The 143,106-nt window shown below is 32.6% G+C and overlaps 16 protein-coding genes, 2 non-coding genes and 2 pseudogenes across 26 annotated transcripts; 12 read left to right on the top strand and 8 right to left on the bottom strand.

Moving 5' to 3' along the window:
• The first annotated feature begins 2,846 nt into the window (after window positions 1–2,846).
• LOC11433119 (transcription factor RF2b) lies at window positions 2,847–6,600 on the top strand. The gene is made up of 4 exons (XM_003615984.4): window positions 2,847–3,446; window positions 5,085–5,217; window positions 5,624–5,708; window positions 5,834–6,600. Exons 1-4 carry the CDS (start codon window positions 2,953–2,955, stop codon window positions 6,196–6,198), a joined length of 1,077 nt encoding a protein of 358 aa, XP_003616032.1. The 5' UTR covers window positions 2,847–2,952; the 3' UTR covers window positions 6,199–6,600.
• Window positions 6,601–8,345: 1,745 nt separating this feature from the next.
• LOC11427239 (agamous-like MADS-box protein AGL80) lies at window positions 8,346–9,095 on the top strand. The gene has a single exon (XM_003615983.2). The coding sequence runs from the start codon at window positions 8,406–8,408 to the stop codon at window positions 8,892–8,894; it is 489 nt and encodes a 162-aa protein (XP_003616031.1). The 5' UTR covers window positions 8,346–8,405; the 3' UTR covers window positions 8,895–9,095.
• A 5,428-nt stretch (window positions 9,096–14,523) lies between these two features.
• Window positions 14,524–15,741, bottom strand: LOC112422160 (ATP-dependent zinc metalloprotease FTSH 4, mitochondrial-like; annotated as a pseudogene).
• Window positions 15,448–18,775, bottom strand: LOC11423431 (F-box only protein 8). The gene is made up of 4 exons (XM_039834136.1): window positions 17,706–18,775; window positions 16,687–16,895; window positions 16,471–16,577; window positions 15,448–15,526 (listed from the first exon to the last, which is right to left on the bottom strand). The coding sequence occupies exons 1-3, from the start codon at window positions 18,703–18,705 to the stop codon at window positions 16,533–16,535; spliced, it is 1,254 nt and encodes a 417-aa protein (XP_039690070.1). The 5' UTR covers window positions 18,706–18,775; the 3' UTR covers window positions 15,448–15,526; window positions 16,471–16,532.
• A 5,704-nt stretch (window positions 18,776–24,479) lies between these two features.
• On the bottom strand, window positions 24,480–29,922 carry LOC11433617 (ATP-dependent zinc metalloprotease FTSH 4, mitochondrial). Of its 5 annotated transcripts, none has more exons than XM_039834295.1 (7): window positions 29,739–29,922; window positions 28,246–28,333; window positions 27,881–28,132; window positions 26,933–27,324; window positions 25,713–26,189; window positions 24,680–25,539; window positions 24,480–24,647 (listed from the first exon to the last, which is right to left on the bottom strand). In XM_039834295.1, exons 1-6 carry the CDS (start codon window positions 29,808–29,810, stop codon window positions 24,712–24,714), a joined length of 2,109 nt encoding a protein of 702 aa, XP_039690229.1. In that variant the 5' UTR covers window positions 29,811–29,922; the 3' UTR covers window positions 24,480–24,647; window positions 24,680–24,711. The 5 variants fall into 5 exon arrangements, with proteins under 5 accessions (XP_039690229.1, XP_003616029.2, XP_013454173.1 ...); XM_003615981.4 differs by having other exon boundaries at window positions 24,482–25,539; window positions 26,933–27,039; window positions 27,190–27,324; window positions 29,739–29,921; XM_013598719.3 differs by having other exon boundaries at window positions 24,482–25,539.
• Window positions 29,923–30,790: 868 nt separating this feature from the next.
• On the top strand, window positions 30,791–32,676 carry LOC112422159 (uncharacterized). The gene is made up of 3 exons (XM_024784956.1): window positions 30,791–31,442; window positions 31,757–32,043; window positions 32,131–32,676. Exons 1-3 carry the CDS (start codon window positions 30,791–30,793, stop codon window positions 32,674–32,676), a joined length of 1,485 nt encoding a protein of 494 aa, XP_024640724.1.
• Window positions 32,677–35,223: 2,547 nt separating this feature from the next.
• LOC11433616 (ATP-dependent zinc metalloprotease FTSH 4, mitochondrial) lies at window positions 35,224–41,449 on the bottom strand. Its single transcript, XM_003615980.4, has 7 exons — window positions 41,191–41,449; window positions 40,193–40,289; window positions 39,711–39,962; window positions 38,718–38,960; window positions 38,481–38,587; window positions 37,121–37,597; window positions 35,224–36,782 (listed from the first exon to the last, which is right to left on the bottom strand). The coding sequence occupies exons 1-7, from the start codon at window positions 41,254–41,256 to the stop codon at window positions 35,433–35,435; spliced, it is 2,592 nt and encodes an 863-aa protein (XP_003616028.1). The 5' UTR covers window positions 41,257–41,449; the 3' UTR covers window positions 35,224–35,432.
• Window positions 41,450–43,063: 1,614 nt separating this feature from the next.
• LOC11433615 (trafficking protein particle complex subunit 4) lies at window positions 43,064–46,297 on the top strand. Of its 4 annotated transcripts, none has more exons than XM_003615979.4 (4): window positions 43,064–43,205; window positions 43,704–43,785; window positions 44,531–44,699; window positions 45,928–46,297. In XM_003615979.4, the coding sequence occupies exons 2-4, from the start codon at window positions 43,726–43,728 to the stop codon at window positions 46,122–46,124; spliced, it is 426 nt and encodes a 141-aa protein (XP_003616027.1). In that variant the 5' UTR covers window positions 43,064–43,205; window positions 43,704–43,725; the 3' UTR covers window positions 46,125–46,297. The 4 variants fall into 4 exon arrangements, with proteins under 4 accessions (XP_003616027.1, XP_039690786.1, XP_024639172.1 ...); XM_039834852.1 differs by having other exon boundaries at window positions 43,164–43,205; window positions 43,696–43,785; XM_024783404.2 differs by lacking the exon at window positions 43,064–43,205 and adding an exon at window positions 43,444–43,590 and having other exon boundaries at window positions 43,695–43,785.
• Window positions 46,298–49,478: 3,181 nt separating this feature from the next.
• On the top strand, window positions 49,479–51,947 carry LOC11426649 (expansin-A8). The gene is made up of 3 exons (XM_024783674.2): window positions 49,479–49,617; window positions 50,296–50,608; window positions 50,968–51,947. The coding sequence occupies exons 1-3, from the start codon at window positions 49,479–49,481 to the stop codon at window positions 51,269–51,271; spliced, it is 756 nt and encodes a 251-aa protein (XP_024639442.1). The 3' UTR covers window positions 51,272–51,947.
• A 2,027-nt stretch (window positions 51,948–53,974) lies between these two features.
• LOC11433118 (pre-mRNA-splicing factor ATP-dependent RNA helicase DEAH1-like) lies at window positions 53,975–56,545 on the bottom strand (annotated as a pseudogene).
• Window positions 56,546–60,104: 3,559 nt separating this feature from the next.
• On the top strand, window positions 60,105–62,748 carry LOC11427238 (probable polyol transporter 6). 2 transcript variants are annotated; one of them, XM_003615976.4, is made up of 3 exons: window positions 60,105–60,343; window positions 60,426–60,700; window positions 61,251–62,748. In XM_003615976.4, the coding sequence occupies exons 2-3, from the start codon at window positions 60,595–60,597 to the stop codon at window positions 62,645–62,647; spliced, it is 1,503 nt and encodes a 500-aa protein (XP_003616024.1). In that variant the 5' UTR covers window positions 60,105–60,343; window positions 60,426–60,594; the 3' UTR covers window positions 62,648–62,748. The 2 variants fall into 2 exon arrangements, with proteins under 2 accessions (XP_003616024.1, XP_024639635.1); XM_024783867.2 differs by having other exon boundaries at window positions 60,105–60,700.
• A 7,000-nt stretch (window positions 62,749–69,748) lies between these two features.
• Window positions 69,749–81,264, top strand: LOC11434409 (uncharacterized). Its single transcript, XM_003615974.4, has 9 exons — window positions 69,749–70,305; window positions 73,248–73,433; window positions 74,260–74,352; window positions 74,615–74,797; window positions 74,926–75,028; window positions 75,104–75,286; window positions 78,975–79,918; window positions 80,056–80,492; window positions 80,652–81,264. The coding sequence occupies exons 1-9, from the start codon at window positions 70,057–70,059 to the stop codon at window positions 80,710–80,712; spliced, it is 2,439 nt and encodes an 812-aa protein (XP_003616022.2). The 5' UTR covers window positions 69,749–70,056; the 3' UTR covers window positions 80,713–81,264.
• A 3,903-nt stretch (window positions 81,265–85,167) lies between these two features.
• On the top strand, window positions 85,168–85,238 carry TRNAG-GCC (transfer RNA glycine (anticodon GCC)). Its single transcript has one exon. It is a non-coding gene; the product is annotated as a tRNA-Gly (tRNA).
• A 5-nt stretch (window positions 85,239–85,243) lies between these two features.
• LOC112422297 (small nucleolar RNA snoR114) lies at window positions 85,244–85,332 on the top strand. Its single transcript, XR_003012665.1, has one exon. It is a non-coding gene; the product is annotated as a small nucleolar RNA snoR114 (small nucleolar RNA).
• Window positions 85,333–86,164: 832 nt separating this feature from the next.
• LOC11442071 (40S ribosomal protein S16) lies at window positions 86,165–86,868 on the bottom strand. The gene has a single exon (XM_003615972.4). The coding sequence runs from the start codon at window positions 86,810–86,812 to the stop codon at window positions 86,390–86,392; it is 423 nt and encodes a 140-aa protein (XP_003616020.1). The 5' UTR covers window positions 86,813–86,868; the 3' UTR covers window positions 86,165–86,389.
• Window positions 86,869–97,001: 10,133 nt separating this feature from the next.
• LOC11435320 (probable serine/threonine-protein kinase WNK4) lies at window positions 97,002–100,613 on the top strand. Its single transcript, XM_003615971.4, has 7 exons — window positions 97,002–97,447; window positions 97,960–98,225; window positions 98,401–98,624; window positions 98,821–98,978; window positions 99,055–99,358; window positions 99,485–99,814; window positions 100,009–100,613. The coding sequence occupies exons 1-7, from the start codon at window positions 97,364–97,366 to the stop codon at window positions 100,368–100,370; spliced, it is 1,728 nt and encodes a 575-aa protein (XP_003616019.1). The 5' UTR covers window positions 97,002–97,363; the 3' UTR covers window positions 100,371–100,613.
• Window positions 100,614–104,933: 4,320 nt separating this feature from the next.
• Window positions 104,934–106,554, bottom strand: LOC11431593 (transcription repressor OFP3). The gene has a single exon (XM_003615970.4). The coding sequence runs from the start codon at window positions 106,096–106,098 to the stop codon at window positions 105,049–105,051; it is 1,050 nt and encodes a 349-aa protein (XP_003616018.1). The 5' UTR covers window positions 106,099–106,554; the 3' UTR covers window positions 104,934–105,048.
• A 5,869-nt stretch (window positions 106,555–112,423) lies between these two features.
• LOC11433117 (transcription repressor OFP17) lies at window positions 112,424–113,459 on the top strand. Its single transcript, XM_003615968.4, has one exon. The coding sequence runs from the start codon at window positions 112,780–112,782 to the stop codon at window positions 113,326–113,328; it is 549 nt and encodes a 182-aa protein (XP_003616016.1). The 5' UTR covers window positions 112,424–112,779; the 3' UTR covers window positions 113,329–113,459.
• Window positions 113,460–113,684: 225 nt separating this feature from the next.
• On the bottom strand, window positions 113,685–115,067 carry LOC11425927 (protein GRAVITROPIC IN THE LIGHT 1). Its single transcript, XM_003615967.3, has one exon. It carries the CDS (start codon window positions 115,065–115,067, stop codon window positions 113,685–113,687), a length of 1,383 nt encoding a protein of 460 aa, XP_003616015.1.
• Window positions 115,068–125,187: 10,120 nt separating this feature from the next.
• LOC11425926 (EPIDERMAL PATTERNING FACTOR-like protein 6) lies at window positions 125,188–127,253 on the top strand. The gene is made up of 3 exons (XM_003615965.3): window positions 125,188–125,975; window positions 126,100–126,143; window positions 126,741–127,253. Exons 1-3 carry the CDS (start codon window positions 125,852–125,854, stop codon window positions 126,981–126,983), a joined length of 411 nt encoding a protein of 136 aa, XP_003616013.2. The 5' UTR covers window positions 125,188–125,851; the 3' UTR covers window positions 126,984–127,253.
• Window positions 127,254–143,106: the final 15,853 nt, after the last annotated feature.

The raw sequence follows: 143,106 nt of genomic DNA, 5'->3' as shown, positions 1-143,106 counted from the left end.
AGTGTAATTCAAGCATCTTTGAGAAAACGGGAGTGTAATTTACTTTTTTTTTAATGTTTCAACCTGATTTTATCTAATTCTATAGGATTTTAAACTGTCACCAACTAACCAACGACTAAACTAAGCACCGCTTCTCTATTCTATTGAAGATGAATGCTAGCAACACTCTCTTTTGAGCATTCTCTCTAGCACTCACTTTTTTATTGGGTGAAATCAATGTATGTTCCACACTTTGAAAATGGAACCCACATAAAGTGATGAGACATATATTAATTTCACCCAATAAAAGAATGAATGCTAGAGAGAGTGTTGTTAGCATTTCTCTTCTATTAAATCCGATTTGATTTTCACAACATTTTATCTAAAAAGAGATAATAAAGGTGTATTTAATCCACTAATAAATGAAGGGTATGATAACTCTATTCCTATAAATATCAATTATGAAACTTTAAAAATTTAAAGAACCAAAGATAAATATTTTGCAAGGAAATGTTTTCCATAAAGAACCAAAGATAAATATTTACCATAAACTTATTCGCATGGAAATGTTTATAGGAAATTTTAATAGTAAGTTTCTAAAATCTTAATTGTACATTGTTTTTAATACAATATAAAATGAGTCTCACTAATAAGTGTCTTATTCTTAATAACACATGTTAAAGAATAAAAATAGAAACTTTATTACTATAAATTTAAACTCTTTGTCAAAAGCAAAAAGAACAAAGATATAAAGAAAATAACAACAACAATCAACAACCAAATAATTCAAGCAACACTGTTTAACCAAGAACAAGTCTATCAATTTGTGTGTATAGTAAAACCCCAATCATAACCAAAGAACAAAGATGAAAGAATAGAGGAGGAAACACACTAAGATTGTCTACCTACTTAGATTGAAATTGACTTATGTCTACGGAAGAGAACAACTCACAATCCATTATGAATGAGTCTTTACAAAAGATACAAAGAAGTTATAAGAAAATTAACTTCAAGAGCTCTTCAACAGCAAACCCTAATTTCTATCTTTTTTTAAGTCTTTCTCAACCAACGTGAAGATCGCAAGATAAGTTAAGAGAAAATTTAAATTCTTCTACTAATGAGATCTCACTACTCAAATTGTTTATAATGTGTTTCTCTATCCAAAAATCTCATTCAAGGACCCTTAACCCTTTGCCCTTTAAGTTTCCTAAAAGTTATCATGTTTGCTATCTTAAGATTCTCTAAATCTCACACAATCCTCTCACATTCTCTCTTCAACATTGTGCAGAACAATGACTCGCGCTCCTTCCAACCAGGCGCCTCACGCTATGCTCCAGACGCCTCATGCCCTACTCTAGACACATCATGTCCTGCTCTACTTTTATACAGGTGCCTCTCAAATTGGATGGTGCCTCGCGCTTTGGGGAGAACCACATCAGTTTTCAAGCTTCTCAACATTAAATTTTAAGACACACAATACAACATTTATCTTAAATGGTGTATTTAAATTTTTAAAGTTTAATAATTTATATTTTAACCACGAGTTTCAAGCAAAATATTTACCTTTGGTTCTTTATATTTGAGCATCTATTAGCATTTACCATATATAAAATTATTTAGATAGTGAATATTCATAGTTGTTTTTCTTTCGCCTATATTGATTTGTTCTTGCTTTAACTTCTGGATCTAGACACTTAAAATAAGACAGAAAAACCTTTTCCTGTGGTCAAAAGTCCAATACGTGCAATGGATCATGACATATCGCTAGACTTTTTCAACCAAATCACATGATTGTGCATGTGGTGCTACATGGCGATTGAAAATGATGTGCATAAATATATACTCCTATATACTAAACGAATCAAATTTCACTTTATAGTAACTTTAGAGCAAAAAGGACTCACGTTATTATATGTATGTACCACCGTGGAATCGATTATATGTAATAATTAGCATGTATTTGGAAATTAACAATATCACGGCCAACAATCACGTTTGATAAGAAGCTGCAACTAGTAGCTTTTCATTATCACGGTGAAAATGGATGAAAGCGTGTGGCAGCGGTGGGTCACCGCTCAAACAAACAGGCACACTTAGTCAATTTAGGTATATTAGATTGATTCACTTGACTTCTTTTTTTATCAAGAGTGCGTTAACTCAAGAGTATGAAATTTGAGATCCTTAAAAAGTGATTAAAAGTTTGATTTGTGATTCATGCATATGAAAAAAAATTAGTCGCGAATTTTTTTTTATCTTGCATGTCATACAAGTTTCTCGATCAATATCTTGACAATCATTTTTTTCTTACAAAATATATTAAAAGGATAGTTGATCCCATTTAGTCTACACAACTCAGATTAAAAATTAAGTTTATTTTCTAGATTATATTATATGACAAATTGGGTTACTAGAAATATCAAAAGTCAATATTTAAAAATGAAAAAGATAAAGTAAATGAACGATTGATTAGATTAGAGATGCTATCTATAAATATGAGAAAAATTATGAACTTTTCTTTGTATTTCATTTTTTTGTGAATAATATTGTTTTACGATGAGGATAAAAAAAATGAAAATGCAAAAAGAGCACTAATATACTTTTAAAAGAATTTATTACCCTCCAAAAAAGTTATTGTAAAGATAAAAATTACACATCTCCAATTATATTTGTGTTTAATTATCCTCATAAATTTATCTCAGTTGACATCGATAATACATGATATAAATAAGGTCCAGATTCAATGTGTGATCACACCAAAAAAAATTATTTGTGTTTAGTTTTGTTATCTTTCACAAATTTAATATTATTTTTATTTTTATGTTTATTATTTAATATTTAGAATTGTATAATTTTTTACACTAACATTCATAATTGTAAGAACGAACTTTGAAGCAGAGAAAGAAAGGATCGAAATAGAAATGCATTCGTATTGCATTGTGTGAACAAAAACAACACAAAATTCATTCATAACAAATGCAACATCAATCTTCAAACCCTAATCCCAATTCAAATCCAAATCGACACAATGCATCTCAATTACCACCACCCCCACCACCTTCCACGGCGGCAGCAACCACCGCCAAACCCTCACTCTTCCCACGCACCACCAACGTCCCTTCCCACCACCGTCGAGCACACTCCGATCTCACATTCCGCTTACCTGACGACATGATGGACCTCTCCCCGTCCGATCCATTCACCGGCGGATCATCAACGGCGAGCCTCGATGAGATCGGATCCGAAGATGACTTGTTCTCGACGTACATTGACATGGATAAGCTTGGAGATGGTGGAGCAGATCCGGGTGGAAACGATGAGGGGGAGAAGAATCCGGTGAGGTCGAGGCATCGGCATAGTAATTCGGTTGATGGGTCGAGTTCGTTTGGGGAGATTATGGATGGGAAGAAAGCTATGCCTCCTGATAAATTGGCTGAGCTTTGGTCTGTTGATCCTAAGCGTGCCAAAAGGTTCGTAATTTTGATCACGAAATGAATGATTTTTTCTACTTCAATTGTGTGTAGATTAGTTAATTTTTCAATGATGAGTGTTTTTTTAATTGGTTTTGAAGTTCTAAATTGAATCTTTTTTATTAGTTTAGGGAATTGAAAACAAGGCTCTGTTTGGTAAAAAAAAAAAAACAAATAGATAAGCTAGTTTATAGCTGATAGTGCATAAGTTAGCTGATTGAGATTGAATTTGGAGTGTTTGGTAATATTAGCGGTTGAACTAGCTTTTAAATATGAAATGGTATTAATGAGATATACTTAATAGTTAATAGCGAATAAGTTATAAGCAGGTAAGCAAGTCACGGTTACCAAAGAGTATTTTTTAGTCTAATGAGCTTTTAACACATAAGCTATAAGCTCAGAATTATGTCTTACCAAAAACACGCTAAATAAAATGAAGCGAATTGAGGTTTGTTGTGTGTTCAAACTGTCGAACCTTCTCTCTGAGTTGTGCTTAATCAATTAGATGTTGATTGACTAGTTTCTTTCTGATGTGTAATCCAACTCCACTAGCAGCCATTTTGGCCACTCCTGTTTCTGCTGTGTGAGTAAAACAATTAACCCTCATCTGTTTAAATCTAGCAAGATAGTCAACAGTTTCATTGAATGTTAGAGTGACCCTCATATCACCCCTGTAAAATTGGTCTTGGAAATTTATTTCCAATTGATTCCAATTCTAAACAGAATCCGGTTCTGACATTGTGAACTAGTTCCACTAATTCTGTCATGTATCTGGCTACGTGTTCAATGGTTGATGCTTTTCCCAATTGCTGAATCTTTTAACGATGAGTGTGTTTTTCTGTTGAGTTTTTGTTGATTGATTTTGAGGTTCTAAGTTGAATTTTTTTATTAGTTTGGGAAATTTATAATAAATAAAATGAAATTCAAGTTTGTTGTGTGTGCTTGTGGTTTTAAATTTTCAGTTTAGTTGTTTTGATAATTTTTGTGTGGATTATGTTTGTTTGAATACTCGTCGCAATTATTTGACTGGGATGAGTTGGTTGTTGTGTGAAAGTCAACCCTATTATGTCATTCTAAATTGTAAGTTCAACCAACTTTGTAAGTTCTATGAGTAACTGAGGCATTGTGGGAATTGTATTTTTTTTATATAGTGATGAGGGGATGTGATATTGTAATGATGTATCAATTGATAACTTGTAATTTATGATTAGAGATTAGAGGCCTTTAAGAATCTTTTTGTATAAGCACAAATCATTTGAATTTTTAGCTATCAACATATAATTATGAAGCTCAAATACGTCAAATATGGAACAATATTGTTGTTTGACATGGATACAATATTGATACACTTCTGATACTTGCTAATAAATACACAACACATATATTTGTTAGTCTATCTTGATCGTGTCGTATTTGATTTTTAAAAAGATTGTAGTATCTGTGTCATATCATATACATACTGTTCTATGTATCTGGGCTTCTTAGATATAAACTTTTTGGGGTGGAGGATAAAGTGAGAGAGGGGTTTATGCAAGAGATACTAGCATACTGCTCTCAAGTTTAATCTAATTTTCAATTTTACTAATTGATGTGGATTTGTTTTATTCATTATTCTCATTTTTCTGTTGTTATGAATAGAATACTTGCTAATCGACAATCTGCTGCTCGTTCAAAAGAGAGAAAGGCCCGCTATATACATGAACTAGAGCGCAAAGTTCAAACCCTACAGACTGAAGCTACAACTCTTTCTGCTCAACTGACACTATATCAGGTTTTTATTGACATTTATCTACAACTACATCACTTTAAAAGTTCCATACTGCAGAGTAACTATGTTTTGTTTATTAGATTTACTGGTGTAGCTTATTGCAATAAATTCAACTGCCTTGTTCATCACTTTACTTGAGCCATATATCCTTGTCCCAGTTATAGTTAAATACAAAATATGACTTTTGGAAGCATTCTATTTGTATTTCTCTCAGAAATTCCTATTATATAAAATGTACTAGATATTTACTATACATATAATCACTTTGGGGATTTGGCTTTCAGTGTTATAACATAATGTTGCTTTGTTTGTGAATGCTTCACCATGGTTGTTTTCAGTTTTTACTCAAACTTAAATTTGTGGCTAAATTGACTCAATCATTTCTTGATTATTTGTTTCTTTATTGTAGCGAGACACGACAGGTCTGAGTACTGAAAATACAGAGCTTAAGCTCCGTCTGCAAGCCATGGAGCAACAAGCACATCTCCGTGATGGTAACAATTATCACCTTCTTACAATACGTTAAAAATGCTCACTTCATAACATTTTTCTGCTGAAACTTTTGAAGTGTTATTGAAGTTAATTAACTCAACTGGGTTTTATTTGTCTTTTGCTGTAGCTCTTAATGATGCATTGAAGAAAGAAGTTGAGAGATTGAAGGTTGCTACTGGAGATATAATGAGCCACACTGAATCTTTTAATCTCGGTATGCACCAAATGCAATTTACAGAATCAGATTACGCTCCAATTCCACCACAAGGGCCTTCTGGTCACCGGAACATCCGGTTGCCATTATTTGGTCACTCCCCATCTAGCATGCCATCTCATCAACTGCACCAAACCAATTCTCATTCATATTCAGAATTATTACAAAATGACCAGATTGGTCGTTTTCAGGGGCTTGACATTAGTAGCAAAGGAACAGCTGTTGTAAAGTCCGAAGATCCTTCTCTTTCTGCAAGTGAGAGTAGCACTACATTTTGAGTTTGACAGAACCCGCTTGACCTGCTAACTTATCCTTGCCATTCATTGTTTGTAGCGTTGACCTCCAGTCAACACATGTACTTCAGGAAGTATTCGATTCATATTGAGAATTAATTCTTAATTATTTGTTCTTTGGGTGCTCGCCAAAAAGGGGAAGCACCTGTAGGGTTTTGATGTGAAGTTCATTCTCGTTGTATCATTGTATTTTGGGGTGTATGTATTCCCCTCTGTTCATTTGTATCATTATGTACTTGTAGCATGTAAACTATTATGATTTATTGTTGTATTTCACTTCATTGACACTCCAATTGATGGACTGGAGTTCTTCTATAATGTATAAGTACTAAGTTTTAGATTTATTCATAGTTGTACAATCAATTGTTTGGGTTACCTCCTATATTAAACTGTTGAGCCTTGAACTTTATGAATAGCTAGCATATCATATGAGGCAATGTCTTTCAAGAGTTTCGACGATCGTATATGCAATCTAATTTCATGATTCAGTTCTCCAATTTTATTGGTTGCTAAAACATAATCAACAGTGGTTAGACGGATGAATACATAAACATCATCAACAAAACGTAAAGGCACGAATGCACGAACTAAGGAACACATTTAACATATGATCAACAAAAATGATCCTAATATAAGCCCCTTAAAATTGGTAAAAAACTATTCTCGGTGCTTGAATTTTTGGTATTTTGGTAAACTCAAAAATTGAGTTATTGGAACAATTTTATTCTAGAAAAACTCAAACTTCGAATTTTTGATAAATTTTAGAAAATTCTAAAAAAAAAAAAAAAAAAAAAAATCAAAATTGAAAATGGTAAAATGGTTTTTTTTTTTAGCATTTAACACTTGTGAAGTATCTCCACAAGCTTCATTCGTCACAATTTAAAGTTATTTCAAGAATGTGTTATACTGTTACATGGAAATAGAACTAAGGTCTCCCCCACAAGCTCACCACTACTTAACCGACTGAGCTAAGGTACATGCTATATATAACATTGTCCGTTATATGTAAAAATAAATAATTTATGCTTCCAATATTTTCTTTTTATAGTTTTGCTTCTTTTTTTTTCTCAAGAATTGATAATTTTACTTAACTTTTTATATATAATAAAAATAAAAATTATGCAAAATTATAGCTCGTGCTTGATATGGATCCACATGCTAATATGATATTATTTTTTTTGGTACAAGCTAGTATGATATTTTTATTAACTTTATATATAGGAAAATGAAATGAGAAGAACACGCTTATTTCAAAACAAAAACATGAACACGCTTACAATTTCCAATTAGGAAAAATTTCCAATTAGTTCAAAACAAAGTTATTTTCACCATAAATAAATTAATAAAGAGATCTCTTATTATAACCAAAAAAAATAAAAATAAAATCTCAATATGGAAAACCATTGAATTGTTTGCTCATATCTAGCAAAAACTCATAATTGGAATAGAAAATCCGATTTCATATACATATTTTTCTTTTTATAATTGTTAGGTTGGCAACTTCATACGCGTAAGGAATCGCTCAAGCAGACTAGCCTGATGACAGCTAATTAAAAAGCCATTTCGCCAAGTTCTCGTCCACAATTACCAGTCTGGAAGTTGTATGTGAGCTTTAAGTGTTGTTTACTATTTTAGTATAAACTTTGAAATTTTACCAAACGCCCTCGTCTCATTTTTTACCCGCCCATTTGTCACCATCGTTCTCTTTTGTCGATTCAAATATCAATCAATGAATCCGAGTTGAATTTTGATTTAACGATTGAAATTTGATTGCTATGAAAGAACGGTCGATATAAGGATTTAAGTTCTACATTTTACACACATATATCTGTGTGTGTATCAAGACAAATTTTTATTTGGAAAATCATTTGGTACCCTGAACCTGAGCTTTGTTTGATACAAATAGATAAAATTAATTCAAAATTTAAATTTATTTCAATATTTACTTATATGAAAAGGTGATATAACATTAAATAATTGTATGATTAACATATATCAAACATAATTCTAGAATACATGAGTGTTTGCCAGAGGTGGTATAATTATAATATTAACAAAAATTAAATTATGTCTCCCAATGGCTCTATAAATTAAGAACATATCTCAAGAAGCAAATTAAATCACAACAAATACCTTCCTACAATTTCCTTCTTGCTCTCCCAATTTACTATATTTTTTTTCTCAATACCACCATGGCAGGAAAGAAAGTGAAGCTTGCATTCATAACCAATCACACAGCAAGAAGGGCAACGTACAAAAAAAGGGTACAAAGTTTGATGAAGAAGCTCAATGAAATCACAACCCTATGTGGAGTTAAGGCATGTGGTATAGTTTTCAAGCCTGATGATCTTGAACCACAAATTTGGCCATCCATTGAAGGAGTCCATAGCGTGCTGGTTCGATTCATGCAGACTCCGAACTTCGATCGAGACCGAAAGATGTTCGACCATGAGAGTTACTTGAAGGAAAGGATCCAAAAGTTGAATGAGAAGTTGAAGAAAAAAATGAAGGAGAATAGGATGATGTGGATGAGTGTTCAATTGCATCACTATCTTGAGGCAGGGAATGTTCCTGAGGATTTAAGCACTTCAGATATGAATGATCTCACATATGTGGTTGATGAGAAAATGAAGGAAATTAATATGAAGATGGTGCAATTGGAGAAGGATGAGAGGTCTTAGGGCATGTGAGTGGTAGTAGCTACAAAATAAGTCTTTTTTGTTTTGTTTTTGGTTTAATGTTGGGTGTGGGATTTGGTGATGTCAATCTCCAAAAGTGTCTTTCAAGATGTTGGGTGTAGTTTTTCTTTTGGGGGAATATTTTGTTCTTGATTAAAGGTTTTAGGGTTCTCAGTATTTCAATATCTTGATGTTTGAATTTCATTTCATTGTTCTTGAATTTCATTTCATTTCAAATTGTATTAATTAACCTTTTATGGATTTCAAATGATTTGGGGTTGTAAAATCTCAAAATTAATTTAGAGAATGGAGAAGTTTGGGGTTAATTCTAATTCTAAGTTTACTTTGATATAGTTTTTATTTTTTATAGGTTTAGATCTCCTCTTGTGATCGAGATTTTTTTATAGGAGAGAAAGACTCGTTAAATATAATAATATTGAATAAATCTTTCTCTCTTCTAGAACAAATTTCATGTCACCAAAGTGTATCTAAAATCGATTTTAAAGGATTTATCAAAGATGAATTTTCTAGGTCAAGTCTCTATATAGATGAGTTCAGGTCACAAACAAATTTGTACTAGTACACAATCAACATTCTCCTTTGAGTTTGAGGCTCCTCGATTAATATAAAAAGAACAATTGTGTTGGCCGTTAGAATTACATGATATTCCTCCAAAATTATTAAGATAATGCACACTCGCGACTCCACAATTGTTAGTGGGAGTTTAGGAATATGACTTGAAAAGATAAATGAATGCTAGAACGCTCTCTTTTTAACTTTCTCTCTTTACTATAACCTCTCCAAAAAAAAATATCGACTAAAAAATGTTTAAATAGAAAATATGTGATTTAGCGTAGTATAATAAATCAATCCGTTCAAAATTGTAATAGTGACTTCCTTTTATTTTATTTTTATTGTATCTTTTTTGCACCCTTTGATTTATGTTTATATCTTATTCACTTTTAGGGATAAAATTCTAACAGTAGACTGCTTGATAAATATTTTCAACATATAAATACAAGTATTTTGATTTCTTAAAAAAAAAAACATAACAATACAAGTGAGGATTAGATCAAGCACAAGGGTTCAGATTTTCACAATGTGATGAAGTGATATTTGAATCTTGACCAAACGATATATACTCACATTTATTGGGTCAACATATGAACTGAATATGATCATTTTAGGTGAAGGAAACTTATGAAAAAAAAAAATATTACATGTAAATTATGAAAATAGTAAATACAATTGAAACTTCTCATTCAATTCATTTATCATTTTCTAATTATCAATTTTTATTTCTAAATTTTTATTTTTGGTAATTTGTCGTCAAGTCAATCTAATATTTTTTAAAAAGTTAACTAATAACCATCAAAAACCTTATTCTTCTCGTTAAAAAAACTTATTCTAACAAACTCTATTTATGTTACATGACAAATTCTAATATGGATTGTAACACCTTAATTTTTAATATTATTTTATTAATATACTTCTTAAATAATATTATTGTTGATTATTTGACATTATTATTATTTTTTTATTATTTTTATTTGAATTGAATCCGTTTTAACATGTTTGGGTGAGGTTGTTTAGTTAATTGGGATAGAGACATTGGATTAATAAGGGTAGCATATATAAACTAGAGCTTTAATTAATGGTAGTAGTTTAATTAAAAAAAAGAGAAAATAATATTTAGAAAGAAAATAGTTTTTTTTAGAGAGAATAAGAAATTAGAGTGCGAACGGGGGGATTAGTAAAATTGGGTAGAAAAGATGTGTAGTTAGCAAGATGAGTAGTGCTTTAATGATTTAAGTAGAGGGGAGTGTGAATAGCAAGACGGTGTAGTTATAGAAATAATAGTAACAAATTCGTGAGGTGCAGATAATAATTCGAGAGTGTGAATGCATATAGAGTCGAGTTAGGGACATTGCATTCATTGTCAAATATATTTGAAGATGTGGTGAATTTGATTATATATTTAAAGAAGTGTTAATTTGTGAATTATTTGATGATGTGTCATTTGACGATGTGTAATTGATGTGCTATTTGAATATGTGGAATTAATAGACGTGTTATTTGAAAAAGTGTAACTATTTTAAGATGTGATATTTAATGATGTGCTTCTATATGATTATGTGTGAATGATTTGTATTTTGCTAAGTGGTTACTTGATATTCTTAAATGTTCTCGATGCTTATATGTTATTATAAGATGTTGGTTGATTCCTATTTGATTTTTATTAAATGAAACTTTATATTTAAATATGAATATTGTCTTACTATGATGCATACATGTCTAAATGTAATTGTTGTGTTCTTTTATCTCGATCTATACATGTGATTATGCATCTCTTTTGTTGGATAAATTCTCACCCTCTAGTGGCGGGTTGAGGGCCTGCACCCTTGTGATGTAGATTTGCAGGAATAATATCTTAGTATCAGTGAGTCTCGGAGGATGGCGTTGGAGCCTTTTTCTTTTTGTCTATCGCTTTTTGAGAGTTTTATTGTGTCGAAGCTCTGATCAGTAACACTAGGAACCAAATGTTCTTTTTATTTTATACTCTATTTTATAATTCTTTTGAATTTAGTTTTGGTGTTGAAATTGTGATGCGACATGTACTTTAAAGTTTTTGAAAACTATTTCATTATGATGTTTTTAATTTGAATTTTTTTAAAAAATATGTGACACCCTTCTATATTTCTTTATTTTAAATACGTTTTTATTATAAAAATAAAATGTGAGAATTAGGGTGTTATATGGATCACATTCATAAGTGATCCACCATGGATATGTACATACAAAATATTTCAAACTCCAACGATACCCTGTCTCTAAGAAGTAAATTGGTATCAATCAACTCATCGTCTTAGCTGTCTAACTTGAAGAGTAGCCAGGTTGTATGTATCATTCATCACAGGGTGCCACCCAGGGTTATCTGTGACAATAATACTAGGTTGAGAATTAGAAGTAGAATGTACCTGATAAAAAATGTTAGCGGTAAATTTTTTATTGTCCCATCAGGCTTATAAAATTTATTGTCGAACTAAAAATTTAGCTGATGAATCGAGTAATAATAGTCCACAATTGTGATTCCCTTTCTTTAATGATGAGGACAGAACTATGTTCCTAAGCGATGCACATGAAAATATTATGTATTCCCTTTTTTTAATTGTGTTTCTTTTTTTCTTCGGAGGATTTTGGCGTAGTCCTCTCTCTTCTTGTACAAATTTTCCCTTTTTTAATAAATTATTAGAGTTTGGCGGCATAGGATGGAGGTTTCCCAAGGTACCAACTTAGTTGAAATGTCGGTATTTTCTCTTGATGTTTGCCTCTCTCCTTGCTTAGCAAAAAAAAGAGTAAAAGTATAAAAAGATCGAACCCATGTGGATTGTTGTTACTTTCTACAACTTTTCAACGAGAAAAGTTGTTTAAGCAAAAGTAAAATAAATCATTCAATGTTTCAACAATCAAAATAAAGTCTAGGGTTAATTGTTCAAATTGATCGTGTAATATATGCGAAGTTTGAAAAATGACGATGTAAAAATAAAAAAACATATCATTACCTTGTTAAAAAAATAATATTATTTTTCAACAAGGTAATGATTACTTATGAATTTTTTCCCGTAATTATAAATTTCATAATTAATTCATTATTCGTTTAAAAATTCCAAAATTTTAAGGGGAAAGTTCTTATCATTTTCTAACCATGCCTATAAAAAATTGGTCTGAGTATATGTTTACTCGAAACAAAATTATAATTTTTCATATTTTGGTTGAAAAATTAAAATAAATCGAGGCGTTATAGTGGCAAACATTTGAGACTCCCTAAACTTCATACACAATCACTTGGTCCGTGCTGAAGGTCCTACAAAGCTGCAACTTTCGCCTCCAACATTGCTACTTTGAACTCCTTCATATCAAAACTAACTTGTCCAACAAAGCAACACTAACGAGTATAAATTGTTCTAAACAATAAAATATCAACAAAAGCTAAATAATTTCATAAAATCCTAAATAGACAAAAAAAATAAAAAAAATAGGAGATTTAGTAATAACCAATATTTTTGTGGTTTTCACTAAGATATGACTTCTTTAACTACCACAACAGAGCATTAAGTAAGTTTTTTGGTGGATTTTAGTTTATGAACTAAGAAATGCATGTAAAATTAAATAAATACGGAAATATAAAGAGATAAAATTGTGTAAATAGTTTAAGCTTGATTGATTGTGTATGCATCGTGAAAGATAATTATGTATATGAAAAACTATTCCTATCAGACAAACCATGTGGTCTAAAAGGTTCAGTCTTGCATGACTATTTACGTTGGTAGTGTGTAAGTTTTTCCTCTTTGAAGAGGTGTGTTGCTCTCCCCGTTTGACTGGCAGTTTTTCACTTCGCGACATGATACGTTGACAAAATACATTGTGTGCAGCCTCCCTTGAAACATTTGTCCTTGCCAATTGCTTCTCACTGTTAGTGGCGTTATAAACATTGAGCATGGGCTGAACGTTTCATTGTCTAGTTCTACGGAAACCATATTTTAACACATGTCATATCACCGTAATCTAAACTAAATATTTGAAGAAAATATCAAAACTATCAAATTTTAAAATAGAGGGGCCACAGCTACAGGTAAACATTTTTTTTCATATAGAATAGTCAATTCATTATTGTATATCTAATAGAAACAAAAGGAAATAGAAGTGACAATTTAATTACTCTATGTACCCAAATAGAGGGACTTATCATCACTACTCTTCCAAGAAGTTTGAAACCAGTTAAATATAGTTTTTGGACAGATATTATGTACGGAAAAAGGACAATTATAAATTGAAAAAGGGCAACGCTAAAAAATTATGATCTATAAGATACTCTATTTACACTCGTGGTGGATTTTATTCACAGATATCCGCGGACACACTTTGGAGGAACTTACTCTTTAGCTCTCCAATATGAAAAAATATCAAAAAATTATTTTTCTTGTGAGTTATCTTTCATGTAAAGCAAAGTTATCTTTCATCTAAAGCAAAATATGGAAGAAAGGATGGCTAGTTCAAAGTTACAAACAAAGTTAAAAAAGAAAAAAGAGGACTCGTGACAACATGAGAGTATGTGGATCTCTCTTCCACTGAATACAAACCTTTTGGAACAAATTTGTTTTCAGCAAGAATTTGAGGAAGTACTTAATTTAAACTTCAAACTCTGAAGAAAATAAGAAGTTAAAGATCAAAGATAAACAAAATCCAAGAACCAAAAAGTATCTGCAAACCATAAATGTTTGCAGAGAGTAAATATAAGTGTTTATTAAAATTGTTGGTCATTTTTATAATTGCTTTTACTCAGTAAAAAAATTGAAGATTTTCTCTTCTCAAGAAGAGAGGCAAGAGTAAATAAGAATGAATAAGGAGAGGCAAGATTTTCTATATTAAAGTAACAAGGGAATTTACATGAAACCATCCCAAGGGAATTTACCTAAAATTTCATATTCAGTCCAGATTTATTAGTGTCAATTTGTTTTTATTTCCAATTCTGTTTTTCTAAAAGATGATTGGTAATGGTTTTTATACAAACAAATGAGATGGTTTTTGCAACAATAAACGATTCTACGTATTGTTATTTTACTGTTGAAGAACATTGCCGCTCCTTTCATACCTAAGAAGGCTGGATGGGAGGGAGCCCCTGCTGGTCGTTGTGTACCTCCGGCCCTTCTACTGCGTCAACTCCTTGAGCCTTTGCAGCAGTAGAAGGTCCAGCTTCAGCTGCATTGGTTGTGGCACCCGAAACTGCAGCTACATGGTCTGTGGCATCCGAAGCCTCGGCCTCATCAGCTGCTGGATTGGACTGTGAACTTCCCTGAGCTTTGACTACACGTGACTGCCACTTCTTCCGGGATTTGACATTTGCAAGTAAATTTTTAATCTGACGTCCTGTAAGTGTCTGATTCTTCAGAAGAGCCTTTGCAAGCACATGAAGCTCCTTTTGATGGGTGGTTAGAATAATTTATGCATTGTTGTAAGCTCTCTCAAGCAAATTCTTCACTTCTTTCTCAATAAGCAGCCTAGTTTCTGAGCTCATACTTCTCCTCTTATCCAAGTAACTGTGACTGACAGGTCCAACTTCAGTACTCATACCATATTTGGTAACCATTTTCCTGGCCAGAGTAGTTGCCTTCAAAAGATCTGAGGATGCACCAGCAGTAACTCCACTTTGTCTGAAAATTAGCTCTTCAGCAACCCGGCCTCCCATGTAACAATCCAGTCTGGCAAGCATCTGTTTACGGGAAGGACTGGTCCGATTGTTTGTCAGGAGGCAAATAAGAAACCATTCCAAGACTCACCCCACGTGGATCGATAGTTGCCTCGCGAACAGGATACGCACCATCAGTATAAATTGTAACTAAGGCATGACCAGATTCATGGTAAGCAATCTTCTTTCTTAACTCCTCCGATGTAACAACTGACTTACCCTCAATCTTCTCCTGTGCAAACTCTAAATCATGTGTGCTCGCGGCTTTGGCACCATCCTTTGCAGCCCTCAGGGCAGCAATATTAACCAAGTTTGCAAGGTCAGCACCAGAGAACCCAGGGGTAAACCGAGCAATGGTCATCAGATCAACATTATCTCCCTTCAGAACCTGTATCGTATTGGAGTAAGAAACACACACACGTTCAAAGTTTACTTCCAAGTTCTAACAATTCTATATTCCATGTCCTTACTACATCACAATTTTGCACATTCACAGTTACAAAACTTGAAAATATACATATATCAAAAAAGTATCCCCGGTGTTAGGCAGTTAGCTCATGTGAAGTATCCAGCAGACACCTGAACAAAGCTTAAGGAAATCATACTACACAATGCTTTGCACCAATATAGTACATGCACTGCACACGTGAAAAATACAGAACAATACAGGCCAAAATGTGGCCGTGAAAAAAGTATATAATATAACTTGAGAAGTAAGAAAGAAAGTAAATACAACATTGATTTCAAAGGGGATTAACATACAGCATTGGCAAAAGAGAAAAAATAGCAGCATAACAAATAAAAAGGAGAAATAAATATATATAAAAAAAACATAATTAATTAACAGCAGCAGCATTTCAAAATTTGAAGAAACAGAACTGATTTCAATTTGGTCAGAAAGCATCATGCAACCCCTTTCTTCTTTTTCTTACCGCTTTTCTGTCAACGGCCGCCGCCACACTCTCCTTACATTTATTCTTCTTACTTACTCAGTCCAACTAAGGTAAAACGACAGGGAAGCATATAGAAACCTAAGGATAAGTGTGTGTGCTATATATATTCAAGTTGTTTAGAATTATTATCCAAAGCAATAGAACTGAATTCTCAACAACTTTTACTTTTTTCTGTTTGCATTAAAACGGCATTTTTCTCGTCAACAAAAGAATGATCACTATTTAATAACTTTGTATCAACATATCAACGCCCAAAGAATAAGAAAACTTCTTGTGGTATCAAATAATTAATCAACGAGATTGGAATAGCTTAGGAAACATGTAAATCAAATAACTATTTCATGCTAGAGAGGCATAGATTAATGCTGGAAAATTCAACCTTAGGATCTTTTAGGTAATCAACAATTTCTTCAAGTTCAGCTTTTGCCTCGTCTACACCTTTCACATCGCTAAGTTTAGTATTTGTCTCAACACTTGGCTGCATTTCTTCGTACATAAATGTGATATAAAAAAAAAAACAGAGAATGAGCGAATCAAAATCCGATTGACTATTGAATTAAGCTCAGTGGTTTGAGTTACAATGACACAGTAATACCTTTTCTGATTCCTTTATACACGATGTGCCTACACAAGAAATCAAGAGGAAGGCCGCTGCAATAAACCAAATTGTATGCCATTGCTGCTCTTTGAAATTTCCACCTTCTAATGCAGCAACCATATCAGTAGGAGCACTTGCAGTTCCAAGAATCCCACTTGTAGGTTCTCCGACGTTTGTAAGAGCAGCAACTCCACCTATGCCACTTTCTACTTTTTTTGTTGAATTGGAAATAGTTGAAAATTCATATACCTCAGGTTATAACTTTTGTGGTCGGTAAAATAAGCAAAAGAAAGGAATATTCAAAGAGCTGATTGAAAAAGAAGTAGAATAACAAATTTCGACAAGTGCACAATTACAATGCCAAGTTTTGATTTCTGCAGACTCCAACATGGATCTATTTAAGATTATTGATTTCCCACGTCCATGAAATGCCTATTAGTGAAGAGAACACAACAAAAATCTAATAGCAACAAAAGTTTCAATCTGGTCACGAGTTCTAATCAAGAGCAAGGTACTGAAACCAAATTGCATAGGTGTGACTTAATTTAACCAAATTGCATGGATCAAGGTCACGAATTTAAAGAATTTAACAGGCACAAACAATATATTTTTGTATTAATATTGAACTTACAAAGAAGAATATGCAGGCATAAAAAAGGAAAGCAAATGGCCTAGGCAACTAGAATGTGTCTTTCAAATACTTGATAATAAATAATTTTGATATTAGCAATTGACATGCCACTTCTACGAAAGGTAAAACGTCAATAACCACAATCATGAGTAAAACGGGACAAATAATAATTAATTATTTATTCTTTTTGATTGGAAGAAGGCTTTTCTTATATAAAAGTTAACCTGATGAAAACCCATTTTGAATTCGCTATTAAGACCAAGCTCTACAATCTTCTTGGTATTTAAATCAAATAAAAGTAGTTTGTTGTCTTCATTTGCGAAGACTAATTCACCATTCATACCGAGTCCAATAGGATACTCAACAAGAGTGCAAGGATTCTCACCAGTGAAGAGTTTGATCCATGATTCCTTCACACCAACTTCACCCCAAATTGATATATGGTAAGTTTGTGTGTTGTGATAAGGTAAAGAGACCAAGGCAATAGAGTGATTCACCACCATCAATTGTTGCCATGCACGACGTCTAACCCTAAGAATGTAGGAGGGTATGGGTGTGACAAAGAACGTCTCATTGTTCAAGTCAAATGATACCATACATGCTCCTGAAGTCGGGAGAGACAACCAATGACACACTCCATCCATATAGAGTCGGTGATTTCCATGGTAATATTCCAACTGAAAAGTTGGTGAAGAACGAGGCATATTGACATAGAGTTTCTTCCACGAATTACTTGTTAAGCTATAAATCATCCAAAAGGGTTGAAGAGATTTATGTTGCAACAACAATGACTGTTTCATGCGTTGCTTATCATTATAAAAGTAATATGGTTCAAATGATTGAAGACAAATGAGCTTATAGTCATCAGCAACAGAGTCATAACCAAATCCATGAATCGTAGTCTGAATGTAAAAGGGATCAACCAGTTTAGATTTAAATTTATGAACAATATGTGGAAGACGTGTCCCAGCAGGAGGAATAACCTTGAATTCGTTGGTAGTTGGATTCCACAGTGAGATTCTTGTTTCTCCATATTGGAGACAAAGTATGCCATTAACACTCCCAAAGCCAATGATTTGAAGTGCTTCACAATCGGATTGAATTGGATTAATTAAACTGACCCTATTCGCAAACCTTTCACCAGACAGAGAATGGAACCTTTCTAATCGAGGGCACATATTAATCAGGAGAGATGTATCACCGTCATAAGGTTGAGATAAAAGAAGATTGTTGCTATACATAGTCATGAAAGGAGAGTCTTCGTCTTCGGTAAGGTGAGACCATAATTTGCGTACGCATTCAAATCGTTTCAAAGATTTAATGGGGAGTTTTAATAGAATAGAGAAGGCAATATCTTCGTGAATGTAAGCAGAATTGGAAGGCATTGAAGCTGATATTAGATTACCGCAGTGGATCCAAGAATAGTAATACTGTTTTTTTAGGGTTCCGGTGAGAGAGAGAGATAGGGGAATGATTGATTATAATATAGAAGAACCGTGTTTTTAAGAGATAGTATCCATTGACTTAAGGGTTAAGTAATAGTTTAATTGGTTATGATATTACACATACCAACGAAGACTATTTTTTTTTTTAACCATATTTTTAAAAGTTCTAGCCAAAACAAGTAGCTTACTATCATAACTATATAAAAATTGCATGTAAAAGGATTTCTTACTAAGTTGTTGAGAGTTATTATTTCACTTTGTCGGGAAAAAAAAGTATTATTTCTCAATCACTTTTCAGAGTTTCATTTCAATTCTAAGTTTACTTTTTGTTCAATTTCACACTCTTAATTTGAAGAAAAATATTTTTTCAATATATTTTGAAACAATATATTAATACTTTTCCCCTAAAATAAAATAAAATTTACACTTTTAATTTGAAGTAAAAAGTTTTGTTTAATATATTTTGGAAACCAATCCAAATATATGTAAAAAATAATCAATAAAAATATTTGTTCAATTTTACAATTTTAATTTTAAGAAAAGTTTTTCTTCAATATATTTTGAGACAATATATTTACACTTTTGATTTGAAATGAAATTTTTGTTCGATATATATTTGGAATGAATCTGGATATTTTTTTTTTTTGCTAAGCCAGGAGATTCTCAATATATTTGTTCAATATATATTTGGAATGAATCTAGATATATTTGTGTTTTGTTCAATATTATTTCTCAATCACTTTTCAGAGTTTCATTTTAATTCTAAGTTTACTTTGATATAGTTTTTTTTTTTTTTTTTTTTTTGTTTAGATCTCCATCGAAAATTTCTCAGAGTAGATTAGACTCGTTAAATATAATTATATTATATTGAATAAATTTTTCTCTCTTCTAGAAAATTCATGTCACCAAAGTGTGTATCTAAAATAGGTTTTAAAGAATTTGTCAAAGATGGATTTTCTACGTCACATCTTTACCTAAAACAAGTTGAGGTCACAAACAACTTAGTGTGTGTTTGGTATAGTGGTGGAGAGAATTGATTTTGATAGAATTGAGTTTGAGAGAATTGATTTTGGTTAAAAGTAAGTTAGATGTGAATTGATTTTTGTTTTGATATACTTATTCAAAAGTGATTCTTATGTTGATGTTGTTTGAATAGTTTGAATCAAAATTGATTTTGAAGGTGTAATGACTAAACTATCCTTTTAGTTGTATTTAAAAGTAAATGTCTCATTCTCATTAGATGATTATTTCCAACTTGTCATAAATGGATTTTATTGTTTAAAAAATTCATTTAAAAATACTATCAATTTATAAGAGTAGTTTTTTTTGTTCAATTGGGTGATTTTTTTTAATACAATATAAGCTTCAAAAGATGTAAAAAAAAAAAAAAAAATAACCCATTATAAACAAACAGTGTACCATAATAAATAAATTATGGCTTAAAAAATACACAAGACCTTATCCTTTAACCCATCGTCCTTATCTGTATCCACGTATAGTCTCTAAGCAAGAGAAACACCACTCCCACGAGAAGATTACTCCATTGAAGCACCGATTATAAGAACAGATATGCGCAGTGTTTTGATTCTCAGTCTTTCAATTCATTTTCTTTGTTTTAATTTATATTATGTTTTATCCTCTTTTCTTTGTTTCATCTGCAAATCTGTACAAAATTAGGAGATATGAAGAAAATTGGAGAAGAATGTATGGGTAAATTGGTCACTTGAAAAATTAAAGGTTGAAACCACGTTTTCCCAGCCGCAGAAGCTACAAATCTCAGCTTCAGGAAAACAAGCTTTTTGAACCAAAATCACGTTTTACAAACCGACTTTTTCATTCATCCAAACAACATGGAAAATGCAGAAACGCAGTTTGGCAAAAAAAAAAAAAATCACGTTTTGAAGCTGAAAACGGGTTACCAAACACATAGTTAGTACTAATCAACATTTTCCTTTGAGTTTGAGGATCCTAGATCGATATAAAAAAAACAATGTGAGTGTCCATTATCTTGATAAATTTGGGGGAATATCATGTAATTCTAACAACTTGTTAGAATTACATGATATTCCCGCAAATTTGTCAAGATAATGCACACTCGCATTCGCGACTTCATAATTGTTAGAGGCAGCTTAGGAATTTAACTAGGAAAGATAAATGAATGTTAGAATACTCTCTTTTCAACGAACTCTCTAAAAGAGTATAAAACGTATCTGATTATAACCTCTCAAAAAAATATTGACTAAAAAAATGTTTAAATAAAAAAATATAAAATATATATGTATTTGTGATTTAGGAGAGTATAATAAACCAATCCGTTCAAAATAGAAAATTGTAATAGTTACTTCCTTTTTATTTTATTTTTATAGATTTTTCTACACCCTTGGATTTCTGTTTATATACACTCCCATCCCTTGAAAAGTAAAATTTATAATTTTTCTCTCTTATGAGATGCTTGAATTACAAACCTCTCCCTTAATAATTAAATATACACTAGACCTATTTTAACATAAAAAATATTTTTATGATATATACAAATTTTTAAGAGGTCTGAGAAGGTCCAGCTTCAGCTGCATTGGTCGAGGCATCTGAAGTGTAACGCCCTCTTTAATTATTTGATTATTTTAATGAGTTTAGAATATACTTATATGATTTGTGTGATTTATATGATTTATTTTGATGAGTGATATTTTGTTATGTTATATGTTGGTATTTATTAGAATAATATATATGCTATTTGGTTTAGAAATATATATGTTATAGAAATATATTTATTATAGAAATATTTTATATTATATATATATATTAGAATATTAGAATATAATATTGAGTTTAGGGGTTGTTATGAGATTTTAGAGAGTTTTAGGGGAGAAAGAGAAATAAGATAAAATAGAAAAGAAAAGTTATAAATAGGAGAGACTAGAAAAACATAATGTACGATCAATTTTGGAGAAAAGGGAGAAAAAGCCAAGAGAAGGGTGAGAGACCTAGGAAGCTGCGATTTTTATATTCCAAGGTAAGGATGAGACTAACATTCAATAATCTTGAGTTTATGATTCTGAAAATTGTATTTAACATGTTGTAGTTTTAGTTTTTGAGAATTTGAGAATTAGGGTTAAGAGTGGTGATTGTGATGATTTTGAATGAAAGTGAAGTTGAATAATATAGGTTGCTTTTTCTGATTTTTCTTTTCATCTCTGCCCTGAATTTGAAATGAAATCTGGTATTGATAGGTCAAAAATTGGTCTTAGGTGTAAACACGAAAGTTGTAGGTATGGATGTTAGCTTTCTAATATCGTTGGTCTGACATCAAAACGATTTATAGAGCTTGAGTTATGGTCAAATTACTGCACGTAGGTCATAGTGAATTTTTATGAATTTCAGCACAACTTTGTCCGAATTTGAAATGAAAACTGGTATTGATTGGTACAGAATTGGTTTTAGGTGAAAACACGAAAGTTGTAGGTATATATGTTAGCTTTCTAGTGCTGTTGGTCTGACGTCAAAACAATTTATAGAGCTTGAGTTATGGTCAAATTACTGCACGTAGGTCACAATGAATTTTTATGAATTTCAGCACAACTTTGTCCGAATTTGAAATGAAATCTGGTATTGATAGGTCAAGAATTGGTCTTAGGTGTAAACACGAAAGTTGTAGGTATGGATGTTAGCTTTCTAATGCCGTTGGTTTTGACGTCAAAACGATTTATAGAGCTTGAGTTATGGTCAAATTACTGCACGTAGGTCATAGTGAATTTTTATGAATTTCAGCACAACTTTGTCCGAATTTGAAATGAAAATTGTTATTGATTGGTACAGAATTGGTCTTAGGTGTAAACACAAAAATTGTATTTATGGATGTTAGCTTTCTAATGCCATTGGTCGGACGTCAAAACGATTTATAGAGCTTGAGTTATGGTCAAATTACTGCACGTAAGTCACAATGAATTTTTATGAATTTCAGCACAACTTTGTCCGAATTTGAAATGAAAACTGGTATTGATTGGTACAGAATTGGTCTTAGGTGTAAACAAGAAAGTTGTAGGTATGAATGTTAGATTTCTAATGCCGTTGGTTTGACTTCAAAAGGATTTATAGAACTTGAGTTATAGTCAAATTACTGCACGTAGGTCACTGTGAATAATTGAATATGATTGATGAATTAGTATATGAATGTATATGTTTATGAGTATGATGTTGTTTATGATTGATGAATTAGTATATGTATGTATATGTTGTGAATACGATATTGTCCATGATTGATGAAGTGTTATATGTATATATGATGTTTTAAGATGTTGATTATTATTTGATGTTGTTATATTGTGATATAATTGTATATGCATTACTTGAATTATATGTGAATAATTGAGACGTTGTTGACTTGGATTTGATATTATTATGTCATGCTGTTTTTGTATACTGTTGTGTTGTTGTTGTTATTTAACTAAGTTGTATGAGTCGGTCTAAGTTGATTAAGATGATGAAGTTCCAAATTATTGGATTATATAAGAGGTTGTCGATTTAAGATGTTAAGAGGTCGAGTCCATGCATTAGCATTTCATTGTTGGGGGCTTGATGCCCTGGAGCCTTTGCTCAATTAAGTTGAGGGTTTGATGCACTGAGAGCCTTTTTACGCTCAAATAAGTTGAGGGCTTAATGCCCTGAGAGCCTATTTACGCTCAAATACGTTGGGGGCTTGATGCCCTAGATTGGTACCACATGCATATAAGAGGTCTAGGTTGCATAGTCAAGTTGGAGTCGCATTTGTCGAGTCAAAGATGTTTAAGTTGCCAAGTTATTATTTGTCGTGTGAGCTTTCTCTCTCGTGTGTCTTAGGTGCTCTGATACGTAACGGGATGAGAACTTTATTATTGCTTTTCTATTCCTTACGTATTGTTTTTGAAGATTTATGACTATGTTTTTAGATTGGATTTTTATGAGACATTTATGAAGAGGCCTTTGTGCCAAAGACTGTTTAGTTATTGAATAAATTCCGCTGCGAAGTATTAAAGATTTTGTTATTGAATTTTAAAGGATAAATAATTATTTATTCAGTTTATGATTTTAAGAAAAGAATGTGACATTCCGTTTATGTGAATACTCTGATTATTTTTATGAAATTTTTATATTGGGAAAACGGAGTGTTACATGAAGCCTCGGCCTCGTCAGCTGCATTGTTTGGATTGATAGAACGGAATGTAATAGAGCGGAGCATAAAGGAACATTATGGAATGAAATGGAATAGATAGCTCATTTCATTGTTTGGATATTTTATGATGGAGCGGAACAAATTTATGTTTCATTATTTGGATTATTGACGGAATGAAATGGGTCATAAATTTTTTATTCCAAATTTACCCTTCTTTAATTTAAAATACTAATATATAAAAGTAAAGCATTTATATTCTATTAAAATGATTAGAAAACACATAACTATTGTACCAAAAAAACATATAATTATAATAGCAAGTGGTTGAAGTTACATTTTCTGAAACTATACTCGAATATAATAGGATGAAATGGAAAAAGCTAATGATCAATGACAATTAATTATTAATAACAGGTATTAAAAAGTGCAGCAAGCTTGACCAAAAAAAGTGCAGCAAGCTATTTTCTTTAAATAAAAAATAACGCAAGCAAGTAATTAATCACTACGAGAACTGTTATGCTTTTACGATTGATAAATTTTATAATGATGACCAACACACTGCATATGTCGAAGAAAAACAACTTGTTGAAGTGAAGAATAGAGGGAACAGAATTATGTAGAGAAGGTAAGGGATATATTTGTAATTTAGTAGTTTGCAAAATTAATTAACTGAGTATTCCATCTTATTCCGCCCAAATCGGATGGTAAGCAAAATGAGTGTAAGTGATGGAATACATACCATTGAGTTCCATTCCAGTACACTCTTTTAATGACTATCCAAACAATGGAATTTTAATTTATTCAATTTCATTCCATTCCATTCCATCACATATCATCAATCCAAACTTAGCCTTAGCTTTGACTACACGTGACTGCCCATTTGCAAGTAAATCTTTAATCTGTTTTCCTGTAAGTGTCTGATGCTTCAGAAGAGCCTTTGTAAGCACATGAAGCTCCTTTTGATGGGTGGTTAGAATAGTTTTTGCATTGTTGCAAGCTCTCTCAAGCAAATTCTTCACTTCTTTCTCAATAAGCAGCCTAGTTTCTGAGCTCATACTTCTCCCGTTATCGAAGTAATCGTGACTGACGGGTCCAACTTCAGTACTCATACCATATCTGGTAACCATTCTCCTGGCCAGAGAAGTTGCCTTAAAAATATCTGAGCATGCACCGGCATTAACTCCACTTTGTCCGAAAATTAGCACTTCAGCAACCCGACCTCCCATGCTAACATCAAGTTTGGCAAGCATCCGTTTACGAGAGAGCCTGTTCTCATCTTTGTCACGAGGCAAATAATAAACCCTACCACGATATCCCCCATGAGGAACAATAGTTGCCTTGTCAATTGGATTCGCACCATCGGTATAAATTGCAACTAAGGCATGGCCACACTCATGGAAAGCAGTCTTTTCTCTTGATTCCTCAGATATAACAACTGACTTGCGCTGACTTCCCATTATAATCATGTCCAGTGCAAACTCTAAATCAAGTGTGCTCACGGCTTCGGCACCGTCCTTTGCAGCCCTCAGGGCAGCAATATTAACCAAGTTTGCAAGGCCAGCACCAGAGAACCCAGGTGTAAACTGAGCAATCTTCATCAGATCAACATTATCTGCCTTCAGAACCTGTATTGTATTGGAGTAAGAAACGCACACACATTCAAAGTTTCCTTCTAAGTTCTAACAATTCTATATTCCAGAACCTTAATATATCTCAAAATTGTGCACATTCACACGTGCCTCAAAAAGTTCTTAAGCCATCCAACCCAAGATAATATTTTTCAAGAGTAAAAGCATACCTTTGACATGTGATATTCCAAAATCTCTCGCCGTCCTTCTTCATCAGGTTTGCGAACAACAACAAGGCGATCAAATCGCCCATGTCTCAACAAAGCCTCATCTATTAACTTGTGAGACTTAGTAGCACCAATCACAATTATGCCTTCATTTTGTTTGAGTCCATCTAACTCAACAAGCATTTGATTTAAAGTCAACTTCATGTACATTTGGTCGTTTGAATTTAGTTTTCCACCAAACGCATCAATCTCATCAATAAAGATTATACAAGGCAACCGTTTTTTTGCAGCAGCAAAAAGATCTCTCACCCTTTGTGCACCAACACCAACAACCATCTCTTCAAATTCACGTCCACTGGTTGAGAAGAAAGGAACCTCGGCTTCTCCAGCAATAGCTCTCGCCAACATTGTTTTACCAGTGCCAGGCGGGCCAACAATCAAAATACCTTTTGGGAGTTTGCCACCAAGACGAGTAAAGTGCTGTGACAAGGGAAAAGAGTTATCTAAAGATAGTGCAGAACAATACAGGCTAGAATGTGGTCGTGAAAAAAAGTATATATAATATACCTTGAAAAGTATGAAAGAAAGTAAATGCAGCATTGATTTCAAAGATAATACAGCATTAGAAAAAGATAAAAAAATAACAGCATAAAATATAAAAAGGAGAAAGAATATGTACAAAAATTTGAAGTAGCAGAATTTGAAAATTTGAAGAAACAAAAAACAGAAACAGAAATGAGAATCTGGCAGAATTTGTTTTGGGGTTTCTTGGTCAGAAAGCATCATCCAACCCCTTTCTTCTTTTTCTTACTGCTTTTCTGTCAACGGCCGCTGCCACACTCTCCTTACATTTATTTCTGCTTACTAACTCAGTCCAACTAAGGTAAAATGTCAAGCAAGCATAAGGATAAGTGTGTGTGCTATATATATTCAATTTGTTTAGAAATTATTATCCAGAGCAATAGAACTGATTTATCAACAACTTTTACTTTTTTCTGTTTGCATTAAAACAGCTTTTTTCTCATCAACAAAATAATGATCACTGTTTAATAACTTTGTATCAACATATACACGCCCAAAGAATAATAAAACTTCTCGTGGTATCAAATAAGTAATCAACGAGATTGGAATAGCTTAGGACACATGTAAATCAAATAACTATTTCATGCTAGAGTGCGAGAAATGCTTGCAAGAGAGCATGGATTAATGCTGGAAAAGTCTACCTTAGGATCTTTTAGGTAATCAACAATTTCTTCAAGTTCAGCCTTTGCCTCGCCTACACCTTTCATATCGCTAAGTTTAGTACTTGTCTCTAGACTGGGCTGCACTTCTTTGTACATAAAAGTAATATAAAAAAAAAGGGTGAATAACAAAACAGAGAATGTGCAAATCAAATTCAGATTTATGATTGAATTAAACTCAGTGGAAGGCCACTGCAATAAACCAAATTGTATGCCATACTGCTCTTTGAAATTTCCACCTTCTAATGCAGCGACCATATCAGTAGGAGCACTTGTAGTTTCAAGAATCCCATCTCTTGTAGGTTCTCCGACATTTGTAAGAGCCGCAATGCCGCCTATACTACTTTCTTCTTTTTTCGCTGAATTAGAAATAGCTGAAAATTCATATACCTCGGGTTATAACTTTTATGGTCGGTAAAATAAGCAAAAGAAAGGAATATTCCAAGAGCTGATTGAAAAAGAAGCAGAATAACAAACTTCGACAAGTGCATAATTGCAATGCCGAGTTTTGAATTCTGCAGACTCCAACATGGATCTATTTAAGATTAATGATTTCACACATCCATGAAATTCAAGTTTTATGAAATTATACTTGTTCCTATCACTAAATAAAAGGTCAAAAGAGGTATCATAATTGTGACTGAAGGCCTGCAGCATTGCAACAAATATAAAAGTGTAAGTCACTTCTTCGGAATGATTAGAAGTGTAAGATTTTAATGAAACTTCATAATCTCCAAAAAAATATTCCGATCAATGCTACCACATAAATGGATTGTTGACACTTGGCAATAAACAAATGAAATGATTTACCATATACACAGAGGAATTTAGCAGGGTTAGAGGGTCCACAAAATATGGTCAAACAGAGCAAAGCACAATCACATGCAAACACAGACAAGAGAAATTGAGCAATTCTAACCAAATAGTTACCTCTTAGCAAAGTTTTCAGAAATTCACTTTCAGACAACCTACCAACTTTTACTAATGCTTTAACATATTCAGAAAATGCCAAATAATTTGTATGAAGAGACGGGTTGCTTTCAAATGCCCTAATCACGGCTTCAGGATCATTTTCATCGTAAAGTTCTTTAGGAGAAGTGGATTTCTCTGCTTCAGATGAACCGCATAGCGGTCGGACCAGATTTCCTAGATACCTGGACTGGGAAATGAAAAGCCTATTCTCTACATAAATTTGAAAGTAAGTGCATCAAAGCAATATCTAAAGCCAATAATAGTTTTCTAGGTACATCAAATAGGCATGAACTAAATATGAAAAGGGAACAAAAGTTTCATACTTGGACAGCCCTCAAACTTGTTGTGAGATACATAGTTTCTACTCAATAATTCTTTGACCTTTCCGAATTCAGATTGACGCCTTTCAACCTGCAAAAATAACTTATAAGATCATATGACAAATAAAAGTAATACAAGATATAGAGCAGAGATGGAAATTGCAGTCCAATTATGATAATTGCCTGATTAGTATACCAAGAATAATCAAAATTGAAGCAAAAGATTAAAGCTTGGAAGAACTTACGAAAACATCTTAAGACAATTTTCACAAGCTTTTTTCAGCCTATTTTCTCAAGTTATTTAATATAGTTTACTAAAATAATTTATAGCATATACAAAAGTAAATTAACTTTAATTTATCTTTTGCTATAAAACTAGCTTATGCATAAGCGCTTGTGCTATAATCTGCAAATAATCTATTTATCCAAACATGATCTATAGATAGTTTTGATGAACTTGTATTGATCGCACATATGCATTGAAATTTGCTCGTTTTACGTTTAAGAACAGTATTGCATTGCATCGAATTCAAGAAAAAAAGAAAAAATAGCCAATGTGTTTTCTCTCTAAAACTTAACATGATTTCAGCGGCGGCAAAACAACCCAGATCATCGTGATCTGCCTTCCCCGACCATATGGGTCACCACTCCTAGGTGTTCCTAGTTCTTCCCCTTTCCTTTCAAGGCCATGTTTCTCCATAACCACCTCACTGCCATCATGCCTCGGTCATACGCCATCCCACACCACTGTAACCCTTCCACCAACATTATCCACGACCTCCATCATTCCTGCTTGCGACAACCATAACAAAAGTCCAGATCTGATGGTGGTGTGGACCCCAAGAGGAGATCTTCTCTGGCCACCGCAAGCCAAACATGAACTTCCTCTTTCGACTAAAAGACCTCCACCCGAGCCACCGCCACCGAACTATGAGAAGCTTGACAAAAATGTTGCATCCATTACTGCTGCTACACCTGCACTCTTGGCACTCATTCGACCACCTCCAAAGCCACCATGGAGTTTCTTTTTCTGGTTTAAGGCTGCACTCTAGTTGTTTGACAAAAAGCACCATGAGGGTTATGTCTTTTGGAACAAAGTATCCAGTTTACGAGGCTGGTCCCCATTGCAACAATCTCTCTACTCATCCACCAGCTTTCAATTGGACAATTTTGAGACCAATGATAGTTGAATTGTGCGAACACAAGTCAAAGAAATTATCCGTAACTGGATTGGAAAAAAGACTGTGGATTCTCATTCTTATATCGCCAGGTTGAATGAACTGAACTGATGCTAGTTTGGTTATGTCTTTTTGGCTTTTGAACAATCTATGTTTGTGTTTGATTTTCGAAAATCCAATTCAAGTGTCTCAATTTGTTTGTAATGTTTGTTGCTTAATCTATTGAATGAAGAAGCTGTTTTCCTAAAATTAAAAAAAAAAATTAAAAAAATAATAATAATGTATTGAATAGGTAGCACTAGCATGAAAAGAAGTGACCTGCTGCATTCGAGTTTGATGGATTGAACAAGTAAGCAGCTGCTGCGTTATTAAACGCGTCGATGCCGCCATGTGAGAGGAACAAGAATGTGATCAATGGCGTTCTTGATAATAACGATGATGATGAAAATGGAAATGTAAAAAGAAATAACCAACCTCTAACTGATTTCAACTCACTCCCATACATTTAGTTGACTTATTATCTATTTACTATTCCCTCCCAATTTTATTATAAAAAGAGTAAATTACACTTTCTTTTCACAAAATGCTTGAATTACACTCCTCTCCTCTCTATTGTTAAAATATACTAACATAAGAGGGGAGGGGCGTAAAAAAATTCTAAAATGTTTTGAATAAGAGGGGAGGGGAGTGTATATATTTTAACATAAGAGGGGAGGGGAATGTAATTCAAGCATCTTTGAGGGGAGGGGAGTGTAATTTACTTTTATAAAAAACAATTCATTTTTTAGGTTCATTAAATAATTAATACGTCCTCGTGAACTTAGCTCAGTTGGTATGGACAATGTATGATATATACAAGGTCTGGGGTTTGAGCCCCGCCCACCACCAACCAAAAAATAATTAATGCATCACATTAGTACTATATTAGATATTCCTTCCGTTCCAAAATGCATGTCGCAGTCAACCACTGCACACATGTCAATACGCAACTTTGACCATTATACTCCCCCCGTCCCAAATTATAAGCAAAAATAAAAAAATCACACTTATTAAGAAATGATTTGTCTAACATGTGCAATATTGCACTTGTTAAGGAAACTAAATCTAGTAACTTTTCTTTGAAAAACACCGATTATTATTAAAAAAGTTATCTATTTAATATAGAATACACAAGTTCCAAGACAAACTTACCATTTTAAATTTCTTAACATGTGCAAATTTGCACATGATAGAAAAACTCCTTAAGAAAACTAAAACATAAGAATTTGGAGTATAGTTTTCTGTGTTTTCTTTAGAAAACGTCTTATAGGATCCGTCGATTTGCGGATGATTCCGTTGATTGGAATTACTTAGAAGAAGTCATGGTGAAAATGGGTTTTCCAACTCTTTGGCGAAAGTGGATTAAAGATTGTGTTGGGACGGCAACGGCTTCGGTGTTAGTAAACGGGTCTCCTACAGATGAGTTCTCCTTACATAGGGGTTTGAGGCAAGGGGATCCTCTTTCGCCCTTTTTGTTTCTTTTGGCGGCGGAAGGGTTTCATGTGCTGATGGAGGCTTTGGTTGCAAATAATTTATTTAATGGTTTTAAGGTGGGCGGCTCGGATGCGGTGGGGGTGTCGCATCTCCAATTTGCGGATGACACTCTTATATTATGTGATAAATCTTGGGCGAATATTAGAGCTTTGCGTGCTATCTTATTACTATTTCAAGAACTCTCTGGTCTTAAGGTGAATTTCTCTAAGAGTCTTTTGGTGGGGGTTAATGTTCATGGTTCTTGGTTAGCGGAAGCGGCAACGGCATTGAATTGTAAGGTTGGTTCCATTCCCTTTGTGTATCTCGGTTTGCCTATTGGAGGGAATGCTAGTCGGATGGAGTTTTGGAAGCCTCTCATTAATCGTATTAACTCTAGATTGTCGAGTTGGAAGTCGAAATTTTTGTCTTTGGGTGGCCGCTTGGTTTTACTTAAGTCTGTCCTATCGTCTCTGCCTGTTTATGCTCTTTCTTTTTTTAAGGCTCCGTCAGGTATTGTCTCCTCTATTGAATCTATTTTGAATATTTTTTTTTTTTTTTTTTTTTGGGGGGGGGGGGGGGGAGTGCAGACCATAGAAAAATTATTTGGGTTGATTGGAATTCTGTTTGTCGGAGTCAGGAGGTTGGTGGCTTGGGGGTAAGGAGAATAAAAGAATTTAATTTAGCTTTATTAGGGAAGTGGTGTTGGAGGGTGTTGACGGAGAGAGATAGTTTGTGGTTTAGGGTGTTAGCGGCGCGGAATGGAGTGGAGGGAGGTCATTTGTGTAGTGGAGGTCGTAATGAGTCAGTGTGGTGGCGGAATATAGCGGCTTTGCGTGCAGAGGGGTGGTTTCAGAATCATGTGAGTCGTAGCTTGGGTGATGGATCCAATGTTTTGTTTTGGATGGATGTTTGGGTGGGAGAGTTGTTGCTCCGGGATAGGTTTAGGAGGTTGTATGACTTGTCGGTTTTGAAGGGGGAGTCGGTCGCTTCGATGAGAGTGTTAGGTTGGGAGGAGGAGGGTGAGGCGTGGAGGTGGAGGAGAAGGTTGTGGGCGTGGGAGGAAGAGTTGGTAGGGGAGCTTAGGCTTTTACTTCAAAATGTTTCTTTTCAGGTTCACAAAAAAGATGGTTGGAAATAGAGTGCGGATCCTAAGTCTTGTTATACAGTTCAAAGTGCATACAAAACTATCATGGAGCAGGTTCATCTTGATCATTCCGTGATGTCGATTTCTTTGTGGCACAAGGAAGTTCCCTTGAAGGTGGTGCTATTTGCGTGGCGTCTCCTTCGTGATCGGTTGCCGACTAAGGACAATCTTCATAGGCGGCATGTTTTAGGTGTTGATGATCAATATTGTGTTGGTGGATGTGGTCTTGTTGAAACATCTAATCATTTATTCTTACATTGTAATATTTTTGGTTCGGTTTGGAATTACATTTTCCAATGGATTGGAATAGCTACGGTGATGCCTTTCGATGTAACAGGACTTTTTAAGCAGTTCACCCTCTTAGGAGGTTTCTCTAAGTCGAGGCAATCTATTCTTCAGGTGATATGGTTTGCGACTTTGTGGGAAATTTGGAAGGAAAGGAATAATAGATTTTTTAATTCGAAGGATAGCCCTATTATAGAGGTGGTGGATAGGATTAAGTTGTTAACTTTCAAGTGGTTGAAGGTGCAGTATGCTAACCTTCCCTTTAATTATCATGGTTGGTGGCTTAGTTCATTCTCTATTCTAGGCATAGGGTAATGGGTGTGTTGTAAGGGGCTGTTTTGTGGTGATGTTTTGTTCTCTTGTCTGTACTATTATTTTGTATTGACTTTGAGGTTTTTTTCCTTGGCACGCCTTGTGCTAGGAAGACCTTTTTTGTGGTTATATATTTCATTTTAGTTTCTTCAAAAAAAGAAAACGTTTTATAGGAAGATGTAAAAACAATTTTCATTGTCTATTGGTTATGGAAAAACGAAAGAGAGAGAAAGTTGAATGTAATTTGCATTTAATTTTATGAGAATAAACAAAAAAAATTCTTGAAAAAAATATTTAAAAAAAAAAAAGATTAAATAGGATAAAAGTTTGTCGTTTTTGCTTGTATTTTGGGACAAAAAAATGAGTTTTTTTTTGCTTATATTATGAGACGGAGGGAGTATATTATAAAAAAGAGTTTTGTTAACGAGTACCCCGGGGCACTCTTTAAACATATCAAAACAAGCAATTATTCTTTAAAAAAGTAAAATATTTCAATTTTCAATGCATTGATTACTCACATTTTTTATAAATACTTGCTCTTTATAGCCCTTAAAGAGTCCCCTTGAGGCACTCATTAACATTTCTCTATAAAAAATTATAAAAATTTGATATTTTGAAAATATTCGTTTAGACAAATCAACATCTTACATGCTAACATTTGTATTTATATATTAGTTAAAAAATATGATCAAAGTAAGTTATGTGAATATTGCACATCATAAAATTGCGTCATGTATTTTAAAACGGAGGGTGTGCATTACATACACAATGAACTCAATCAATTGTTTTTATAACAAGGACGGGAGAAAGCACTTACTAATGTAATTATAAAAATATGAAAACTGCATGAGATATTCTACGTTAATCTCACTAATTTAAGTTTTAGTCCCTTATTTTAAAAATAAGTGTTTTTGGTCCCTCATTTTTTAGTAAATTTTTTATGATTGTTTATTTATGAGATGACAATGCTTATTAGAAGTATATTTGTTGATCGTAACAAAACAAAAAAAAAAAGTATATTTTTTGATTGGATATTAAGTGTCGCGTAATAAGTGTTTTCATGTCATAATTGTTTATGTCTCATTATCAAAATTAAACCAAAAATGATATGAGAGACCAAAGTTCAGAAGAAAAAAAAATGGGGGACCAAAATACCAATTTTTAAAATACGAGACCAAAACTTTATTTATTTTTAAAATAAAAAACATTATTGGAATCAAATCTTACACGTAAATCCTTCTTATCTAATTTATCTAATTTTTTCTATATTTGGAAACCCTTTCCACCTCTTAATATTCAAGCGTCTAGATTTCAGTTTCGAGTTGCATAGTAGTTAAATCCTTTTAATAAAAGATTTCAAAAAGTGTTCGACTCTTAAAATGTTTAAATGCTAAATAAAATAAAAAAATATAAATATATTTGTGATTTAGCAGACTATAATAAACCTATTCGTTCAAAATTTTGGTAGTTACTTCCTTTTATTATCATATTATTTTTGCACTCTTTGATTTATATTTATATAACAACAGAATATTACATGGTTAGAGGAGACTAAACATAATGTGACGAAGTAATCTTAAGATAAATAAATTTAGTTTGGAAAAAAAAAATTGATTAGTATTTAATTTTTAGGGAAAGCAACTTCATATCATTTCATTCAAGATAATAGTATCAATATAATATAATGGGAAGGAGAGTAAAAGATACTTACATATTTGACTGATATAGGGACAGAGTCAAACTATATTATTAGCGACTCTATTAACTTGGCTACGTATAAAAGCTAAAGTGAAACTAGCATAATAGCATTGGCATAGAAGGGTCCTACAATTGGAGACTAAAGTACCAAGCTCATCATCATAGTTACAAACATAAGTATCGCATTTGCTACCGAATAGTTGTCAATTTCAAAATTAGCGAACTAAGCCCATGTCTAACAGAAGGGAAGAGGACAGTGAGCGCTTGAACAATGCTAAGATATCTCGAAAATCTGTTTACTGCACAATTGCTGGAGGCAGTGCAGTTTTTCTTTTTTCTACCCTTAGATTGTGATTAAGCTTAATGTAATGAGCAAAATATCTAACTAGATCAACACCAATGATTAGCTCAATCCAAATAGAAAATAACAGAAACCATAAGAATATGCATCCTTCACACTCTGATGCAAATATAATGTAAAAAGTCCTGTTATTGATCTCTGTATATAGTGCAGAAACTCAACTCTGCTCATAAAAGTCTTGTTAAGTCAGTAAAAAAATTGCTGGTCATTTTTCTAATTGTTTTTAGTCGGTAAAAAAATTTGTATATTTTCACTTCTCAAACACAAGAATAAATGAGAAAGAATGAAAACCCTATATTAAAGTAACAAAGGAATTTACTTGATTCTATGAACAAGGTAATTACTGTCTTCTTCTCTAATGTTCTAACATGATCCCATTCCAAACCTTATATTAATTCATAACATGAATTTCGAACTCCAACACGTCTAAAACGTCCTATTCAGTCCAGATTTATTAGTGGAATTCTTTTTCCTTTCTCAAGAGAGTTGAATTTTTTCATTTGAATCATTTTAACTGGTGTCAATTTGTTTCTATTTCCAATTCTGTTTTCTAAAAAGTGAATGGTAATGGTTTGTTTACAAACAAATGAGATGGTGTTTGCAACTATAAATGATTTTGTGTATTGTTACTTTACTGTTGAAGAACATTGCCACTCCCCACTCATACCTAAAGTATTATGTATTGGGGTAAATTCATTTCTTAAGAAGGCTGGAGGGGAGGGAACCCCTGCTGGTCTCTGTGTACCTCCGGCCCTGCTACAGTGGCAATTCCTTGAGCCTTTGCAGAAGCAGAAGGTGCACCTGCATCGGTCGCAGCATCTGAAGCTGCAGCTGCATTGGTAGCAGCATCCGCAGCAGCAGAAGGTGCAGCTGCATTGGTTGCGGCATTTGCAGCGGCAGAAGGTGCAGATGATTTGCTCGCGGTATTTGCAGCGGCAGAAGGTGCAGATGATTTGCTCGCGGCATCCGAAGGTGCAGCTGCATTGGTTGCAGCATTTGCAGCGGCAGAAGGTGCAGATGCTTTGCTCGCAGCATCCGAAGGTGCAGCTACATTGGCAGCTGCATTGGTCGCGGCATCCGAAGCTGCAGCTGCATTGGTAGTGGCATCCGTAGTAGCAGAAGGTGCAGCTGCATTGGTCGCGGCATCCGAAGCTGCAACTGCATTGGTAGTGGCATCCGTAGCAGCAGAAGGTGCAGCTGCATTGGTCGTGGCATCCGCAGCCTTATCAGTAGCTGGATTGGACCTTGGACTTCCCTGAGCTTTGACTGGACATGACTGCTGTTGTTTCTGCTGGGATTTGACCTTTGCAAGTAAATCTTTAATCTGACTTCCTGTAAGTGTCTCATGCTTCAAAAGAGCTTTTGCAAGTACATGAAGCTCCTTTTGATGGGTGGTTAGAATAGTTTTTGCATTGTTGTAAGCTCTCTCGAGCAAATTCTTCACTTCCTTCTCAATAAGCAACCTAGTTTCTGAGCTCATACTTCTCCCGTTATCAAAGTAATTGTGACTGACGGGTCCAACTTCAGTACTCATACCATATCTAGTAACCATTTGCCTGGCCAGAGAAGTTGCCTTAAAAAGATCTGAGGATGCACCGGAAGTAACTCCACTTTGTCCGAAAATTAGCTCTTCAGCAACCCGACCTCCCATGCAAATATCAAGCCTGGCAAGCATCTGTTTACGGGAGAGACTGGTCTGGTCGTTGCGAGGAGGCAGTTGAGAAACCATGCCAAGAGCCATCCCACGAGGAACAATGGTTGCCTTGTGAACAGGATTCGCACCATCAGTATAAATTGCAACTAAGGCATGGCCACACTCATGGAAAGCAGTCTTTTTTCTTGACTCCTCAGATATAACAGCTGACTTGCGCTGACTTCCCATTATAATCTTCTCCCGAGCAAACTCTAAATCATGTGTGCTCACGGCTTTGGCACCATCCTTTGCAGCCCTCAGGGCAGCAACATCAACCAAGTTTGCAAGGTCAGCACCAGAGAACCCAGGTGTACACCGAGCAATGATCATCAGATCAACATTGTCTGCCTTCAGAACCTGTATTGTATTGGAGTAAGAAACACACACACGTTCAGAGATTCCTTCTAAGTTCTAACATTTCTATATTACACAACCTTACTACATCTCAAAATTGTGCATAATCACAATTAAATTAAAAAAACTTGAATATAAATACACATAATTCAAAGAGTATCCCGGGTGTAAGGCAGTTAGCTCGTGTGAAGTATCCAGCACACACCTGAACATAGCTGAAGGAAATCATACAACACAATGCTTTCACCAATATAGTGCAAGCACTGGACACGTGCCTCAAAATTCTTAAGCCATCCAACCCAAGATACAAAATAAAATATTTTTCAAGAGTAAAAGCATACCTTTGACATGTGAGATTCCAAAATCTCTCGCCGTCCTTTTACATCTGGATTGGGAACAACAACATGGCGATCAAATCTCCCATGTCTCAACAAAGCCTTATCTATTGACTCGGGAGAGTTAGTAGCACCAATCACAATTATGCCTTCATTTTGTTTGAAACCATCTAACTCAACAAGCAACTGATTTAAAGTCAACTTCGTGTACATTTGGTCATTTGAATTTGGTTTTCCACCAATAGCATCAATCTCATCAAGAAAGATTATACAAGGCGCACGCTTTTTTGCAGCAGCAAAAAGATTTCTCACCCTTTGTGCACCAACACCAACAATCGTCTCTTCAAATTCACGTCCATTGGTTGAGAAGAAAGGAACCCCAGCCTCTCCAGCAATAGCGCTCGCCAACATTGTTTTACCGGTGCCAGGCGGGCCATAAAGCAAAACACCTTTTGGGAGTTTGCCACCAAGACAAGTAAGGCGCTGTGACAAGGGAAAAGCGTTATCTAAAGATAGTACAGAACTAAACAGGCCAGAATGTGGTCTTGAAAAAAAGTATATATAATATAACTTGAAAAGGAGGAAAGAAAATAAATACATCATAGATTTCGAAGGTGATTAATATACAGCATTAGCAAAAGAGAAAGAAAATAACAGCATAAAAAATAAAAAGGAGAGCAGGACAAATTATTGTGAAATAAAGATATAAACAAAAGAATTAAAAGAAAAGAGAACAGAAAAAAAAAAATAAGGAAAAAGAAATACATAAAAAAGAATTAATTAACATGCTACGTGAGAAGAAAAGAAGAAATAGAGAGCAGCAGCAGCATTTGAAAGTTTGAAGAGAAAAAAAAGAGAAAAAGAAATGAGAGTCCGGCAGAATTTGTTTTGGGTTTTAAGTTTTTACCACTTTCTACTTTTTTTTTACCACTTTTCTGTCACAGCCGCCACCACACTCTCCTTACGTTTATTAGCAATAAGCTTTATTTCTGCTTACTTATTCAGTCCAACTAAGGTAAAATGACAAGGAGGCATATAGAAAACCCAAGGATAAGTGTGTGTGCTATATATATTCAATTTGTTTAGAAATTATTATCCAGAGCAATAGAGCTGATTACCCAACAACTTTTACTTTTTTCTGTTTGGATTAAAACTTCATTTTTCTCGTCAACAAAGAATGAATACTATTTATAACTTTGGATCAACATATCCACGCCCAAAGAATAATAAAACTTCTCGTGGCATCAAATAAGTAATCAACGAGATTGGAATAGCTTAGGACACATGTAAATCAAATAACTATTTCATGCTAGAGTGCGAGAACTGCAAGAAAGAGAGAGCATGGATTAATGCTGGAAAAGTCTACCTTAGGATCTTTTAGGTAATCAACAATTTCTTCAAGTTCAGCCTTCGCCTCATCTACACCTTTCACATCGCTAAATTTAGTATTTGTCTCTACACTGGGCTGCAGTTCTTCGTACATTAAGTATTATAGAAAGAAAAAAAAGGGTGAAAAACAAAACAGAGATGTGCAAATCAAACTCAGATTGAATATTGAATTAAACTCAGCGATTTGTAAGTTACAATGAGACAGTAATAATACCTGTGTTAATTCCTTTATACACGATGTGAGCTCCTACACCACATATCAAGAGGAAGGCCCCTGCAACAAACCAAATTGTATGCCATAGTTGCTCATTGAAATTTTCACCTTCTAATGCAGCAACCTTATCAACAGGAGCACTTGTAGTTCCAAGAATCCCATCTTTTGTTGGTTCTCCGACATTTATAAGAGCTGCAACACCACCTATACTACTCTCTTCCTTTCTCGCTGAATGAGAAATAGCTGAAAATTCATATGCCTCAGGTTATAACTTGAGATCGGTAAAATGTGCAAAAGAAATGAATGTTCAAAAAGCTGATTGAAAAGAAGAAGAATAACAAATTTTGACAAGTGCGCAGTTGCAATGCCAAGTTTTGAATTCTGCAGAATCCAACTTAGATCTATATAAGATTATGGATTTCGTACATCCATCATTTAATTATCCCATCCTTGAAATGCATATTTTATGAATAAAAGTGTAAGATTTTAATCAAACTTCATAATCCCCAACAAAATATTACGATCAATGCTACCACATAAATGGCCTGTTGCCATTTGGCAATAAGCAAATGAAATAACTTACCATATACACAGAGACTTCCACTGGTTTTTGGGAAATGAGAGAAGATAGCAAAGTATTAATATTCAAATCATTATAAAAAAGACTATGTTAATTACATTCTGTAGAAATGTTGAACCTCAAATAATAACACTCAGCAGGTAAGATTCTAAATGTAATGCAAATAGATCTGTGTCTTCAGTCTTTTTACTTGGGGGCACAACCATGATTAGGCAGAATAGCAATTACCTCAGCTTTCTAATCAAATCAAATTATAAACAATTCAAGCATGTGTCTAGTTTCCTAATCAGGGGGGAAAATCTTAATTCCTTGAACAGAATTAGAATCTCCGTAAAATATGGTCAAACAGAGCAAAGCACAATCAGATGCAAATACAGTCAAGAGAAAACGAGCTATTCTAGCAAGATAATTACCTCTTAGCAGAGTGTTCAGAAATTCACTTTCAGAAAGCCTACCAACTTTTATCAATGCTTTAACATATTCAGAAAATGCCAAAGAATTTTTATGCAGAGATGGGTTGCTTTCATATGCTCTAATCACGGCTTCAGGATCAATTTCATCGTAAAGTTCTTTAAGAGAAGAGGCTTCCTCTGCTTCAGATGAATCGCGTAGTGGTCGTGCCAGATTTCCTAGATATCTGGACTGGGAGAAGAAAAGCCTATTCCCTACATAAATTTGAGAGTAAGTGCCACAAGCAATATCTAAAGCCAATAATAGTTTGCTTGGTACATCAAACACATGGTGAAAATAGGCATAATTAATTCAAAACAAAGTATATCTACAGAACTGAAATAATTCAGAAAGACAGTATCGACAAACGAGAAAGAAAAACAAAAGCTTGTATTTTAGAAACATAACATGCAGTAAATGTGATAAGGGAACAAAAGTCTCGTACTTGTACAGCCTTCAAACTTTTCAAACTTATTAAGAGATGCATCGTTTCTACTCAATAGTTCTTTGAACTTCCGAAATTCAGATTGACGCCTTTCAACCTGCAAAAATAACTTATAAGATGATATGACAAATAAAAGGAATACAATATACAGTGCAGAGATAGAAATTAGAAACATATAAAAAATAAATTTGCAGTTCAATCATGATACCAGTACCTAAATGTCGAGATAACATGCCTGCCTGATCAGTAAACCAAAAATATTCAAAAATTACGCAAAAGATTAAACTCTACAGAAAAGTAATATGATACCGAAACAATTGATACTATTTAATAGTCAATTCCACTATGGCCCTGTTTGGATTGACTTATTTGAGTTTATCTACTCACATAAGTTTCTTCAGACTGTTTGAGAGAACTTATGAAAACACAAGCTTTTTTTGGCCTATTTTCATAAGTTCTTCAATACAGCTTATAAAAACAATTATTTTATCTTTTTTCTATAAAAATAGCTTACGTAAGCTTATGCATAATCGCATATCATGATAACAGCTCTTACTATAAGCTGCAAATAAGCTATTTATCGAAATAGGCCATATACAGGGTTTGTTTGGATTGACATATTTGAGTCTATCTGTTGACCTAAGTTTTGTGAGACTATTTGGAAAAACTTATGAAAACAGCTTGTGACAATTTTCATAAAGCTTTTTTGAACTTGTTTTCATAAGTTCTCCAATATAGCTTATAAAAACAATTTATAGCATATACAAGAACAATTCAACTTCATTTTATGTTTTTCTATAAAAACATGTCATATGAGCTTATAAAGAAGCGCTTGTGCTATAAGATGCAAATAAGTTGTTTATCAAAACAGAACAGACCCTACTCATTAGACATGGTCGTTGATGAAAGAAATTGTAATACCAAGTCACTAACTCTTATTGGATGATCAAATTCAAGAAAGAAAAAAGAAAAGAAAATGTATTGAAGTAGTGAGTGACCTGCATTCGAGCTTGATGGATTGAAGAAGTGAGGTGGTGCGTAATGAAACGCTTCCAAGCAGCCATGAAAGAATGTGGTTGTTGAGATGAAAATGAAAATGGAAGAAGATGAAAAGAGAAATATTATGTATATAAAGGAAATTCTTCTTCTTCTCTGTCCTCCTAACAGAAATGAATTTCACTCTAACTGACTAACAAACTCACTGCCAGTCCCCGTACATGTCTTTGGGTACCTCCTTCGCCACCTTCACACTGCCTTTTTTTTTACATGACCCAAGTTGTTGACTTATTATTATTATTATTATTAGAGAAGACTAAAAGGAAGTTTTTTTTTTTTTTGGTAAAGACTAAAAAGAAGTCTTGTCTGGCATTCAACATATTAAAAATTTAAAAAGTAATTTTTTTAACATAAACTTTATAAATTATTCCTTTTCTAAATTTTTTAATAAATGTTCTTAAATATTTGTTAGCAAATTTTTTATTATTAATAAAATAAGATGAGACTCTTCTTTTTGGACTTTGACCCTATTTTGTATCAAAAAAAATATTGGTGAGATTCTTCTTTGAACCTTAATAATACTCACTCACTATTTTATTAAATGATATTGTCAGACATTTCTGTAGGTCTTATCCAATGTATACTTGCACTTGCGAAACCCAAGTAGAGTGACTCTTAATTGTATGTATGATTTTTCAAAATAAACTCTTTCTAGTATCAATTACAAGTAATTAAGTTTATTAAAAAAATGATGTATCTAATCTATATTATATACCACATTCATCATTTATTCAATTAAGTTAAAGAGTAAATAGTTGTTTATAATTGAGACAAGAGGGAGTAAGAGATTAGACAACTTTTTTGCATACGGTTTGATTTATAAATAAATCATAACAGTACGTACGAGACTGTAAAAAACATGATTTTTTTTATGATTAACTAAACCATAAAATAACTTTTTATCTATGAAAATACCATTTTTCTCTAACATAGAAAATATTATATCTTTATCTCTCTCAAGTAGACTTTTGTTTTGTCTTGTTTTCATGGAAATCTTTCTTTCCAACAAATGAATTTGAAAGAGCACTCTAGAATTCAAGTTACATTTTAGGAATTATAAAAATTTACACACTGATCCAAATTATATGTTCGTTCTAAATCACCAAAATCTAAAAGACGGGCGTCTTCTTTCCTAAATATATGAACTTATATGACGCGTGTAAAACTTGAAGGATATTTAATATGAAATTTTGATTTTGATTAAAATTATATGTATAAATTTTTGTGACTTTCAAATTATAACAATATTTAATAACAAATATAATATAAATTCTTACCATGTTTATCTTTTTCAATGTCAACAATGATTTAACAAATATAATATAGTTTTTTCAATGAGCGTCTCCTTCGCCATGTTTATCTTTTTCAATGTCAACGATGATAATATAAATTCTTACTTTTTTTAATAACACAAATAATATACCATTAATATAAATAAAATATAAATTTTTACCATGTTTGTACATAGATTAATGGGATTTAATTTTTTAATTAAAATTTGAAATAATACTATTAAAAAATAAAATAATAAATAAAATAGTTTCAATGAATGGTAAAATAGATAACAAATGTTTATTGGGGTTAAGCTAATAGTTGGTTTGAGATCTTGGAGTTTGCTCCTATCAAGGTCACAAGTTTGAATTCCTTCGTATCAATTTCGATGGACAAGTTTATACATAACTTTACTCTTACTTTAAATGGGATCCCCACAAATGGACCCTCATATTTGTCCATTATTGAATTGGATACCAATTTAAAAAATTTTAGATAAGAATAAACCGGTCAAAACTCATATAATAGATTAAATTCATAGAAATTTAAATCTTTTTTCCTTAAAAAAAAAAAAAAAAAAAAAAAGAATAATAAATCTTTCACGTATAACCAAAGTTCTCTTGGGGGTTATTACAATTTACAACACAACAGGAGGACAATAGAGAAGCCGATTGAAGTTTGGCTGGTAATCATCCTTCTTTCTTTCTTCTAACAATTTCGTTCATTCTATTCTAAATTGTAATCATACTTCAATGCTTTTCTTCGTTTTTTTTCGCATCTCTGATTCCCAAATGCATAGAAGCTCAGGTTCCTAGTTGCATTTTAAAATTAACTTATTTTTATTCACAATTACAACAATTTTAGTTGCATTTAGTTTTACTAATTTTATCTTTATTTTGCTTAGTGTGATTGAAATTTGTATTCATTGTCTCCTCGAAGAGTTGGGACACTGAACTGAAAGAGTATTATGTAGGTGGTTCAAGTTCCGATCTGATCCATGTAATGTTGTCAATTAGTCGTTATAGCAGTGTGGTGGAATTTGAACATTTAGTACAAAGTGTTGTTAAATGGTGATTCTTCAACCAGTTTAGAATATGAACAAATTGAATTCCCTATTTTGCAATTAACTATGTTTTGCACCAGAATTTTAATGAAGTTCAATTGTTTAAATTAGGGATTTCAGATTCTGGCAAAAGGCTTTTGGAATGGCAGCGATTTACAGTCTTTACATCATCAATAAGTCTGGTGGATTGATCTACTATAAGGTTACGGTTACTCGCCACTGTGGATTTCAAATCCTTTTTATTTTGTTTCCTGAATGATATATATCTTACGCTAAATTGGTATCTTTCTGTGATGACTGTTTTGGGTTGTTATTTGTTATTCAGGTCACATTGTATAACGAGTTTCAGTCAATAAGTTTTATTAAAGACGACCAACATACATTTTTTTTTTATCCGACTGGTTTCTCAGTATATATTAGTGGTGTTAAGTTATGTCTCTTAAAAGATTTCAGTATATATAAGAAATTTGAATCATTATATCCTAATAAGCAATTAGGATATGACTTCGTTTTGCAAGATGGAAATAATGACGATTTAATCTTCCTAAATTTTGTATTAAACAATAGTAATTTTAGTTATATTGGCAGACTTGCAGCAACTCTTTTATTTATATCTGCAAAGCTAAAAAAAGACTTGAAAAAACTCTATGGAAGATCATTAAACGAGACCTTGATTAACATTAGCATTTTGACAAATCATAATGGCATCATCTAATCCATATATGTTAACTAGAATTAATCCCATCTAATGCGACGGAGCTTTTGCTAGTGTTGCACTTTTTCTTCTTTAATTGAAAACTATGATTTGAATTATGGTTTATAATGGAACATTAAGGCGTAATTTGATCCATGTAGCCAAACCCAGTTCAGTGGGATAAGGCTTGGTTGTTGTTGTTGTTGTAATTGAACACTATGATTTATAATTTGTTAAACTTTTTGATATTTAGGATTATGGGTCAGCTGGACGAATGGATACCAATGATACCTTAAGAGTGGCTAGCTTATGGCATTCAATGCATGCCATCTCTCAGCAATTATCACCTGTGTCAGGTTGTTCAGGAATTGAACTACTCCAAGCTGACACATTTGACCTCCATTGCTTCCAATCACTTACAGGTATTGTTTTAAATTTAATAACTCGATATTAGATTAGAGACTCTCAAATTCACGTGATGAATCAAATGAAGAATGAATGCAAAACATCATGTGCATATTGATGATTGATATATCATATATCTAATACCAACATTTGATTTTTACCCACACTGATATATGTGTAGCCTTGGGAGTTACGGGCACTTAGTGTATACAGATTTTAATGAAAATGGTATAGTAATATAAATATCTCGAAAACTCTTGATAATTTTTGGTGACATAAGTCTGGTGCTTTTGGAATTTCACCTATAGAACTATGTCGTTTTCTTCCAGGTTTTGATATGCTCTGCTAAGCCCCATTAAGGTGAAACTGCAAATACTTTTTTTTGGTTACAAAACTGCAAATACTTTAACATAGTTATATATATACCCGAAATATATTCATTATTTTCAAGGAGGCAGAGAAATAAAACTCAGAGTAAAACACTGTATTTGATTATGTATGAAGGAGAATTTAAATAAATAACTTTTATATACTGTCATTTATCAGATATTAAGCGGATATGGATTCTCTAACTTTCTAGTGGGAAAGGTAGAGTAACTTTGGACCATTCTGATCCGTCATATAAATCCAGTGTTCCAGATGAAGCCACATGTTACGTTTTTCCTTAAAATTTGCTTAAAACAGTAAAACAAATGGAGAACATTCACAACACCTGCCGTGTCTCTGTTGCCTCGACAACGACACCGCCGCCACCAAGTAGCTCTGTTCCCTCCATGATGTGCCGTTGTCCGTCACGCCAACCTACTGCTGCATTGCCCACGCCCCATTCATTATTATTTTAGAAAATAGAAAAAGAGTGACACGTGGCTTCATATGAAATACCCGATTTATCTGATGGATCAGAGTGGTCCAAAAGATACTCTACCTTTCCTGCTGGAAAGTTAGAGAATATGTATCCATATCAAGCACTCGCTGCTTAGTACAGGTTTTTGAATTCCATGAAAATAAATTTATTTACTCGATACGACTTAGTCTATGTAATGTAAAGGTTGCAGGCATATGCTACTGATTTGGATGATGATGATGATGAACACGATAGTTTAGATATTTCTAGATGATTAGCTTCTGTATAAGTTCTCACAACTTGCGGTTGAATTATACTGTAGTGTATAATTTTATTCAGATTTTAGATTTTGATATAACTTATAAGTCATGCCATATGAAATTAACTCTTCTCTCCAACAGGGACAAAGTTTTTTGCAGTGTGTGAGCCTGGCACTCAACAAATAGAAAGTTTATTGAAATATGTATACGAATTGTATACGGATTATGTTTTGAAGAATCCCTTCTATGAAATAGAGATGCCTATTCGATGTGAGCTCTTTGATATGAACCTAACTCAGTCAGTACAAAAGGATCGTGTTGCACTACTGGGTCAATAAGTCGTTGGCCAAGGCCAAGTTTTATTAATCACTGTCTTGTAAGAGGTGCTGCTACTCTGTTTTATTGTACCTGGTCTATGTATTTGCTTACAGAAAAACACTTTGAGATTCAAATATATGAGATTGTTCATTTCTTACCATGTTTTTTCCAATACAAATGCGATATGTCTCTATATGTAGATCACTACTTACTTGGCCATGTTTTTCTAACCCATATGCAATTTGTTGTAGATATGATGGTAATGATACATATTAGGAGAATAAGAGTAGTTTGTTAGTCAGTTACTTAATCACAAGATTGCAATAGGTGGTTAGATTGTTGTTCACTATAGTGAATTAAGTTCTTGAAAGTAGTTTGGTAGTCAATTAGTTAGTAATTGAATCCAGAGATTATTAGGATTGTGAGTTGAGTTCCAAACATCCTTGCCTTGCCAACAAGAGAAATATTGGTGGCTCTAGCAGAATGAATACAAAGACCATCCTGAAAGTGTTGGAGAATATCCTTATCTCTTTCACTTATACTTGAGTTATAGTATCTGTTGTACTATGGGATATATATATATATATATATATATTCTGCTATTTAAAAAATAAATGTCCTGTTTAAACCATCTTAGAAGTAACTTACTGGATTTTTGTAACAAAATCAATACAGATTTCGATAATTCTCAGTAAGTAGTACATGAATACAAATTACTAACATTTTGTTCACTGAAATGTGTTTTTTTCCTTTTCTTTTTGACTGTTACTGAAATGCAAGTTATCAAGTACCACTAATATATATAGTTATTGGGCTAGCTTTTTTAAAAAAAAAAAAAAGGATTCAGATTGGCTGAGCTTGACGCGCGAAAGGCATGGTGCCTTTGAGTCAGCCTAGTCCTTTGGAAAAATCCTATGTCTCAGATCTAGCCACATTTCCAACTCTATAAAGCACTCTGCCACACAAAGGTGGAACCATTGTGCCATACCTTCGTCCCGTAAGTTCCCATCAGCCATCGGGCCTCCGCACGCTGTTTTCGTTCAACTTCCACACGCTGTCAAACCTCAGCACACTTTGGAAGATCTGTTTGTCGTTCGACCTCTATATGCTGTCGGTCTGCCACCGTGAACCTACAGCTTGTTTCTTTTTCAAGGGTTGGAACGTGAAAAGATGAAAAATGACTGTCGGTAACCTAATACCTAAGACAATAACAAATCAAGAAAGAACAAGGTGGTTGTCAATGAAAAGGCACCCAAATCCATGAGAGTGATTATGGGTTTAATGATTTCAGGATAGCTTCAGTTTTCTGGTGCTGTTGTCAGCCTGGTGAGTCAATATAGTTACTGGTGCTGGAATTATGGCCTTGACTTGACTGCAACCTTGAAACAGTTATGGTTGGTTCTTGGTCTTGCTGCTTTTGTCTTCATTTCATAGTCTTACAGACCTTTATGGCGAGGACACGGTGTCGACATATTTGAACAGCGAGTCTGCGGCGTTGGTAGGGTGACTCAGGTGGTGCGCAGTGACTGTCGCAAACACCAACGGATAGATCGAAGAAGGTTGTAGTTATGCATGCCTCTTATATGGGATGACTGATGCAACATGTGGCTTGATCTGAAACATAGAATTTATCCAACGGATTAGGCTGACCCAAAGGCACCATGCCTTTCTCGCGTCAAAGTTAGCCAATCCGAATCCAAAAAAAATTATTGTAGTCTTTGTTTAGCATGTTGTAATAATTTATTTCAAGGCTTATGTATTACATTTCTAAGACCACATTGTATGTCCCCATTCCATCATGATTTATCCAAACGCACTTTGGTTGTCAAATACATAAGTAGCAATCGAGTGTGATATCATGCAACAACTAATTTCCACATTATCTTAATTAACAAAAAGATTAGTTCCTGACCAAAAAAAAAACAAAAAGATTAGTTAATAAGCAATGATTAATTTTTCACACGCGTGGGAAAACCATAGGGCCACCGTGCCAAATTTATCTTTTTAACATACACAGTCTGGATGCATTAAATTATTATTATCATTCCAGCACTTTACTTATATTCAAAAATCACATACATAGTTAATAAGCATGCTCTTGGAATCTAGTCTACGTGCCAAATTGGAGAAGACATAAAAGATATTATGCTCCTTTACACTACATGTTGAAAAAGTTGAGCATATATGACGCAAATGCTGCTTGCTGCTCCTGCTTTTGATTGCACAGATAGATTTAGATACTCTTTCATGTGTAAAGATAATACTCCCTCCGTCCTTAAATAAATGATCTACTTGACTCTGACATACATACCAATGCATATGTTTTATCTTTGATATCTTCAATTCTCTACTAAAAAAAATTATAAAAATTTAATATTTTAAAAATACTCATCGAGACAAATCCAACAACATCTTACATGATATTATTTATCTTTGTGAATTAGTATAAAAGTATGGTCAAAGTATGTCAAGTCAATAATGTATATTGTCAACTGGGTCATTTATTAAGGGACGGAGGGAGTATAAGTTTTTAGGAATGATATTCGGATATCAAACTTTTAATAGCAAATATTATTTTGTTCTTTGTTTTTATGTATTTGAAATTCATGTCAGTTGTATTTTGATGTTCAATTAATACAATAAGTTTATATATTATTTTCTTAGTTAAGACCCTATCTTATTCTCAAATGCAATATAGAACACAATTTAAAAATAAGAAGCATCATATTTAAATTCCAATTATGCACACAATCTGGCATGTGTCAAATCAAGAATGTCAGATCAATTGTTCAGACACATTTCACCTTTGTATTTTAGACTTTTTTTTTTTTTTTTATACCAAAAATGGGAATGTGAGTTGTTTGATACCAATTAGCGCAATTTTACAATTGCTAATCATGATCGTCAAATTAAGATTTTAGTTCTGACTTTGTATTTTGGACTCGTTCATTAAAATAAAATGTCTAGATTTTTTTTGTCTAGATCGTATAATTGCATCAAATGCATTAAAATTCCACCTAATGATACCTAGGTTCTTAACAAAAAAAAAAATGAAGAAAAAGGAGTGAGATAAGATAAACTCCTAAAGTAGTGACCACCAAAATATACATTTATTTAAGAAGTTGGTCCGTCTATAAAGTTAATGAACAATGATGGTTGTATACGCATGTGCAAGGGTCTAGACTAAAAGATTTTCGGTTAGGAATCCCAACAAAAACCAGTGCATGTGCAGTTTGATTTGTCACTTGTTCTGTTCCTTTAAGGAAAAAAGCCCCACCAATGTATGTGCATGTTAGTCATTAAACAATGCTTATAAATAGAGACACTTCATTTGCATTCAACATCACATCAGAGCAAACAAAACTGCACATTCAATGGCATCTTCTACTTTGATAGCTATTATGTTCTTTCTCTTCATTGAAATGCACTTTCATGGTGTCATTGCTAACTATGGCGGTTGGCAGAGTGGTCATGCCACTTTCTATGGTGGTGGTGATGCTTCTGCTACAATGGGTGAGTTTAGCCTCTATTTTTGTTAACAAAAAGTACAGATTTTAATCACATGGTGTAGTAGTAATAGCAGTAGTGTCAGTGTCACCATAGTTTAAAATTGTCTGAAAACAGTTTTAGAGGTTTCTGCCATCCGTAACCACAATTCTAGCCACATTTTTCCGCAATATAAAGGTTTGCATCGTAACCACAATAACAAATTAAAACCATGTACGTCATGATCCGTGATATTTTGAAAAATTTATGTTAAATGCGATTTAGACAATCAGTTGTCGTCTCAAATACATGAAAAACCTTAATATGGTGGTCTAGATCGATGTTGTGGACCTTTTTTCAATGTTAGTTTGTTTATTAGAGAATATGGTTATTGAGAAAGCATCGGGGGTGATGAAATTGAGGGTGATGCAGTTGATGAAATTGAAGATTTTCCTATCACGCTGTCAGATAATGACACCATTTTCTAGTAAAAGGTCATTCTGGATTCACACCGATTAGATCAAAAACCCAAAAGTATCCCTTGAGATTAAATAGAAAACATAACTTTAGATGCGCTGACTTTCCACTCGGGTTTGGTTCTTGTCCCCTTGTAATTTTATTTTTTATTTCTTTTTGCTTTAAAAAAAAAAAAAAAAAGTAGATGATTGTCTTTACTTATAATAGTTTTGTTTGATGCATGTATAGGAGGTGCATGTGGTTATGGAAATTTGTACAATCAAGGATATGGAACAAACACTGCAGCACTAAGCACAGCTTTGTTCAACAATGGTTTGAGCTGTGGGGCTTGTTATGAAATGAGGTGTGTTGGTGATCCAAGATGGTGCAAACATAGCACCATTGTTGTTACTGCCACAAACTTTTGTCCACCAAATTCTGCTTTGCCAAACAACAATGGTGGTTGGTGTAATCCTCCCCTACAACACTTTGATATGGCAGAACCTGCTTTCCTTCAAATTGCTCAATATAAAGCTGGAATTGTGCCTGTATCATTTAGAAGGTATGTAAAAGCCATCAATTTGGTATGTTTTCAAGCTTTAAAAGGTTATAGAAAGTTGAAATAACGACAGAAATTAGAGACGGAAAATAAAATTGATCACCAAATTGGACGTCTCCAAGACTTAGAGAGAGACCTCTAAAATAAAGACTTCGAGACAGATTTTAGCTTTTAACTCTCTAAATTTCCTTCTTCATTACAACTTTTTCTGTAGTTTATGCACTTATAAATGATCAATTCTATCATATTTTAGTTCTGCATAACATGACGTGGAGACGGTGCTTTCAATCTTTTGTAATTTGTTGTTCTAATTTTCTGCAAACTTACTGAGTTTTATTTTCCTTATTTGGTGATGATTGAAGAGTGTCATGCATAAAAAAGGGAGGAATAAGGTTCACAATCAATGGCCACTCTTACTTCAACTTGATTTTGATCACCAATGTCGCGGGAGCAGGAGATGCCCATGCAGTGTCAATCAAAGGGTCCAAAACTAGCTGGCAACCCATGTCAAGAAATTGGGGCCAAAACTGGCAGAGCAATTCCTACCTTAATGGACAAAGCCTCTCTTTTAAAGTAACCACTGGTGATGGTAGAACTGTGACAAGCTACAACGTGGCACCAGCTAATTGGCAATTCGGTCAGACCTTTCACGGGAGTCAGTTTTAGACTTTCGTAAAATGTGGGGCAGGTTAGTGAAAAAGTTTGTAGGTATTAATTAAAAGTCAATTCTGTTATAGACCTCTTTTGATAGATGGTATATAGTGTATTAACATTTAAAAATCGTCTTGCGGCTTTGGAATAGAAGGGATTGTGGAGTTGAGTTTCAATCATGTCATTTTTTTCATGGACTCAAGTTGGTTGTAGACCAGTTTAATAGACACTCTCGGGATTAGACGGAAGTAGGCGCTATTCTTGTTGCATGTAGGAGCCTAATTGGTTTATGTAACAACTCTTGTGTGGAGTTTTCTAGGCAGTCAATGCAATTTCTCATCTTTATTGTGATGTTTCAACATGTATTGATCATTTGATCTTTAATTATATGAATTAGTTTTCCTCTTGTAAAACAACTATATTTAAAAATCGTCTAAAATTCTAATGATGATCGATGTTATCCTCTATAAGTAGAAACTCTGATCCACGTCCTCATCGTTCAGATAGTGACATGATATGTGCCGGTTAGACAAAAACAAACCAGATAGATATTAATTTCTCAAAATCTTTTATTAATTTCTTTTTGTTTTAATCAAGCTGTGACAACACAAATTATATCAACATTTAGTTGTGTAATCAAAGAGACCAGAGAATACAATTTACCACAATTTCTAGCAATTCCTACAAAACTATGAGCAACTCTATTGTTACATCACTTAACATAAATTAAACTAACATTAGACATACTGAACAACAATTCATGACAGTCAAACACGACAATATCCTTGTACTCCAGCTTAGTTTTCCCAAGCACGCAGTTCACAAACATTTGGCATATTTTGTGTAGACATCCACCGGAGACACCAACGCAGTCCCATAATGTCCGGCAAAACTGGAGCCTTTGTCACATCTCCCTCTTTGTTGCAGCTGCAGAAAGCATCCCTTCATGATTCCACGCTTTCAACCCCAGCAAGTGAAATGATCCTCAAAACAGCCTGCATGAATATTGATTTTAAGGATACCAACTGGTGAAGCACTCCCATTTGTAGTATTCACTCGAACGTGATCAGATATACTCTTGCTGCAGGCTCGGATTTTGCAAATTGATTGAAGTGCTCAGCAAAAGTAGACACTTCTTGATTTTAAAGCATGGATCTGACCTTTGTTGAATACAACATCATTGCAGTTTATCCGAATGCGCCAAAGAGTGAGAGTAAACAGTTGATTGACAGTGTTGTCTCCAATTAATGTATTTCTCAATTGTCCAATAGGTAAGAAACTAATTACTCCAGAGTGAAATAGGTCAAAAGACTTCGATTAAAAAAATTAAAATCCAATTCTTATGCAGAGCCAGAAAGATAAACAAACCAACTGTGACCAAGAAATTTAGCAGCTAATATACTTCCTTCCAGAGGCACATTTTTCCCTCCAGAAAGACCACCTCCTATTATGCAAGTCCACGTCCACGAGGCATTTTCTTGGAACTCGAGTATTCGACGTCCTTGGGATCGCATCAGTGTATAATCAAATAAAATGACAGAGCCTGCATCCTTAAAAACTCATGGAGTACAGCTACCAAAGTAAATTGAAAAATAAGAGAACACTCAAATAACATAACAATAGAGGTGGAGAAGTAAATACGCAAAGAGCTCATAGTGGATGTATAAAGCACTGAAACGGACACAACATTGACACAAGAATGTTGACGCCGGTAGTAATTTGAAACAATTGAATAGTTTAATATAATCACATGTATCAGAGCCATATCGGTGTCGGAGACCAATTGAGTAAGAATGAGAAATAATTTGGATGAGATGCAATTGAGTGGAGAAAGAAATTAGGAGTCTGAGAATTATGAAGTGGACAAAAAAGAGATCAAATTAAAGCCATACAAAATATACCATACAAAAACATAACCTAAAAACTAAGTGAAATAAACAGTTCAATTTAAAGCTAGGAAACATGATTATCAGTTTCACTTCCAGGTATGCACCTTCTCCAAGAGAAGCATCCTGTCAAAACCAAAATGATCAAAGAGAGGTCTTGATATTTTTAAAGTTCTCCCATAACGAAAACATAATAACATGATTCAAGTATTAACTCTCTCTTCTAATTCACATAATAACATTTTCAATCATGAACATGCGAGCAAATGAAGCAATACAACAAATTCTAAGTCGCAAAATGATTAACAATACTCGATTAGTAGCAACTGAGCACCAAGTCTGTGTTTGAGGGAAGTTTGCAACCATGTTACTGTCTATATCCACTTACGATTTTGTATACCGAATAATTGCTGTGCATACTGTAAGGTCTAAACTTGCCTTAATCAGAAAGTAATCTAGCAAAAGAAATAACAACATATCAATATCAGAGAGATTTGAGTATGTAAGAAATAATATACAGAAAATAGTTTGCAAAAAATAGTCATTGTAAAACAATATAGCTTCACCCTTTGATCAAACAAAACAGTTAAAAGTATCACGTCCTCCTTCAAACCTGCAAGTAGCAAGCAAAACATTCAAAAGAAGAAAAAGGCCAGAAAAAAATCATGAAACAGACTCCAAATTATAATAGAGCCTCCAATATATTTCTCAATTGTCCAATAGGTATGAAATTAATCACAAATAACAAAGGTAAAAAAGGAATTTTATAAACAAATTTAAAATTCAAGTCTTTTACAGAACCAGAAAGAACAACCAATATTTCTCAAATAATGTGCCAGCTACATGTCCTACAGTGCAAGTCCACATCCACGAGGCATTTTCTTGGAACTCGAGTCTCCAACATCCTTGGGATCGTAACAGTGGGGGGCTATCTCCAGCAACCACTCTGGCTTTATCTCTGTGACCTGCCTCATATATTCCTTGGTTGTGAGTACTAGTTCATGGTACAAAACCAATCTGGGAATAACCTCTGCCATCCCCGAACTAGGATGTATGTGAACAGTTTGTAGATGTTTGAACCTTCGATAAGTACCATCCTTTTGTAGCTTTGCAGAGTTTGGGAAAAATCCAGATAATATGGATTTCCTGATGGCATCTAAATTATTGGGATTGGAAGTTAGTTCGATCTCAACCCTTTCCAATAGACCTGCCAGTTGATCACGGATATCCCTAGCACGTTTCATACTTCTGACCTGCACATAATTCTCAAAACACCATTGCGTTGAATAATTGGCCTCTTTCCATGAATTGAAGACCTTTAGATGCGCAATGTGGTCACCGACATCTCCAGTGTGAAAGTTCATTCTTGCATTGTCTGCATGTACTTGTTTATCTCTCGGACGGTAGAAAATTGAGTTTCCAACGGAAAGCATAGCAGCAATGGAGATTATCTCGTCAGAGCACTTGTATTTTTCTGAAGCAACTATCATTTTTGACAACATAGGATCAAGTGGGAACTCTGCCATCCGTTTACCTACCTTAGTTAACTTGCCATGCCCATTTAAAGCACCCAGATTATATAAAAGCTCCATGGCATCCTTTTGGCCTCAGCTGGTGGCGGATCCATAAATTCGAAACGCAACAACTTGTCATATTCAATACCAAGACTATTTAAAGTTAAGACTACATTTGCAAGGTTAGTCCTTTGTATTTCCGGTGTAGTGTTGTCATCCAAATCATTTTGAAAACTGTATGCAGTATACAGTCGGAAGCACTTTCCAGGACCTGTTCTTCCAGACCGACCAGCTCTTTGCATTGCTGAAGCTTTGGAGATGGGAGTTACTAGTAAAGACTCCATTCCAGTCCTTGGATTATAACATTTCATCTTAAAGAATCCTGGATCAATGACATACTTGATCCCATCAATTGTCAACGACGTCTCTGCAATATTGGTGGCAAGGACTACCTTTCTGGCCCCTTTAGGTGTGGGTTCAAATATTCTAGCTTGCAGTTCAGTTGGCAGGTTGGCATATATAGGGCATATAATTAACTCATCTAATTTAGTCCCCAAACCTCTCATCTGATACTTCAGGTTTTCTTCTACGCTTTCAATTTCTTCTTGACCAGCAAGGAATACCAATATATCTCCAGGAGGTTGAGTGGCATGGATTTGAAGCGTTGTGACAATAGCAGCATCCATGTAGTTAGATACTGCTGTTTTGGAGTAGTGTATTTCAACAGGATACCGTCTCCCAGGAATTTTGAATATTGGAGCAAGATCAAAGTAGTTACTGAACTTCTCTGCATCAAGAGTGGCGCTTGATATCAGCAACTTAAGATCAGGCCGGGCACGAGCAACATCCTTAACTAATCCAAACAAAATATCAGTTGAAAGTGTTCTTTCATGAGCTTCATCCACCATCACAACACTATAACTGTCCAGCTCAGGCTGAGTAAGGAATTCCCTCAACAGCATTCCATCCGTCATATACTTAACAATGGTTTTCTCGGATGTGCAATCCTCAAAGCGTATGGAGTAGCCAACCTCGTGTCCTAGCTTAACACCCATTTCTTGAGAAACTCGGGCAGCAACACTCATAGCAGCAACACGTCGTGGCTGAGTACATGCAATCATTCTTCCATCCTTCGTATAACCAGCTTCGTGAAGATATTGGGGAATCTGTGTAGTTTTTCCAGAACCAGTTTCACCAACAATGACAAGTACTTGGTGATCATGAACAGCCTGGAGAAATTCATCCTTAAAAGGATATATAGGTAGCTTTTTCCTCTCCTCCTTAAGTGCCTCATAAGCCGATCTCTTTGCTCGAGATTTTTCAGATGCAATCTCTTCTTGACAATCAAACTTATCTCCACCCATCACTGATTCCTTGATAACATCAATCTGATCCTCAAACACAAACTGATAATCATCAGAGACATTTGTTTTATTTTTCGAACCAAATTTCATCGTTGCCTTTCTAATTTGATGTTCCTCCCAAGCCTCTTCTTTGTCAGCAGTACTGTAACGCTGTGTAGCAACCGAAAACCGCTTTTCCTGATTAACGCCGCCACTTTGTTGATGATCATCATAAGCTTCTGGCATTATATACTCCTTATAATCCTCAGCGCTCTCTAAGCCTCTCTTCTTCGAAACTACATCGTATATATCTTTCTTGTGCTTGAGATCACAGTATTCAGCTTTTGAAACCCTAACTCCTTCAAATAGATATTGTTCATCTATAATATACTCCTTAAGGTGTTGCAGTTTCTTTTCCTCCCTTCTTTTCAAGTACTCATACCTTGAAAAATTTCTCAAGGTTTGAATATCTTCTTCAGCTTTAGATCTCTTGAATTCCCTCTCAACTTGAACTGCTCCTTTACTTCTTCTCTTCCTCGAATCCATATCTAACTAGGGTTTAGTTTTGTTTAGGGTTGGTGATCACCTCGATGATCTATGAATCTTAAAGCGATTAAAAACCCTAACCAACTCTTTCTCGATGCCAATATTCAAGCGATTATTATATTTTCTCAAAGTTGGGATGGGATGGGTATTTATAATGTGCGTACGTAGCATATTATTTGAGATATGCCGGCTTTAAAACCCTAATGAATTCCCTAAACTTTCTCATAACCAATTCCCCAAATCTCTCTAATTAAAAACTGCCAAAATATGTTTTTGTTAGTTAATCAAACCGTTGATTTTTACAAAGGCGTTAATCAAATTTTTTCAAAGAAACCAAATCAATCAATCAATATTTATTTAAAAAAAATCAGTGTATATTTACTTTTAATTATTTATTTATTTTCTTAACATAATATATTTTTCAATAAATTTAGTTATTTAACATTAATTTTAAAAAATTATATTATATTTTGTTTTGTTTTTGTATGCATGTGGCGTTCATTGTTTGCAAAAAAAATTATTGCGCTAATATATATAAACCATGAATAAGTGTTTATGAAATTTTGAATAAAATTATTTTGATTTTGATAAAAATTATAAGTATAATTAATAGATATTTTGCAATTTCGTATTGTAACACTATACTTATTTTTTCAATTATACCAAAATATAACTAATATATTTCTCAAAAAAAGAATATAACTAATATAATATCTTTCAAAAAATATAACAAAAATAATATAAATTCCTTAAAAAAAACAAAAATATTGTACATTTTTATCTTTGACTTTTTGAATGACACACCAACAAAATAACATTCTTATCATCAAATTTGTGTATGTGTATGGAAGGAGAAAAAATCAACCCAAAATGATCTACTTTCTTTATATATAGTATAGATTAAACATTTTTTAGGGGAGAATTTAAATCACCTACATAGTTTTTATTTTTGGATCCAAATTTTTAAGTAGGTTTTAATTAGTTTTTTTACAAAATGAGTTTTTTTTTTATTATTGTAAATAGGGTTTAATCAAATTTTTTTTGGCAATAGGGTCTAATTAGTTATCAAATTTTTTATCTTTTAGCGACATAACTGGATTCAAATTTTATCTATAAATATTTTGATTCTGTAAATTTAATTTTAATTTAAATATTTTTTGAACAATTATTTAATTTTATGTTTAAGAAGGTGGAAGGCATTCCGAGGGTTGAAGAAGTAAAAATGAAAGTTTGTGGGACTATAGAGTGTAGTTGGATGCAAGGTCAAATGACAATGTAATTGATGGTTAAAGTGACATCACCATCAATTTTAAGACAAACTGAAAATTTGTTTAAAAGTGTCTTAAAATTTTTTCTTTTCCTTTGTGATTATGCTATTTTGCGCTTAGGCGTAGGAGAAAGGTGTGTTTGAGTTGTTGTTTTGCGCTCATGTGTAACATGTTTTTGCCTAGACGGAAATGTGCAGTCAGGTCTATAAAATGATAGTTTCAACATAGTTTTGAGAGTGAAAATATGTGAATTTAAGGAAATCAAAAGAAGGGACTATTTGAAAAGGGTTGGTTCCTTCTGGAGAAGGATTCATGGGGTGGAAACACGTAAGAGGTGAGATTGAGACAAACTAGAGTTTACCAAAATAGGAGATCTTAGGAAATCAAAGGCTAAAGACTAGTTCTTTTTTTTTGCATAGGAACTAAGGTTGAGAAATAATTGTAATACCTTGGATACACGGGAAAGGGATTCGGAAAATGGCAGAAATTAGGCTTTGCTCTTAGAGAGAGCTGGTTGGAGGCTAATTTCTTTTAACCCTTGTATCTATTTGTAAATAACTCTTTGATAGTGAATTGGAGAGCAACTGTCTCCCTCATAGTAGATCAATTTGGTCAAACGGGTAAACTTGGTATTGCTTGCGATCTATTTGATTATTTGTTGTCGTTGATCCTTGCTCCACACGTCAAAGTATTGGTGTGAGTCTTTTTAACTAAATTAACAACAAAATCAATATTTAAAAATTGTCTAAATTCTAACGATGACTAAGGTCGTACTTTGGAAGTAAAAACTTTCTTCCTCATTCTTATGGTTGAGACAATGACGAGATTGGTTCGACAAAATAAGAGGAATAATGTTGATGCTTTAAAATTTAACTCAAAATTGTTTTCGTTTATTTATTTTGTTTTAAATTGATACTGATTAAATCAATATTTTTTTTAAGAAATTAAATCAATATCTTTTATCGTCCCCTTGAGCTTAGCTCACTTGGTAAGGGATAATGCATTATATATGCAGGGGTCGGGGTTCGAATCCTGAACACTCTACTATTTCATCTGAATTTCTCCGACTACTAAACTACGTGACAAAAAAAAGAGAAAATCAATATCTTATCACGAGGACGAGAAAGATAATGAACGTTTACTTCCGAGGACATCATCACACATCGTTAAAGTTTCAAAGGTATTTTTTTCATGTATTGTACTTTTTTTTTTGAAGGATTCATGTATTGTACTATTGGTATGTAGACTTACAGTTACATGTGATATAACCCACGGTTCTTTTCCATGATAAAAATTAAAAAAACAATAGTATTGCAGAAAATTTGATTCATGCAGTTGTTTGTGATTATTGACAAGGAGGTTTGAATAGCTAAATTAGTTTTAGCTAAAAGAAATAGAGTTGACCTGAATTCAAATCAGATTGAATGAGAAAATATTAATCTATAACAAACTAACTCTTTTTTTAGAGATAACAAACTAATTATTGACATTTGTTAGATTAAAATATTGATGGAATATTGAATTATGAATAAAAGTTACGTGTTATCTCTATATTATAATATTTGTTAAAAAAAATCTTTAAATTCGTGTTGTTTCTAACAGCAACTTCAATGAAGAACTTATTCAAAGTTATTTTATGGGTTCTATTAAAGCAATATTATTTTAAAGCAATTCGCTTGCTTTTTTACTTTAATGGTGCAACCATAAAAACTCACATTGGATTCCACAATTTTACCTCACATATTAATTTTTTATTTATATTTAATATAAAAAAGTTAAAAAGTGCATGTTCTTGATTCATGCAATATGAAGTGGAAATAATTTCTCACTCATGATGAATCCACCACATAAATTAGGATGTTCTTGATTAAGATCAAAAATCCAAAAGACAAAATTCTTATTTACCCAACTTTTTTTTATTGATAATGTAGTTGTCATCCATCCAAAAATTGAAGAGAAACAAAACTAATTCCCAATCAATCTAAGTTTGAATGTCTAAACTCATGCGATAACTAAATGAAAAAGGATTAACATTTATTATTTATACTACAAAGGACATGACTCATCTCACTATAAAGTGGTCACACACTAAAAAAAAAATAAGAAACATTATATACATGCAAAAGACAATAATCTAAACTTCCAGCCAAACATTATTAACATTTGTTATTGTTAAATGATCGAGCCACCGTATTATTTTTATCGACCCTTCAAATATAGTTAGCTCTAGATTTTTTCCCTATATTATCACAGTTTACAATTGCTAAATTTTATTTTATTTTTTGTCTCCAACTACAATAAAACTACTTCTATCTTTCAATCCAATTTTAGATTTTTTTTGGTTCAACTTAGTTCCCTATTTATCGAAGAGATGAGGAGTAAGTGCCACTAAACAACAACAAACCCAACAATCATCCCGGAGGAGTGGTATACAAGTTTGACAACATCAAAACTTAATTAGTTTCCTTTCAAGTTTTACATTTTCAGATAAGTTAATTACGTGCCTCCTAGTCAGCGCAAAATCTGTCCGGTTAGAAATTACAAACCAATGTTTTGTGCTCAATGTCTGTATATCATAACAAACTAATTTTGGTTCCTATATATACATGTAGATTAAGAAACAAATAGAAGAAATCACGTTACTGGCATTTCTGGCAAGTTTGGCAATAGTCCTATAAGCAATTCCATTGGGATCATCTAGGGTTGGGAATACTGGTGATAGATATAGAAGAAATTACATTGAGGGAAAGAAAAATCATTCAACAATATCTCATTCTCATCATGATAGATACTCAAGGTGACATAGAAAACCAAGTGACCAAGGTCAACAAATATGCTTTTGCTTGTGCCATTGTTGCTTCAATGGTATCCATCGTTTCTGGTTATGGTAAATATTACTATTACATTCTCTATTCTCTCTCACTTTCACTTTTAAGAAGCTAAAGATATAATTATTTTCTTGAAAAATGTGTATTCAATTTTACAAAAGGTTAAACAGTATGTTTATGATACAAAATTTATTTCATATTTTTCTTAGGGCACAAGTTATTATTACCCTTATTTATTTTTTTCTATCATTTATGAGTTTAAAAATCAAGGTTTTTTTGTTTATTTTGTTTTCCCTTAAGTGGATTCTAATCTATCTATTAAAAATACATATGAAGGTCTATTTCGAGGCCTCTCAAGCATTCTCACCAAAAAAATTGCTTGTGCGGTATCATTTTAGAGCTTCTAAAAAAGTACTATTTTGTGAACAATAGGCATTGTTTGTATAATTTATCTCTTAAAATTTTATTTTTTTTGTAAATTTGTAAAAAAAAAAATACATATGAAGGTCTACACACTAGTTAGTAGCATTGTATAAATAAATACACACTTGGTAAATGTTAATATTTTTTAACCCTAACTATTCTACATATATACATGATTAATTTCAGATACTGGTGTTATGAGTGGAGCAATGATATTCATACAAGAGGACTTGGGAATAAGTGACACACAACAAGAGGTTCTAGCAGGAATCTTAAACCTATGTGCATTAGTAGGATCCTTAACAGCAGGAAGATGCTCCGATTACATCGGTCGTCGCTACACAATCTTCTTAGCCTCTGTACTCTTCATCATTGGTGCAATTCTAATGGGGTACGGTCCAAATTACACAATTTTAATGATCGGGCGATGTATTTGTGGTATAGGTGTTGGTTTTGCTCTCATGGTAGCACCAGTTTATTCAGCAGAAATTTCATCTGCACATTCAAGAGGTTTATTAGCCTCTTTACCTGAGCTCTGTATTGGTATTGGAATTTTTTTAGGTTATCTATCAAACTATTTTTTGGGAAAATATTTGAGTTTGAAGCTTGGTTGGAGATTAATGCTTGCTATTGCAGCTATTCCTTCATTTGCATTAGCTTATGGCATTTTAACAATGCCAGAATCACCAAGGTGGTTGGTTATGCAAGGTCAATTAGGAAAAGCCAAAAAAGTTTTATTTCAAGTTTCAAATACGACACAAGAAGCCGAACTTCGTTTCAACGATATAAAACTTGCAGCTGGTTTAGACGAGAATTGCAACGACGAAATTGTGAAATTACCTCAAAAGTCTCATCAAGGTGAAGGTGTTTGGAAAGAGTTGATTTTAAGACCAACACCTGCTGTACGTTGGATGTTAATTGCTTCAGTTGGAATACATTTTTTCGAGCATGCAACTGGAATTGAAGCTGTTATGTTATATAGTCATAAAATATTTAAAAAAGCTGGTATTAAAAGTAAAGAAAATCTTTTGCTTGCAACAATTGGTGTTGGATTAACAAAGATTATTTTTCTTGTACTTGCTTTATTTTTGATTGATAAAGTTGGTAGAAGAAGGTTATTACAAGTTAGCACTGCAGGAATGATTATTGGACTTACAGCCTTAGGGTTCAGTTTGACAATGGTGGAGCATGCCAATGAAGAAGTTTTATGGGCCTTAACACTTAGTATTATAGCAACATATTTCTATGTTGCTTTCTTTAATATAGGGCTTGCACCTGTTACTTGGCTCTATGGTTCAGAGATATTTCCTTTGAAGTTAAGGGCACAAGGGGTTAGTATTGGAGTTGCTGTGAATAGGTCTATGAATGCTGCTGTTTCCATGAGTTTTATTTCAATCTATAAAGCACTCACAATAGGTGGTGCATTTTTCATGTTTGCTGCTATATCTGTAATAGCTTGGGTTTTTTTCTATTTTCTTGTTCCTGAAACTAAAGGTAAGACTTTGGAGGAGATGGAGACTCTTTTTACCAAAAAAAATAAAAGTGGTAAAAGTGTTGCCATGGAAACATATCCAACACAATAGACCTTAGTAAGTTCAAAAATGTAAAAAATCTTTACATGACATTATGTTCTTTTTCCTCAAAATATTGATCTCTTTTTGTTGTTGTTTGTGAAGTAATTTAATCACTTGGTGTGTTTATCGTTTTAGACTTATTTCAATATTGTTTTTACTTTTCTTATTAACAAAACTAGATTGTGTATCCATGTGATGTACAAATGATATTTTTCTATGGGCATAAGACCAAATAAATATTATCTGACACACATATAAAGAAATTATCTTCAAAATATTTAATCATTTTTTTTTATCAATTTTCCTTTTATTATTACAAAAAATACTTCTTTATGTGTGTGCCCAAACTTTATTTTTTGACAAAATATTTATTTAGTCTTGTGACCATATCGTATGAATGAATGTATCTAAAATGAATTGGTTTGGATATTTTTTTGGATATCTAGTAAAATTTCTGTTGGAACACTAGCAAGTTACAGTGGAAAGTTGAAAAGAATAAACACCTTGGTAAGAGGTAGTGTTGTATGACTTAAAAATGTCCCATAATATCCTATATTGTAGAGACATACTGCCTAGTAAGTGTTTATATAAGCGGAGGGTGACCTCCAAGGATGTACCCTTGGGGTACCCATTTTTGCGAACGAGTGAGCGCTAAGAAAATATATACATTTCACGTGCGTGCCACCCGTCTGTCCGGGTGGGGTTTGGGCTTGGGTCGAAAAGAAATATATTTTTTGTCACTTGAAAATAATTTTTTGTTAATTTAATCATTAATCCGAACGCGCTTTATGTAACAAATAAATTTGTTACGATCCGATCTAATCCAACAGAGTATCCGGAAGGCTTCAGATATAGCTTCGGATATATCCGGAAAGCTAATTTAATCCTTAAGTCACTTCGGTTTTGTTACGAACTCTCACTATAAAAGGAGAGCTCGCCTCACTTATTCTTTACGCCGAAGTTCACAGTTGATGTTTCTTGTGTTTTTCCTCTCTTCTCCCTCTTTCGACTTGTGTTGTCGAGTCCTTCTTCATTTCTTCTACTCCTCATGTCCCTTCCGTTTTGAGTGGTCTTGGTACCATATAGAGTGGTTTAATCGAATGATTAAACCATATCAGAGGATGTTATTTCTCGATCGATTACTTACGGTGCAGTACGTAATCGAACAAGTGAACTAGGTTGTTTTATCCTGAAGGCGGCGCAATTGTTAATCTACCTTGCATAAACTCGGGTAGTGTCGCGAAACGTCTTAAAGAAAGCGACCTTATCGTGACTCAACCCGATAATATTTTCAACGGTGATTTCGCTATTTTAAAAAGGTACTTTTTCAAATTTCGAAAACAACAATTTCATTAACAAAATCCAAGCTAATGAGGTATATCCAACTCTGGGACAAAATTTATAGGACATTTGCAATAGCAGATGAAGAAAAACATTCGAAAAAACTCCACTAATACATTGTCACTTTTAGCAAATGTTCAAGCTCGTTCTTCTTTGGTGGACAACATTAAGGCGACTCAAGATAAATATTCTCATTTGAAAAAGGTTTATTGAAGATATCAAAATAGGAAAAGTTTCTGAATTTAAAATTGATTCAGAGGGAATTTTACGTCTTGATACTCGTTTGTGCGTACCAAATATTGATGATTTAAGGAAGATAATTTTACGTCTTGATTCCTCTTATATTGTTCATCCAGGTTTTACCAAAATGTATAAAGACTTAAAAAGGTTTATTGGTGGGAAGGGCTGAAGAGAGATGTTGCTGAATTTGTATCGAAGTGTTTGATATGTCAACAAGTTAAAGTAGAGCATTAGAAACCTGCAAGACTCTTCCAAGGGATTGAGATACCAAAATGGAAATGGGAAAGGATCAATATGGATTTTGTGACGGGGTCACTTAGAACCTTAAGAGGTTTTGATTCAACTTGGGTGATTGTAGACCGATTAACAAAGTACGCACATTTCTTACCAGTAAAAACTACATATTCAACAGCCCCGTACACCAAGCTGTATGTCGAGAAAATAGAGTCTTTGTATGGTGTACCATTATCTATAATATCTGATCATGGACCCCAATTGACATCTCATTTTTGGAGATCTTTTCAAGAAGCTCTAGGAACTCGGTTGGATTTAGTACTGCTTCTCACCCTCAGACAAATGGTCAGTAGTCAATCTGAAAGCACAAAACAAATTTTGGAATATATGTTTCAGACTTGTGTGTTAGACCTTGGAGGAAGTTGGGATCAATACTTACCCTTAATGGAGTTTTCTTATAATAACAGTTACCAATCTAGTATCCATATAACACCATTTGAAGTCTTGTATGTACGTCGTCGTAGATCACCAATAGGTTGGTTTGAAGTTGGAGAGTCTAAACTTGTGGGTCCTGATTTAATTCAAGAGGCAATTGAAATGGTTAAAGTAATAAAAGACCGTTTGGTCACTGCTCAAAGCAAACAAAAATCTTATGTTGATTAAAGATGTTGATCTTAAATCCCCTATTCGTTGGACCTTTTGATCAGCATATTCCGTCTCAGGATTAATTTGTTGATCTCCTTACCAAGGCTTTGTCTCCTCTCAGATTCTTGGCTCTTCGTGACAAACTTAATGTTGTTGAGAAATCCACTCTTCTGCAAGGAGTTTGATTTCTAGGGGAGATAGTAGAGAATATGCTTAAATTAGTTTAACTAAGTCTTACTCCCTCCGTTCCTTTTTAAGTGTCTCTTGCGGAGAAATTTTTTGTTTATATTCAACTGTCACTTTCAAAGTTCAATGCAACATTAAAAGTTATTTTACCGATATTACCCTTAATTATTTATCTTGAACAAAGAAATATATAAAACGAGACATTAAATGAATAAGACTATTCTAGTAAAAATATAAATTATTATATTAAAAGTAATGACATTTATTGATTGTCTTGATTTATGTAAAATGTCAAAAAGTGATAATTAGAAAGAAACATATGTAGTAATATTGTAACTAACAGTTGAATCAAAAAAAAAATATTGTAACTAACAGTGCTGAGTCAGCAGGGTTAGGTGAAAGCTATAAATAGTTTCTTCCTCCATTCTCTGTAATTAGATTCACTAGACTTTTGAACCGTGCATCGCACGGGTCTTGTCAACTCTAATAGAAACCTATAAGTAACCTTCAACATGTGTGATGTATGGGTCTGATGTAATATTTACCATTCGATTAAATTATTATTTATAAATCAACATGTATCAATTAATGTTTTTATTTTAGACGGTGTAATCCATTTCTTAAAGAGTTTAAGATTAAGAAAAAGGTCAAAAGTTCAATCCATGTAAACCAGATTTGACCGGTAGATTTAATATGAAGTATCATACCCCAAATATATTTTCACTTCCCACCAACTACAGAAAAAAAGAGGCTTGAGCGGAGACACCGACACATACAAGCTACAGTAGACCAACAAAAGAAAAACCTTCTTCAATCAAACCTAAAGGCATCTCCTTCTTCAAATCAAACCGAAAAAATTGCAGCAGCAAGGCATCTCCTCCATGATAGAACTTCCACAAATGTTATTCTCTTTGTCATATGCTCAAAGGTTCTAATAGCAAAGACTTTGTTTGCATCCATTCATGTTGTGTCTTTGATCAATCCCGGTTCTGGTAACATCGGAAACATTCATGAATCGTACCCTTACATACGGTGGAGCACACTTATACGACTGTGATCAAATCACCTATTTTAATTCAAATGTAAAATAATAGTGAGAAAAAATCTCTTAGCAAAATCTAATAAATCTTAATAGATCAAAGAAGAGGAAACTCTAAAATAATTAAAGCAATGAATAGAAATAGAACATGAATAGAGTAACTAAGTTTCATTCCAATGAGATCGGGTTAAAATCTCGTAGAGTAATTAAATCTCAATGGTTTCGTGAAACAAAACTATAGACATTAAAGTTAAAAACCGAACTTTATAGAAGAAAAAAAAATCAAAGTTACTTAATAAAATTAATTCCATCGAACACATCTCTCCATGTGCCAATAAAAGAGAAGGAAGCAGTGTGAGACTTGAGGAGCATCATATCTTTATTCCAAGATAAGGAACTTCACGTATCCATCAAAAAACAAAACTATGTAGTTTGCAAAAGTATTGTTGCTACTAACTACAAACTAAGATGAATAAAATTATGGTTAGCAATCCAACTCACAAACAATGTACATTAAATTACACACACATAAACAAATTGCAATTCCAAAGTTATACGGCTGTAGTTTCTAAATCAAATATTTTCACTTCAACCTTTAAATTTAAATGATCTGATCTTGAGAAAGATACATGTATGCATAAGATAATAATCGATAACCACATGATAGCAGTATGGAGAGCACATAACTAATCAGATATAGGTTCTAAAAGTAACTTAAAATAAATAGAACAAAAGGATAGTTGTTTCAAATCATTGTTGGACGGTGGATACCAACTTTCCTTCAAATCAATTTTTTTTTTTAATAAACTTTTCTTCAAATCATTAGTTCGTAATATGGACACAAAAACAAATTAGAACCGAGTCAATCTAATCTAGTTTCTATTATTATCAATAAATATAGTGTTGAAGACAATAACAATAAAAATTCAAAACATAAATAAATATGGCTAGAATCATAAAGAACAATACATTTTTTCTAATGAGTAAATATTAAGCAAAGACTTCTTAATATAAAAAAAAAAAATAGAGCTTTTGTAGAGCAATTTTTTTTATTGATTAAGAAGTCTATGCTTGTTCTTATACAAATCTCTTGTCACATATTTTAAATGATTTCAATACTTTGATACATGAAAATTTGTATGAACCATTATCGGGGACTCTTCTAATGTTGCTTGTATTTATACCTATATTTTTCGATGAGTGGTCAAAATTTTAATACAAAACTGACCTAAACTGAGCTTAAACAGGGTCAAATAATGATTTAGAAGCTAATTAATGGAGCTGTAAAAAGGATAAAATAAAGGCGAAAGAAGAAAAATAAACTTGTGGCATAGACTTGCAGGTGTGACAAAGTTACAATTGAAAGAAAAACATTAGATTCAAAACGTATGAGTATTTGCAGGACAACCATTGTTCTTCAGCCCAATAATTTTTCTATTGTTTTAATAGTGTTATGATAACCTTAAGGCATAATATAATAAAAGTGGGAAATGTATAATCTAAAAGTAATTAAGACATCACTCTAATCTCTATCCATGAGGTTAGAAAGTTTCATAAAATATCAAGTTTATAATCAGCATATAAAACTGAATCATAAAATATCTAAAACAAACATATAAACAAAATTGTTAATCCTTTATTATTGCTAATATTGGACACTAAACATCAGAAATTTAGAAAGGGTGACACTGCCTACTTTTCCCACTCTTTATACGTTACTCTATTTGATTCACTGCCAACTTTTCATTAGAAACTCTTTCAAAAAAAAACTTTTCATTAGAAATCTAATTTCACATTTAACTAAAAACATACTTTCCTTTCAATTTCTCATAGTAATTTGACATTGATGGAAAAATTAGAGAGAGCTCAACTTTTAGTTAAAATACAACAAAAGAAAGAAAGGTTTTCTCTTGATATAAAATTCAACATTGAAATTGAAATCTAAGTAAATTATATGGTGCAAATGCTTATGCAATTAAAAAACTAAAACATCCCTAGAAATTCATTGTAAGAACATTTACCTTGAAATGGAGAGAGATAAAGAAATGGAGCATAAGAAGACCCTTTCAAAGAAGAAAAAGAAGAATGCATATGAGTTCATTGAAAGAGATGTTACCCAGATATTAGAAGTGAGTATTTAGAGAAGATGGAAGATAAGACATTGACATCTGTTGATTTTTTTCGTGAAAAATTGAAAAGATTTGTGGGAAAGTGAGTAAGTTAACTTCTTAACCTTGAAAATGAACAAATGTGAATTGGGTGAGGCTACTGAACTACGTTGTTCAGTAATGTTATTAGTGGAGCCATGAAGTAAATGCAATTAACGATGGTTGAGATTCAAATTCAAAATTGGTACATAGAAGCACACGCCTATGTATGCTTCGAAGGGAATTTAAAAATTAAACTTAGCTTGCTGAGTAGGAAAAGCACTCATGAAAATTAAATGCTTGAGGATGTAGGGAAAATATTAGGTTAAAATTAGGTTGAACAATTGCTTGATCAAACAAGCTTTAGTAAAAAAGATTTTGATATTCAATACGATAATATAATACAGTTACAAATCTAGTTCTCTCTTTTATCTTTTTCTTTTATTAAGGATGATTTCTGCTGTTATACTAGGCAGAGAGGTAGGAGAAGGTTATGGAAAGTTGGACAATCTTGTAGTTTATAATCAAAACAAGGTTTATTTATTTATTTATTTTTGTTTATACTAATAATCAAAACAATGTATGTTACCCTGTTGGTTTTAGACTAATAAGGAACATGGATTATGAACTTTATTAGTCCAAACTTTATTTGATTTTTTCTTTTTTTAGCGCACTTAGCTAATTAAACTTTATAATAATATATTTGAGTAAACAATAAATCAGTTCAAATGGTAAAAAATTTAAAGTTCTTAAACAAGTGATCAAAGATACATGATGGTCAGTTATGGAAAAATTAGAGGAGATAATTCATGATGGTATGAATAATGTAGATTTTGATGAAAATTAACTATAAATTAAGAATCCATTTATACAAAATCATGCCATTAATATCAATGCAATAGTGGATTATTCAAACATCCTTAACTAAATTTGTAAATGAATTCATAAAGCAACCAAATTCGCAAATAAAGTTCATTCAAATTCAATAATATATTTTTCTGACTCAACTTTATAAAATATTTTAGTCAATAAAGTTAATTTATAATTCATTATTATTTTCTTAAAAAAATAATTCATTATTATTATTTTTATATAGCTTTTTTTTAGGATTATTTTTTGTAAGATCCTTTCCCTTCTATAATATCAAAATCCGAAACAAGAGAATTTTGAGTCATAAAAAATAAAAAAAATCAGAAACAGGAGCCACCGTTTGTGTTTGACTCGGTGAGCACTACAAACAAAAAAACAGCCCTACTTCTATTTTCCTCTTCATAATCTCTCTCTTTCTTTCTCTCTCTCATTTTACTATACACACCCCTTTATTTTATTTACACTTCCCCCCTTATATTTCCCATTTTACCCTTTCCACCAACACCGTCTTCAAACAAAAACAAAAAAACACCAACCTTTACCTCTTTCCCTTTCATCTCTCTCATCCCTTCCTCACGCGCCACCACCACTCTCTCTCTCTAAAACATTTTTTCTTCCAATTTTACCCCGGGCTCCGATTCCGGGGTTGTGGTCCCCATCGAAACGACATCGTTTCCCTCCTTTACTTCACCTTCATCGTTATCGTTATAATCATTATGGGCGATCTTCATCTAAACGGCGTCGTTTTCGCGGAGGATCGCCCTTACTCTTCTTCACCGCCGTCGCCGCCGCTTCCTGTTTTCAATCCCGATCCTTCTTCCGTCACCGATGAAGCTTCATCAGCGGCCGAACAAACCACCGCTGAGATTCTGCGCCGAATTCAACCTACTCTCGCCGCTGATAGACGGAGGAGAGAAGTTGTTGATTACGTTCAGAGACTTATTCGTTATGGTGCTCGCTGTGAGGTGATTGATTTTGCGATTTCTTCCATTTTTAGGTTAATTCATTTTTTGTTGCTTTGGTTGATATTATTGAATTGATTATATATAATTAAAAAAATTGATGATGCTAGTTTTTTTTTTTTGTTTGTATGAATTTTATGATGATTAATTGATTATGAAGATTTTGATGGAATTTGGAATTGTGATAGTGTTTGATTATGTTATTTTAGTGTGTGACATTGGTGAAGGTTTTTAGTGTTTTACATGGTTAAGCTTTTCAATGATGCTAGGTTTTTTGTTGATGACAATTTGGTGATGATTGATAGATTATGAAGACTTTGATAGGAGTTTGGAGTTGCTGTGATAGTGTTTTATTATGTCTTTTTTTAGTGTGTGACATTGGTGATAATTTTGGGGATGATTAATTGACTATGAAGATTTTTAGTGTTATATACGATTAAGGTTTTTTGTTGATGCTAGGTTTTCTTGTTGCTTTTGTGAATTTGGCGACGGTTAATTGAGTATGAAAGGGTTTTTATAGGGTTAAGCTTTTTGATGATGCTAGGTAGGTTTTTGTGTTGTTGTTGTGAATTTGGTGATAATTGAATGATTATGAGGGTTCTGATGGAATTTAGAGTTGCGTGTGTTGTTGTGGCAGTGGTTTTTTAGTGTGTGATATCGGTGATTAACTTTGCTGTTTAGAATGTGTGTGTTGTTCAATTATTTGATTATGAGCTAGAAGAATAATGTGATACGGGATGTATTCACGTGTTTACTGTCTTATAGCTTGATGATGGAAATTAGGTTTAGCTGAATAAATGTGAAAGAAAGTATGTTATTGTTGGGTGTGCGATTTGTATGGTTGAGCAAATCATGGTGGAATGATTGGAGGTATATGGTGAGTTTGAATGAATCAGTGATCCAATGAGGGGATTAGTTCTTGAAGGGTGCTTTTCGTGGTATCAATCTTGTTTTTCGAATCTGTATAAGGCGGACGTGGTATAACCCTAAACCGTCATTATCAACTATTGAATGTAGTAAAATTTATTAAATTATTAGTACTTCTAAGAGTTGTGAGGAGTGAAATAGAATTGGATTCTCGTCCCTTTAAACTTTGAATATAAGGTACTATTGCAAACCAATTCCTATTAATTTTCTATGTAATTTACAGAAGAGGTGAACTGGTGGTGAGTATTGAAGCTTGTTAGAGATGTCGGTCATGATTTTACTTTGGTGGGAGCTAGATATGTGAATCTGAGTGTTGGATGGGTAGATAGATGGTAGGAGCCTGATGAAATGAATGAAGAAAGCTTTGATTTTGAAGTGATAGTTTTTGAGAATTGGGAAGATAACGACATGTGAAGTGTTTCTCTTTAACTGGGAGAGAGAAAGCGATCATTAAAGGGTTGCTCTGTTAGTGTTAACCCCTCATGAAAAACAACAAAAGTGCAGAAGCTGTTGCCAAATGTTTGGAGAAAGCTTGATTTTGAAGTGAGAATTTTTAGAATTGGGAAGGTAATGGAAGATGAAGTGTTTCTATTTAAGTGGTAGAGGGAAAGCAGTGATTAAAGGGCTGTTGTTAGTGTTTACTCCTTGTGGGAAACAACAACATTGAAATTTGAAAAAGCTGTTGCCAATTGTTATGAAAGAAATATTATCTCCAGACGAGTCTTGTTGTTTAGGTAAATTAAAGCGGAGTTTGATGGAATTAAATGCGTAGTATTTTCCATTACCTTTCCATGTTTTTATTTTTTATTTCACATTATATTATGAAAAGATTGATATAGCAGAGCATTATTGGTAGCATACTTATAAGTATAGCAGAACATGTCAAGAACCTTGTACATGGGGGTCGACATAGTTCATATGTAATTTAATAGTTTTTGATTAGATAGAAAATTATTGGCAGTACACTTATTAGTATAGCAGAACATGTCATGAACATAAACATATGAACTATGTACCCAATACTCAGTATGAAATATACCGCATACCCATGGCACTTGGCACACACTGAAGAATATTGTAAGCCCAAATTCTAGGAGGCACCGTAATAACTGCTGTTCTTGAATCAACGTGTGTACTCGGTGACAATATAAGTGTTTCTTACTTCTGTTTCAAATGCATGTTGTTTAAGGATTTTGCTCAAGGATAGAGACATTACTAACTAGCCTTAGTTGAAGAAAATTACTGTATTTGACTAAATGACCCTCTTTTAAAATAGTCTAAATGTTAACATTCCATCAATGTTCCCTGGCATTCCATTTAACTCACTTTTATTGGTGTTTTGTGTTTGTAACAACTACTATTACTGGATGATTAGAATCAAATATTTTATGAATTGTTTTGATCCATAAAAGATTGGAAATGGTCTGGTGGTTCGGTCTGTTAATATGAAGTTTATGTAAGGGGTTCGAATCCCAGGTTCTCCAAATTCTATTTTAGCTAGCCCCACTTAGTGGAATAAGGCTTGATTGTTTGTTTGTTTGATTCATAAAAGAAGATCCATCTTTGGAAGTTGTTTTTATTGTGTAATATTTGTTTCAGAAAGTTATATTATAGCAATTGACTTCGATTTGTGAAAACTTATGATTTTAGTTTTGTCCAAATAAAAGTCATTAACTAGAAAATGGCTGGGCTTTTTGGGTTATTTTATTTTATAGTTATCAATAAAGGCATTCCTAGCACGAGATTGGCTTGTACTTCATCTGCCTTCTATATTGCGTGTTTTGGTTTCTTGTTTCTGTATCAATCCCTTTGACTACTATGTCTATAGGTTGGCCTTATAACTGAGGCAGATTGTTTATGCCGCACAAACATAAACAATCTGATATGCCTTTATTATTATTGACTTATTTCTCTGAAAGTGCTTGTTCAATTTAGTGCTTATTTCTCCGAAGGTACTGATGTTAGGATTGTTTCTAAGGCGGTATTATTTAACCAATTTTACATATTCTCTATTTCAGGTCTTTCCATATGGATCAGTTCCGTTAAAAACATATCTTCCGGATGGAGATATTGATCTGACTGCACTTAGTCCTCAAAACATTGAGGATGGCTTGGTATCTGATGTTCATGCTGTTCTTCGGGGAGAGGAAAACAATGATGCTGCTGAATATGAAGTAAAGGATGTTCGTTTCATTGATGCAGAGGTTCTTTCTATCCCCTTCCCCGATACCTTATGAATGGAATACAACTTAGTTTGTGAAACATTCGTTGCCCATAAACTAGAAATCGCCAGCTGAGTTTGAAAATTCTGAATCTGTCTTTTAATTTTTACTTTTATTTGGGAGGGAATGGTTGTATATCAAAGCATTTATTTATTTTTTTCACTCTTTTGAAACATTTATTTGTTTTCAAACGTACAGATGACTGTCTCTTCTATTACCATCTGTTCCTATTTTCCTAAGCAGGCAGTGTTAAGAGTGTTTCAATTGTGGTTTGAGAATGGATCCTTTCATAAAATTTCACAGGACTTTATTATGTGAACTTTTTTGGCCTATGTCATTAAGTTTTACAAATTTTGATATGACCCCTTTCTATTTTATGTGTATCAAAATTCAAAATTAAGATAGACCCAAAATTTTCACGCAAGCACACATTTCCTCGTGATTTATGCTTATTAAGTTACAGAAATATCTTTTCCCTCTCTACCTTGTATGCGTGGATAGTGAACTTTATTTTGGTAGATAGATTCACCTAGAATCTGAAGTAGTTCCCGGGAACTCTTGTTGATTTTAAATCTAACTTTATTTTCCCTTTATTCTATATGGACTGGAAACTGATGTTGTAGGCTGATTCTTTTAGCCAGTATATTGCTGAATTAACTTGACTTTTATATTTCTTATACTTGAAAATATTGAAACAATGTATTTACTGAAAATGCTAAATGCTTTTTTTTTGGCGGGTTCTTTCCATAGCAGTTTTCTTTTTTGATTTTATCCACTGGTTCATATTTTGGTGGTTCTTTTTCTGCAGGTTAAGCTTGTAAAATGTCTTGTACAGAATATTGTTGTAGACATCTCTTTCAATCAGTTAGGAGGACTCAGTACATTATGTTTTCTTGAGAAGGTATTATTGAAGTAGCCTCTTAAGACCCATGATAATTTTGTGACAAACTGTTTCAAATGTACTTTTCTCCATCTTTACCCAACACTTTTTTGGACAAGATCTTTACACAACACTTCCAAAGGATGATTCATCTTCTTAATATTTTCTTCGTGTTATACTATTCTCAAGACTTCTGAAACAAGTGTTATGAATTTCATCGTGTTGTATAATACTGTTTCCATTGTATCTTCTGCTAACTGAATTCTGAATTTATATTTTGTAGGTTGACCGTCTTGTAGCCAAGGATCATATCTTCAAACGTAGTATCATCCTGATTAAAGCTTGGTGCTACTATGAGAGTCGTATTCTTGGTGCCCACCATGGGCTGATCTCTACATATGCTTTGGAAACACTAGTTCTGTATATTTTCCATCGATTTCATGTGTCCTTAGATGGTCCTCTAGCAGTAAGTTCTGCATTGAATCTACTTGAATCATACTTTTTAAGGAAAAAGAAAGAAAAAGAAATCTGAATCACATAATGTTGGTGATGCATCCTTTCAATAAGCATTTTATGCACCCTGCCCTTTTCCAGGTTCTCTACAGATTTTTGGACTACTTCAGCAAATTTGATTGGGACAATTATTGTGTAAGTTTGAAGGGACCAGTTGCCAAATCATCTCCGCCTGATGTAGTAGGTATGCAAGGTATTTTTCGAATCATCAAGTAGCTTTAGCTCGGTTGGTTTTTTGATTCTCTGTTGTTGTGTGAAGCTGAGGCACTGGAAAATGGGGGAAATACTCTGCTGACTGATGAATTCATTAGAAGCTGCGTGGAATCATTCTCGGTACCTCCAAGGGGGCTCGATCTAAATTTGCGTGCATTTCCCCATAAGCACCTTAACATCATTGATCCACTAAAGGAAAACAACAACCTTGGCCGTAGTGTCAACAAAGGTATGAAGTGCTTTTCCTTTTAGTCGGAGCAACTCTTGAACTGCGCTTTTAATGTTTTGTGGCTGTGTTGTAATATGTGATAGGACCTGGATCAGATTGGAATGAAAAGATATATTATTCTTGTTAGAATGTTATAATTCTAACGATTATTATTGAATGAGCATCAAGAACATACAAGTTCCTAGTATTTGTGAGAGCCAGACTCTCCCAATCATAATTTCACTAATTTCCTAATTCTCCACTTGACCCCTATTTCTATTTATAGGCAACATGCCTTATTTGGTCTAACCAACTCACTAATTAAGTGGTTTTTCATAGAGTGGTTTTGTAGTTGTTCCGGACCTGATATGCGTCCTGTTCATGGTCCAACTGGTCAAACCGAATGGTCCGGTTTTAGTTACCTTGCCACTAATAATTTCCTGAGAGGAATCACCTGTGACAATGATGCTATCTACATTATTAGAAATGTTGAGATAACAGCCATTCTGATGAAGAATGGGAAGACTGGACTGGCGCTTACTTTGGTCAAACCTATAACAGACAAAAGTCGTAAGCCTGTTCTGCCAGGCTCTTGGGGCCTGCATGAGCCCATAAACGGCTTTATGCAATTTGCAGATCGCCCTCTTATCTGCTGATTCAAACCCAGGGGGCTGAGTCATGTAGACATCCTTTTCCAAAATCGTGTGGAGGAAATAATTGTTCAAGTCAATTTGTTGGAGAGACCACATATTGGAGAGGGCAATGGTGAACACAATCTGGACTGTAATAGGCTTAATTACATGGGGTGAAGTTTGAACAAACACAACCATGCTGATGTTGAAAGCCTTTAGATACTTGGAAGTCATGGCTGGGCCTAACACAACCTTACAAAACTGGCTCGTGAGGTGAGGACTGCCCCCACTTATAAACACTTCAGGCCATGTCTCAACCAATGTGACCTCTGTAACACACCCCTCACACCCAACACTATTGGGCTTGGTGTGTGGATATAAATGGTGGATGGCCTGATAGCTGAAATTTGTTAGCAGGTGGCCTAATGGATCTTAGAGGAGACTCTGATACCATGGTTGGGCCTAACACAACCCCACAAAACTGGCTTGTGCGGTGAGGATTGCTCCCCCCCACTTATAAAAGCTTGTTCAGGCCATCTCTCAACCAACGTGGGACTCTTTTAGGGGTGTGCATTAAAACCGGTTCACATCAACCATAACTTAAAATCTAGTGAACCAATTTGATATGATGCGGAAGGTTCAAAACATGTAGTCTTTAACAATACTTATTAAATGCACCATCATGATTTAGATATGATGCGAAATACCCACTTACATCCAAATGCAGATGTGCCTGTCGGAAGTGGCACTAAACATGTAGTCTGATAGGCCAGTACTTTTTCCACCCATGGGAGGACAAGGCCTGTTTTGTAGAGGAAGATTGAAAAACTGTTAGTAGGAGTATGGGCTATAGCTGGTGTTGGACAATACCAGGTTTTAATTTGGTTTGAATGGGATGATCATTTTGAGGAGGACGACGACGAGAGGAAGACTAAAAAATATTGGAAGAACCATCAGGATTTATGGTGCTGGATGCAGTTGAAGATGGGGAGTCGTTGGAAAACGATGCCAGAAAATTGTTAACAGAATGGACATGGATTATGTGTTGTGTGAATAGAGAGGGGAGAACACCAAAAGGGAAAGTAGCAGGGGAGGTTGTTGGAAATTCCTCCTTCCTCGCGATCCGCCCCTAGCCGCCTAATTGAGGCATTTGAGTTGCCTTTATTGCAGCCTCCAACACCTTCATTGTGTTGGGTGTGAAAGGGTGGATTTAGTCCCACATTGTCTAGAGATATGGCCTATGTAGTGTTTATAAAGTTTGGGCAGCCCTCACCTCACACGCTGGTTTTGTAAGGTTTATGCCCAACCCAAATTCTAAGATGGTATCAGAGTCTATACTAGATATGTTGTTGTGTTTCCGCACTGTCCACGCTTCTGGCTCATTGGGCCCGAGCGTGAGGGAGTGTGTTGGAAATTCTGCCTTCATTGCAGTCCGCCCCCAGCCGCCTAATTGCGGCATTTGGGTTTCCTTCATTGAAATCTCCAACACCTTCGTTGTGTTGGGTTTGAAGGGGTGGATTTAGTCCCTCATTGAGATATGACCTATGTAGCCCTCACCTTACATGCCGGTTTTGTAAGGTTCAGTTAGGCCCAACCCAAATTCTAAGAGATGTGAACTAAGGAAATAAGATGGTTTAACTCACACAGGGAAAACTTGGACCCATGGATGAGTTTATCCTTGGAAACGAGTCTATCCTTGGAAATATAGAGGCCAAACACTTTTACAATGTTTGTGGTGCTAGAAGAGACTACTTAGAAGCTGGAAAAACGATAGACAACAAAACATAATGAACAGTGGAATTGGAGGATTCAGTTGTTGGCTTGGCAGAGAAGAGCGACGGAAGGTCCGGAAATGAATACGGCCCATTAGATCCCACAAATACCCTGCATTAAGTAGGATGAATTTCGAAATAAATAATAACAAGATTCTTATTTATAGAAGGAACTAGAAGCTAATTATGGAGATAAATTAAACATCAAACTCTATAGGAGAAGAAAATGTGTCCTAGGTAGAGCGAGGATTATTGGAGGTGGACACGTCAGAATAGAATGAAGACAACCTCCATAGGAGTTTTGGAGGCAAGGACATTAGAAGGTAAACGATTTATGAGATAAGATGCAGCTAAAATCGCCGCCTCCCACCAAATCATAGAGACTTGGATACCATGTGATGGACTACCTATCCTTGGAAATATCTATATCTCTATGATCTGTGGTGACTCCTTTAGGGCACAGTTTACTGCTTCAACACTTGATACTTAATCTCAATCCCATCTGTGACCTAGCCATTTTTGATATCTGACTTTATGACTGTTCACCATTCATTTTTGGTAAGAAAGGCTATCTAAATGCCCCCCCCCCCCCCCCTACGCAACAACTCGATATATGGACAAAGGCATCATACTTGCCAGGAATGGCTTCCTAGAATGTACGTTTTTCCCTTGTATATTGCCTCAGAAAATTACAACTATAGACAATAATCCTCACAACTTGCACCAGCACAGTTTGTAATGGATGTACTTTGTAGTTCTTGAAAGGAAACGGCGGTTGGTAAAGTTCAGTACATTGAAGATCCTATATTGCAGTGTGTCTTCTTTATGTTGTATTATATTTCTCTCTCATTTTTTGTTTTCTATGAACGGTAGGGCTTAGAACAGTTATGGGTGAAATTGTTATGTATGTTTTTCTTGTTTTGAATTCATAATGTCCTTAGCTATTTGCTGAGCTATGCTTAGATCAAAAGGCATAATAACTAAACCACCATTTATTTATCTGTAAAAATGCCGCAGTGGATTGGTTACTTTCTTTCCGTTCCTTCCCTGCATGATTGCGCCTACATAAATACAGTAGACAATCTTGTCTACTCTTACTACAACTAGTAACATTTGTCTACTGCCTTTACATACACTCCCACTTTAGCACTGCTGCTGATTTGCATAATTTGTTTTGGTTTTGTATACTATCCGTGGATCAGAGAGCGTAAAAGAATTAGTCATAGGTACCTTGCATTTGTCTAATGATCCATTCATGTCGTCTGATGTCATATTACAATGGTGGTATTCATTTATTTCTTTCAGGTAATTTCTATCGAATACGCAGTGCATTTAAGTATGGTGCCCGTAAACTTGGCTGGATTCTTATGTTACCGGAAGATAGAATAGCAGATGAGCTTAATAGGTTTTTTGCAAACACTTTGGATAGGCATGGAAGCAATCAAGGGAATGAAGACAATTCATTTTTGTGTTTATCTACTGGATCCAAGGATATGATAACTGGAAATCAACATAATTATGAAATTAGAAGTGAAAGAGAAAGATATGTAGTAAAAGATATCAGTTCTTTGGAAGGGTCATCATTCGACTCCTCTGGAGATGGAAATACAGTTGCAATTTACAAACTTGGTGAAGATTCTAAACATGTTGCAACGTCCGGAGTCTTAGGCATTGCGAGCACTAATGGTTTTTCACATTGTTCAAATGGGAAAGCTGAAAGTAGGAGTTGTAGCGAAACTGATGTAAACTCTATATTTGATGATGAGAAAGAGAAGCATGGTATGGTAAGCAATTCTCCCAGATCACACACTGATGAAAAGAATATGGCATCTAATGGTTCAACAGTTTTACGAGATGCTGCTAATAATCTTGAAAATGGTTTCTTTCATAGTGATAGATACAATAATAGTGTTTCTGGGGGGACTGAAGCTTCAAAATCATTGTTGGACCTTGCTGGGGATTATGACAGTCACATTGCAAACCTACATTATGGCCATATGTGCAATGGTTATCCTGTCTCTCCTGTTGTGGTACCTAGTCCTCCTAGGTCTCCCAAGTTTCATAATAGGAATTCGTGGGAAACTGTTCGTCAATGTCTACAGATGAACCACAGCATTCATCCCCAGACAAACTCAAATGGTGTTGTGGGACCACTTTACCTCGTAAACCATCCTACTATACCAATGGCCTCTTTCGGCGCAGAAGAAAAGAGAAAGCCACGAGGAACAGGAGCATACTTCCCTAATATGGTATCTACATAGTTATTAAAACTGAATGCACATATAGACACTTATAAAATATTTGACACACACACACTCACACACATATTTAATGCGCTTTACAATAATCTAGTTGTCACTTAAGTGTTAATCTCATAATTTTGCAGACTTCTCGTCCATTCAGGGATAATAGGCCAATGCCGGGTAGGGGAAGGGGTCTTGCACCCGGTACCCATGGGCATTTGCAGAGATACAATCATAGCAATGGGTTCGCTCTAGCTTCACAAGAGGTCAATTTGTCTGTGGAAGGTAGTTTTGAACCTGCTCTAGAAGTATATCCTGGTCTTAGTAATGGTAGACCCAGATCTTCAGAAACCTATTTCTCTCAACCTTCCACGTGGGGAGCACGCCATGCTAATGGTTTCCCTCACTCGTCTGATAAACATGAGTCTGGCTCTGGTAGCCCTCAGCTTCGTGGATCCCCAAGAACTGAAGTGAGCAATCACCCAGACCAAGGCATTTCTACTTCTGGGGTATCTGTACCTAACACGGAGATAGCAACAGAGGAAAAGTCTAATTCATTATCTGTAGCAGATCCCAAAAGGTAAAATAATTTTTTCCTTTGATGCTTATTCATTGCTGCAGAGAATCCTTATGATGTTAAATCATTGGCAACTTTGTTTAGAGCTTAAACCACTACGATTGTAGTTTGTACTCCTAGTTTTCCTTTGCTTTAAGGGGGTGTCTATGGTTTGAGATTCAGGATTGAAGTGCAAGGTTATCATTTGAAGAATGAAGATGACTTTCCTCCGCTTTCGAACTGAGTGCCAATGAAGGATGGTGAATATGTAATAGCACTAACGATAATGGTCAATACATGGAAAATATTATGACTTGCCTACCTTTCAGCTGGTGCTACCAAAGGATGGCGATTTTGTAAGAATTAAGAAGTAAGATCAATGTGCATTCGTCTCAAAATGAAGATGCCTTCCATCAACTCTGGGTTTCTTCTAGAGATTGATGAACGATAGAAATGAGAGTACCAAATAAGTAGGAAAATGTTGGTAGTAGCCATAGATGCTAACGAACTAGACTAAACTAGGTTGAGTGTTGTGTTATCATTTTTCGGTGTTTCTTGCTCAAGTTGGTATTTTGTACAAAAGTGCATGTATATTCTGGTAACTTTTTTCCTCTCCTACATGCGTTTTTATTGTTCAATATTTAGGGATGTATATATATATCAGGTGATTTCCTGAGGTTGAGTTTATACTTCTGTTCTGTTTGTAGCTTTGAAGTGTAAAATAGAAATAATTTAGACATCTTACAGGAATGGATACCTATAAGTTTGTGACATTGAATTGTGTTTTCCTTGGCAATTGGGTGTTCTCCCATATTTTTCATTGTCATTTGCCTGAATTAACATTTTGGGCATAGGAGGTTGCAGGTATATGATGACCCTAGTGTTTAATAAGATCAAGCAGTAGTTATTAAGGAAAGTTTGATTGAATCTTGCTTTAGACTCATAAATATAATCTGTCAAAAGTACAGCAATAACATGGTTTGGTTCATGTTGTCTTCATGATAGTGAGATTTGATTTTAGTTTGTGTCTGAAATACTGATGCTTGAAGTGTGAAGGGAAAAATTGATTAATGTTTCATGCTTGACTGTTCTTTTGTGAAGCAATGTTAATCCCCTTTTTATTTAAATAAAAAATTGAAAATTAGGTAACTTTGTTCCTTTTATGTGATATTTTACCTATTTTTCTTAATTACAGCAGTATCTTTGGTGGAGTCCATGGCTATTCAAAATTGCCTTGATGATGCCCCCAGAAACATGTATGGAAAAACATGCTTCATTCTTTTGATTATTTAATAGCATAGACTTTGTATCATATATTACTAATAAAGAACTAGTCATTGTACACAGATAAAGGGACTTGTCAATAGAACTATTTTCCTTGTTTGAGTCACAGGTAGTGATTAGAGCACTAGACAAAATAGATGGGTTGATTTTTTTTCTTGTTTCACAATTTTTTTAAGTGATGTTAGCCCTGTGGTTCTTAGGGGATCTTGTTTCACATTTTTATCATAACTAAACTTTTATTTTTTGAACTTATTCTGGTTGAGAGCACCTGTCTTTTTCTTTACTTTTATTTAAAAAAAAAAAAAAAATCAGTTTTGTTCATTTTAGGGTTATTTATTTATAATATAAGTGGAGAAACTCGTGTGGTTATAAGATTTTGGGTACACGAATTGGACACTTACAAAAATGGAAAAAGATAAAAAGAAAAGAACTAACTAATGTATTTTTCAAATAATTAATTAAATGATGTGTACTTTTATGTGAGTGTTCAAATCCCATGTCTAAAATTTTGAGGCATACAAGTATTTTTCATATTAGTGTAAGTTATACCTTTATTTTTTTTTTAAAGAATTGTGTGATTTGGTATTACAATTGTGTGATTTAGTTTCCACATCTCCATTGTGCAAATTCAATCTCAATAGTCACAATTAGTTGGCCTTTTCAAAAAATACAATATGTAGTTATTTTATTGATCGCTCTCTTTCATTCGTTATTTTAGAAAGATGAGTTGGTTAAAAAACTTAGCAAGTAGGATATGATTTTTTTAAAGGGGAGGATAGGAATTTTTTCGTTTTTACTGTGTTCGACTTTTTTATCTAGTCCATTTATAATATAGAATAAGATATAACTTGATCTATCTAGTGATTTATTAGAAAGATGAATTTGTTTAAAATTAAGCATGTAGGATATGATTTTTTTTTAAGGGGAGGATAGGAAATTTTTGTTGTTTTTACCTTGTGTCCGACTTTTTTATTTGGTCCATTTAAAATATGGAATAGGATATAACTTATTAACTTAATCTATATGGTGATTTATGTGGTCCACCGTTGACCAATATCTAAGTATTTCATCTTTTTTAAGGAATATATCCATTTTAAAAAAAAATAAAAAAATACCATTATACAAATACAATTTCAAAGTTTTTTTCCCGACAAAATATACACTTTCATAGTTATATAACACGCTAACTTTTTTGTCAGAGCTTTTTTAAGACCAATTTATCCTTTCACGAATCAATATTTTTATAAAAACTAGAAAAAAAGACGGATACTGAAATGTCCGTTCTTTTTTCTGTGCTAACATGTGTAGGTTATCAACGATATTTTTGAAAATATTATATGTGTTTTCAAAATAAAATTGTAAAAGGAGATGATGGGGAAAATAAAGTCTTATACTTATTAGTTGAAGTAAAAATGTCTGCGTGAACTTCAGTTAGTAAGAACAATGCATAATAAATAAGGTGTGAGGTTCGAATCCTGGATACGACAAAAAAATTTAGTTGAAATAAAAATAAAATAAAAACTTAAAAGATAAAAAGTAAGCCGACCTTTAGTAAAACATATAAAAATTTATGCCCATGTTATGTTATATTCAAAACTTATTTTAGGTGTATTTATGAAAGAAACAAAAATATTTTTTAAACTATTAATTATATATAAAAAAACTATGATAGTATAGAAAAATTGTATCCAAATGGTCACCATTATTTTATTTTTCTATAAAATAAAAAAAAACAAATATGTTGCAAAAAAAATAAATCTAATAGATTGCCTCTCACTCCTTTTGTTGTTCATTTGGTCTCTGCGAATCTTCTTTGGAGGAAAAAAAGTCTCCCTTAAGGTCTCGATTTTTGCTTGGCGACTCTTTCGGAATAAATTGTCTATGAAGACGAATTTATTTTATTTCGAAGGGGAATTATTCAACAGGATGCTCAGCTGTGTGTCAGCAGTTGTGGTTCAATCGAATCTGATGGCCATCTCTTGTTTTGCGGCTTTTTTGGTAATGTTTGGTAGCTAGTTCGTAATTGGTTGGGTGTTCATTCAGCAGACCCCTCACCCATTGTGGACCACTTTATTCAGTTTGGTACATCTTTAGGTCTTGAAAAGTCGCGGTGCTCATTTATGCATCTAATCTGGTTTGCTAGTTTTTGGGTGATTTTGAAGGTAAGGAATGACCAACTTTTTTGATGCCAAAACTCTTGTTTGGGTGTTGGCTAACCATTGTTATTGCTGTTGAAACATTGTTGTAATTATTAGCTATCTCATTTGACACACCTTGTGCTGGGGGATAGTTTAATATTCCATTTTGATTTATTTTTTTTAAACAAAACAAATCAAATAAAAAAAATGAAACTTTTGACGTTAAATAGCTGGTTCATTTATAAATAATTAATGAAACTAAAGTAATTTTGTAAAATATATATTATAAATGGTATTCAAATGCAAAAGATAACTTTGTGGACTTATATATTAAAAAATGAATTACAAGTTACAACAGTATTTCTATTTTGTAAAAAAAGAAAACAGTGTGCTCCATCTAAATGACAATGATAACACAATACTTGACATGGGTGCAAATGCTTTCAAAAGAAGAGAGTTAAGACTTCAGAGCACAAAGATTCACATTGCAATTTATCCTCAATCTCAAAACACAATATGATCCACCCTCTCCCTGTGTGACATTAATATTTGTGTATTTTAACTTTAAATTAGTGATAGAATAGTACTTGCCACAATAAAATAGAAGCAATTATACCAAATGAGTGTTAGTTCTAGCAAAATGACAAGCCTTCATGGTATTGAAAATCAAAGTTCAAAGATTGTACTTATATTTAACATTCGACGTGTTTTTGGAGAATGAAATCTATGATAAATGAAATAAAAAGGTAGAACATTTCTTTTTTTATTACAGAATTCATTATTTGTTTGGTTATAACTATAATAAACTTATGAGTTTTAAAAGATTGTACTCATATTTAACATTCGACACGTCTCGAATAGATTATCTTTAGAGAACGAAACCTATAAAAATTAAAATAAAAAGGCATAACCTTTTTTTTTATTACAGAATCCATTATTTGTTCGGTTATAACTATGATAAACTTTCACAAAAAAACTATAATAAAAACACTTTTTTATTTTAAAAATACAGTTAATTAACTACCTTTTTTTGTTGTTGAAGGATAATTCCATTTCTTATAAACCACACTCTTCCTGTTTCCATATATATTTTACAATTATTTCATCTATAGTTCAAGCAATATCAAATTTTTTTTTGAAAGGACACAATATAAAAAGTTTTAAAATGACAGTGGTTTTTGTAAAACAAAAAAAAAAAAAAAATCAATTGAAATGAACGAACTTCAATTATCAAAGAAACATATATGTATTTAAACGCGTAAAAGAGTTGCACCAAAGCACCAGTGGTCTAGTGGTAGAATAGTACCCTGCCACGGTACAGACCCGGGTTCGATTCCCGGCTGGTGCAACTTTGGGCTATGAAGACAGGCCAGTGCCAAATGTGGTGACGGGTTTCATCACTATCGCTAACTTCGGTTGCGAAAATTTGCACTTCTGAGCTCATTTTTTTTCTACCACATTTACTTTTTGTTGGGTCCCTCTCACTAAATGTGCATGCATGGTTGTCCTGGCCCTAATACGATTAAATTCGTAGTATTTTGCCACTGTTATTTTTAGAAAACTTATTTTCAAATATTTGGCCTTTTGTCAATAGCAAAACAAATGTTTTAGAATAGATATAAATTAGAGTAGCTCAAATGGATCTGCTTAAGAACGATAATATTAAAAAGAAAGTCACAATAGAAATCAGGTTTATATGGTTTGAAGAAAGTGGTTATTGGTAGACGTAAGAAAAGACCTAGACACAACAACTATAAGAAAAATTATTAAAAAGACATCGAGATTAAGAACTTCGAAAAATATGTGATATATGACAATATTATGACATCATATGGTGTTGTAGTCGTTTCATCAAAAGCGCAGCACCATTCGTAGTACACACCTAAAAGAGAGGGTTGGTGATGGTGTTCTAGTTGTTTCATGAAAAGGTTGTGGAGGAGGTAGAACGACGATGCTCATGAATTTGTTAGAAAATGTTTTAAGGTTGGAAAAATGTTGGAATGGATCATAACACACGACTACAATTATCTGAGGTGTGGACCAAGAACGAGAGTCGAGTTGGTGACATGTGACGGAAGATGGATTCTCGCGCGTAAGAGGGTATTCGCAAACATTCCAACCCTCAATCAATTTGGAAATTCCTTAGGTGCTTTTTTCGTATGATTCTTAACTAAATTTACCATAATTCATAATTTTCTTAAAGTTTGTTATATCCAAAAAAATTCCAAACACTCCAACCCTCAATCAATTTTTCAATAGGATTTTGGTAGAATGTTTAATAGAATAGATTGTATATCTTTCTTCTTCTTATTCATAACTTGTTTTATTGGTTGGTTTCAATAGAAATGAGATTGTTGAATTACCAACTAATCTTCATCATACAACTTGGCAATTGCATTCAGGATCTTACAGAACAACCAATTCAAAAAACATGTAACACAGAAATATAACATAAAACTGAATTATTAAAAAAAGTACATAACAATAACATAAAAAAATCTAACGATAAGATTTCTGGAACCTAGCACGAGCACCACGACCACCAAACTTCTTAGGCTCACAACGTCTAGGATCAGCAACAAGAAGAGTACGATCATAACGAACAAGAATATCCTTAATTTCTTTCTTACTCTGTTCATCAACATATTTCTGATAATAAGCAACCAAAGCCTTAGCAATACTCTGACGAATGGCGTAGATCTGAGAAGTGTGACCTCCTCCCTTCACACGGATCCTCATATCAACGCCGCTGAAACGGTGTCTGCCGAGAAGGAGGATTGGTTCGTATGCCTTGAAACGAAGAATCTCAGGCTCCACCAGTTCTATTGGACATCCATTGATCTTGATCAGACCGCGACCTCTCTTGCAGTGAGTAACTGCAACGGCGTTCTTCTTCCGCCCAAAGCATTGTACCTGTTCCATTTTCCTCACCTTCTTCTTTCCCTCTCCGCCGCAACCAATTCTAGGGTTTCATTCATCAGTAAGTATATATATGACCTCCGATAGGGTGGGTTTTCAAAAATACTAAAATGCCCCTCCAACTCCAAATTTATTATTTATTTCATTAATACGACTTTCTCTCATATTCACGATATATTCTTACTTTTTTTTTTCTTTTTCTTTTTTTTCTCTCAATTAATGATGTATATGGTCTTTATTATAGACTACATACATCATTTAATAAATGAATCTAAAATGCAAAATTTTGTTTATAATAGTGACCGGAAGGTGTATCTACAAGTTCATACATTAAAAAAAGACATGTTTGATAACCAACATTTTTTCATCAATTTATATCTTAATTATCATTTATGCTCTTAGTTTTACACTTATGTTAATCAGGAAAAATTAAATATTACTTGAACATATTTCTCTACGTTATTTCATATTTATAAGATTTTTTTTTTTTTAAGAAACTAAGCGAAATATATTAAAGAAATAAGCAGTCCCTCAAACACAAGGCGTGCCTAAGGTAACTGACAAGTATTGTTACAATACAGAAATGCTATAAACAGCCTAAAAGAAACCATACATTACAAAACAGTCTTTAAACAAACTAAAGGGTTTTTCGTCCAAAAGGGATAGTCAAAATCAAACATGATGTAATTCGCTTTCAACCACCAATACGTTTGGATTTTAACCCTTTCAAGAAGAGCTTCTAGATGATCAATGTGATGCTGAAAAATTCTCCTGTTTCGGTCTTTCCAAATGACAAATAGTACCGAAATCGAAATAATAGTAAAACCTGTCCTAGAGTTCTTTGAGAAACCTCCAAGACCACAAAATTGATTAGCATGAGAATGTAAATTACCATGTAGAATCGTAACAATACCAAGCCACTGTGAGATCAAAAGCCAAAGCCGTCCATAATGATCACAATGAAAAAACAAATGGTCCCTATCCTCTTCCTTACCACACAAGGTTGCACATGCCACAAGGGTCGGATCAAGAACATTCCTTCTGCGCAAATTATCCTTTGTAGCAAGTCTATTCAGATAGAGATGCCAAACAAATATGTTAACCTTTAACGGAACCACTTTTAGCCATAAAAATTGAGCAAAATCTTCAGAGATGTTAGTGTCCACTGCCGTTAAATAAGAATAAGCTGATTGCACGGAATAGGTGTGAGTGGAATGGAGTTTCCACACCCACCTATTTGCAACATCCACATGCAAAAGAGAGTTAGCCAGCCACCCCACACACTCCTCCACCAATCCCTCCTCCCAAGCGAATAATCTCCGCCTCCACTGCCACGCATTCCCATCATCCCCCAACCTAATAAAAACATCTCCCTCACCGTGGACATTTTGTAATCTGACAACTCAAATAGCCTAGAAAAAGACACAGCTAACGGAACGTCATCCAACCACGGGTCCTCCAAAAACAAAGTGGTGCTCCCATCTCCTACCTTCTGAACAATATTATCCAACAACCACCTAGCATCCACCAATCCCACACCAAATCGAATTTGATTTAACTGACGCCACCAAATCGATCCTACCCCCTCACTAAACCGCACCCTCCCTCCAATCTCACCATACTTCGCTCGAAGCACTATATTCCACAAACTCTCCCTCTCCTCCAACCCTCTCCACACCCATTTCCCCAATAAAAAAAATATTAAATTCCCGCAACCTTTATAAGATAATTCAACTCTTGATTTTAAAAACACTACATATATAATAACCTGTTTATAGGATAACAACTAGTTTATCAACTATCTCCTATAAATTCAACCACTATATATTAGATTATTAGTTACACATTTTTTTTAATCAAACAAAGCCATAATCTTTTTCAAATCTATCGAGAGAAAGTCTACAAAACAATATATGGATGAAAATAATGTTTGAGAGTGTAGAATATGGTGTTTTGTTAAAGAGTTGACTAATGCGGTTAAACTGTCCAAAAGTGTTAACACAATGGTTTGATATGTCTCATTTTGTTTTCATCAAGTTCACATTTCATCATCCTCAAGAGTGTTTTAATAGATATGTAATTCTTAACATCTATTACTACCACATATTTTGTTTTCTGGGTCCTCCACTAAATAAATTCCAGTTATGTGCATTCATATCTGGTTTCTTGAGTGCTTGACACCCAAATATGCTTCCAACAATTACATTAGCACATCGCAATAGTATTAAATATTTCTTTGTCGGTACTATGCCTCTTAAGAAAATATTTTCTAAATATTTTGTTTTTTGTCTATATGTAATAAAGAGATACATTTTACTTAAAATATATGTTAGAGTAGCTCAAGTAAGTGGGTATTTCTTTTCTATCAAAAAGAAAAAGGATTAGCTCAAGTAGACATGATCATCTTAAGTTTTCATATTCCATTTTTTTGTTCAAATTGTGAGTAATGACACTTCGATTTCACCATGATTTTTTCATAACCTACACAATTTAGATTTTCTAATTTTTTTCTTTAGTATTTTTAGGATAATTGTGTAGACACAATTGGAAGTTAGATTCTCGATAGGAAATCACAAAGCATCTATTATTTGATATGAGAAAAAAATGGCAATAGTAGGAGAGAATGAGAGAAAAACATGATTTCTTTATTTTGTTTAGATTAGAAGTAAAAAGGAAAGTAAAACTTGCTTATGGGGAGTCATATTGTTTTTGGAACAAATAGAACCATATTATACATAAGCTCGAATGCTCAAGTTAAAATTGTGTAGACTTTTTTTTATTTTTTTTTATTTTTTAAATCGAGTATTATCTGTGTCCAACTGCAGAGGTTAATTTATTGAGTTGGGTAAGGCCTCTAAGAATGGCAATTAATTTATTGAGTTGGGTAAGGTCTCTAAGAATGGCAAAAGCTCTCTCTCAAGAGAATTGAACACCCCTACATTCACAATTCAAATTAATAAACTCTAGTTAAATTGGAAGAGATCGTCTTGTTTGGATTAATCAAAGAGCATATTCACTCCAATCAACCCCTACTGCTATACAAAGCCATTATTATATTACTGTTAAATTTCAAAATAATCATTTGTGAGAGAACTCATAAAAAATCCTTTCAAATTATAAATGAATAACGTTTGATATATAGACAGCACAATAAACTAATGTATCAATCGCTAACATTTCTAATAATATCTGGACATTCTTTGAATGGCCATTAGATCATCCCATGAAAGCAACTAGAAACTCGTTCTAAGTTTAAGATATTAGAGATAATAGATAGATAATCAAATACTATAATTATTTATAAGTGGTCAAAGTTATATAAGTATACTTCATATTTTTTTGGAATAGAGATATACTTTTTTTTTTCTTTATAAGGAATTGCTATTTGGAATGATATACTACTTCATTCTTGATGCAGGTTACAACAATTTTAATAAATTTTCTCTATCAGAATTTTGTAGATTCACCGGATCTATTGATAGATTATCGACACCAAAGCATAACAAAACGTAAGCACATAAATTTTTTATTGCTACCATGAAAGAGAAGGGAGGAGAGAAGCACACGGATTCCCTGCATTGAACACGAAGCCGCGTTCACCAAAACAGCGTATTTAGAGTCATCCGATCTTGATCAAAAAGTCTAAAAAAACTATATATTTAGTTTTTATTTTATAAATTCCAAACTCAAATCTAGATGCTTGATCAAGATTGGACGTACAACCCTAAACATCTCGGTCTAAAAGACAACAAGTGATCTAATATAGATACCTCATAATATGATGATTATGATCCACTAAACTTGAGTCATCACATGGTCAAAATTAAAAATATTTACTATAATATTTTATATTGGCTAATGTTAGGATTTAAACCCGTAAGAGAGTTTAATATGTAAAAGAACCTCGTAACTTAATGAAGTACCACATTCAACACTTCGTAGACATTGCCATTTTTTAAAAGCATGGACATTATTGCCATTGGTGCATTTTTTTTCCTTACTCATGTTGATCTTTTGACTAAGAACCGTTGGCGCTTTACAGCCATATATTGCGAGTATGAGTGTGTTTGGTAAAAATAAGCTATAAGCCAGTTGATAAAGTATTTTTTAAAAAAGTATTTTTTTAGAATGCACAAAATTGTATGGAATGAGCTTTGACAAAAAGTTGTTGAATGCTACTTTAAAAAATTATTTCTTGGCAATTTATTTGACAAGCATCTCTCTTCAACTCATGATAACAACCTTTTTTATTTTATTTTTTAATATTATATTTCAATTTGCTTTTTTCTTCCATTTTTTTTTATCCAGTCCATTTATTCTCTTTCTTCAACCTCACAAATATACATACACATTAGCGTTTAGAGTAATACTTTATGTCTGTCTATTTTTTTGTTACGATAATGCGTATAATTTTTTTTATTGTTGCTAATGCGTATAATTTTTTTATAAAATTTTGGTTTTAATTAAAAGTACTAGTATAGATGCCTAAAAAAATTATACTTATATATATTTTGCACATTTATATTTCAACAAACTATGCGTATCTTTTTCTTATTAAAAAAAACTAAACATATTTTTTTCAATGAATTTGTTATAAACTAAATTCTTATATTTTTTTAATGACACCAAAAATATGGTATTCTTATAACAAAATTTTTTAGAGTATAATTGAAAAACAAAAAATCAACTATTCTCTTTATATACACGCACACATACAAATTATAGATATATTTTTCAGCTCCACAATTCTTTTACTAATCAAACAACAAATGGTCATAGTTGCAACAATAACACTCCACAACTTTATTCGAATGTGTGGAGTTGAAGATGAAGAGTTTAATAAATATGATTGAGCGTGACGAAGAAAGCAATATAAATGAAGAAATCAGTTCATATAATCCACGAAGAGTACAAGATGGAGGCTACATGAATAAAGTTAGAAATCAAATAGGAGTTGTGTTGATGAAGAGTATAAATGTTTGAGTTTGTGATGATTTGTGTTTCTTTTTTGTTTAAAAAAGATGATTATTGTTTTTAATTTTCCAAACTACTTTGATATTATTTATGTTATTATTTGAGCCTCCTTAAATTATTTCTCCTACTCAGATATTTAACAAGTCCTTTATATGATGATGATACAAATTTGTATTCATGTTACACAAAATAAACGCCATTGAGTAAATAGTATTTGTAAAAATATATCTTTTATATTTTAAACATTTTTTCCCTTCAAAAAATATTTTAATTTTTTTTTTTTTAGTATGTTAATTCATAATAAATTCAAAGTTTTGTCTTAGTGAACTTATCTCGGTTGATAAAGATAACACATAAATATATGCAAGGTCCGGGGTTCGAACCCCGGACACCACCAAAAAAGTAATAAATTCAAAGTTTGTACAATATTTTGTCAAACAACTTTTAACTTAAAAATAACTTTCAAAACTAAAAAACAATAAAGAAATCAAACAACTTTAGTTTATTCCTTAAAGAGTTTTATTTTAACTTTGTTTTAAAGTAGTTTTTAGACCAAAAAAAGTCTGACTAAACGGTACATAAGACACCATTGTCACCATATATAATAAGATTCCAGGAACCTAAACCGACCTCCTAGCAAAAGACGCGTAATGAGCATTGGAGAAAAAGGTCAATAATATTATCATTTCCTTTCTTAAAAAAACAAAGAAAAAATTATAATTTCTTTGAATAGAAATTTAAAGGTAAAAGGACTTTCAAGGAATACTAACATATCTTGGTAAAATAAGATCATTTTGGTAAAATAAAAAATCATTGAACAAGATTAAAACAAGTTTAATGAAAAAATATATATCGGGATCAAAATATATAATTCAACATCTTTGAAAAAAGAATTTTGTATGTTTTGAAAGTTGAAACCTGAGGGGAGGGTGATGCAATGTTATTATCTTTGTATGGTTCTAAACTTTCCGTGATCCCTTTTCATGAATATTTTAATATTCATCTGATTATAATAATTTCAAATATCAAAGTTATTTTTGTCTGCAAAACATAATTCAATGGACAATACTTTATTGTTTGGGTGAAAATATTCATCTGAATTTGACATTGAACCTTGCAGTGTGTCTTAGACGAAAAAAGGCTCAAATTTATTTAAATCGAGTGTGTGGTAAAAGTTAAGCCTCTCAACACAATTATTTGGTCAAGCTTAAATAAAAAACTGGGTCAATTAAGTTAAATAATCTTATCTCCTTACAATTTTTTTTGAAAGAAAATTTTATTTTTTTAAAAGCTAAAATATTTTGTTATTATGATAAAACAAACTATTCCAGCACCAGTTGTGCAAAGAATAGTTCACAGCACAAGTCAAATTACAACAAAAGGAAACCAACAACACAAGAAAACTAGCAAAGAGAGCATTAAGAATCTAAATATTACATTTTTGTCCCCACAAAATATTTCTACATGGAGATTTAGTTTATGCTATTAAATCTATATATACATACATATATGAATGTTTTTTTTTTTTGCTGGCATATATAAAAAATATTATAAAAGTTTCTAAAAAAAGTAAGCTCAAAATTTGATTTGTTGGTTAAGATGTTCGTTACTTTTATCTTAAGTTTTTGAAATTTAAAAAAAATATATTTAGTTCATCTCATGATGTGTCAACTTAGTGATAAAAATATGACTTTATATGTTTGAAATATTTATATTACATTCAATTGATAAAGTCTATCATGTTGTCACCTTAGCGTTAAGAATTTTACTTGACAACCTCAAAGAGGCCTAGTTCATATCTTAATAAGACAATTTTGAAATGATTATTAATATTTCTTTTATTAATAATAATCATCTTACTTTCTCCTTTTTTATAAGTTACATTCAATTAAAATATTTGATAAAACAATAAAATAATTTTAATATTTTATAAAAATTAATCCCTCAGTCCCAAATTGAGTGAACAATTTTCTCATTTCACATATATTAAGAAATATGTATAAGTGACGAAGAGAAATGTTCTAAGTGCTCTTATCATATATTAATAAATTTACCATTATCATAAATGTAAAGTTGAATATATTGAGTTGAGAGTGATAAAAGTAATATTAATTAGAGTTATAATTAGAAAAAAAGTAATTAATATTTCATTAAAAAGTGAAATAGATCAATTATTTTAGAACAATATTTTTTGACAAAAAGATCACTTATTATTTAAAGGATGAGTAATTATTTCTTTTGTCAAAAAAAAAAAAAGAGGAGGAGTAATTATTAAGCTTAATAACTCTACTTAAGATTGCGTTTGACCCTACTTTTTTGAGGTCTAAAAGTTACTTTTAGAATAAAGTTGAAAATTAAAACTTTTAAGCATGTTTGGCCCTCCTTATTTTCCGCTTCTCTTCTACTTCTAAGGAGAAGTAGGGCCAAACATAATTTTAATAAAGTTCTTAATAATAGAAGTTTCTTTTTTTTTTTAAAGAAGGAAATCAAATAAAAGTGACTTCAAAAATAAGATATAAAATTGAACTTTTGCGTAACTTCTTCGGAGCTACTGTTGGGCTCCCACCCATCGATTCCCACATAAACCATTTTTTATTTTATTTTATTATTCCCACTATTTTTTTTAAGGAAACCTGCCAAAACTTTATTTTATTGGATCCTATTCGTTGCATATTCATTGCATTTTCTTTAGTACCTTGCGATTGCTCATATTTTATTGGATTATAACCAAACCAGTACGAAAATAAAAACTAGTACAAATAGAAAAACAAATGATCCTCAATTGGTCAAACCTGTTCTTGTATATTTTTTTTAATAGATGTTATGTTTCTAACAATGGATTATTTTCCAAACTCTTTCAATTTTATTTTTATGACAAAATCTTTCAATTTATTTTATAACAATGTTTTATATAATCAGGTCTTTACATAATTTATATTTATAAAGAAAATTATTTTATTTCATTTATGATAATTTGTAATAAAATCTCAAAGATTTATAAAAAGTATTTTAACAAACAAATTTCAACTTAAAAATACTAATTTTTGTCAAAAAAAAAACTTAAAAATACTAATTAAGTTGCAAAAAATAATAAATACCAAACAACTTAACTTAAAAGTTTTAATTTTCAACTTTATTCTAAAAGTAACTTTTAGACCTAAAAAAAGTAGGGCCAAACCACTTTTATTTGATTTCCTTCTTTAAAAAAAAAGATACTTCTATTATTTTTATTAAAATTATGTTTAGCCCAACTTCTCCTTAGAAATAGAAGAGAAGTGGAAAATAAAAAGGGCCAAACATGCTCTCTTGAAACAACTTTTTTTATCCTATATATAAAATTGACTAGTGTTACTTCTTTTATTATAGTACTACTATTTTTCTTGAAGAATATCATTTCTTTCTCTTACGTCTGTGTGTATTTCTTGGATTTCATGCAACATAACATGAATGCACAGCCACAGGCTCCTCAGCAATGGCTACTTGTTAATTAAACTTTGTTTATTTCTACATAAATTGGACCCACCCTTTGTGTAGAGAAGTGTTATTTAAACAATCATTTAGTTGACAACTTACATGACAATCATATTTTACAAAGAAAAAATAAATATTTGTACAAAAACCAAAATAATAGAAAGATAAAATAAAAAGTAATGTAAATATGAGAGATAAAGTTATCACAAAAGTTATCAGAGAGAATAGATGTTCAAAACCACAATCTATTCAATGCTGCATATGAGGTCACAGTGGGTTCCACCAACAGCCCCACAATGTCGATAATCATCTCATTTTATGACTTTTTTTTAAACTTAATTAATTCCTTTGCAGCTACATGCATGTCCAATATTTTAAATAGTGGTAGTCCAATTACGATTCTTCATATATAGCAGTGACAATTACATTTCAATGTAGATGATGCAATCTTGAATGGGATATATAATATGGTCATTAAAAGTTAAAACATATAAAAAAAAACTATGATATATCTAAACAATTGTGTTATTTGAAGTTTTACACTTCTAAATATACTAATAGATAGCATATATGATATGATATATATTTTAGGCAATAGATTCTTGAGTTATTTTGTTAAAGGTAAAATATTTTTGAAATATATTGTAAACAGTTTAAAAAAATTATTTATAATTATGAATCGGTGTGGTGGTTCATTTCCTTAAATGTAGTATAGGAGATTTTGGTTCAGTTCAATTGATTTTACCTAAAGGATAAGAAGTTAGAGAACTAATCTAACAACTAATTATTAACACTTGCCATTAAAAAACTTAATTATAGTTAATGGATAGTTAATAAAAATAACAATGTGTTAGCAGCTAATTAATTATTTTAATGAACACAAATAACTTCAATTTTGAACGTTATTAACCATGATTTTTAGGTGTTCAAATTACATGATTTTTTTATTAACCATTATTTTTGATCAAATATACACTTGAAAATTATGATTAATGACATTAAAAAATTGGGATTAACCATATTTAGTGGATGATTAGTGAGTTGTCATGCCTTGATATATTCGCTAACAATTCACTGAACTACATCAACTACATATCTGAACTATATTAACCATATAATATATTATTGAACTTGATGTTAATTTTGTGTCATAATATCATTTCTCCTTAATTTTTGATAAACAATCATTTCTCTTTCAAAAGATGAAAATACACATAAAAATCCAATATAATCGTATTTTACATCAAAATTTTAATAGTAAATTATCATTTCACAATTTAAAATATCTCCAAGTGTTCTATAAAAAACTACATGCATGATAAATAGATAGATAATTGTCATGTTGCCATTCATGATTCATCCATTTCATTATTAAAAAGATGCTACAAGTTCATTTCTTCAACTTCTTCTTCCCAAGTTTTATTCTTCTTCCTTCACCTTCCTCCATTTACTTTGCCACATTCTTCTTGTGTTTTTTTGTTTTCTTTCTAGATTTTCCTATTCCACACACAAATGATTACTATTGCTACTACACCCACCAAAGCGTGTCCACATATTCTTTCAAAGGTTCCGTCCTTTATTGCTTTTCCCATATTCATTCTTTCTAAATGACCAAAATATCCCTACCCTTTATCCTCACAATCCATAAAACCCCTTAAAAAAACAAAGGATATTAAAGGAAACTCATTAATTGCCAAGTCAAATAGTATCTATATTCTATCTATATAGGATTATTCCCATGTCATGTCAAACTCTATGCTAGTGCAACACTTTCATGTGTTGCTTTCGTTTCTAAATAGAACAAGAAAGAAAATAAGTAAAACAAACAAAAAAAATCTTCAATTGGTTGCAAGTAACTTATTATAAGCACTTAACATGGTTGGTTTTTAACATGTGCAAAAGAATCAAGAATATTGACTATTCTAAACTCTTTTGATTGTGTTTTTGAGTCTCTTTTCACGTTAATGTTTATGTCATCTTAATGCGACCGTGATTGAGGCTGCATCAACTATATTTGACTATAATTGTTTGCAATATCAAGAATCGCGACACGAACGATAATATAGAAGATTATTGTTAATTTGGTGTGTATATAGCTAAGAATTAGACATGTTTTGTAAGAGAGAGAGCATGGAGGAATTCAAGGAAGAGAATCGTTATGTGGAAACTGATCCAACTGGTCGCTATGGTAGGGTAAGTTCTAAAATACTCTGTTTTCTCTCTGTTTTTTCCTCTGTTTCTTGTAACATGTGTTATGTTATATCATTCAAGTTTTAGTATGTTATTTGTGTTACATAAGTATGTTGTTTTACAAGGAACATGATTTTTTCTTTTCATTTTTGTGTACATGGTTAGTGTTGCAAGATATGTTAAGCAATTTGCTATATGGTTATTAGGTTTATTAAGATAATTTTAAATTGGACCGTGTCGCGATCTTTGATATTATAGAGAGCAGTCGAATGATACTAATGTGACCGTCTTAACAACGGTTGCAGAGACATCAAAAACTTTATATTGTGATACTGATCGCATGCCGTTTGTTTAAAACCATGATTAAGATACTTAATCTCCTAAAATTATAGATAGTTGAGAGAAAAAATGTGTTTTTAATCTTTGTTATCTATCAAGTGAAAATGATTGAAAGAAACCGTCTCATATAATGGAATTAATGTGACAAATATTGTATGTTCTGTGTGATTGATTAGTTTGGAGATGTTCTTGGAAAAGGGGCAATGAAGACAGTATACAAAGCAATTGATGAAGTACTTGGAATAGAGGTAGCATGGAACCAAGTCAGACTCAACGAGGTACTAAACACGCCGGACGATTTGCAGCGCCTTTACTCGGAGGTTCATCTCCTAAGCACACTCAAGCACCGGTCGATCATGCGATTCTACACATCTTGGATTGATATTGATAACAAGAACTTCAACTTTGTTACAGAAATGTTCACATCAGGCTCACTGAGAGAGTAATTTTCTTTCTATATATGAAATTTCATGACATGCACCTTATCAAAACGCGGAATATTTCATTTATATTATGCTTATATGAATGTGATCATCGATAACTAAAATTTGAGAATATTACTTTCTGTCTTGTTATCTCTTTGATGAAAATAATTGACAATTTTCGAACACGTCCAGGTACCGGAGGAAATATAAGCGAGTAAGCTTACAAGCAATAAAGAGTTGGGCGCGCCAAATTTTACAAGGTCTAGTTTATTTACATGGCCATGATCCACCTGTAATCCATAGGGACCTAAAATGTGATAACATATTTGTCAATGGTCATCTTGGACAAGTGAAAATTGGTGACCTTGGACTAGCTGCAATTCTCCAAGGTTCTCAATCAGCTCATAGTGTTATAGGTACTTACATTTTAGCGAATGACTTTCAATGTTGCAAACTAAACATCAGTATATTAGTTGTTATGTTAGTATTTTCTCTTTCACTAGGGTTTGAACTCCGATCATTCAACTCTTTTAATATCGATCTAAAATCAGTTAAGCTACACTGCTATTATATTTATATATTTTGAATAAAAAATTTCTTATTTTGTGTTAGGAACACCGGAGTTCATGGCACCGGAAATGTACGAGGAAGAATACAATGAACTTGCTGATGTTTACTCATTTGGCATGTGTGTATTGGAAATGCTCACATCTGATTATCCATATAGTGAATGTACTAATCCAGCACAGATATACAAGAAAGTGACATCGGTAAATTCACGTTCTGGTTTAGATCTCATGATATCAGTAAAATTTGATGTTTGATTAAGTAACATTTCTGTTTTAGGGGAAGCTACCAATGTCATTTTTCCGCATTGAAGATGGGGAAGCGCGGAGATTCATTGGAAAATGTTTAGAACCTGCGGCAAATAGACCGTCAGCGAAAGATTTGTTGCTTGAACCTTTTCTTTCGACAGATGATACATCATCAGCAATGAAGTTAAAAATTCAGAAGCCGTTTTTGAATGAAAATGAGATGGAAAAACTTCAATTGAGTGATGAATTTCAAAGGACTGAAATGAAAGTCATAGGAAAGTTGAATCCTGAAGATGATACTATCTTTCTCAAAGTACAAATTTCAGATAAGAAATGTATGTATTCTATTTTCAGTGCACATGAAAGGAATTTGACTATGATATACATATACTTTATGTTTTCTAAATGAATTTTAGTAATTAATTTTACCTAACAATATTTTCTTCTTCATATTAATGCAGGTTCTGTTAGGAATGTATATTTTCCATTTGATATTCTCACTGATACTCCCATTGATGTTGCAATGGAGATGGTAAAAGAATTGGAGATTTCTGATTGGGATCCTTTTGATATTGCAAATATGATCAATAGAGAGATATCTGCTCTTCTACCACATAGATGGAAAAATGATTACTCAGATTCCTTCCATACATTCAGTTATCAAGATGATGATGTCGATGAATCTCGTCTTCATTTCCGCTCGATCTCTTCTTCTTCATCGTTACATGAATCAATACCAGATTTTGTCAGTAAATCTGAGGAAATATCGCACGGATATTATTTGCTCCATGGTATGTCTTTTATCTCTCCATTTCCATCCTTTTTCGTGACAGGCCTATATGATGGTTTCGAAATGCATTATACAGTTTTAGTAGTTTTTGCAACTACATTGCGACCTTAATTGTGACGAACTTAAAACACGAGATAAATGTTGGTTTGACTATTTTTTAAGTCTCCATGGTAACATGCAAAACTTTTGTTGCAGATGATTTGCATGATGATAACAGTTCAAGATGCTCCTCACAAGGGACATATTCAAACTGGAACTATTATTCTATGGATGACCATGAACACAATATAGCCTCAATCAGAAAAGATAAGCTTCCCATCATGAAGAGTCACAATTGCAACCATTGTAAAATTATAGGAGGATCACAGAATTGTTCATCAAGTAAAAGTAAGATGGTGATGGAAAATCGAAAACTGACACGGAATAGGTCTCTGATCGATACACGGAGCCAATTGTTACACAGATCATTGGTTGATGAGTTGAACAAAAGAAGGCAAGTCAAGACAGTTGGTGCTGTGGAGAATATTGGATTTCAGTCACCTTATGATGTTAAATAGTCACAGATTGTATCTATTTGCTTTAATAAGAACACTTTTTGTTTTAATTAATTAATAAGAACACTTAAAAGGAGTGTGGTAGAAAATATTAAAGTGATGTAGAAACATTTAGAAATGAGTGCTTTTTGAACATTGAAAACTATATAGACTTGTATAAATGGACTTGAGAAAATAACCCGGTTATGGGGCTATCATATTTCCTATGTAAAAACAAACACTTCAAATTTAAGGCATGTTCGACAAGTCTCATTGTCCGACAACTACATGACTTGAGAAAATTATTGCTATTTACTAATGTCTATGTGTAAGTGTCACGTACGTGTCAGTGCTTCATAGCATATTTCCAATGAATTATTTGAAGAAAATGTTGTGGTAAGTATGCGAGCACTTGGGAGCTCTTTTAAAATTTAGCTATAAGACGTTTTGGCGGCCGCACGATACGACGTTTTACTCGGCCTTTCCTGTCAGCCCCTTCATTGTTAGTCCTTTCTAGACCACCGGCAACCAGCTATGATACCATTGATAAGTATTCAAGTATGTATGTAACCATCCCTTAAAATTTTGCCACCAAGGGAGTAGAACCAAGCGACTTAAATAAGGTTGTCTCTCACAATGTAAATAATTAATGTTTGAATCTCCATCGAGAGAGGTGCTCACAATGTAGTGTTAGACAGTACTCGAACATGATCAACTCTTGTGGAAGGAACATGTCTAAAACCAAAAAAAAAAAAAAAAAAATATAGATGTGTATGGAGTGTTGATTGAAAATAAATGCTTTTTGTCCATGAACCAAGTCTTACTCAAGGGTGCTAGAACAGAATTCTATAGTGCTTGTTGAAGCAGGTTGATAATTGTTAAGATCCATGATGTTGGTTGTTTATTTTAGGCGTATAGTCATTTTTGTTGCATGAGTAATCACAATAGTCTCTTAATATATTAAAATTTTAAGAGAGTCTCTGATTGTGCACTATGTTAGTCAAAATAGTCCCTGACGCTACTCATTATATATTTAGAGACCAAAATGAATATTACCTCTTTATTTTACTAGTTGCTTTATTCAGTTTTGGAACATATGTTCCAATTTTAATTAGAATCTCTTGCAAAATTTCAATTATAAAGAGTTAGCGGCGTAGTTTATTACTCGCTTGCATTCCATTTCTCCCTAATTTTGATACTCTTCGCTCAATGAAAATTTTGTATTATTATTGTTTTAGAAAGAAAGAAAAAAAAGACTTAGAACCATGTGGAAAACTTCTCAAGGTCAACACCGGTCCTATACATAGTTGGTTTGTGTACATTGTTACGGTGACATGAATTTCCTCCATGGGAATCAATTATTGATGCTTTGATTTTGATGATTTCTAATTCTGGCCAAACACTCAAACGAGAATTCAGGATGAACATGTGCCTAGCTAGCTTCATGAATAGAGTTTATAGAGTTTATGTGTCCTATTTCAAGCAGGATTGTTGAACAATTCTTACATCAGCATAAATCCAAATTAAATTTATTTGGCTATATACACACACAAATGTAAAAAATTAAAAGTGAAATTATATTTATTCACATCATTTAAATCTATTCTCTTTTAATTTTTTTTCATTTGTGAGCGTTCGCCCAAATAAAATTAATTTAGGGTTTTATCCAAGTTAAAATTTACCGGATAAAATCACTTTGCACCTTTTATTTGACCATTTTGATCAATCCTAAGATTTTATTTGGTAAAATCATATTTATAATGATGGAACCCATTTATGCTTGATGATTCCTTATTATAATAAAAGGTGTGGAACGGTATCACTAGGTCTAAGTCTGTCTCATTTGTTAAATACATGACCTGATTTTTAGACTATGATTATAGATATGTAGATTTGAATAAAATCATACTGCTTATCCCTTAATTCTAAAGCATAGTAATATTGAATCTCAATAGAATCATGATGTTTTACATGTCTTATAGTAAGTTTTACTAGTGAGAGTAAAGTAAACCATATTATAAAAACATTTTATAAGGTTATAGACAAGCAAAATTTTGTATGCTACTATAATCGTTAAACACCAAATTCATAAATTTCAGCCTCACTAGAAAATACAAAAATTGAGGTGGATTAATTGGATTGAAGCTAGCTTGCTAGCTAGCTAGAATCTGCAGTGTGTGTATAGTAGATTTTTGAAAGGAACATGACTTGACCTACTTGATTTTTTTTATGTTATGTAAAGTGACTTATCAACGGTGCAATTATGGGGAGGTCTCCCAATGGATCAATGAACTATTTTATTCACTTTTGTTGTGGTCCTTCCTTTGAAAAAATTTATAGTTTTCTACCAGCCTGTTTTGTGTTGTGAATTGTGATTTTGGTTATCTTATGGTGATTGCTAGAATGTCTAGCTCCATTCCTTTCTTATGAACACATACTTGTCATCTTTCAGGGTTTTAATACATTTTCAAGACATCTAAAATAGTTCAAGATACAAATTAAATATCAATTTTTATACTCAAAACAGTATTGTAGTTTATTTGTTTTGATAGTGTGGAATGACATTTGGATGTCGAAAAGTGAAGCTAGATGCAGATCAACCATCTTTTGACTGAGATTTTGATGTTCATTGTAGTTCTATTCTGTTCGAAGGAGTAGACTCGACACTTGTTCATAGAAAACCAAATTTTTAATTACTCCCTCCGTTCCTAAATATAAGCAAATTTTACTTTTTAGGTTCAATCAATTAATGATGTATATGATCCATAATATGAACCACATACATAATTAATTGAATGAATCTAAAAAGTCAAATTTACTTCTATTTTGAAACGGAGGGAGTATGTGGTACTTCAAAAATCTGTATGGTAATTCATTTTGCCTAATATGGCAATAATTAACCACAGTTCTAGGAGCTACCTTTACGTGTCAATACTTGTAGCAAAATCATGTATTGAGGAAAACATCTTAATTACAATGTTGACTAAGAAACATGTACACCATGTCTATTTTCAATCTCAAAAATTGTCATAACTTTTTGCTAAGACCTAGTTATTAGGTTTTTTTTTAAGCAAGCTATTGAGGGTTATTAATTACTCTGGCTATTTTGATAGCTTCTTTTTTTAAGAGTAAATAGTCACTTTAGTCTCTGATTCTGCACTTTGTTGTCATATAGATTCCTTACTTAAAATTAAATACAAACAAGTCTATGACTCTAGACTTCCGTTATCACTTTAGTCACTGCTGTTAAAAAAATATGTTAAGTGATGATGTGGCACGCTGACAATGAGTATTACGTGGACTAAAGTGAAAGTAAAAAATGGTCACTTTGGTCCCTGAATCGAAAATCAATATCCACAATTTACTGTTAGATCCCTGACTGTGTATACTTACTGTCAGTTAGGTCCTTGAATCGAAAATCAATATCATCAACTTATTGTTAGGTCACTGACTCTGTATACTTACTGTCATTTAGGTCCCTGACAGTAAAAACGAAATTTCACTAACATCTTTAACAAGTTGTTAGTTTAACATGGTACTTACCGACAACACTAACGTATCTGTGCTAAATACCAAAATATTATTATAACACTTATAAAAATAATTCCATAGTTTAATAATATAAATATTTCCATAACATAACTATTAAGTCATTAATGTCAACCATAGAGTAAACAAAAACTCCACGTTTGAAAAATACAATTACTTTTGGCTTAGATTAAGAATATTAATTGCTATTTGTAAAATTCTAAATAAGTGTAAAGTTAGGTACACCCTTTACCCCACAATTTTGTTTTTACAAATAAATCACTTATAACAAGAGACAGAGATAGATTTTGTTTTATTTTGCATATAATTGAGATAGAGGCTAGGTGAAAATGAGAACTATATTATAAAGACTTTTTATCTAAGTTGCTTTCATGTGTTCTGAAATGCAAAATTTCAAGCATCATTGTACCGTTTCCAGTGCCTTCACTATGTCCAAAGTTTTGATTGACAATGTGGGTGCCATTTCAACTACAACTCTAACTGAAGTTGTTACAACTTTCAACACCACTTTAACCTGCTAATTGGCTCAATTTGCAAACCCTTTTAACATGTCTATGTTTGATATATTTAATGTTTCTCATCCTGGTGGACATAAGATCCGTCTCGAGCTCTTGCATACAAAGAAAATTCGACTGAAAGAGAAGAATTAATCTTATGTGTTCTACAAGTTTTATATTGTCGCTTCTAAATGGCGGTTAATATTTTGTACCTATATAAAACTCGATATAAGGGACCGATTTTCTCAGTTTTTATTTATTTTGCACTATTTTTTTAACATGACAATTTTTTTTTACTAATCAATCAAGATTTATCTAAATTTTCAATTTACACTAAGACTAGAAAAATTCAAACAACTTCAACAATTGCAAACTTAATTCACCTAGAGATTTTGGCTGAAACTTGAGACAGTTATCACAATACGTAATAAAATTCTTATGCAAGTGTGATAATTAATTTTTTTCATGACACAAGATTCCATATTGCCATGCACATTTCAAGTTTTTAAAAATTGAAAACAAAAATTAAAATCATTTGAGATATACTAAATTTAGAATACTGATATTCAGAGAAGAATCAGAACAGAAGTTTAATCCATAGAGTGGTTGTAATTAATTACAAGACTTATAAACATGCATTGAAAATAATAAGATCTTTACATTCTAAGTTGAGCCATGTCATACCAAATTTGCTCAAAAGCTTTAACTATAACATCATGATATTCACTTGAATTAAGAGAAAGATAGCAAGCAAGTAAATCCTCCAAATCCTTTGATTCCCTTATATTATTCTCCACAATCATCTCCACCATTGATTCTTTGAAATCACTTATTGGATCAATTGAAGACTTAACAACTGCAAATCCATCTACAAACCCTGCATCATTCTTTGAAATACTCTTTCTTGCACATGCTTGAATTTTTTTGCTAACAATTTTTGGTGAATTCACTCTAAGCTTTATACCTTGAGAATTAGGAGAAGTTTTTCTGGCTATTTGACTTTTTCTTCTCCTTCTTTGAGTAACTTTGGTAGAGAATGAATGATCGATTTTTCGCTCGTCTGATTCAGTTGAACTTCGCGATTCGGTCACCTTGGCAATCTTTTCTTCAAATTTGACTTGCTTTGTTAATATTGGAGCTAAACCAAGTTGTGAAAATGCATCAAAACCATCTAAGTTTTTAGAATTGCCTTGAAAAGATTCATTGTTCATGTCTATGATGATATCATTAGTTGAAGAGCTAACTCTACAACTACAGTTAACCAAATCAGGAACAGAAAAGCTATCACAAAATTCAGATTCAGAAGAAACACATTGATTATGATAAGACTCAGAAGAAGAATTTTCAATTGAAGACAAATCATGTTCTTGTGATTGAACTTGATCAAATGGTTGAGAAGGCTTGTAAATGGTTTTTCTTTTAGCCCTTCTCTTTGAAGACCTTCTTGGTGAATCATTAAATGGAAAATTCAAATCTTTGGTCTGACTTGGTGTGTTGAATAACTTACCATTCCTTTTTGGTTCATTTGAGAAATAATGTGAATAGCTTGAATGAGACCTTTGAGATGTTGTTGGTGAAGATATAACTTTGTTCTTCATAACATGATGAGAACCATTTCTCTTCCTTGATGATTTGCTCATATCTTTTAGCTTGTAAAACCAAGCATTTGGTATCATATCTGAAAATTTGAACCTGTTGTTTCCCATAAGAGATAATTGATATAAGCACAAACCCTTTGAATCTCACAATTTCAATGAAAGATATGTAAGGCTAGAAAATTTGGTTTATAAGATGAAAAATATAAAGTTTTGTTGGTCCATTATAAAAGTCATAAAATTAAAGCAAAGGGACCAAGTTTGTCTACCAAATTACTTTCTCTCATCATTGCTAACCAGTAAACATGCACAACTGTTTTACATTACTATGACATTATTAGTTTTCTATATTCATGCCAATCTAAATAATCAACTTCATATAGTACTTACAAGTGTGATATATAGTTTCCTAAAATAAAATTATGATATATAGTTGTGCATGAAACTTTTCCTAATATGCACTATTTATCATTATGGAAAAGGAGATGCCAAGAAAATAGTTAAGGTTTTCTACCAAAATAAAAGATAAAATTGTTCATTCTGAAGTTGAAATTAAGAACACTCAAATATGTTGGTACAATCCTCTTAAAAAGTTGCATGCTAAAATTGTATATATATTGATGATCATAGGTGTTTCACTGTGGGACTACTGTTGGACTAGAAGGTCAAAGTCTAGGGAAATGTCTAGAAGACATTACTATGCAACAACATTTTTACCTAATTATATGCTTCTATATTTCCATAAAAAAATGTTATACACCCTTCATTATTTCCATAAAAAAATGATATAGATTTCAGGCTATTAATTAGGAAAAGGACACATATGATTTAGTGATATTTTTGTAAATTTTACTAATTAAAAAAGACTATTAAAAATTGACAATTCTATGATACACAGGTGAAACAAATCCTGCATCATGTATAAGTTAATTTTCACCGTTGAATCAATAAATTCTACTATTAAACTAAAAGAGATATGGTATAATTTATTGATTTAATTGTAAAAAAGACATTTATACATGATGCAAGATCATTTTACTTACGCATGTTAGACAAACATATTGTTTGACCAATATCTTAACTTACAAAAGAATGAGTTAAATATATCTAAAATTTTGACTAAAAAGTTTATATAGTTTTGTATCATGTTTTGTGTTTCATCATGTCCTAGTGAATAGTAGTAATTGGATTGCATCCCTTCTTTGCTTACGTATTGTATCTTTGTTTTGTCTGGACTGCACTGCACCTCAATATTTTTGCTGGCAGTAGAAGAATTGAAACTCATAATATGGTTCTCCACGCTGTGTTTGGGTGGTGTATAATATTTGACCTTAGAACAAATAATCATTGATTCAGACCCCATTAATTCCCCAATTTTTGGCTTTATGAATGATAGCATTCTTTGCCTTTTTATCTAGAATACCCCCCACATGTTTAGTGCTTCCTTAACCATCTCTCAAAGTATTAGATTCGTTTACTTCTTTTTCTTTTCTATATTTTCCTCCTTTTTTATTGTCTATTTCTTTTGGTAGGTTTCTTTTTGTCTATTTTATTATTATAAAGGTAATGCTAACAAGTGTGTGCTCTAATACATAAAGGAAATTTTCTTTAAGTATAAGTCAAACACTTATCAAAGTCCTAATTACATCAGTTTCTATGAAAACATCAGGTCCGGCCCTGTCCGTATGCTGAGGGTACGACGACCTAAGGGCTAGGCTTGTTGGGGGGGTCAAATTTTTAACAGGTGATGTATATAGCAAGGCTTTTTTTCTGGGGGGTATATATAGAAAATCGTATAAAAAGACCAAAAACGCTAATAGATTTAGGCCCAACAGCCCGTCACCTTTTTTTTTTATAAAACAATTGCTCTTTAGCGCCTTTGATTTGCCCTCTGGCACCCCGAACTAACTAAAAATGTCACTAACGGGAATTAATTATTGTTTGTTTTTTTTTTTTTGACAGAATTTTAATTATTGTTTGTTGTTGAGTGGTATATCATACTTATTTCTAATCATAATTAACATTGCAACACTCAGTCCAAACCCTAATCCTAATACTTTGGGCGCCAACTCATTCTGGCCATTAGATTGATCCATACTAATCTCCACACAAGCCAACTTCATCTCAGCCCTTGATCTCCAGCTTTAATGGTACGCACAAATCACTTTGTCAAGTCTTAAGCCATCAGAAAATGACATCTTCCCAAACTTTCTTCCAATCATTGACAAACATAAATGTACGCTTTAAATACATGTTGACTCACGCAAGGAAGTCAAAAACTCAAATACTCTTGATGGAATTCAAATACATAACATCTTCTCAAAATTTCTCCCAATCTTTAATATGGCTACAAAGTTTGACAAAAACACCATTAATTAGCGCAAGGAAGTCAAACACTCAAATACTCTTGATGGAATTCAAATACATAACATCTTCCCAAAATTTCTCTCAATCTTTAATCTAGCTACAAAGTTTGACAAAAACACCATTAATTAGCGCAATGAATTCAAACACTCCAATACTCTTGATGGAATTCAAATACATAACATCTTCCCAAAATTTCTCCCAATCTTTTTAATCTAGCTACAAAGTTTGACAAAAACACCATTAATTAGCGTTTATGACACTTAATGGTCTCTTGATTGGATTTCCACTTTTCATGATATATGCTTGATTGACTCTGCTTTTCCTCTCATCCTTTCAGATCATACTTTCCATTCACATTCATCTATTAACATGTTGTTTTGTATTATTTTTTTACTATTAGGGAATGTTGTTTTGCGAAGAATGTTTGGTCATGACTTTGGAGACCAAATTGGACGCTATGCAAGTCTGGTGGATTCTAACTACAATGAGTTTGAGGTGTTGGTCGAGAGGAACAATGACAACATTTACTTGACTAAGGGTTGGCATGCCCTAAAAAACTTATACGGTGTTTGTCTCGGATCCTGGGTGACTATGGTGTTTGTTGGTATGGGCAAGTTTGTTATCCATTTGAAGGATATGTTTCGAAGGAAGATATCAACTCCTAAGTTTACCCCACCAATGATGTTTCAGCTTGAGAAACAAGTTCTTCCTTTTCATAACTTTGATGACTTGCCATCCCCTTTTGTCCATGATCAGATTAATTTTGATAATTCTTATGAAAAAAATGTTGACTTCAGAAGCCTATGATGGTGGATATGTGGTGAGTAAAAATTTTCATTACTGATACCTTTTCGCGTTTGTTTCAGCTTTAAATAAAATATATTTTGAGTTAAAATAATTTACGACTATTTCTATCATTAAAATCATTTTTAGTTTGTTTTGAAACTCTTACACTTAAGTTCATTGCATTTGTAAAATAAATAGATTTTAGAAAAAAAACTACTTTAATTAGCTTTTCATTTTGAAGCTAAAAATGACTTTTTTTTTTAGCAACAAGGATTTTTTAAAAATAAAAAACAAACACTACAAAAATTAAAAAAGTGATTTTTTAGTTTAAAAAATATATATTTTTTTCAAAAAAATCCAAAACAAACGGGCATTATATTGCAACATATTAGCTTCTCCATTGTTTATGACCTAGGCGATAGCACGGATAAAAATTCCAGCATTATATAAATGTATATACCACTTAAACAATATTTACATGCGAAAGAAAGACAAACGTTTGCATTCTTTTCAAGACTAAGGTACCTTTTGACCTGACTTTTTTTCCAGCTTTTCTACGTTTTTAAGGAGAAGTTAGGCCAAACACAATATCAATAAAGTACCTTCGAAAAAAAGTACTTTTTTTAGAATGCATAAAATTGAATGGAATGAGCTTTAACCGAAAGTTGTTGAATGCTACTTCAAAAAACTATTTCTCCCCAATTTATTTCACAAGCACCTCTCTTCAACTCCCGCCGGCAACCTTTTGTTTTATTTTTTCAATATGCTTTTTTCTTCCATTTTATTTTTTTATTTTTTTTAACCGGTCCATTTAATTTTTTAATGAGGTTCCATTTAAGTTTATTATCTATTTTTTTAAGGAATTTTATTATCTTTTTATCACTTATATATTAATTTCAATATCTTTTTATCATCACAACCTCACAAATATTTGTATTCACGCTGTCAATGAATGACACCGAATATTTTTATTCCCTTTCTTCAACCACGGAAATACACACACGTTAGCGTTTAGAGTAATACTTTATGTTCCTCTTTCTGTTTTTTTTTTTGTTATGCTAATGCGTATAATTTTTGTTAGTGTTGTGTAATGCGTATAATTATTTTTATAAAATTTTGATTTTAATTAAAAGTACAAGTGTAGTTGTCTAAAAAAATTATACTTATATATAATTTACACATTTGTATTGTAACAAACTATGCATATTTTTTTCTTATTAAAAAAACTAAACATATCTTTTTCAATGACACCAGCAATGTAACAAATATAATATTATATAATATAAATTTTTATCTTTTTGACCAACACTAAAAATATGGTATTCTTATAACAAAATTTGTTATAGAGTATAATTGAAAAAGATATTGTATAAATTTGTATTCATGTTACACAAAATAAACGTCATTGAGTAAATATAGTATTGGTAAAAATATATCTTTTATATTTTAAACATTTTTTCCCTTCAAAAAATATTTTAGACATTTTTTTATTTATTATGTTAATTCATACTGAATTCAAAGTCTTTTTATTTATAGACAATGCATAAATATATGCAAGGTCCCGGGTTCGAACCCCAGACACCACCAAAAAATAATAAATTCAAAGTTTTGTACAATATTTTGCCAAACTGCTTTTAACTCAAAAATAACTTTAGAACTAAAAAAAAAATAAAGAAACCAAACAACTTTAGCCTTTTTCTTAAAGAACTTTATTTTAACTTTGTTTTAAAGTAGCTTTTAGACCGAAAAAAAGTCTGACCAAACGGTACCTAAAGAGCATAAGGTAAAATAACATAGCAAATTTAGTGAGAAAATTTTATTAACACTTAATAATTTTTTAACATATAATATATAACTTCATTAAAAAAAAAACATATAATATATAACTTCTTTAAAAAAAAAAACATATAATATATAACTACATTTTTTAATGGAAATTGTCTCCTCCTTATCCCGGGATATGGAGAACATGAGCTAAGGAGTCACAACTCACAAGTTTATGAATTTATTTTGTTTGAAATTATATGGATTGTTTACTTTTTAACTTTTTTGGTGGTGGCCGATGTTTGAACCCCAAATCTTGTATATTTTTATGCATTATCCATACCAACTGAGTTAAGCTCGAGGACCGTTTACTTTTTAACTAATGATGAGGAAACTTTGTCAAAAAAAAACTAATGATGAGGAAACAGTAAAGCGTATATTATTTTCATTTCTTTGATTTGTATAGTTCTTAATTTTTTTTGGATTAGTTTGATTTGTGGAATTTTGCACTTAATTTCTCTATTTTTTTTAATAAACTAAGCAGTCCTCAGAGTTTAGCAAATTGGCCTACGAATACGATTACAACATGGAAATCTAATGCACAACAAGATTTTGTTTTCAGGTGATGATACTTTTTATATGATTAGTATTTGGTGACAATTAGGGTACCCATGGAAGAATGGTGGGTAATTTACCCCAACCAATACACATTAGTCATATAAACACATTTTTAAGTGGTATCCATGAACTATCTTGACCCCACCAACAAATTGCTCATTTTCATTGGTTGGTGGGTAAATTACCCACCATTTTTCAAAGGTAATAAAAAAAAAACCTTAGTATTTTAGTTCACATCAAATTCAAATTTGGTTGAGTTTTTAGGCTATCATGCGGGTGTTAGGTTTCTCTTTTTATATGTAACAATGTTTAACTTTACTAAACACTTATATTTTTTTATTTAATTAAACAATTTTCTTTTTTTTTTACAAATGGTTAATTAAACACTTAAATTTTACAAAAATATATTTTTGACACAAAATTCAAACATCACCGTATGTTTCCGATATATGGTTCTCTCTCCTCTAATCCAAACCACACTCATTCGTACACGGTGACGATTTTTGTGTTTAAATAATATAAATTTTCATATATAAACTTTCTGATAACTTATAGCTAACCTAACTCATAGTATTCTAATCATGGGATAATCTTTTTTTTTGTTCATACAAATAAAATAAAATAAAAGGAGTTTCATAGGATAATGTTTAATCAACTATGTGTATGTTTTTATCTAACTAAAATGCTTTTTTAAATTAAAAGAAATGGTCACATTACAAAGCTAAAGACAATCTGCTTCTATTAACGCGTGCAATGTGTTGAAATGCATCCATCTTATTGCCATGCCATTTCCATTCCAATTCCATCACTCAAAAACGTGAAGCCCACACTCACCAACTTATATTCCTACACAACAATCACAACTTATTAAAGACCACACTTCCTCTAAATCAACACACCAATATACTTCCCTCTCTCTCTAACTAACATCACAATCTCTCTCTCTCTCTCTCTCTCTCTCTCCCTCCCTCCCACCCACCTAGATTCCCCGTTCAATCTTCATCCAACGACTAGTACTTAAACTCTACAAATCAACTTTAAAACATAATTAGATTTCAACCATTCAACCTTCATTAGACGGTTGAGATTCGTAGGTTTATAAAATCGCAATCACATAGGATCCATTTCCCATTCTCTCCCCCTCTACAACAACTTTGGTCTCAACAAACATCCACCACTCTAGTACAAGCAACAAAATCCATCATCCCACAAAAGTACTAAACTTTCTTCAACTACACTCTCCTTTACTTATTAGAGATGAAAGTGAAAGCATTGAGTATCTTTAAATCCAAGTTTCTCAAACCATGCAAAAAACTAATATTTTTCTTCAAACTTAAACCCAAGAAACTTATATTTATAAGAGCTTTCAGAAAAGCTAAATCACCAAAACCCTCTTCCCCATCAAAACCAATGTCTTCTTTGTTATCAGTGTTTTGTTCCCCGAAGAAATCCAGAGACTACAACATGTTGCAAAGCTTCAAGAGCCCTTCAAACATGCAGGAAACTCCAATCTTTCCATCACCACTTACACCGGCTTGTGTAAGGAAAAACCAAACAGAAGGTTCAAAAAGTGAAGCTTCGAGCGAAGAAGTGGAAGACGCATGCAGGAGTTTCGAGAACTATTTGGCAGAGATGATTGTGGCAGAAGGGAAGACTAAGGACTTGATGGATGTTGAAGAACTTCTATACTGTTGGAAGAATCTTAAGTGTCCTGTCTTCGTTGACTTAGTTTCTAGATTTTATGGTGAGCTTTGCAAGGACTTGTTTTCTCCAGATAATGAGGAATATGACAAGCTTAAGGAGTAATGAGTCAATATAAATAGATATTATTCAAATTGTTTATTTTTACACAAGTTTTCAATTTTGTAGTTCCATGAAGTTGGAAGTGAGCAATTTTTTTTGAGCATAAGGTTTATAAGAAACACTTTATAAATACATCAACAGGAGTTTAGTCATCCACTTCTGCAAACCATCATAAAAATTTCAGTTAACCATCTATTTACAGTTTATAGAGAAATTTTAAAGGGGTTAAAAGAAAATACAGTGCAGTAATTAAAGTAACTAAAGATATATCAGGTATTCAGGTCATTAAGGTTACAAAATATAGAGCTTGTGGATCAAAGCTCTAGCTAAGGTACCATCAGAAGTATTCAAACACCAAATTATGTGGTTCTGTTAGCCAAATTACCGGTTAAAGTAGCCACCATTGAGCTTGAATGATATTGTGAAACATAAACTCGAGACTTCACAAACATTGGTCCAATTTTAAACCCCGGCATGATCATAAACTGAACTTTATAGGTCGCTCGTTCTTCGTCTGAAGGAACCGCGAACATGTTTTCTTCCTCAACAGATTCCATGTACAAGCTTGAGAACATGCTTCCTCTGCTCACAGAATACATGGTTGCATTAGGATCGATTGTGACTGCAGAACCTAGTAAAATCCAAATCCATTTCGCCATTTTCGCAAATAATTGATAGAACTCCGTTCTTGGATGCTTGCCACTCATTATGAATTTTCGGTAATCTGAACTGCCAAAGAATGACACTTCCATTTCAGGATGAACAACCAGAAGATACTTTGCTTGGCAAAATTTCGCAAAATCTGAGTCTGGATTTTCCATCAGTGCTTCGAATGGGTCATCAAACTTCAGAACATCACTCACATCATAAGAAGTTAATGCATTACCATGAAACATTCTTCGCGCAATGTAGGCCTCAAAAGCATACTTCTTGTCGCATCTTTTCGAATAAACAGCATCGCTTTCAATCGACTTTGTTGCCATATCAAGATCCCATCCGGAAGCTTTCATCAAACTAATCAACGGTTTCGTGAAATCATGAATAGATTTTGAAGCAGTCTTAAACACATCTTGAAACTTATCAACACTCAAAACACTTGATTTTTTCCTATCCTCTAACCTTAACTGTCTGATTTTCTCATTCAGATTTGTGTTCCCTATTTCCAAATCATGAAGCAATCGCCGCAACCGAAGAAGCTTTGAATCTTTCCCACTTTTTCGAGTCTTAAGTTTCCCTAGAAAAACTTCTTTAACGACAATCTCTTTCAGCAAAAGATCAGAAAGTTGAGCATTGATAATTGCCTTCTTAGATTCCTTCTCCTTATACTCACTCTTGAACTTGCAAAGCTTCTCAATCTCAGCAACAACAAGATCATCAGCAGCAACAATCTTTTTCGGATCATAAGGGATGTGAGCTTGTTGAAGCTTAAGATATGCAAATTTCAAATCTAAAACAGAATCAAATATCTTATTCAAGATCACCAAATCACCATTAGCATCTTCTTTGATTTTCACTTCAATGTTATGAGCATGAACTTTTTTATCATTGCATTTGATCTCTTCACTACTATTTCCACTCAGAAGCACCTCATTGAAAAAGGGTTTATGCAAATGTTGAAGATTAGGGATTTCAGATGAGAAAACCCCAATAGATTTCAATTTACAAACTTTGGCAAATTTGTAAACCATTTCTGATATATTTGAGTTGGGTTTCACTGGTTTAGTGTTTGTTGATAATTCCATTGTAAAAAGAGTTCAACTTTTGAACTTTTACACATCAATCTAATAGTGACCCTTCATTCTTTCATCAACAAAAAAGCAAAAAAAGTTGCAAAATCATGCACAATAATACATTTGATGAAATGAGTTTTCCTAACCACACAAATAAAAAAAGTTCCTTTTTGGAAAAAAATTAGATTTTTAAGACTATTGAGATGACAATGTAATAGTTCAACACTTAAAATAAAACACCATTGTTACATTCAAACATAGCAACCTTAAAAAAAACATGAAATGTTGAAAAAATAAATAAAACAAGTATTGCAGAACTAAAACTAAGGGAACAATGAAAGGCAAAAAACTCACCGGAAAGTGGAAGTGAAAGTGAAGAAGGACAAGGTTATGAGTTGAGATTCAGTGGTGTTTGGAATCATGTTGTGTGTTTCTGACATTTCAAAGTTTAGAACTTTGTGTTGTGTGAATGCAAGTGTGTGTTTGGTTCTGTAACAGTAACTCCGTGAAATCTGAAAATTATTTATTAGAATATTATAATATACTCTATTATAGTAGTTGATGTTTTTATCATACCCAGTTCAAGGTATAATAAGAAAATTACAATGTCCGTGAACATAACTCAGTTGGTAGGACAATGCATTATTATATGCAGAGATTGAGGTTCGAATTTCGGACACCCCATTTATTCACGTAAATTCTAGTTACTAGGCTACCTGACAAAAAAAATAACATTAAAGGTTTATATATATATATATATATATAGGATTTTTCTATCATGTGCAAATTTGTATGTATGTATATATATATATATGTATGTATGTATGTAACATGACTTATAATTTGGAACTAATTTTTTTTAAAAAAAATTATAATTTGAGACGGGGTATTCTTTAGAAAAAGTATCTAAGATATATACTCATTTATTTATTTTTATATAGATTTGTTTGTTTAAGTATTTTTTACTATATTTTTGAAGAAATTTGTTTAAGTATTTATTACTTGTTGAGGTTTGTGTTGTTTTGGACTTTTGGGTGTTTGGGAAAAAGAGTTGAATCGGGAATCTCAATACGTGTGTGTGTGTGCGCTATTTCAAAACCCTGAAAAGTTTTACTTTTATCAACAAAGACAAGGACCCAGAGAGTGAGGTAGTAATAGTAAATGCAGGTGCAGGAAAAAAGTTGCAACCTAAACTATGGAGGATTTGAAATATTGAAAAATACTAAGGATAAGAACACTGTTTTTTTAACTTACTTTTTACACTCGTATTTTTATTTAGTGAGAAACACTACTTTATTTCAAATTTGTTTTTAAAATGTGGTACCATATGAATTTAATTGAATGAAGAAATAAATGTTAGAGAGTGTTAGAAAGATACCATACATACTTACTTATGGTATTGGAAGAAAAATCAATGAAATGTCAAAGGCAATAAAATGTCACGCGAGTGTGTTGTATTGTTGGTACTAATACATGTTTAGTGTTCTACTATTGAATTGGTGGATCCCCATGCAATTAGATGAGAGTTCTTTGAAAATGGGGTGGATCCAATCACAACCGCGAATTTTGTCTGTCTAACCCCATTTATAATATGATATTAAAGTTTATCTAATACATGTTGGATCATCTTTTGTCAAGTTTTCACTATGAAATCAATGCTTCAAATGTCAAATCATAGACGTGAGAACCGAAAAGTGTGTTAAACGTCTTATATTATATGAGACGTGACTTGACAATATGTTTATAAATGAAAACAATCATTTATCTTATAATTCGAAAATTGTAAGGTTGAATGAGTTAGTCTCAATCTAAATTTTATTAAGTTTGTTAAGTTCAATGCAATATTGATGACGGATTTATCAAAAATATTTTCAATTATTTATTGAAGAGAGCAAAATAGATGTCTTTAAATAACAAATTTTAAGGTTATGTTTGGATTGATAAGTGGTGGAATGGAATGAAGTGAGATAAAACGTGGTTCTATTGTTTGGTTTTGTAAAAAAGGAATGTAATGGAACTCATTCCATCCAATACCATTCATCCAATCAATTTTTCATTCCCCTAATCAGAGGTGTATTCAATGGAATGAAACACATTAATAATACAATTACAAATTTGCCCGTATTTTTTCTATTTCATCATATTGAATTTGTGGTGCTACTTGTGTGTATTCTGATATTAGTTTATTCTGGTGCTACTTGTGAAGGATATCAAAATAACCATATCTTGATTGAATTCAGTTGACAATTAAAGAAATATAGAGAAGGAGATTGATCTCATTGAGTTAAATTATAGGAATATTCCTTTTTTAAATCCAACTTAGAGAAGATTCAATGGGTCAATCACCCTTGAACCTTCACTAACTTAGCATTGAAGTATACACAAACACACCATCACCCCCACTCTGATGGACATGAATAAACGGTGGAGCATAGCGGGTGAACAACAATATAATCCATAAGCCAACAATCTTAGATACAAAAGGATAAAAAAATCTTGACCAATGATCTCTACATTTAAAATCTACTCTTAGTCTTGACTATTAATGATGTTGAGATAAATGGTCAAATCTCTATATTATTTCCTCAATTTTTTCCTTCTCAATTGAGACAATACATTTTTAGTTGTAATAGACGATGCAACAAACATTTTTTTAATTGATGTGTCGTAAAACCAATATAATATAATGAAGGGTTAAATATGTTTTCAATCCCTACATTTTGCGCCCCTTTGATAAATAGTCTCTACATTTTATTAAATTAGTCCATGCCGTCAATTTTCATCCAATCACCAAATGGGAAGCTGACGTGGCAATTCTATTTTTTTTTTTTGTCCTTTTAAATGGATTGGGCCAAATGAAATGGGTTAAATAAACCGACCCATGGATCCAACCGATTTGAGTTTGAATTTCAATCCCTAAATTCATGTCATTTCTTCTTCCTCCTCCATTTACCATCAGCCTCGACAATAGCTATGAACCTTGTTCATCAGTGGCATAAGCTTTTCTATTTCCCAATAATGCAGGCAAGCCAACACCGACATTTCCAAGAAACAATTAATCCCTTTTCTTACTTCCTGTTGATTTTGATCTAAGGATGGTTTTATGGAAAATGATTTTGATGCCTTATTATTCAATGAAGAAAATCTCCAAGATGAAAAGAGATATCTTCCATTCAAGTCCTTACCAAGAGTAGTTCTATTACTGTTTGTGGATAAAGCATTACCAAACCCATTGGTGGTATAGGATCTAGATGGTTAATTTGGTGGTGTTTGCTGTTCTAGCGGCCGCACCACCCTTTTTTCTGTCGGTGCCGTTTTGCAGATCCGAATCTTGCTAGATCCTCCGCCATGCACCCTTTTTGATTTTAATAGTAGTAAACGTCCATTCCCTCTAATTCAGCACTTCACACAAATTTCTTAAACGGAATCCATTAATCACACACAAATTTCTTAAACAGTATCCAATGATCATCTATTGATAACTATGTATCATTATATTTCAAATTTTAATCTTTAAAAGAATGAGATCCATTGAAAGAGGATACCTATTTAAGACACTATACTATTCTTCTTTTCTCACAATGGACGTACTTATCATGTTATGATGTTTATAGAGTTAATACACTCCAATTTTTGGATGGTCTAAGTGAGAGAAGAAAATTAAACTAAATTTTAAAAAGGATTGACCAATTCCATAAGAATAGGAAGATCAACGTTACAATTTCAATTGAGCCTTAAATAAATAATTTCAAGTGATGTTGAAATCCAATAAAGAAAAGTGGAAAAACAAAAAAAAAGCAAAGATTCAATGGGCCAGTCACCCTTAAACTTGCACTATTATGTAGACAATCAATTGGATAAACATAACTCAGAGAAAAGATAATGATCATTTGAATATAATGAAAAATGTTGAAATTTAGGGACAAACACCCATAATATTTTGCATATAAATAAACCCACATAAAGCCAGTACAAAACTAATGAGTAGATATAGATATTATCCATTTTGATCAAGGGGTAAATAAATTCATAGCACATGGTCGATCAGATTCTTGTGTCAAAATCAAATAAACTCATAGAAAAAGAAAGAAGAAAGAAAGTGTCAGCTTTATTCATATATAGTTGAATTATTGAGAAAATGAGGACCTAAAAGGTACATTTTTCCTGCACATTTTCACCCCCCACATTTCTTATATCACTATCATAGGTCTAGAAGTGGTGGGACAAAGGATCAATATTAAGGTCTTGAAAAGTATACAAATCCAAGGAAAGTGTCCTGAGACAATGATATCCTTGCTCTTATAACAAGCAGGCCTAAAAATGATAGAGAACGTTATAGAGAGGCATTGAAGGACCTTGCATGAGAACAAGGGGATAAAAACAGCCAAGTTACAAATGTTTTGAGGCTTTTCCTCATGTATATATCTGGTACTATATTGACCAATTCTCACGTGTTTTATTTGATGGCAAGCAAGTTAAGGAGAATTAGAACATATAAAAACCTGCAATAACATGAATTCCCACACATTTACATAGTCAATACATTGATCGATGATTGTTAGCTCGAGATCAGGATTTAGGTTTGAACAAATATTTTCATTTTTAAAATATCAAATATTGAGATTTTAATTTGGATGGTTTGAACTTGATCCAACAACGATTATTGATGTGTTGACTACATAAATGTGTGGGATCATATAACTACATCACTTAATTGACTACCATTCTAAAAAATATAGTGTACAACAATCCAAATAAAAATAGATTTATACAGGAACATTAAAGTATTTTTCACTTACGGTAGGAGATTTATCAAATTCTCTCACGTTGATTTTACCGGTGAATGATACTCGCTTACGGTAGAAGATCTATCAAGCTCTCTCACACTAGACTGAGACATTACTGGCTGCAAAATTTACACTTCAAGTTATCTTCACCTTTCCTTTTAATCTGATGGCTGCAATTTATTCTCACCATTCTCACATAAGATACTCATTCTCATGTGATATGCCCCTATATATATATATATATATTTCAAATAAAAAGTTCACCATCATATGTTCCAAGTAGACAACTTAGTTGGTGAATTGAAGAACACTAAATGATTACTAACAAGGAGATTCAGAGTTCAAACCTTAGAAACTACGCCAACATTTATTTATCCAAAAATGTTTACATTATCATCCGTACATTAGAGTAGATAACTTGAAGTGTAAATTTTATCGAGTTCGATGAAAAGGATATTTTAATATTTGAGCCTATTTTTAACGAAAATTGTTGAACGATATTCATTAGATCATAAAATATTTTGATTAAATTCATAAAATTGTAGTATCTTCATTTTAAAACATATAAAATTCATAAAAATGGTATGATGAGAAAAAAAATGTTGAATTGCATACCAATGAATATCATTCAAATTTTATTGAGTTGACAGTTTTCTCTAAACTTACACTTGAGGTACTAAATTGGTGATATAGGTTTAGCCTTGAAACCTTAAAATACTTAGTTCAAATCTCTCATATTTTTTTAAAAGAAAATGTTTTCTCTAAACTTTATGAATAGAGAAAACATCATTAAAATTGAAAGAATTCAATAATTTGTCATTTAGAGTATATGAGGTGTCATATTAACTATCTCTATGACATTCCACATCATAATACCAGTGTGACATAAGATATATTTGGATTGTATTTACTTGTAAGAACTAATTAACCTGTAAGTGAAAAATTATGGAGACCAACTTGAGTGAGTTTAAATTTTGCAGCCAGTAATTTCTCAACACAAATAACTTTTAATTCTAATTTGATTGAGAACCCTGTAATTCAAACTTTTTTTTTTCTTCCTTAAACTCCATTTTGGGTTGATAATTTGATAGTTTTCTGTAGGCCTTTTATATGAAAATTGTTGTTTACACTAAAAGATTTATTATCATACACATAAAAATGATCAAAATACTTTAACGATAGTTAATTACCGTTCGCTCCAAAAAAATTAAGCAATGAAGTGTAGTTAACTACAGTTGCGGATATTAAATGTCATTTACATGTATGCCATAGCAAAACGTTTAGTCTAAAAAGCAATTTTCTTATGTTGCCTTATGTCCTAAACCTCTCAATATGGGCCCATAAAGAACTTCACAATACCCACAAGAACGGTCAATTATTAGAGCATTACTTTTTCCACCTTATGTTTTTCCTCGTGCGCCCTATTTTTTTTCAAAATTACCCTCGGAGCATTCCGGATTATATAATCCGGAATGATGTTTTCTTTTGTTAAAGGGTGAAAAATGAGTAACGGATTTTTCCGGATTTTGTAATCCAGAAATTTCAAAAAATAGGGCGCATTACATAATCCGGAAACCCCCTAAACACCCCTTTTCAAGGTAAAACAGTTCGGATTATATAATCTGAACTGTATCAGCACAAATTTTAAACATGTTTGTAACATGGATAGTCATTTTAGGACAATATTAATCTTCCTAACTCTCATCCTTCTGTTTTGAGTCATTGTTACCTGTTCTTAGTTAAAAACCAGGTTTTCGGGCTACTTGATCGGATTGCTCCGAAACTTCCCCAGAAAATCAGAAAAAATTCAAGGACCATGACTCCCTTAGAAGGGACTTCTTGCGGGACTCCGCCCTTCAAAATCCAAAATTTCATCGTTTAGACCCATTTTTCATTTTTTTTTAATTTTTCATATTCTCAGAAAAATCCGAAAAATTTTGCATTAGTTTTATTTGATTTTTAGAATTTTTTTGTGCTATTTTTATGATTTTATTTGACAGATTTTTAGCATTTTTTACTTAGTTTTTTTGTTGTTTTTAAAAGCAAAATTCAAAACTGCTGAAATGTGAGAGATTCTGATGGCTGATTATACATAAGAATTGTCCGGATTATAAAATCCTAAATAGTAAACATGAATCCGGATTTTAAAATCCGAAATGCACAAGAGCAATTTTAGAAATTTTACAGGGCGCGGGAGAAGGCCATAGGATGGAAAAAGTAATAGTCCAATTATTATTGGAAAATTACTCTTCTCACTTTGAATTTTGCTCATTCTCTTAATTCAAATCCATACTAAATAGAAGCAATGGAACATAGCTCCATGTGATATTCGAATATCTGTGTTGCAAATTGTGGTATATGGTAAGCTGTAACCCGACCAAGACCAAAATAATCTTTAACATGAGAACAAAGATATGCTCTTGTGATAGATTTCATACAAGTGGACCAATTGCCTCTCTATTTTGATGTGGACACTTGTTGTATTAGTCAAGATTGTCTTCAGCTACTTTATTTCTCAACATTCACGTGATATTGTCCTTAAATTAGCAATGGCATGGCATTTTGATCTTGAAAATTTGATGCAAGCTTATGATCATAAACAAGAGTCAACATTAAACCTTAATTACAATGATGATGAACCATTGATGAAATTTAATGGTAAAGCCTTTCACACTCTATGATACAAACTTAATTCGTTTGCATCTTCAAAAATATTTATATAGATATCTTTTTTTGGGTACAAATTTATATAGATATCTAATCTCACCGATTATATATTTTTATTGTATTATTTTTTAAGTGCTTATCTAAATATTATCTGAGCACAAACAACTTGAAGATATGGTAGCCCACTACCTAATGAAGCAAAAGTAAGCAATAATTTGGTAACGGATTTCGGGTTATTGTAGTTCGTCCATAGAACTAGATTGTAAGTTAGTGATCGATGAAATTGCCGATAAACCCAATTTTTGATCTAAATTTGATCCTATTTTATACGCTTGTAAAGCTTCTTTACAAATTTTATCAAACTTTTGGATAATTTTACTACGAGACAAGCCAACAAATATTCCTCACTTATCAGCTAGAGCATCAATATCATTGTCTTTTGTTAGTCGCCAATATCTTGATTATATCTCGTCTTGTATTGAAGATATTTGACGAATGAAATGAGTGAGTTAATTTTATTTCTATAAAAAAAATATGTATCACATCAAAAGTGATTTAGACATTACCTTATGTATGATGAATAGCATTAATGGGAAAACATCCATACATAAAGCACACAGATATATTCCCTGTCATAGAATCGACCATTTTTCTTACATATTTGTTCCTACCTTCTTGCTTTTGGAATCTAAGCTAATTGTTGGACTAGTTAAACAGTCAATTTGACTAGCACCCATTATTATTACATCCTTTTCTCTAATATATCAAATAATTGGTCAGTGAGAAATGCTTGAGTGTTTCATAAGTCCCTGTCCTTGTAACAACATCTACCCATCATCCTCACACGTGCATTGCCAGTGGATACTCTTGTAAATACATGACTCTTTCGTGTGAAAGTTGGTCCACTCTAAAACAATGAAAGTCTAATTGATAAGGATGAAGTTTCCTCACTTCGATCTCAAATGTAAACAACTTTTTATTTTTTAGATTCATTCAATAAATGATGTACATGGTCTACAATATAGATCATATACATCATATATTGTATGAACATAAAAAGTCAAAAATTACTTACATTTAAGACGGGAAAGAGTATATCTTAATAAAGATGTAGGTTCAAATTTCATTATAGATAGATGTGAGAATTTTGTTGATAGAGAAATGTAAGAATTTATTTGTATTAAGTTTTATTTGCGCATATGTTTGGTTCTATGATAATAAAAATTAATTTGAAATTAATTATGTCAACATTTAAGTTGAAGGTAAAATGATTAATGTTTTGATACATCTTTTAGAGTGAACTAATTAATAAATTCAAGAAGTAAAAGTTTAAAATTTGTAACTTTAAATCAGAATAAATTTCAAAATTTGAAATGATTAATTGTATTTTTTTTTCTTCTAGATATACGAAATGACAATAATTATTGAAAACTCACACACCGATGTGCAGGAGCCGAAGTTCGAACTTCAGTCAAAATGTTTGGTCTAATAATTTTGGTATTTTTACTAGTTTAACTAAGACTTGTGGACAAAATCAATTTTACTTATCAACAACCAAACATGTTAAAATTAATTCTACACATATTAAATCAAGTTTGTATCATTCAAAAGTGAAACCAAATCCATTATAGAGCACTCACAAGCTCTATATCATCGATACTTCTAATAAAAAACGTATCAAATATCCGACATATGCCGATGTCTGGGTCCGACATCTATGCAACACTAAAATATGCTATTACATTCAATTAATTTATTTACTTAAATTATTATTGATGTTGATGCTGGAGTGTTTGTACAATTTTTATGCAAGTCTTTCATAGGTCGCAAGTACCAGCTCATGTAAATTTTTAAATTTTGAGAAAGAAGCTGACCCACTTCAAGATGCAACAAGGTATGCAGTACATTTTCAACCTCTTGTACTTTTTCTTTTCCGTAAAAGTCCATGTGGAAACACTGTGAACTTAAATATTGTATTTATGTGCATTATTTATTAAGTACATAATGAGCTTTTAATGCAAGTACCAAAATATTCCAAACCACTTCACCTCTCTATAGAAGTTGAAAGTTGAAACTGCAGTGTATATACATAAAATAAACTGTTTCAGCCTTGGAACGAATTATTTTAATCCATAATGAAGAAAACTATGCAAATGCATAGTTGGAAGGGGCAAACAAAACAAAAAAGAAAAATAAATAATAATAAAAGCCACTCTGAAATAATAATAAATGGAATATTAGAAGTTATCATGTATCCTAATGCCAAATTGTTGCATCAATAATTTATTGGTAGCATAGATGTTTTGAATCGGAGTCACATTGGTCTTGATATCGTTGAGAATCGCATTATGTTAACTCAACAATCGTGGTTCAAAACAATAACCGAGAACCACACGATGTTTGATAATAATGTTTGGTCAATTGTACATAACGTCTCTAACTTCTTTTCAAGCTTAAGGTTTAGTAGATAATACAATATGTGTATAATTATTACTGTTTAATTTATAAGATTACCTTGAATTTGATGTCGCGATCTAGATTGTGGTCGCGGATTGAATTTCATTTGAAATTAATAAGTGCAACTAATGAAATGACTATAGAAAAGGACATGCAATAAACAGTTAACAATAAGTGGTTAAAATTTATAAGATATTTCAAAGGTGAAATGTGAGGACAAAAACTATATACAAAAGGGAAAAGAAGCATAGGAAAAAAGAGTTAAGGGTGTGCAGTGAGCATGAGAGTGAAGGTTTTGAGAAGATTGTTTTAGTTTTTCTGAGTTTAGGAACCATTGAAAGATAGAGAACAAAGAAGGCTGCAAGAGAATCAAAGACCTAAACATGGTAAAACTTAGGAAGTAATGATGTTCATAGATTCACCTTTATTTTTCTTACTTTATTTAACCTCTCTTCAAAGTACTATTCAAACCCCCACTGTCACAATCTACACACACCTCCTAAGATAAGCAACCTACCCTTCCATAAAAAAACAAAAAAATCACCATTCTATAATTTTTCTACTCTTTCTAGCTACCTGCATAAAGTAGTGTGAGAGTTGAAAAAAGGGGTGTGAAGTGTGAAATGTGAAGTGAAAAGAGTGGTTTTTCTATATTAAAAAAAAAAGGGTAAAAGTTAGGTATTTGTTTAGCTTAATACTTGCATGGAATATGCAAAGTTTGAATATGTTGAAAAACATCACTATTATTGGTTTATAGTTTGAAATACTACCTTTCATAGGGTCATAGCTAGAGAAAAAGAAAGTTTGTGTGTGCGTGTGTCAATCATATATATCTACAATCATACAAGTGGTGCTTTTATTGAGATTTAGTTTTTTCTTTTGTTCATGGAGAGGAAGAGAAAAACCACTAAGCTCATGAACAAAATACATCTTTCTTATAGTTTCTACTTTTTTATGCTCTCAATGATGTTCACCAATACTTCTACTGCTTCAACCATTAAATGTCTAGGTATGCAATTCTTCCTCATTCTTTAATTCTTTTTAATCTTTAATACATGTTTAAATGATAAATTATTAAATTTATTACATCTTGTTCATCTAATTCAAACCTTCTAGTTCTTTCTTTATTGCAGATACTAGGTGTACCATATTTTTCAAATCTGAAATAGATTTACAGGTATAGCCACTATTCTTGTCAATTTTGTATACATTCTTTCTGATTATTAGTATTTTTCAATTAATACTATCTTATCTTTAGTACTAGCATTTACATAAAAATTACCTCATCAACATTTTTTTTCTGCATTATAATCTAAGGGTAAAATTTTAGTCACAATATTATAATGGTCACTAGTGGTGGAGAGAGGTTAGAAAGAAATTATGGAAAGAAAAAAACAGAAATTGGCTAATATGAGCCATAATAGGTTGCAGGGTGTGTCTATGGACCCGCTGCAATGTGAGCCATCATATATGTGGAGTCCACTGTATAATAATATTAATTAGGCAACACATGTCATGGTACTATGCAGAATATTAAGAATATGATATTATAGTGTGTGTTTGTTTGATTTCACCGTGAACATGTCTGAATCACGGTGACCTACAATAATTTCATAGAAACTACAAAGTGTTATTCTTAGACGGTGTAGTTTAATATATTGCATGATTGGCTTTTGTAAAATAATATGATTATTTTGGGCATTAACGAAATATGATAGTTACGGTTGTGTTATTCGAGCATTAACGACCGGTTAATTATGATTATTTTGGGCAGCAAATTAACGTGAAAACTAGACAAGACATGGAGTCTCAAGAAAAATCAAAGGTCTCCGTAGATTGGCCAAGAAGGTTTCTAGGTGGACCCGGGTCATTTCCGCCGCGATGCAATGCCAAGTGTGGCAAATGTATACCTTGCAAACCGGTCCATGTGACGGTGCCACCGGGAACACCGGTGACAGCCGAGTACTATCCTGAGGCATGGAGATGCAAGTGTGGCAACAAGTATTACATGCCATGATTAATGAATATTTAATTTTCTCTCTGTTTGATATATTTGATCACTTCATCTTAGTAACTATATGAAGACTCTTATCCAGTTGAGATGAGTTGTTTTAGTTTTAGTTTGTGTGGTAGATATTGAATATGAAAACATAGTACAGAACTTGATTTGACATATATAAAACAACCTCGATTAGACCTATTAATGTAAACATACATGGATGTTATTATTAGATGCAAAATTATATCGTTTCATCATTTGGCAATCTATGAAGACAAGTTCATTCAACAGGGCCATTTGATGGTGAATTGCGTCTGTTTGGTTTGTTAGTATTAGAATTTGGGTTGGGTAGGGTATGGTCTAACAATCCTTATAAAGTTGGTTTATAAAGTGAGACGTGTCACTCTTCATGAATTCGTTTTTAACTTTGTCTATATTCAAATGGTGGATGGTTTTGTGGATAGACTTTAATACCATTTTAGGTTTGTTTTGTGGATGACAGCTATTTGCAATTTAGAAATTCTTTGAGTTTTATCGCTCTTTTTATTTTAATTTTATGAAGGGCTTTATTTTATTTTAACTCACTTGCTTTGGTCCGGTGGTAATGATTTGCGACTTGAGAGTCTGCTCTTCCTTAAGGTTTTATGTTCGATTTTTCTCGATATCAATTTATATGGCTAATTTAACTTCTTAAAAAACAAAGCTTTGTTTATTTTTAATCAAGGAAATTTGGTGCATGAGACATTGAAACGGTATTAAATAGAACATGACTTTAGTTTAACAACAAAACACAAATAGTGAAGGAGAACAATTTAAAGGTTTCTGGTTGGAATATAATGCATACTTCACGTGCACCCTTTTGTCAAAAGACATGATAGGCGATGGAATATTATCAACATAATTGATATGAATCAAGTTTGTTTGATAGTTATTTCATTAATATACACATAAAAGTTATGATACAACTCATGACATTTCAAAATAGATGGATTATAGAGTGATCCATTTAAATTTGTGGTCCACCAATTGTAGGGTATAATGCAAAGATCATTAATTCAAAGAAGAAAACCATGATATGGTCAAAATCAATTTTCCCCACAGTTACGTCGTGATGACTTGATTTTATACTTCAAAATGATCGCAATGAAATGAAAAGGAGTCAAGCAAAACGAAATAGACTTTTCATTTGATTGTTTGAATATTTTATGATGAAATTCATTGTTTAATCAAGTGCATAAAAAACCGACTTATGATCCCTTAAAAAAAAAAAAAAACCGACTTATGAGCTTGTTCGATATCATCAAGAAGATATTTTGTTTATTTTATCACAATGATATGGTATATGCTTAAACCAAGTTTCAATATCCATCGTCTTAAATTTGGGGTTCAAATCTTGGTCACCATCAAAAAATTTCAACAACTATCATTTTATTGGATAAACTAAGGTATCTCTTGCATGCACAATCTCTCTGACGACAACTCATGTGATTTATTTAAGAAATTTACATATTTTATATTTTTTTAATATATACTTTTCTATACACACCATTTAATATATAGTATGACTTCTTAAAAAAAATCATTGATCACATGATTTTCATACTTTAAATATTAGATTAAGTAATATAAAAATAAAAATAAAAAGTATGCATGTTAGGAAAATACCAGTGCATGTGTTAATTAATTTTGGAAACTTTGTCAAGAAGCACTTGTGAGAAAGAAGAAAAACAATTACAATAATTATGTAAGTATTTTAGATTAGACAACAATTTTTTTTTTCTTTCACAAAAGCAGAATTAAGTCACTTCATTTGAAACAATATTGAGACAATACATGTAGGAACGTCAAAGAAAATGTGGGAGTTACCTATTACGAGCTAAAGTGTGGTTAATCCCCATTTATTGTCTCATAAGGAATTCAATGTATAAGTTTGTAAAATAAAAAACGAACAAATATCTACCTTGTTATATCACCAAAATTTGAGACATCAATGTGAAAACTAGTATCTTTACATTAGGTGCAATGTTAGTTGAAACTCCATAAGATAACTTTTCGTTTATCGTATAGTATCAATGTAAAAATACGAGTTTTCAAACATACATACACTAAAGTTATCTACAACCTGCTTGGAGTCCAACTCATAGTCAATTTTGTCCAAATCATAAAGCCAATTTACATTTGTCTCCAAACCATAAATCTCTCCTTCATCTTTCAAGAAAGGGAGACATAGACATCCAAACTATAAGAGTAAACACAAAGAAACCCTAGTCATTCTTGAGACATGTACCAATACTAACATGACTGTGCTATACCGACAAAGAAGCATTTGTATCACATTTCTTTGAGGGAGCAAAGGATGCATCCTAGTACCATGAATTTCTCCTTTTTTATTTTATTTTTTGGATTAGAGTTTTTTAAAAAGCGAAAATAGTTCATTGAAATTGGTATATAATCGAATCTAAAACCTTGATAAAAACACACCTTAAAATCTCAAATCAACACTACCAAACCAACCTAAGTGTGTTTCATGTTGGATTAGAGTTGTCGATGCATCCAAACAAATGATAAAAACATAGGATGATATTGAATCTTTGTGACAAATTCCAGACAAATGTTGGATTAGTAATTGAGTATTGGACTGATTGTACATATTCGATCACCCATTTACCTATCTTGGTGCGAGAACAAATTTAGGAAGCACAACTTAGACTTATTCATGATTCAACATGTTATAAGTATTACTTATGTTCAACTTAAGAGTCACAACCCCCATTTCTATTTTCTTTTTAGATTTCATATAGTACCAATTAAATTGTTGTTATAGTGTATTCCTGTGAGCTTAACTTAGTTGGTAGGGATATTGCATATACAAAAGGATCTAATGTTAGGCATGGTGTGGCAGCTGCCACACCAAATTACAGTCCAATTTTTTTTTTTTTTATCAATATAGTAGACCGAAAAGATAATATATATCACATAATTAGACAATGTTTCACAAATTGATGCGTGATCCATTGGTATATAGTCATGTCCACGGTTCAACTCCCAGCGCCACCGTTACTTCGCTATAGTGTTTTTTCCGTTTAACTTTCGCATTACTAATATATATATTGTATTATAAATAAAAAATTTCTTTTATAATTTTGTCACACCAAACCATTATGTCTAGATCCGCCCCTGATTGCATATTATATGCAGGAGTCGGGGTTCGAATGTCTGACACTCCATTTCTCTTTCTAACCACTAAGCTATTTGACAACAAAAAAAAGGGTTAATAGTGATTTACCTCCCTGTAATATAGGTCATTTCCGGTTTTCCCCCTGTAAAATATTTATTTTGAATTTCGTCCTTATAATTTGAAGAATTTTTTTACTTTAGACCTTCTTGAAAAATTTTGCCCCCTGTAATTTGAGAAAATTTTTGTTTACCCCCTGCAATTCGAGCAAATTTCGGTTTACCCCCCTGACATATTATCGATTTTGTACAGTCAAAATTCATGAAGGTCCAAAACCAAAAAACTTCAAATTACAAGGACGAAATCCAAAAAGAAAATTTTACAGGGGGGAAAAGCGGAAATAACCTATATTACAGGGGGTAAAACACTATTAACCCAAAAAAAAAAAAAAAATTTTGCATATTATAAGCTATTCAACCTACTAGATATTAGTTTAGAGTCTGTAGACTAGTTTTAAGAAATAAACACCCACAAACATTTTGGAGTTGAGCTTGTAGATTATATTCAACACATTTTTACATTAATATATCTAAACATACCAGTTCACCTAACAGTCCTCAACAACTCATGCGGAAGGACAAAAAAACTGCTTTTCAATAATTGACGCATAAATAACCAAACACGTCCTTTATACTTTCCTGAACCTTCTGCAATACACAACATCTCTTCCTTTCAAATTCAACTTTAAATACTAACATATGGGCTCTTCACACTAATTGGAAGATGTATGATTACAAATTGCATATTGTTATTTAGGTGCATAGAAAAGGGTAGTGCAAGAACTAATTTTCCACTAATAAGAGAATGTATTGAACATTTGATACCATTGTTTAGTAGAGGGAATGTATACTGGTGCATAATATTAGTAATGTATGTTGGACTTTCTTGTTTTTTATTAATGTATTTGTTCTTTAGCACCTCTTGTGATATCTATGGTTGATTTTTCTGTACCTTATTAATCCAAATTTTCTTTTGCAAAAAGAAAATTGAGACCATGATTTATGTGTGTAAAAAGGATTATGCAATAACTATTTTATTTCTGATTTAGATAGATACAATTGAGTAGCATCAAAATAATGCAATAATGGAATATACAAAACAAATCCTAACATCAAAACAATTAGCTAGAAACATAAAGAGTTAAAGACAATCTTTCAGGCAAGCTACAAGACTCAAAACCCCGTACAATATTGATGGCACCACATGGAGCTCCAATATGCGAAAGCGCTGCAATCAACCTTTGTTTCCACTTAATCTAAAGCGATGTAATTATCATTGTTTGAGGCTAACATGTGCAAGATGCACAAGGCTGCACAAAACAGAAAATCTTACAAAGATGCCGCATATAGATGGAACATTACCCGGGAAACAATTATAAACGAAAATAACAACAAACACCCCCCAGCTTATAGACCATACACCCCTTAAGAAAAAGGTAGGCCCAACAGACCAAAAAACAGCCAAATGGCCCCAACAACAGAAGCCCGCAGATAACAGGCTTGGGCTCAAAATAGATTCCAGCAGACCTCAATAGCATAAAACTAATAAAAAAATAAAAAATAAAAAACCTTTTCTGCCTAATACACCAGCTCTGTCCAATACACCCCTTACCTCAACAAACAATCTTTTGGATTCCAAGTCCATTCATAATACAAACATATTGGAATTTCTAGCCTACTCAAACTCCACCGCCACAATAACACCTTAATATTCTCCATTATTGCCTCAAGATCAATCACCTCATTTTGAAAAATAACATTATTCCTAGATTGTCAAATAGCCTAAATTGTTGCATGTCAAATAATCAAAAGACCTCTTCGAAACCTCTTATTTATTCCCTCCTTACTCCAACACTCCCAATGCATGAACAAATTGGGTGGAGTGTTAAAGGAGAATTCCAACCACCTCATCACCATTGCCCAAATCTTATTTACCACATTACAATGTAAGAATAAATTATTTGAAGATTCTTAATCTCTTTCACACAATACACACAACAAAGATCTTTCCGATGGTAAAATATTCCGTCTAGCGAAATTTCTTCTCACTGGAATTCTATTAAGAAGAAGTTTTCAAGAGAAAGCAACCACTTTTGATGGAGCTGGATTTTTCCAAATACACTCAAATACTCTATTTACATCTCCACTCCAATTTTCCTCCCGCACAAACAAACTCTCTAGCTTCTTATAACAAGACTTAATCGAAAAATTTCCCCTTCCTCCGCTTTCCACCACCACCCATCCTCAAAAAATTTCCACATACACCCCTCCAAATCCTCCATCAAACTAATTGGATATGGATCCCCTCCTGCCTATGTTTGTCCAGCCATCCCTCCAGCGGCCAATCCAACGGTTGAGAAACTACCCAAAAAATAAATTAATTAAAAAAGCACTCTAGAAGAGAGAGAGAGAAAACGTGGGATGCAGATTGTTGCTGGTTTTCCTAAAACAATCATAAGTTTAACTTCTTTTCCAGCCAATTAAACAAGTCACAGTAATTCGACATGCATCTATGAAGTAGATAAAATAGTCACAAGGAAGGGGGGTTTGAATTGTGACCCTTTAAAAATTATCCTGAAACTTAAAGGTGATTCTCAAGTAGTTTACTTGGAATAGTTAAGTTAACTTTCTGACTTCAGAACGTTCTGAAGTTCATACACAAAAACAGTTTAATAAAGTAAATGTGTAAGTGTGTGTTGTGTATACTGTAATTAAAGAGTATAGAGAAGAAGGAAAGAACACACAGAGAATTATAGTGGTTCACCCAACGTGGGCTAGTCCAATCCTCACAATCTTGTGAGAGTTGCCACTATGATGCTTGAGATAACCTCTCAAATCCTGCACCTTACAAACTTTGTTCACCTGAACAATTACAATTCTGTATTCTCTAAGCCTCAGCAGGCTTGCACCTTGTTGCTAAGTTAACCACTTAGACTTTTACAACCTTTGCTCAACCTAACACTTTAGTACCCCTAAAGCTAGATGAGACTTTGTTACAATTTGTATGGAGGTTGAATGTTTGTGAAACAAACAGATGAGGAAGAAGAAGTTATCTTTAAGATAACAGAGAGTATTGATTTGCACTAAGTAAATGAAAGCCTTAGAGATTGATCAATTTCAGTTTGCAAGAGCTTCAAACAAAATCAAGTTGTTTTCTTGTATGCTTTGCAATGGTGCAAGTAATGCTGAGCCTTTGATCTCTATTTATAGAGTCTTTGGGCTCATATAGCCGTTGTAAGGTGACCAATGGTGTTATGCCACGTGTCCTGGGCCTCACAAGCTTTTACTTGAAAATCTGGGTGAACATTCTGAACATCAGAATGTTGTTGAGTTCCCAGGATGAACATCAGAATGTTGTTGTGTTCTTCATCAGAATGTTTGATATTCATGATGTTCTTTATCGGGGTTCATCAAGGATGAATGTCTGATGAGTTCCTGGGTCCATCCAATACGTGACATGAGATTTGTTCAAGTTTTATCCCTCAAAAGTTACTTCTCCATATGCATCAAAAGTTTCTTGAAAAAGTAGGATAAAGTTGATTCAAATCTGTCTTGGATTTGGTGCAGGAGAAAGAGGATAGTGGATCTGCAATCTTCAGGCCCATGCTTCAAGGAGATTTGCTTGATTCATATCAAAGTACACGTTATCTCTGATGCAAGATCTCCTTTTGCTAGCGTTTCCATCTTTCCACTAACTACACTGTTCATGGCTGGAAGCATGTGCATAAGTGAACATTCTGATCTCAGAATGTTCCATTTGTTCTTACTTTAGGTTGATTTGTAAGACTTAACTTTTAATGTAATCAAACCTAATAGTAAGACACAACTGAAGTGCAGTGAATGCATCATCTAGGACAATATTCTCTTTGGAATATTCCTAGTACTTTAATGTTCATAGTCTTGGATGAACATTAAAGATCCTTTTGACATAGTTCCTTGTCCATGCCTTTATTTGTTGATAGATCCATGCAGATGTACTTTTCTGGACCTTTTATTCATGTCAAGTGTACTTGCATGTTCTTCATGTTCTTGATGAATCTGGGTTGCTTATGAACAACCTTCTGAACTATCATCAGAACGTTCTGATCAACTCTCTGATCAACATTCTGAACTAACTTTCTGAACTTCAGAATTAGTTCATGGATTCAATGTCCTTTGATTTTATGCATCTTGGTATGATTCAAACCTTGTTCCTGTCTTAGTAAAAACACTCAAGAACACAAGTTAAATACCAAGGAATTAATCAAAGTCCATTTAATCCTTAATCATTAATGTTTATTATCTTTAAAATTAATTAGGGATTTTGCCTCAACAATCTATTCCAATTGTTTGCAAATTATGTGACTCTTGTTGCCATTTCTACTCTTCTACAATAACTAAATCAATCAATTTTGCACAAATCAATTGTAGTTAAAAAAGAAAAGTGAAGAAAACTCTCAAATTACAAACGAATGTTATCAATTATGTGACTCTTGTAATACTCTGTTTACACCAGACACCGCCCTTGGCCTCTTGTTGAAGCCGTATGACGTCAAATCGGATTTTCGTAATCACCGACGTCATTGTCAATGGCCGGTTCAGATTGGACTGAACAGTGAAGAGGAAGGGGTGGTGGTGCGGGGCAAAGCCTGGTGAAGATGATAAGAGTAACAATTATTGTCACGGATTGTGAAAGAAGATCGTCTTCTAGGTTTGATTTTTTTTAAGTATGTCAGCTTTTTGGCTCTCAGCCTGTTGGATTAATCCAACGGTTGAGATTAGTGCAGGACTGAAGCATGAGAGAATACATTGGAGAGGATCCGTATCCAAACTAATTAAAAGTTCCTCCTCCCAAACAAAAAGATCCCTACGTCAAGGAAACACCTAATCACCCCATTCCTCCAACAATCCTCGTCACTCCTCCACTTTTGTCCCCCCCCCCCCCCCCCCACCCCACGAATCCTTCAAAAATCTAGTTGAATTTCCATTTTCAACTTCCTAATCACCTTTGAATTGAACCACCTCAATCCACCCACTTCCTCTAACTTAACTAAATCCTTCCACCATTTTGATGCATATCGCGACCACACCCACTTCCTTCATCCACCAAATTACAAATCCGCGACCATGTTTCTCAATAATGACATCTTTCCACATTCCATTATCACCTTGAATCAATCTCCATCTCCACTTCGCCAAAATACTCAAATTTACCACTCTAACATCCCTCACACCTAGACCACCATCACTTTTATGTTGACACATCGTCCTCCACTTCACCCAACTTACATTCCTACCTCGCCTTGCCCCTCCGCGTAAGAATTCATGTTAAAAGCTTGGTTATCTTCCTCCATACCTTCACCAACATCTTAAGAAATGATAGATAAAATATAGGTATCGAATGAAGCACTGAATTTAGTAAGACAATGCGACCACCAAGACTCACATACTTGTTACCCCAAAAGTTTAACTTTTTAGACAATAGATCCAATAAAGGTTCCCAAATTGAAAGCTTTATTGAATTAGCACTCACCGGTAGGCAGTAACCCCACGTACTTCAATCGAATATCACCTTCACTGCAATTCAAAAAATTGCATGTGATACTCATAAACTCTCTCGGCACATTAACCCCCACCAAACAACTTTTGTAAAAGTTAGCCTGAAGACCCGATGTCAACTCAAATCTTCTCAACAACGCCTTTAACGTCCTATTACAAATTTTATATCCGCATATTGTAAATGATAAATCATCAAACCCTCATTCCTAAACTCAAAGTCTTTGAACAAATTTTTTCTTACAACATTCCTCATGACCCCACTAAACCCCTCAGCCACCAAAAGGAACAAAAATGGTGTTAGACGATCCCCTTGCTTTAGCCCCCTTTGAATATTAATCTCTTTCGTAGGACTTCCGTTGACAAGAATGGACATACTACCTCCAAAAGTACAAGCCTTCATCCAAGCCACCAATTTGATACATAGTCCATCCCCACCATCATATACTCTAAAAAAACTTCAATTTACCGTGTCATAAGCTTTTTTGAAGTCCGCCTTTAGAATCATACATTACCTTTTTGTTTTTTTTTCTTCGCAAAATGAACTATTTCATTAACCACCAACAAGCCATCCACCATAAAAATTATAAGCAAAATACTAACAAGTGCTCCCGAATATTTTTTTAAGGATTTTAAATGGTAAATCTTTATGAAATTTGGTGTATTCAATGCACAAAAAATTAAAATGTTTGACTTTTTAAAGAATAATTACTTAATTTAGAATGCTTAAAGAGTGTTATGGGTAACATTTTACAACTCGAGAGTTTACCTCAACTCGTTTTACCTATGTAAACTCGAATCATAAACTCGTACGAGTATACCTAAAATTAAAATTATATAAAATTTATTATATACATGATATATGTAAGCTAATATAATATTGCAAATAAGTCAATAGTGCAAAATATGACTTAATTATAAAGACAAAGTATACATAACCACCATAATAAAGAGTTATGTTTAACTTAGCATCAAAATACAAAATTAACTTGCAAATTATAAGTTTCATAAGACTCTAAACCATCCAAAAAACACAAGTTTCACAAGTTTTTAAAGTTGTTAATAAACCTATCCAAAAAATAAACTAGTTAATTTCCTTCTAAAGTTTCATTTCATCAAATTCTTCTCCGGATGATATAGGGTTTTCTATTTTAAAACCAAATACATGACTTGAACTCACTTCAACATTAATTTCACTACCTTGGGCTTAAAATAAGAATTTGACTTTGAAAGAAAATAGGCCCAAAATAATAAAAAAAATATCTTTTAAACGTAAACTCGGTCGAGTTTACTCGAGTTTAACACATGTTAACTCGATCAAATTCGACGAACATTTCGATTTCACCAAAAATCGAGTTTACCTCCAAGTTAACACATTTTTGACATCTAAAAACATAAATTCGAACGAATTTACGAGTTAACACACGATTTGTGTAATGGTTATGGGAGCACTCCTTAGCAAAACACAAATCATTGTTATCAATCAAAATTAACATATATTTTAGAGGAAAGAAAAGGTAGAATACAAAAAAATGAAAAAGAAAATGCTAACATGTGTCCACATATGATAAGAAACTCAATGTGAAAATTTCATCTTCAAAACTATATCTATTTATTTATCAAAAAGTTAAAATTTATTTTTTCTCGATAAATATTTATAAATACTTGGAAATCCTTAACATGATTTTGTAACCTTTAGAGACCTAAAATAAGAGCTTGGACGCGCTTTACTTGAGCCGACCCTAGAAATCCTCAAATTTTTTTATTTTTTTTTTACGAAAGAAAAATCCTCAATTTGTAGAAATTCTTACTTTTTTTAAAGGTTGTAGATTCATTTTAGCTTTAAATATGCCTTTAGTCCTTGCACTTTTATCAGATTTTAGCATTGGTCTCTACATTTTTTTTGTTTGGAATTGGTCCATGCACTTTGTAAAAATATTGGTATTGGTCCCTCTATTAACTTTCTGTTAAAAAAAAAACACAAAACTATAAGTATTGGTCCCTGCACTTTGTAAAAATATTGATATTGGTGCCACATGACACTCCATTGGTTTTGTGTTTTTTTTTTTAACAGAAAGTTAACAGAAGAACCAATACCAATATTTTTACAAAGTGCAGGGACCAATGCCAAACAAAAAAAAATGCAGAGATCAATACCAAAATCTGATGAAAGTGCAAGGATCAAAGACATATTTAAACCTTCATTTTAACTTTATAGTATCTCAATGTGTCATGTCATATTCCCTCAAAAAAGAAAATCTCTGTGTCCCATCTTTTTAATGCTTCTAATAACGTGTCTAAAAATGTTAGCCATTCAAACAAACATCTACATCTACATCTATACCCGAGCACCGTCCAATGAAAATATCTTCTCACACTTATAATGGTCTAATTGTAAAATATCACTAGAAGTATAAACATTGGATGATCAGTCACTTTAGTTTCTGAATAGGAAAGAAGTCGTCATTTTAGTCCATAAATGTAAATAAATTGTAAAATAATTCTTGAATGTAGATTATGTTGATCGATTTAGTCCTTGAATACAGACTCCGTTAGTCAATTTAGTCATTTACTGTAGACTCTGTTAGTCACTTTAGTCCATGAAATTGACTAACGTTGTCTACGTTAAATGACTGTTTTACAATGTCTCTGCATTCAGGGATTAAAATGACTATTCTTTTCCCATTCAAGGACTAAAGTGACTAATTCCCCTAGAAACATTATATCTCTTCTTTAATAAGATTAGGTTTCTTTTTCTGAATAACAATAAAATCGGGTTTTTGCACCATTCATTTCTATTAGCTTATGTTTGAATTTGGGAAAAATAATTTATGCAAATAAATAAATTTTAATTTTTTATAAGTTTTTGGTAGCGAAAATTGTATTTTTAAATTTATGAGTAATACATAAAAATTTATTTATTTGTTCAAGTTATTTTAAATAAGCTAAAAAGTAAACCAATTCAAAGTCTAAATACATAGAAACTTAATGGGAAATTTAAAGTCTAAATACATCAGTATGGGCGTTTCGGAGTCTACAGAAGAACCTACAATTTGAGCCCTAACTAATAAGTATATAAAAGTATAAAATCGAATTCCTAAAGTGTGAAAATAATTTTCTTGAAGATGATGGTTTTCATTACGTTAAGAAATGTGTTATTCAATTTTCTGATATGTAATTTTTCAATTAAAATGCATATGATTTTAGCATTTCCTAATTTTTTTTTACTTAATGAACCCTTGATTTTATATTTTAGGGCCCAAATTTTGAATTTTTTTTTTTTTTTGAGAGATTGAACTTATTTTTTTGAATCTAGGGCGGTCGCCCTCCTCGACCTGCCTCAAATACGGTCATGCACATCAGCAATCTAGAAATTTAACCTTCATTTGTAACAAGTGTTATGTTATGTAGGAATTTTATTCTTTTCTTTATTCATACTTTTACCTCATTAATATTTTAACTTAACACCAAATATATATATATATCTCCTAGTCATTTTTATAAGCAAAAATTAATTTATATATTTAATTCATTCAATAAATGATGTATGTGATCTATAATATAGACAATACATCACTTATTCATTAAAAATAAAAAGTACAATTTTACTTATAATATTCATCAGGGTTATGATTTAGTGTTATTGATGCTTACATTGCAAAATATCGTGAAGGACCACAATAATGCGAATAAAAAGTGTGGCCTATATTTGTTAAGTTTATTGTTTTTGATGTAGTGTATATTAATTAGTTAACTAGATTCTAATTGAAAGATGACAATATCTGAAACAGATAGCCAGATATTACCAAATCGGATATTGTCTGGTTAACTACGTCATATTAATCGACCACAACTCGTTGCAACTACAGAGTTTCCCTTAGAAACATCATCGAATTTTTTTTTTTTTCCCTTATTTAATTCCAAAAATACAAAAATGCCCTAGTTTTGAAAAAAATTGCATAAATGCCCTACTTTTCAGAAATTTCTGGTACCTTGCAACCCCCACTTGCGGGGTACCTTAAAAAAATTTAAAAAATTAACTACCCCGCAATGTGGGGGTTGCAAGGTACCAGAAAATTCTGAAAAGTAGGACATTTATGCAATTTTTTTCAAAAGTGGGGCATTTTTGTATTTTTGGAATTAAATAAGGGCAGAAAAAAAAAATTCAACATCATCAATTAATTTTAGATGAATATAATGGTACTCATGCAAGCACTAGTCTTAGAGACTTAGACCCCCCAATTTATTTCAATTTTGAACTATAGGGATTGGATTCTTTTATTTGAAATTTCTTAAGATTTTTCTCCATTTTCAATCTACGCAATTAAAACACATCAACCACTCTATAGACTGAAATTTGTGAGGGTTGTAATTCTACACGCTGAAAATTGTGAGGGAAAAAGAGTTGAAAAGTCAATAGGTGTTTCTTCGTCCTTCAATTTATATATATTGGTCAATTTCATCCTCAAATTTTTTAAAATAACTAAAACGTCCCTGAATTTTGCAAACATCGATCAATTTTACCACTCCGTCAAGTCTCACCGTTAACGGTGATGATGTGTGACGTTAAACTTTGACGTGGATTACCAACTCATATGCTACATATTCATGGATAGAATTGATCGAAAATTTTTAAAAATAAATTGGACTTTTTTTAAAAAGAAAGTTATTATAAATTGCTATATTGATAAACGATCCATGAATTATTCATTAAAAATTAAGATGATCTTTGAACTATGTCTCACACTGTCAAATTGATCCGTGAATTGTTTGTCTTAATTATCAAACTGATCTTTGATGTTGTCAAATAAATGCTAAAAACTAAGAGTTTAATTAACCGTTATTTATTACCTTTTGAATCACATCCAGAATTTATCCTACATTGGCTATCAATGATAAAGCACTACTTTATGCTTTCAATAATGGAACTACTAATGTCAAGATCACAAGATTGAGTGCTTAGAGCATAAAGAAAGCACAATTAAATGGAAACTTATAAGCCGAAAGTAGGAGGGAAATACTAGATTTCGTATAGTGATAGTTCATTTTGAGCTTTTCTATTGGTGTATTGAAATATCATTTATATAAGGGTCCAACTAATCGGTATCTCCGGGATACTGGTTAAGCATACCATAAAAGAAAATTATTATCAGGAAACTGTTTTTGACTTTATTATAAATCAATTACACAATTTCAATGCATTAACTACTATATAATTTCCCTTTTAATATCCTTAACCAGTATCCGGAGGCACCGGTTAACATTTCCCTTTATATAATGATCAATATGTATGTGATTTATTATAATACAAATTTGATAAAAAGACGAGGAAAATAGTTTTTTTGTTATGATTTTGTCGATATAACTGTCAACAACATTTTTTTTACCATTTTCTTTAAAAAAAAAAAAGAATATGCTGAAATTGCAAGGCCAGACGTCATGACCCGGGTTCGAACCCGGGACCTCACAGTTGTGTGTGAGTTTATTTTCAGTGGATTACCACTTCATCTAAGACCAAAAAAAAAAAAAGAACATTTTCTTTACCATTTTTTCTTTTGTATTTTCGAAAATAGATTTTTGAAGGTTAAATTGCATTTTTGGTCCCTTAACTGTTTAGGTAGTATCGTTTTCGTCCCTTAATTAAAATTTGATTTATTTTGGTCCCTTAACTTCTATCTTTTACATATTTTGGTCATTTTCGTTAATTTTAATTAAAAAATGTTAGGTTTTCTTCATTTTCTTCTGGAAGTTTCCTAGGATTCTTGTTGTTGAACGTTGATGAAGATGATATGAAGATGAAAAATAGAAGAAGAAGATGAAGAAAACCTAACGTTTTTGAATTGAAACTAACGGAAATGACCAAAATGTGCAATAGAGAGAAGTTAAGGGACCAAAATAAATTGAATTTTAATTAAGGGATCAAAGCGATACTACCTAAATATAGTTAAGGCACCAAAAATACAATTTAGCCATTTTTGAAAGACTCATTGTGTCAGATAGACTTATGAAATAAATAACATTATCAATTAATGGTGATCAGTATTGATATTTGATTCTGTAGAATGCCAAAACAAAGATTATAGTTAAAATACAAAATTTAGAAGAAAAAACAAATTACATTTTATTGTAGTCGGAGGGAATTAAAATTGAGGGAAAATTATATAGCTTTTTCTTAGAATGAACAAATAAGGCTAGAGGGAATTATATAGCTTTTTCTTTATCTTATTTGAGATGAAATTTCCAATCTATACTGAGAGTTATCTCAAGCAAAACCAAAAGGTAACAAGCTGCAACAAGACAAGTAAAAGGATGGACATCCCTTGTATTTTAATATCATAAACATGCAAAAATAAGGCTATATATCAACAAAGGAAAGGAAAAAAGAAAATTTCCAATAAATATCTATAACAATAGGACCAAATGGTTATTTACAGCATAAATTTACCAACTACTCCAAACAACTTGAGACATTTTAACATCTATGCTATTGTTTATAATATTATTTATCAGTTATCTTCACATTTCAACTTTGAGATGAAGTTTGTTAGTCGATAAACAAACATGGTTGCTCATACTTTAATTAAGACGGTCGATTTTTAGTCTAGTCATCGTATTTTTTTTTATCCTTCTTGTATTAAACATTGGTTAATTGATGATAATAATTAAATCTGTTTTGGTAATAAAAAAACAAAGTGACGATGTCACTTTTTAAGGAGCATTTTTTCAGGTTAATTAGTTTCTAAAATATCTCTATGAATATCTATTTGACAATTTAATTGGATACATGTGTAAATAAATTTACACCACCGACATATAAATTAATAATATAAGTAAATTTGATACCCTTCTTAAGTGTGATTCAAATATTTATTTACGAATTACGAGTAATCATATTTAAACAATTACTTGAGACATGTTTTATGAGAATTTCATTTTTCTTTCTTTTTATTGGTTGAAACAATAGAGAGAGTTGTTAAAAACTTCTCTTAATTTACCATTTTAGAGAAAAGTAAATCATTATATCAAACCCAACCCTCATTACCGATAAGATACGACAATTTACAATTTTCAAAAGAGATAAATAAAATGCTTATATTTTGATTTAACGTTAGGATACATGGTTTTTCTTTTGTCAAGTAGTTTGATTAAAATTTATATTTTTCAAGGTGAATAAGTGGGGTGTTCGAGGTTTGAACCATGACCCCTGCATATAACAATGCATGTCCCTGCAAACTGACCTATATTCACGGGGAGGGACATAGTTTTATCAGGGATAAAATATATTCATTTTTAATGAATACATATATTTTGAGATGGTGAGAGTAATCATTTTGTTATTCTAATTACTATCCTAAATGCATCTATTAGCATT

The sequence above is a fragment of the Medicago truncatula genome, chromosome 5 (assembly GCF_003473485.1).
Source record: "Medicago truncatula cultivar Jemalong A17 chromosome 5, MtrunA17r5.0-ANR, whole genome shotgun sequence".
Classification (NCBI taxonomy): domain Eukaryota; kingdom Viridiplantae; phylum Streptophyta; class Magnoliopsida; order Fabales; family Fabaceae; genus Medicago; species Medicago truncatula.
Note: the sequence above shows the minus strand (reverse complement) of the source record. Positions and strands in the feature narration are given on the sequence as shown.

Bases quoted from the DNA above. Each gene is read 5' to 3' on its own strand.
- LOC11442071 (XM_003615972.4), bottom strand. From the start codon at position 86,812: ATGGAACAGGTACAATGCTTTGGGCGGAAGAAGAACGCCGTTGCAGTT.
- LOC11433617 (XM_039834295.1), bottom strand. From the start codon at position 29,810: ATGGCGGCATCGACGCGTTTAATAACGCAGCAGCTGCTTACTTGTTCA. The intron at 28,133-28,245 runs GTATGAAACTTT...AAATTTATGTAG, and splicing joins CAAGTTTGAGGGCTGTCCAA to AGAATAGGCTTTTCATTTCC. The intron at 26,190-26,932 runs GTAGACTTTTCC...CCCTTGTCACAG, and splicing joins ATTACCTAAAAGATCCTAAG to CACTTTACTCGTCTTGGTGG.
- LOC11433119 (XM_003615984.4), top strand. From the start codon at position 2,953: ATGCAACATCAATCTTCAAACCCTAATCCCAATTCAAATCCAAATCGA. The intron at 3,447-5,084 runs GTTCGTAATTTT...TGTTATGAATAG, and splicing joins GATCCTAAGCGTGCCAAAAG to AATACTTGCTAATCGACAAT. The intron at 5,218-5,623 runs GTTTTTATTGAC...TCTTTATTGTAG, and splicing joins CTCAACTGACACTATATCAG to CGAGACACGACAGGTCTGAG.
- LOC11431593 (XM_003615970.4), bottom strand. From the start codon at position 106,098: ATGGGAAACAACAGGTTCAAATTTTCAGATATGATACCAAATGCTTGG.
- LOC11433117 (XM_003615968.4), top strand. From the start codon at position 112,780: ATGAAAGTGAAAGCATTGAGTATCTTTAAATCCAAGTTTCTCAAACCA.
- LOC11426649 (XM_024783674.2), top strand. From the start codon at position 49,479: ATGGCATCTTCTACTTTGATAGCTATTATGTTCTTTCTCTTCATTGAA. The intron at 49,618-50,295 runs GTGAGTTTAGCC...ATGCATGTATAG, and splicing joins TGATGCTTCTGCTACAATGG to GAGGTGCATGTGGTTATGGA. The intron at 50,609-50,967 runs GTATGTAAAAGC...TGATGATTGAAG, and splicing joins GTGCCTGTATCATTTAGAAG to AGTGTCATGCATAAAAAAGG.
- LOC11423431 (XM_039834136.1), bottom strand. From the start codon at position 18,705: ATGCCTTCCAATTCTGCTTACATTCACGAAGATATTGCCTTCTCTATT. The intron at 16,896-17,705 runs GTGAGAATCCTT...CAAAAAAAGTAG, and splicing joins ATGGATCAAACTCTTCACTG to AAAGTGGCATAGGTGGAGTT. The intron at 16,578-16,686 runs GTATTACTGTGT...TTATGTACGAAG, and splicing joins GTATAAAGGAATCAGAAAAG to AAATGCAGCCAAGTGTTGAG.
- LOC11425926 (XM_003615965.3), top strand. From the start codon at position 125,852: ATGGAGAGGAAGAGAAAAACCACTAAGCTCATGAACAAAATACATCTT. The intron at 125,976-126,099 runs GTATGCAATTCT...TCTTTATTGCAG, and splicing joins TTCAACCATTAAATGTCTAG to ATACTAGGTGTACCATATTT. The intron at 126,144-126,740 runs GTATAGCCACTA...TATTTTGGGCAG, and splicing joins AATCTGAAATAGATTTACAG to CAAATTAACGTGAAAACTAG.
- LOC11425927 (XM_003615967.3), bottom strand. From the start codon at position 115,067: ATGGAATTATCAACAAACACTAAACCAGTGAAACCCAACTCAAATATA.
- LOC11427238 (XM_003615976.4), top strand. From the start codon at position 60,595: ATGATAGATACTCAAGGTGACATAGAAAACCAAGTGACCAAGGTCAAC. The intron at 60,701-61,250 runs GTAAATATTACT...GATTAATTTCAG, and splicing joins ATCCATCGTTTCTGGTTATG to ATACTGGTGTTATGAGTGGA.
- LOC11434409 (XM_003615974.4), top strand. From the start codon at position 70,057: ATGGGCGATCTTCATCTAAACGGCGTCGTTTTCGCGGAGGATCGCCCT. The intron at 75,029-75,103 runs GTATGCAAGGTA...TGTTGTGTGAAG, and splicing joins ATCTCCGCCTGATGTAGTAG to CTGAGGCACTGGAAAATGGG. The intron at 75,287-78,974 runs GTATGAAGTGCT...TATTTCTTTCAG, and splicing joins TGGCCGTAGTGTCAACAAAG to GTAATTTCTATCGAATACGC.
- LOC11435320 (XM_003615971.4), top strand. From the start codon at position 97,364: ATGTTTTGTAAGAGAGAGAGCATGGAGGAATTCAAGGAAGAGAATCGT. The intron at 98,979-99,054 runs GTAAATTCACGT...TTTCTGTTTTAG, and splicing joins TATACAAGAAAGTGACATCG to GGGAAGCTACCAATGTCATT. The intron at 99,815-100,008 runs GTATGTCTTTTA...CTTTTGTTGCAG, and splicing joins CGGATATTATTTGCTCCATG to ATGATTTGCATGATGATAAC.
- LOC112422159 (XM_024784956.1), top strand. From the start codon at position 30,791: ATGGGTTTTCCAACTCTTTGGCGAAAGTGGATTAAAGATTGTGTTGGG. The intron at 31,443-31,756 runs GTATTGTCTCCT...GGCGGAATATAG, and splicing joins TTTTTTTAAGGCTCCGTCAG to CGGCTTTGCGTGCAGAGGGG. The intron at 32,044-32,130 runs GTTCACAAAAAA...ATCATGGAGCAG, and splicing joins TTCAAAATGTTTCTTTTCAG to GTTCATCTTGATCATTCCGT.
- LOC11427239 (XM_003615983.2), top strand. From the start codon at position 8,406: ATGGCAGGAAAGAAAGTGAAGCTTGCATTCATAACCAATCACACAGCA.
- LOC11433615 (XM_024783404.2), top strand. From the start codon at position 43,523: ATGTTGTCAATTAGTCGTTATAGCAGTGTGGTGGAATTTGAACATTTA. The intron at 43,591-43,694 runs GTGATTCTTCAA...TGTTTAAATTAG, and splicing joins GTACAAAGTGTTGTTAAATG to GGATTTCAGATTCTGGCAAA. The intron at 44,700-45,927 runs GTATTGTTTTAA...TCTCTCCAACAG, and splicing joins TTGCTTCCAATCACTTACAG to GGACAAAGTTTTTTGCAGTG.
- LOC11433616 (XM_003615980.4), bottom strand. From the start codon at position 41,256: ATGGCTGCTTGGAAGCGTTTCATTACGCACCACCTCACTTCTTCAATC. The intron at 38,588-38,717 runs GTATTATTACTG...TAATGTACGAAG, and splicing joins GTATAAAGGAATTAACACAG to AACTGCAGCCCAGTGTAGAG. The intron at 36,783-37,120 runs GTATGCTTTTAC...AATACAATACAG, and splicing joins TGGAATCTCACATGTCAAAG to GTTCTGAAGGCAGACAATGT.